The sequence below is a fragment of the Podarcis tiliguerta genome (assembly GCF_965153285.1).
Source record: "Podarcis tiliguerta genome assembly, chromosome: 7".
NCBI classification, from domain to species: domain Eukaryota; kingdom Metazoa; phylum Chordata; class Lepidosauria; order Squamata; family Lacertidae; genus Podarcis; species Podarcis tiliguerta.
Window position 1 is genome coordinate 66,529,057 of NC_139540.1, and position 144,179 is coordinate 66,673,235.

General features: G+C 44.7%; 2 protein-coding genes and 4 long non-coding RNA genes across 9 annotated transcripts; 2 read left to right on the forward strand and 4 right to left on the reverse strand.

Moving 5' to 3' along the window:
- Positions 1-1,617: 1,617 nt before the first annotated feature.
- Positions 1,618-28,826, reverse strand: LOC310681738. Of its 2 annotated transcripts, none has more exons than XR_014513567.1 (2): positions 28,098-28,826; positions 1,618-1,776 (listed from the first exon to the last, which is right to left on the reverse strand). It is a non-coding gene; the product is annotated as an uncharacterized lncRNA (long non-coding RNA). The 2 variants fall into 2 exon arrangements; XR_014513568.1 differs by lacking the exon at positions 28,098-28,826 and adding an exon at positions 3,354-3,398.
- Positions 23,984-28,070, reverse strand: LOC310681689. Its single transcript, XR_014513513.1, has 2 exons — positions 27,823-28,070; positions 23,984-24,558 (listed from the first exon to the last, which is right to left on the reverse strand). It is a non-coding gene; the product is annotated as an uncharacterized lncRNA (long non-coding RNA).
- A 5,709-nt stretch (positions 28,827-34,535) lies between the features above and the next one.
- On the forward strand, positions 34,536-38,440 carry LOC310681782. Its single transcript, XR_014513615.1, has 3 exons — positions 34,536-34,739; positions 37,496-37,602; positions 38,368-38,440. It is a non-coding gene; the product is annotated as an uncharacterized lncRNA (long non-coding RNA).
- Positions 38,441-49,154: 10,714 nt separating this feature from the next.
- Positions 49,155-80,028, reverse strand: LOC310681543 (glutamate decarboxylase 1-like). Of its 3 annotated transcripts, none has more exons than XM_083449491.1 (16): positions 79,872-80,028; positions 79,103-79,159; positions 74,471-74,605; positions 73,414-73,656; positions 72,271-72,361; positions 67,416-67,528; positions 66,211-66,326; positions 64,998-65,077; positions 63,272-63,326; positions 60,644-60,760; positions 60,032-60,096; positions 58,270-58,348; positions 56,083-56,232; positions 54,151-54,258; positions 50,941-50,989; positions 49,155-49,417 (listed from the first exon to the last, which is right to left on the reverse strand). In XM_083449491.1, the coding sequence occupies exons 1-16, from the start codon at positions 79,924-79,926 to the stop codon at positions 49,365-49,367; spliced, it is 1,566 nt and encodes a 521-aa protein (XP_083305617.1). In that variant the 5' UTR covers positions 79,927-80,028; the 3' UTR covers positions 49,155-49,364. The 3 variants fall into 3 exon arrangements, with proteins under 3 accessions (XP_083305617.1, XP_083305615.1, XP_083305616.1); XM_083449489.1 differs by having other exon boundaries at positions 50,941-51,030; positions 79,872-80,022; XM_083449490.1 differs by lacking the exon at positions 79,103-79,159 and having other exon boundaries at positions 50,941-51,030; positions 79,872-80,011.
- Positions 80,029-128,292: 48,264 nt separating this feature from the next.
- LOC310681718 lies at positions 128,293-136,588 on the forward strand. Its single transcript, XR_014513546.1, has 2 exons — positions 128,293-128,465; positions 134,626-136,588. It is a non-coding gene; the product is annotated as an uncharacterized lncRNA (long non-coding RNA).
- On the reverse strand, positions 134,079-137,494 carry MC4R (melanocortin 4 receptor). Its single transcript, XM_083449605.1, has 2 exons — positions 136,782-137,494; positions 134,079-136,198 (listed from the first exon to the last, which is right to left on the reverse strand). The coding sequence occupies exon 2, from the start codon at positions 135,815-135,817 to the stop codon at positions 134,816-134,818; it is 1,002 nt and encodes a 333-aa protein (XP_083305731.1). The 5' UTR covers positions 135,818-136,198; positions 136,782-137,494; the 3' UTR covers positions 134,079-134,815.
- Between the last annotated feature and the right edge of the window lie 6,685 nt (positions 137,495-144,179).

Genomic DNA, 144,179 nt, shown 5'->3' on the forward strand with positions numbered 1-144,179 from the left:
AAGTCTAGACAAAAGGAACCTTGACTTAAATTGCGCTCTTTATGACTATGAAGGCAATAGTTTGGATGAGTGCCTGTGATCCTCATCATGCATATAATTTAGGTCTGTGTTATTTGTTTCCTTCACATATTGCATTGGAAGGCATACTTTAAAAGGAAGAAGAAACACAACATAAGTAGCACACAGCTGCTCACTTCAGCTAGAAGGACCACTATGGAAAACAGTACATTCCCACCGCAAACTGTGTTTGAATATTCAGCCATTCAAACCAATGAAAACTAAAATGAAAACTAACCCTTGAACTGCACATTAGAGCAACACAGAGAAGGAATCAAGAGCTCTAATGTTTTATTTCCAAGACTGATCTGGAACAATGCAAGAAATGGCCTTATAGAAAATCTCTTTATTGCAGACATGCCATTTCATGCTCTTCTTCTTTAAAAAATAGCTCCATAACTTGCATTATGCTGTGTGAATAGATTGGCATCACAATGCACCAAACATCCTTGGGAAACACAATTGGTTTTCATTAAAAGATGTTCCATTTGGTATCTATGATACCAAAACCAGAATTTAATTTCTAAAAATGAGAGGGCCCTGGAACTCACGCGCTCGTTTCTAAGACATGTTCCAAACTTTCACTCTCCTATTTCAAACCTAATGTACCCCATAGTATAAATATATAAACCAAAGTAGAAATTGATTGATGAGATACCAGAGATGTTCGTGCAAAGGATCTGAGCTAAGCTGCTGTTGGCCATTCCATAGAATTCTGCCCTGGGTTTTTGGTGCAAACCATGACACCTTCAAGAAGAGACTAAGCCTTATGGGGAATGATAGCAGAAGGATAGGAGAGAAGAGCTCAAGAAACAAAACATTGGAATCTCATAGATAATATTGCTTATAATGTGTTTTTGCAGTGGTTTTCAAACATGTGGGGTAGCCCAGAACACAAAGCATTCTGGGACATCTTCTAGGACATGCACCCACCACTAATGAAACGTCTCCCTGAGTAAAACCAATAAGCTTTTTGGGGATCCCAGAATCTCCATAGACTGAAAACCAGTGTTCTAGAGGTCTTCCACACTGCCCCTGGCCTATTCAGTCTCTGCTCTGGTTACCACTTTTAGATTTAAGCTATTCTATATGTTAGCAACGCCAGAGACTACTTGAAATGGCCTCTTTTTGGATGCAGTTGTTTGGTGCCTTCTCCACAATGATATCATACCGTTCAGTAGCGGCCTGCGTAGCAGGGCAGAGATGTCTTCCTGACACCTGCATCACTTCAGCTGTGGATGGAAGAGGAATCTGTGTTAAATTGATTTATACACAGAAGATGGCAGTTCATCTAGTCTAGCCCCTGCAATGCAGGAATCTCAACTGGAGCATCCATGACCGATAACCTCTGCTTAAAATGATCCAAATCAGCAAGGGGCAGTTTCTAGGGATAAATGTTCACAAAACACTGTGTGTAATTTTGTCCCAGCTCTTATTTACACACACATTGCCCAGCATTAAAAAAGAGATAGTCTTCATTATGTCTTATTCGTGTTCATAGTGAATTTGTAGTGCAAGAAATATAGATTCTTTACTACCAAAAATAAGGGAAATAGGGTATTAAAGAGCTGAACTGTTTCTTTATTGAAGGAGTTGTGGTAAGCTATCTGGTAATACTTGTCAGTGAGATGGTGAGGAGACCTCATGTCCTAGGAGAGCTCAGGAGGGTTTCAAATACAGGAAACAACAACAGTAATGGACCCCAGCAAGATGGCGACTCTGAGGGGGGGGGGATGAGAATAGTCTGACTGCTTGTCAGCACAAACCCCGAGATGTGGTTGTATTCCTTCTGAAGGACCAGATACCTAGCTTAGTAATGTGCCTAGATCCATCTTTGTCCAAGTGTGGTAAGAAAACAACAACAAACCCCTCAGAAAATGTCTTCTGAGAGGTTGTTGGGCACCCCTAGTCTCTCTTCTCAACCCAAATGACCAGCCAATAGTTCTCTCCCTGTTTCCAAAGCCATTGTCCTAAGCACAGCTACCTGAAAGCAAGTTATGTGTACATAGCACATGCTCAGGACTTTCCCCACATGCTCAGGACTGAGGTTCAAGAGAAGCACGATGTTGATAGCAGGAAGCCATTTTGCCAAAGGAGAGAAAAATAAAAAGACCGAGGAAGAAATCAGCATGGTCATATAAGAAATGCTTTTAATTAGCTGAGAATTGAAAGTGCTTTTACAGAGAGGAGACACACAATTACTTCAGCTGAGCACAAAAGAGGAGCGAGCGGCCGCGGCATTAGGAAGACAAAAATTATGAAAAGAATGGCAATTAGTAATACAAAGCTTGGAAATATGGTGATGTAAGGCAAGGCTTTAAAGCTTTGGGACGGAAAACATGAGACGATTGTAATGTAAGGAACACAAAGCAATAAGAGGTGACAAAATGGAGGCTCGAGCCAGGCTTTTAGTCAACGTTAACAAGGAAAGCTGCAGGCCTGTAAAGGGAAGATACAGATTAATGAATGTATTCCGTTATTATGGATGTTCAGATGTCAGAAGAGTCTAAATGAAATTTGCCCGAGAGTAAGCGGGGGGGGATAGGTGCCGTAATCATGGAGTCATGGGCAATTATGCTCTTCATCTCTTGGAAGATAGGAAGATCCCAGAGGACTAGAGCAAAATAAGCATAATACTAGGAATTCTTGATGGGAAAGCTTTATAAGTATTAAGAGATTACTATTTGGTAAATGATCAGAGAACATTATGAGAACTAGCAGCCACAGGCTATAATGTGGGCAAGGGGTGGTGGTGGCAGTTTGCGTTTCATCAAGAGCAAATCATGGCAAAGGAACCCATTTTACTCTACAGTGGATGACACTGTGGTCTAAACCACTGAGCCTCTTGGGCTTGCCAATTGGAAGGTCAGCGGTTTGAATCCCCACAATGTAGTGAGCTCCCATTGCTCCGTCACAGCTTCTGCCAACCTAGCAGTTCGAAAGCACACCAGCGCAAGTAGATAAATAGGTACCGCTGCAGCGGGAAGGTACATGGCGTTTCTGTGCGCTCTGGCACTCATCACGGACCTCTGTGTGCCAGAAGCAGTTTAGCCCTGCTGGCTACATGACCCGGAAAGTTGTCTGTGGACAAATGCCGGCTCCCTCATCCTGAAAGTGAGATGAGCACCCAACCCCATCACCCAGAACGTGGCGGGCCTTAAAAGTAGGAGAGCAAAGAGCTCAAAGACTTCTTCTTTGTGGAACAGGATTTCAATAATATGAAGCACCTATCATTCCTATGCTGGACCACAAAGCCATCTTCCTAGCCCTCTCACTTGTAAAGCTTAGATCCTTACAATACTCATCTAGATCTTATTCCTGGTTCCTTATCTTCTCCTTCTTGTCTCCCCCCCCCCCCCAGTTACAGAGAAAAAGCTGCTATAGAGTGGAGAAAGGAAATGTGGTTGTAGGAATCAGTCCCAAATTCACCCATAAAGTTGATTATTTGATGGGTACAGGGTTGTTTCTGTATATCTATTGGCCTCAACTTAATGGGTTACAAACTGGCAATCCAATCTAAAACTTTCCCCGAATAGTAAAAGTTAATATATCCCCCAAATAAAACTATTCATCACCTATTGTGGCGATCCATCTTGACAGGGCTGAGATGCCATCTGACTGTTAACTGCTTTTGGCTTTACCAGGACTTAAAGCATATCCTCTTTGTGACATCACACATGACATCAGAATGGCATGTTTGCATTCAACCTAGACTATCTCGTTGCCAACAGCAATGGCCAGTAAACTTCTGCAACCAAGTAACCATCCGCCTGACTACCCAGTTGCTTCTATCTAGACTACTGGATGTTCATTTTTTGCTCTCATAATCAAAGCCTGAAGAAGAGCTGTGTATAATCTGAAAACCTGCTTCCACTGTTAAAGAAAACTAATGGTCAGGGACTGGGCAGAGGAGGAATGGTGGAGACTGCTGCCCCATCCTGACCCTTCCAGGGAGGAGGAAGAGGAAGACAGTATAGATTTACAACAAGGGTTTGAGGGAGGTAGCAGCTCAGAGGCAGATGAGGGGGTAAAGTTGGGAAATCATGGGAGAGTCAGAACAACAGCCAGCTGACACATTGACATTAGAAAGCATTCCAGACCCTCCATCTCCCAGAACCTGGCAAGCCTTAAAAGTAGGAGAGCAAAGAGCTCAAAGACAGAGGGCACATAGCAGCACCTGTACAGGAAGTGATGATGATGACTGTCAGAGCTGGCTCCTGGTCCTGAACCCCTGACAATGACAAAAATGTGGAAGTGGGAGAGACGGCGTAGAGATTCAAACAGAACAATGTCATTATCCAAGAGGATGGGTTCTATAGCCTCTCTCTGTAAAGTTTGAAAGAAAAACGGACTGTAAGACTGTAACTTTTTCTTGTCTTCATACTTTCTGGGCAACCAGCTGGGAGCCACTGACAGCACCCTGACAGCAGAGAACAAAGAGCAATAGTCATTTAAATTATATTATCTCCGATCTTTCTCCGATGAAAATAGGGATGTCCCATTCCATAATGATAATTTTATTACTGATACCCCACACATCTTATTGGGTTACCACAGCCATTCTGGGCAGCTTCCAACATATATGAAAACGTAATAAAATATTAAACATTTTAAAAAAATCTTCCCTATACAGCATTGCCTTCAGACGGCTTGGGGGTCTGATAACTCCATGTCCTCCAACATTTCTCCATTGAAAATAGGGACATCCTAAGGAAAAGTGGGACATTCTGGGATCAAATAAGAAACCGATATGGCTTCTCTAAATCCAGAACATGTCTGGAAAATAGGGACACTTGGAGGGCTTGAAATTATGCTGGAAAACTATTTCCCATCACCCCTGGCTATTCACATGCTGGTTGGAGCTAATGGGTGTTGGGAGTCCGGCAGCAGATGCAAAGCAAGTACCCATTTGCTTGTATGTGAAAAAAGAAAGTTTTGCACTTAGGTCACTGTTGCAGTAAGGACTGTCCTCCTGCTCTGACACCAAGGGACTCAGACCCTCTGATAAGCATCTTGTGCATGCTTGAGAGAGACGTGTCCAATGTGTTTGGGTGCATAGACCACATGGAGGTGCCCTGCATACAGGGGCAAACGAAGGTGTCATGACACCGGGGGCAGGGTGTTGCTACGTAGGGCACATGTGCGGCGTCGCAATGTACAATGCATACGCAGTATGTAGTGACGCCTCACATGCAATGTACATAGCAGTTTGCCGGCGGTGCCACTCCAGCGCCGTACGGACGGTGGTGGGATCCCTCTGTCGCCACTACAGCCGCATGTAAAGGATCCTCCGTTCGTGGCTGTAGCGGCGACGAAGGAATCCCAGTGCCGTCGTCCGTACAGTGCTCGAGTGGTGCCGGCGGCAAACCATTATGTACAGCGCATGTGCGGCATCATTACGTACAGCACATGCATGTGGCACCGCACATGCGCTGTACATAGTGGTTTGCCACCGGCACTGGGATCCTCTCCTTGCGGCTGTAGCCGTGAACGGAGGATCCTCCACATGTGGCTGCAGCGGCACGACGGCTGCTTGCGCCACTGTGAGCCCCTGTGGAGTGCTTTCTTGTCACCCCCCCCCCAGACATGGCACCCGGGTCAAACCACCACCCCAGCCCCCCCACCCCCATTGCGACGCCACTGCCTGCATACACAGAGAACTTTTTAAATATGCATCTTCTCCTGCCATGTAATAACTACTAGTAAAATGACTGCATAGTAACCTTGGCTTCATTGTGCTGGACTGCATTGTAAGAGTTGCCGCCAGTGCTTTTTTTCTGGGGGGACGCAGGGGTACACACACCCCTAAACATTTTGTGAACATTTGTACTTTCGTCCATTTATGGTACAGTGGTACCTCGGTTTAAGAACAGTCAGGTTTAAGAATGATTTGGTTTACAATCTCCACAAAACCGGAAATAGTGTCCTGATTTGAGAACTTTACCTCGGTCTAAGAACGGAATCCGAACGGTGGAAGGGCACTGGCGGTGGCGAGGCCTCATTAGGGAAAGCGCGCCTGGGTTTAAGAATGGTTTTGGTTTAAGAACAGATTTCCGGAACGGATTAAGCTTGTAAACTGAGGTACCACTGTATTTATTTTCCCCGATTTGAACAATAAAATGGTGATTTTCTAGAGTCAAAATGAGAGTACCCCTAAACATTTTTTTTTAAAAAAAGAAGAGCACTGGTTGCCGCCATATTTTACCTGAAGCAAAAATGCCAAGCAAACGTGGAGGTTCCTGAAGAATTTTGAGGGAAGCGTTTTCAGCTGGAGAAATTCCTCAGGGGGCTCCACACACACCTATTCATTACTAAATTATCATTACCAAACATCTGCTGCTTATAATGGATGCTGACATTACAGCACGACGACAAAGTGCCAAGGAGAAGTTCAATCCCTCCTCCCAGGCTCATGGTGAATAAATGGAAATTGCTCTCTGGGCTTATAAACAAGCAAATACAGGCAAAGTTACTATAGCAGAGTCGAGTGTTCCAGTGTTAATTTTCTGCCTGTGGAGGAAAGGAAATGAGTGTGATCATTTTTGACAAATCACCTTTGGTAGCCCATAGGAGAGTACACGTTTGTATTTGCATTTTATACTGAATATTTTAACAAGTCATTATGAAAAACAAACACTCCTTTGCTTTAATATTAAGGGGTGATTTAGGTGCAGAACGATAATGGCAAAGGTGGCTTTTTCTTTAGCGACAAAGACTACGCCTCCGTTATCCAGACTCAAAGCATGTATTAGGCTTAAACACACATGCCAATGGTTAAGATTAAATAGGAACAGCTGGTAAATTGCCAACTTACCCTAGAGGAAATTATCGGGTTTTCTACATGAACCGTTTCAGGTAAGGGGGAAAGATGATTAGAGAAGGAAAAGGAGATTTATTGACTGGGGATCGATAGGTGAGCAAAATCTCTACTTGGCCCCTGCGGTGGAAAACAAGATGGCAGCCTCCTCTTTACACTTACAGAAGCAGATCAGAAGGCAACTGGATCTTAATTCAATGCTGGTAGTGTCCTTCATTACAGCAGAGGGCAGCAGGCTAGTTTACGGGTTTTTTGTTGTTTAGTCATTTAGTCGTGTCTGACTCTTCGTGACCCCATGGACCAGAGCACGCCAGGCACTCCTGTCTTCCACTGCCTCCCGCAGTTTGGTCAAACTCATGCTTTTAGCTTTGCGAATACTATCCAACCATCTCGTCCTCTGTTGTCCCCTTCTCCTTGTGCCCGCCATCTTTCCCAACATCAGGGTCTTTTCCAGGGAGTCTTCTCTTCTCATGTGGTGGCCAAAGTATTGGAGCCTCAGCAGACCATATTTTGTGCTCTCCTCTTTCACCCTCTTTAAAAGGTTCTTTAATTCCTCCTCACTTTCTGCCATCAAGGTTGTGTCATCTGCATATCTGAGGTTGTTGATATTTCTTCCGGCAATCTTAATTCTGGCTAGGGATTCATCCAGCCCAGCCTTTCGCATGATGAATTCTGCATATAAGTTAAATAAGCCGGGAGACAATATACAGCCTTGTCGTACTCCTTTCCCAATTTTGAACCAATCAGTTGTTCCATATCCAGTTCTAACTGTGGCTTCTTGTCCCACATAGAGATTTCTCAGGAGACAGATGAGGTGATCAGGCACTCCCATTTCTTTAAGAACTTGCCATAGTTTCCTGTGGTCGACACAGTCAAAGGCTTTTGCATAGTCAATGAAGCAGAAGTAGATGTCTTTCTGGAACTCTCTATTTTTAGTTTTCTAGTTTTCTCCATAATCTAGTTTACGGGGTACTACACACTGAAAACCATACCAAAATGTGTGGTTTAGGGAAAGGATACATACAAAATATAAACCATTTGAATAGAATTTGTTTCATATTTTTTAAAATCTGCAAAAAAGAAGAAGAGGGGATTAAGCCTATCATGGAGCACAAATGAAACCTACACCAAATGAAAATGGTCTTATCTCACAAGCCTTACTTCAGGGGGGAAGTTTTCAGTGTGGCACAGTAAAGAAAAGTACATCAGTAGATCTTAAGGAACTCTTATCCGGAGTCCTCCTAAGAAACTTGAGCGCCTTGTTTCATTCCCACTAATTCCGTCTCTTGTTTCTCGCTCCAAGTCACCAGGTACATATCCCCTTACCCCTTCCATCTGCTCTGTTCTTGTGATGCTTTAATAAAAAATAAAAAAATCCAGACTAAAATTGCTGGTTGCTAAGCAACACCACCTCCCACCTTCCCCCAGGGCAACCTTTTACTTATAAATATGGAAAGCATGAGTATTGTTTTAGACTTTTTAAAGATTCATATGCCACATGTTTGCCTAGTAACACATGCGGGGCAGGAGAGTCACCCATATTAACCCGTTCTTGATTAAGAGGGTGGCCCTATGTTCCCTGCTGTCCCCATCTGAACTAACAATGTCCCTTTCCCTCAATTCCATGAGACTGTGGTCACTACATAACCTGTGGGCGCAGTCCTAGTTTGGGACTGGCTATCGGGAGAGAGCTGTGCATGGTTACCCCAAACAATCATTTACAACAAATGAGAGATGAGCTTTGAACAGATACAAAAGAGAGGGCAGTTGGAAAAGAGGGAAACTCCAAGTCTTTTATACCAGAAAGGAGAGAGCACAATCCTATTTATGTGTGCTCAGAAGTACCTGGGACATACTTTCCAGATATGTTTAAGATTGCTGTCCAGACTAGATGCCCTAAGCAAGTCCATGCAAGATGCTTTTTTTACATGCCAAGGAATTTGGGGTAAGATGGGAGCAACGGAAGTAATTGAAAAGGAGATGCTGAAGATGAGATCATTTCCTCACCGTGTGAGAAGAACCACACTTTGGTCTATTTCTAAAGGCCTGTTCAGGGTCCCATCAGCAGGTCAAGAATCATATAGGGGTGTGTGGCCTTTGCCCTCCTAGGTGTGTGGCATCATACTGGGTTCATAAGGAAAGGGTTAACTAATTGTAAAATGACTAACCAATAAGAACCCAAGGGGAGGAGTTAGAGTTGTTAAGAAGAGTCTGGAGTTAGAGAAGAGAGAGGATAAGTCTGTGGGTTGGGCTAGTCTGATGTGAGAGAGTGAGAGAATCTGTTAAGAGGAGTCAATCAAACAGTTGAGATAATCAGTCAGAAGGTATTAGAAAGGTATAGGCCAGTAAAGAAACTGACCAGAATATTATCTGAGAAACCATAAACTTGTTAATACTTATAAAATAAACTTGTTTATTTGGGTCAATTTAAACAACTGTCTGGACTCAGTGTGTACCCAAGAGTAACGGGTTGGTGGCAGCAGGGAAGCGGGCACAGTGGTGGCACAGGGATCAATAGACCATCAAACGTCCGGGGACCCTGTGTGATCGCCACAGGGGGTCATTGGGATAAGTGCATAACCAGGCACACCATCTAGGGAGGGGGCCAGTATTCAGTGAGGGGGGCCCGACTCCACTCAAAGTTCTGCAGCGGCTGTGTGCGCATGCCGTGGGGCTTGTTTGTGTCATGTGTGCAAGCCACGGGGTGGCCACACAACACAGCAGCACCCCTCCTGGTGTGTGAGTGATGTTGGCACGCCATGAGGTGTGTTCACATAGTGGGCTGACATCACATGGTCCCAGCCCCCTCAATTTTGGGGGCAAGACAGCGCACACAATCTCAACCATCCTCATCCTTGCTTCGGTTGATTTCTAGAAGTTGGTGCAGTGGGAAGCCTCCAAACAGGAATGACTATAAAGGAGGAGCTAGCACATTCATCCCCTTGCCTTGCCCCTCCTCATGTGACTCATCACATGACTCCTCTCGCCCCTCCTCATGTGACTATTTTACTTGCTGATGGAACACCTGAAGAGGCTCAAAACAGGGTGCATCTGAGCCCAAACTCTTGAAATATATCTGGAAACTGAGAGTTTCCTGTCTAAGAAAGATATATATTGCCGTTCTCCCATTTTTTATGCACTTCAATGCAGCTAATAGGATGGCATTACTAACTATTGACAGACAGTTAACAACATTCCTTTCAACGAGTGACAGTTTTTCACACAAAAACCACCAAAATAAATTTGTGTTTGCATTTCACATAAACACGTCTTCAGAAACCTACTGCTTTTATGGGCTCACTGTATATTTCATTAGTTGATGTCATTAACAGAAAGAAGAGATGCTCACCCATTATAGATCATTACTGAACCACTGGGTTCAATTTATGGTGTCTCTGATCAGAAATTCATGCACACACACTTAACAGTTATTGCCACAGACATAAAGCAAAATCCTTCATGTGCCTACTCAGGAGTAAGCACCGCTGGGTTCAAGAGGACTTACTCCCAGGTATAATTGAGTATAGGATTGCCACCTAATACATCTATGACAGGAAACATGAGCGAGGACGACACAAAAATGCATTACCCAAAATAAAACAAAGTCACATATTTTGCTGAACTCCAGAAAACAATTCAAACACAACATGGCCTTAGGACGGGACAATTTTTCTAACAATAGTCTGGCACAACTGTGGCTGAATAATAAAGGCTGCCCACACTTAGCTACTCTTGCCTTTACTAGATGGATGCTCATTTATTCTGGCATTTTCACTAAAATACTAGAGCTGGTCTGAATATTCTTCAGTCATCACCTTGGGATAAGCAATTTTAGTGGGGAACAATTTTATCTCCAAGAAACACGTAGGCTACAAGCCAATGCCAAGTTTTCTGGAAGTCTTCACTTCTTTTATTAATTTTTTTCCCCCAGTCCACCAGCATTTCCTACATCAGGGACATTTCCCCCTCTTGGAAATTTTCTCCTCACAACAGCGAGAGAAATCATGCAATGGCTGTGATTCATGGTGCTCAAGGCAGTGCACTGCCACTACACTCTACCCAACTGGTTGTGGTTGTGTTGCTCCTAGCCAGGACTGTGTTGAGGCAGGGCAGCAGCAACACTGGGAGAACATCTTAAAAAAGCATCTTAAAAAAGCAAATGGCTTTAGATACCTATTAAGTCCCTAAATTACTATATAGCATATATTCAACACAAAAAACAGTGACAATTAGTTGATGACAAAGGACAGCTGGACATATAAAGGGTCCCATCACCTTCAGTATTTTAGGGCTTCATCAAACCTAAATCCGGCCCTACATACACAAATATGAAGAGATTCAGTACTGTAAGCTGGCCCTCACAGGATGCCACAGGACGTGACAGCCTTGAGCTCAATGGCCTTGCTTTTTACCCTGCCAGCCAGTGTTGTGCACTCCCTCCTGAAAAGCGCTGCAGATGGCAGCCACCGCTAATCCTGCTTAGCGTGAGGCCAGATGCTGACAGCGGCGTCAAAATGTTCGACACCCCTGTTGTTGCTCAGGAAACGATGGAATATTTCCCCCCCTAAGTGCAACTAAAGGTAGAGCACAAAATTAGCCATGTCATTCGTATTGCGCCGCAAACCGACAAGGGCCCCAAACTATAATTGCATGTGCGGCATTTTACGTAATTTTCTTGTCACTTGTAACAGGTGACATTGATGTCGCAAGCCTTTTAACCACCTTTTTTTTAATAAAAAAAAGAGGAAAGATGCTAACAAAAGCAAAACCATAAAAGTATAGGAATTGTGGAAGGAAGCTGGGGGCGATGAAATGAAGATGCTATATTCACAAAGGGTGCATTAATAATAGACATGTGTGGGAGACAGCGAAGTATGTTGGGAAAGTGCGGCTTCCAATTAATGGGAGGAAAGTAGAAGGGAGCCAATTTTAAATCAGAGCAACGTTCTGGCTAATGTAGGCTTTATATCTGAAACTGCTTGCCAAAGAAGACCCGGCTCTGATGACCTTCTGCTGGTAGGCGGAAGGTGTATTAACTGGTTGTATTTATTGATTTTAGTGATGATTTTTACCTGGCTTGGTTTACATTTTCTTGTCTTTTTACTTGGTATGTTGTTATTCTTATTCTTACATATTTCCCTCAAGACAGCTTATAGTAGGGTTGCCATAATCCGGACAGAAAAGTCGTTGAGCTATTTTTCAAGTTTTGGCCAAAGAAATTAGGCATTTTTGAGCTTTTTCTGAGGAAAATCGACAAGAACAACACGGCCGACATGGGCTGCCATACATCCGGATTTTCCCGGACATTTCGTCGATTTACACCCAGACTCTGCTTGCAGCAGCAATATTCTGAAAATGTCTGGGAAATTCTAGATATATGGCAACCCTACTTATAGATAAAAATAAGAACTTCTAAAAACATTGGGGGGGGGGGTTAACACATTTTATGCCTAGACTTAAAAGCATAGCTGTCAACTTTTCCCTTTTCTTGCTAGGAATCCTATTCAGAATAAGGGGATGCCCCTTTAAAAAAGGGAAACATTGACAGCTATGCTTAAAAGGCAGGTTACAATATTTACAGACAAATGTACCAGAAAAAAACTCAATTAAATGTAGTGGGACAGAAATCACCAAGACCCACAGCAACTTTCAAGTGGACAGTGGGAAAAAGACATGGAAACCTTTGGTCTAGATCAGGCTTTCTCAAACTTGGCCCTCCAGGTGTTTTGAAACTACAATTCCCATCATCCCTGACCACTGGTCCTGCTAGCTAGGGATCATGGAAGTTGCAGGCCAAAAACATCTGGAGGGCCAAGTTTGAGGAAGCCTGGTCTAGATAATTAGTGTTTCACTCTAGCCTTCTAATTAGCTAGACCTGCTTTCCTAAATGTCGGTCATTGCAATGACTTCAATCATTGGCTAAAAGCTCTGAAAGGTGGAAACTAGCTAGCTTCTCACAAAGGCAATAGGGAGAATAGTGCCCTCACATTTTGTGTCATATCTCAGGTTCTGCAGATGCTTGAAGCTTGCTTTTAAGGAAGGAAGGAAGGAAGGAAGGAAGGAAGGAAGGAAGGAAGCCAGAAATCTCAGAGATATGGTTCATGGGGAAGGCGACTGCTCCCTGCATGGACACCCATGTTTGATGCTTAAATATATGTAGTGGATACATATATTCCTGTAGTGTGGATATTCTCTTCCATAGAATTCAAACTGTAATGCAATAAAACACAATATGAGAAATAAAAGAAGGAATTCAAATACAATTAAAAATCATTATGTGTATTCAATGCAATGAATGTGCTGTTTCCCCTTGTTGAGTAACAAATCCACAAACATGCCATCAGTGTCATTTAGAAAAAAACCTCAAAAACAATCCTGCAGACCACGGTTTGGTAACCCTTGATCTAGACTTTAGATTTTGATTTTTTTTCTTCTGCAGGTCTTTCCTGGTAAAGTGTTTAATACAGTGGTACCTCAGGTTACATATGCTTCAGGTTGCATACGCTTCAGGTTACAGACTCCGCTAACCCAGAAATAGTGCTTCAGGTTAAGAACTTTGCTTCAGGATGAGAACAGAAATTGTGCAGCGGCAGCACGGAGGCAGCAGGAGGCCCCATTAGCTAAAGTGGTGCTTCAGGTTAAGAACAGTTTCAGGTTAAGAACGGACCTCTGGAACGAATTAAGTACTTAACCCGAGGTACCACTGTACTCCATAGAAAATTGAGGCATCTACCTGTGATTGGGGAGTAGAGTCACAATTAAAAGGCATATTGTATTATTGAAACATGGTTCTAGGAAGTTTGCAAGCCTAAGAAAGCAGAAGTGCCAGGACAAACTCATGTATTTGGCCACCTAGTAAATCAGTGCTTTTCTGAGGCATTTATGCTCATGACACATTCAATCTTTATGACATATAATGCTTTTAGTACAAGTAGCAAACTGCTCAATTCTGTCCTTGCCTTTCATTTAAAGATTAAGTGTCTGTAACCCAGATAGGCTGAAAACTTAGCATAATAAACGAAGTTTTGCAGGAGCAATTCAACCTTACCAATAAAGAGCCTTAGCAACTGCTCGGCAACTAAATAACTGAAAGGATACATTTGTTTGTATGTATGCATTATGATTGGTTTTTACTTACAGAGGCTGAGAACAAGAAAACAGGGTGGGGCACGAAGAAGTGAGGGGTGAAGATCAAGCTGTAACTGTAATGCAAGTATTCTGGATTTTGATATTTGCTTTGGAGCTACATGGTGAATTATGTTCCCGTGCATGAGAAGAGGACAATATGGAGACAAACCTGGTTTTGGGCAATGGATTTGCTGCTTTTGCAACCTTATGGCATTCCAGATCCTTGGGCACAGGACTTTCTTCTCCATCCCATGTTGGCTATCTCTCACTGCCAAGCAGGGAAGTCCAGTGGCGTAGCGTGGGTTGTCAGCACCCGGGGCAAGGCAAGTAATTTGCACCCCCTAACCCATGGATTTGCGCCCCCTAACCCTAACCCCCAGATGTTGCGCCCGCTGCGGCCGGGCCCCCCTGCACCCCCCACGCTACGCCACTAGGGAAGTCTACATAGCAAAACCCAAAGAGGCAACAGGTGTCGGCAGGCACCTCCCTCTCCAATGCCTCACCTTTCTCTATTTTTGCTTCTACAAGGATCCCTGGCCACGATCCTTTGTGTGTATGAGTTTCACCCCACTCTTGGTATTTGTGTGGATTAGGGTTACTTCGCTTAGATAGGACGGCTCTTTCTATCCCATTTCTATTTCCCTTTTAACTCCCCGTAAGAGAAAGTCTGCCCTAGCTAGCCATGTGAAAGTTTGGTTAGGAAAGAAAGTTTTTAAACTTCCAATGCAGTCTGGTTGTTTATCCTTATATCTCAGCATTCACTTGCAAAGGGACACCCCAGGCTGTGAGTCTCAGGCCTGGTCACCTGGACACATACAAAGTTCAGAATCCAGTTCCAAACTGCATACTGAGTCGTGACAGTAGCATGTCAACTCAAAAACAGAAAGGTAGCAGCAAAGACAGGAGTTCTTGTACACCGAGTCTTATAAACGGAGGCATGTTATACACAGAAAAATACGGTAATTGACAGTCTTTAGTGTGGAGAATTTAGATGGCTATCCCCATTATAAAGAGGGCACTCAGGTGGCCTCTCTTAGATATGTCGCATGTTGCTTGAGCTTTGGCTCCAAGAGGGTTCTCCTCTCCTCGTTTTCAAATGCATGTCACTTTCAAAGCCCTGCCAGTGACTAAATCGTATGATGCTCATTGCCACAAGACATTTCAGATAAATGGAGCAGGAAATAAATGTAATTAAATGCATTCGAAAAACATGTAATTTTGCAAGTCTTTCCTATCTTGCAAGGCTAACATTTTCTCTGTTGTATCAAATATCATCAATTTCACTGAAACCTACAATAGAATTGTCTTGCACTTTCCTATAAATTAATACATTTCCAAAGCTCCCAAGTCACATTGAGTGAGTGCTATTTCTACTACGGACGACTTAGAGACGTGCAAGTTACTGTGTCCAGAAGCTACAGTGGTAAGAATCTTTCCCCACCTTTGGGTACCAATGCAGCATGAAGTCTGAAAGAAGCATCCTAGGAATAGCTTGAGCAGTATCGTGTTGGGAGGCAAGTTTCAGGGCAGTCGTGGCTGGAAAAAGAAGAATTAAGCCTCCCCTCCCTGCACACTATTGTCCCAGTTTGAACTGGGGCAGGGCAGGGGGAGAGACTTACTGTAAAGTAAGAAAAAGGCAGCCAGCTATGTGAACATAATGTGTAGTTCAGGGGTCAGCACATTTTTTCAGCAGAGGGCTGGTCCACTGTCCCTCAGACCTTGTGGGGGGCCGGACTATATTGGGGGGGGTGAACCATTTTCACCCACCTGCAAAGATGCTCCTTCAGGTATACTGAATTTAGAGAGGATGCCTGCCAAATATCAAAAGCACCTGATAAATCTCTTCTTCTGGACGAGTCAGTGTGGTGTAGTGGTTAAGAGTGGTAGACTCGTAATCTGGGGAACCGGGTTCGCGTCTCCGCTCCTCCACCTGCAGCTGCTGGGTGACCTTGGGCCAGTCACACTTCTTTGAAGTCTCTCAGCCCCACTGAGAATGTTAGCTGCTTTGAGACACCTTCGGGTAGTGATAAAGCTGGATATCATATCCAAACCCTTCTTCCTCTTCTTCTTTACCTGTCCCAGTTGTCGTCCACAGTTGGGCTTCTCCAGCCAGCCAGGCGCTGTGGCAGGGTAGGAGGCTGTGTTGGCCGGCGAAGACAACTGGGGTGTTGACGGAGCTTTTACCCACCACCTGCTGCTGCTGCTGCTTCCCAAGAGGCACCGTGGATAAGAAGACAGAGCTGGCTGCCAACCCACAAGCAGCAGCCACAGCCACCACAACAACCCGCCTGAACGCCATTGGTGGAATGAAGGAGAGAGGCAGGCAGACAGGCAGCCAATGACGAAGAAAGCGCATAAGGAAGCAGCGTGGAAAAGGGGCGCAGAGAAGGAAGGAAGGGCGGACTGAGGAAGAAGAAGGAGGAGCAGGTGGAAAACCCAGCAGCAGCCTGCAGCCGGCGTCGCACACTGCCTTCACAGCGCCATCCTGCTGAGGCGGGCAGGCAGGCGAGCCGACTTCTACCATTGACAGCGCCCAGCGTGGGACAAGATTGCTCCATCCCTGAGGAGAAAAGCGCCGCTGTGTGAGGGAGAGGGAGAGAGAGAGAAATAACATGCACATTGGCGATCCACGCGGTGGCGGTCCGCATGGCGATTCCAGGACCATCCGCGTGCCGGATATATAAGGCAATTGGGCCTGATCCAGCCTGCGGGCCTTAGTTTGCTGACCCATTGTTTGATCCTAAGTACCAGGAAGTCTATAAGACGTATAGCCAGGGAGGTGTAGCGGTAAGAGTGTTGGACTAGGATCTGGGAAACCAGGGTTCAAATGCCCACTTAACCATGAAGTTTGCAGGGCTACCTTCAGTCATTGCTATCTCTCAGCCTAAGCTACAGGGTTGTTGTGCAAATTAAATGGGGAGGGGGAGAGCCAAGCATGGCAGCTTGAGCTCCTTGGAAGAAAGGTGAGGTACAAATAAATAAGTAAATAAATAAGCTAATGTAACAGCTATGGCAAAATTGTATAGCTATTTTTAATTTTTAAGGTGTGTTTTTTAATAAAATAAAAGAGTGGGATGTTGTTGTTGTTGTTGTTTAGTTGTTTAGTGTCCGACTCTTCCTGACCCCATGGACCAGAGCACGCCAGGCACTCCTGTCTTCCACTGCCTCCCGCAGTTTGGTCAGACTCATGTTTGTAGCTTCAAGAACACTGTCCAACCATCTTGTCCTCTGTTGTCCCCTTCTCCTTCTGCCCTCCATCTTTCCCAACATCAGGGTCTTTTCCAGGGAGTCTTCTCTTCTCATGAGGTGGCCAAAGTATTGGAGCCTCAGCTTCACGATCTGTCCTTCCAGTGAGCACTCAGGGCTGATTTCCTTAAGAATGGATGCGTTTGATCTTCTTGCAGTCCATGGGACTCTCAAGAGTCTCCTCCAGCACCATAATTCAAAAGCATCAATTCTTCGGCAATCAGCCCAGCTCTCACTTCCAAACATCACGACTGGGAAAACCATAGCTTTAACTATATGGACCTTTGTTGGCAAGGTGATGAGTGGGATAGATATGTATTAAAAAATAAGCATGTTGTTGTTGTTTGGAAAAGATTTTATATTATGAATACATTTGTTTCAGGAGCCAGGTGCAGGGCAGGTGATTGCAAAAGGAATGAATATAGGAGGCTTGAAAAGAATCTTCAAAGACATGTTACAGCTGAAGGTGTAATGAACGATCTTGGATCCTGGGATCTGTACAACTGGACCTGATTGCGAGGTGCACCCCAGCCGAGGAGGGCAGGCGGCAGTGTTGCCGCCCCCTCTGTTACTCTCCTCCCCTGGGTCAGGCCTACCTGGGGGTAGACCTGTGGTCAAGTAAACCTACCACAGCACAGCTCCTTCTTGCATGGAGCCAGGCTCTGATGAAGAATCTTGCTGGGGGGGGCACCTGTTTGCCCTCTCACAAATTTGTGCCCTGGGCCACGGCCCCCAAGGTGCCCCCCACGCTCCACCTCTGTGCTTTATTGTGTTTTTAATAGTTTGTTGGCAGCCGCCCAGAGAGGCTGTGGCAGCCCAGTCAGATGGGTAGTGTGTTATTATCTCAACCCACCAGCAATTACTCACACACAGCCTTCCCCAGAAAACAGATGTTGCAGGGGCCGGGCCAGCAGTGTGGACCTTCTTCCAGCAATGGTGTGAGGGTCCTTCCCTGTTCTCCAACAAACACATTTTGCATACAGAAAGCCAGTCTCTGGTATCTCAAGGTGCAGCTGGAAAAAACTCCATCCTGAAACCCCACAGAGCCACTGGCAGTCATTACTGACAGAACTGAACTAGGTGGATCCAGTGTAATGCAGTTTCCAATGTCCTATGGAAGGAGACCAGCGAGTGGCTCTGATTTGTCATTTTGATGAATTTATCAGACATTTGTCAAATTGCTGGCTAATTAATCTTCTGGCTCTGAATTACTTCCACCCGTAGCCTTAAGCAAAGACGCCATATATGTGAAGATGACTGCTCATGACTGCAGCTGAAAGAGTGCCCGGCTGAATACCTGCTTAAAACATCGGCATAAATACAAAGCAGTGGTAAATCAGGTCAAAGCAATGTACATGTTAATAAGCATCCCAAAGTGCTAATCGTGGCTTTAGGAAGAAGAGTAAAATGCATTTACCGTCCTCTTTTGTTCTGCCTCTCAGCGTGCGGTTTAAAGCTAAATCTTCCTTGTGCATCATCCAACAGGATTTTTAAAAAGAAAGAATGCGGAATTGCTATTTTTGTTAATTGTTCATGAGATCTCATTAAACTTTCCTATCATACCAATATTCCGTTCGTTTAATCAGCGATAGTTGGGGCCGCAAAAGATAAATCTGTTCCATTATTAATAGGCTGTGTAGTTGTTGTTTAAAATATTCTTGAAAAGAAGAGTCTTTAAATAAAAGCAGTTATTTTTTCTTTAAAATGCAGTGGTTGGGGTTTTTTCTTTACTAATTAACTTTTTAAAAAAACCAAAAAAATCATCCCCTCATTCTCAAAGTGCCATCTGATCTATGCTTTGTATATTTATAGTGAGTTTGGAGAAGAAAGAGGGGAATTTGATGAAGTTCTTTAAGTTATTAATTATTTCTCTTGCCTCCCTGAGTTGCATAAGGGAATCAATCCTTTAAAAGCCAGGCAAAGGGATGGATAAATTGTCCTGCTCTTTAAATCAATGCCTTTCAATGGAAGGAAATGAAGCCTGGCCTTTGAAGGCAATTTTTGGAACTTCGGTTTAGTGCAAATTCTACTGCCAGTCTCCTGACAGACTAGGTTGCAGGGGGCATATTCCGGCTGGAGACAAGATGACAGCCTTTCCAGAGAGTTGAAAATGCTACAGAAAACCCATCATTGGCCACGGTGCACACACTCATGCCCACAGTCATCTCTGCTTAGGAGATTCTTCAACAAATTCTACAAAATTTCTTGACCTGAAATGATGGCAGATGCAGCCATGCCCTGCTACTCTCTCCTTAAAGCTACTCAGTTCTCTTTTAAATCAGCTCATTGTCTCTGGACTGATGTTGGAGATAACCTTATGGCAAACATGAGACTGGTACCAAAAAAACACAGCATCCTTCCTGTTTCCATTGGCACAATACATTTAAGCAGTGTCTTGCTGCTTTAAACCATCACACCTTCCTCCCCAATGACTCCTGGGAGCTGTAAGGGATCTGAGAGTTGCATGTTCAGACCCAAAAACCTCCCTCCTAAATAAATCCACACTTGACTCAAATTTTGGTTTTGGTTTTTGGCAGAATTTAGGCCACAAATTTATTGATTTCGGAAAGTGAATGGTTTCATAGGCTCTGGTTCGACTAGCTCCCTGCCATGCAGGTAGCGCTGACCCAGGGCACCAGCATAGGTCAGCCTAGGGTAAACACCTGGATAAGCAGAAAGCTGGGAACAGGCTATCTCCACCACCCAAATGTCCCCCTGGACTCAGGCACGGTCACAACTCCCTCTCAGGGGTTGACTAAACCATCGAGTCCCTGGATTCATTTAATGGAATACCCTTCACATAGGGATGGTGATAGCGTTCTCCCATCCCTATCACCTGAACCAGAGCCTATCCGCAACCTTACAAATTGTGATGATTTGCTACGTGGCAGGCGAAACCCAAATGGCAATAGCCAATCAGCCAAGTGGGGAAAATTCCTGCCGTGCCCCTGTCCCAATGACAGATGACACACAACGGCATAGCAAGGTAAAACACAAAACCCTAAAAGTAGGGAGAGGTGGGCGGGTGTTCTGAATGCACACGCCGAAAGAGGAAGCTCTGGGTCCCATACATGGGTATAAATAGGTCCCTCGAACCATTTGGACTGTGTCCCATTGGCCAGATTGCACCCGGCTACGAGGGACCTACCAATCAGGTGTTGTGGCTGACCAATCGTACCCACCCACAACACAGGGTGTCGGCTTCCAGGTCTCACCGCAATACATGCCGTCTTGAAGGGAGGACCCGATTTGTCATGAGACCCCCCAATCCCTTCACAGAGCTACAATTCCCAGAGTTCCTTGGGAAGAGGGGTTGACTCTTAAGCCACTCTGGGAATTGCAGCTTCACAAGGTGAAGATGGGTTTCTTAACAACGCTCAGCATCCTTGCAGCTCCAAGGATCCTTAGCTCATTCAGAAAATTTGTCTGAGATGGCCATCAATGCATGACGGCCTCAATGAAACTCCACACCTGAAGCTGCTATTTGCATTGGGAGAGAATCACCCAGTGGCACTAAGGGAGGTTTCCTCCCAATGCAAACAGCAGTATTGGATGAGAGATTTCATTAGGACCATAACAGGAGGAAAAGGGCTATACTATCCCTTCCCACATATGTACCTCCTTGGTCCCAATGCTGCTTGAGGCCTTGTTGCGGCTGCTATTTACATTACATAAAGCATGCACAATTAATTGCAAGTCACAGAATTAACATTAGGTCCAGTTTGGCCCACGAATTCAGACCTTACCTTCAGGTGTTTCCTAGAAACCCAGTTTTATCATGTGTGATTTGAGCAACTCAGAGTTATCTTTAAATGTTTAGGTTGGGGTTTTTTTTTAAGAGCGGAGTTGCAGATTTGATGAACTGTGCAGTAACTCCCATAAGTGAGCACACGCTTTAATTAACTCCAAAAATTAACCTACAAACCTCACTGAACACAACAGGAAAATCCTAAAATCAGCATTTCTAGGCCAAAGAAATTTGACACCTCTCATTTTTCAAATTTGCACATAAAAAGGTTTGGCCGGCATCAAGTTTTCCGTCCAACTCTCCTGGGCATTGCAGATTGCATAAAGTTAGTTACTGCTCCAGATAGAAGGCATGCTTTAAATAACTGGAATCTCTGAGTGTACACACCATTTATGGTTCTGTGTTATTTATGTGGGACATCTAGGCATTATATTATTCTGTTCTAGAGACTTAAAATGCTGATTGAATCTCTGAGTGCTATAAACAACACTCTTAGAGCAATTCCTCATTAAGGTAAAAGGCTCCTTGCAATATACAAATATATGGTCATAGAGACTCTGTCCATATAGAAGTCAGTCACATCAGCCAAGCTGCAATGTCGTCAGTCTGCCCTTTGAATGATTAAGTCAGGAATCAGGCTTGAAGCATTGGCCCTGTGTTAACACTGTGAATGGTCAACAGGTCCAAGACATTTTGCTGTCTGCACCAAAGGAAAACATGGCACCAACCATAGTTCAGTGTACACCAACTGGACTATGGGTTTTTACTTGAACACTAAACTGTATAGCATCCTCAACCACACATGATGGCAGCAGACTACTTTAGGGCAGGCTGAGTGTGTGTCACACATCGTTGACACCACCCACCTTCAGCATTTTGCTGCCTGAGGCTGCTGTCTTGCTCTGCCTAATGGTAGGGCTGGCCCTGATGGTTAAATCCATTTCAGCTATAAGGAGAAGGCAGTTTCTCATCCTTCATAATGATTTTAAGGAGTCTGATGAAGTTCTTTTCCAAGTACAAGTCATACAATCGTGTTTTAGTTTGTTGGAAACTAGCCGTTGCAAAGTATCAGGGATTATTTATTTTTAATATATTTGATTTGCACCCTGACCTTCAACGGGGTCCCAGGATGAGTGTGAATATTAAAAAAATAATTATTGATACACTGCAGTGATTTGGTTTCTGTGTATTGATGCTGTTTGAGAATCTGAGAAAAGTGATCCTAAAGCAAAAATGGGGAACTTCTGGTCCACAGGTGTAATTGGGTCCACAAAATCATTTTGGCAAAGCCACTCTCACCTGTCTCCTCCTAATGTCAGGTACAAGACAAGTTAGGTCACCTCGCCGCCCTCACTACTAATCATGTGAACACTAGAAAGTGGTGAAGTCTTTTTAATTAATAGGAAATTAGTGTTTTTAATTTTCTCTTTTTAGAGTGCACCGTGAACAGTTTGTGGATATGGATTCTTTTTTTAAAAAAGCAATGCTGTTTCTTTCTACTTTCCCCCCACACTGGAAACAGTGGTCTTCATCCCCCAATTCATTAGAGGCATACAATCTTTTTCTAGTTGGCTAATAGCTTCCCTGTGGTTTGATAAATAATCTTTTAAAGGCTAAACAACTGTGAGAAGCATCTTGGTGAAGCCCTGACTGAAGCAAAACATTTTCCACAAGCGCTCCAATTTGAGCAAAATTATTACTTACCGCCACTCCAAAGTCCCTGGCACTTTTGTTTTTGCAACAACAACCTGATCTCTCTCTCTCTCTCTCTCTCTCTGGTTCAAACTAGTCAGTGAAAGCTCCTGATTTAAAGACAAGCCCATGAAATGCAAATCTGCAAAGACATAAAGCTCTGGTACATTGGGCTTCAAGGTTAGCTTTATTTTGACCTTTTGCAAAGCATGTCCTACAGTTTGGTCTCGGGCAGCCTCGGAGCTTCGGGTTGGGCCACGGGCATCCTGTAGCAAAGGGAAACGTAGCTTCAGATTATGGTGGTAAACTGACCATCCCTTCAGGCAAATGTCTGACAGAGAAGCAGGCCCAGGCATGGGTGAAAAGCAGAGCTGTCTCTTTTGTTGGGAGAGACTAGTGTACGCTCAGAGGCAGGACTGGGGTTTGCGGCTTGCTTCCCAAATAGGAAAGGACAGCTTGCTACAGAAACAAGAGACTGCAGGCAGTGTGTATAAGCTCCCAGTATGTTCCTGATTATTGAAAAAAGCAAGAGCCCCACATTGTCTGTATTGTACCCAATGTCAGAGACTGGGCAGAGGAGGAATGTCGGAGACTGGGAGGAGGCAGAGGAAGACAGTATAGATTTACAACAGGGGCTTGAGGAAGGTCACAGCTCAGAGGCAGATGAGGGGGAAAGTTGGGAAATTATGGGAGAGCCAGAGCCACACCTGGCTCACATGTCATTAGAAGGCATTTCCGACCCACCATGTCCCAGAACCCGGCGGGACTTAAAAGTAGGAGAGCAAAGAACTCAAAGGCAAAGGGCACGTAGCAGCTGTCGGCTTGGCCGGGGGCTAGGACGACCCCCAGGCAAACAACAGGAACGTTTCCAGCCTGTGCCTCCCATCAGCGTGCAGCTCTAGGGAGTTCTGACAGCCTTCCCTGATGATTTATAGTGACTCATGCCTTGGAGACACTGAGCACACATCCAGAGTCCAGCAGAGATAAAACGCAGTCAGAGCTAGACTGGGGTTGTAAGCACTAAGCTACTTTATTAAACATAAGGCAGAACAAAAGAAAACATGCCTCCTCTCTCTGGTCTTCCTCAGAAAGAAATCAGAAGTGAAAGCAAAAAAACCTGGGAACAGTACAGTAAACATCTGCTCCCGTGATTCCAACAGTCGATGCTGGAATACATTGTGGCGATCATACAGGGTCCCCGGATGTTTCACCGTCTATTGATCCCTGTGCCACCACTTTATTTCTCGCTGCCACCACCCAGGCCCTACTTGGGACAATACTGAGTCCAGTCAGGGTTAAATTGAAACATAAACTTTTGTTTATTTGTTGCAGTTTAACAAGCGTGTGGTTTCATAGACAGTATCTGTCAATTACATTCATGGGGTGCCTATCCAGACCTATAACTTTCGCTACCTGCTCTCACTCACTAAACCACCTCTCAGATATTTACTTGTCTTCCTAGCCCCTAACTGTTCCTGACTCAGCTTATTTCGCAACACTAACTCAACCCACCCACAGACTCTATCCCAATTCACTCCCACTCCAACCAACCACCCAACTCCCAATGAACTCCCCCCCCCCAGCTGGTTTTATAGTCCCTCTGACTCCACCCCCCTTGGTCCTGATTGGGTAACCTGTTTAACTATTTCACCTCCAGCACTCTCATATATTAATGTCACATGCATAACACAGATTTGTGATGAACCAATCCTACACAATATCTGCACAGTGAGAGGAATGGAAACCCAACAGCAGCACCCGTAGAGGAGGTGGTGATGATGATGACGAATGAGGAAGTGGGAGAGACGGAGGGTGGAGATTCACTCAGGACAACGCCATTATCCAAGAGGCTGGGTTCTATAGCCTCTCTCTGTAAAGATTGAAATAAAAAAGGACTGTAAGAAACCTTTCCTTGTCTTAAACTTTCCTGGGCAGCTAGCTGGGAGCCACTGACAACATTCTGACACCCATGCCTACTAACTTCTTATTCTTTACTTGGGGGGTGGGGGGTAGCAGTCCCGGACTTCCTTCTGTTCCCATGCCACATTTGAAGGTGTTTTTCCAATGATAACTTTCATACATCAATTGGAATTATCACAGCTCAGTCAGAAAACATATATTTTGTGCACATAAGGCTCCAGATTCTTTGGCATCACCAATTAAAAGAACCTTGGGAATAAGGACTCCAAGACTAAAAATAAGGTCTATGCAGAATAGGACCGGCCCTTGTATTAAGCAAAATGAGGTGACTGCTTCAGGCAGATGCTGGGCAGTACAGGACAGTGGCACCTGCCTTTCCCAGATCCTCTAATAACTTTCTAATAATGTTAAAACAGGTCAGCGTAGATCCAGCCTGGATGTTATTCAGCTGTATGTCAGTGTTGGAGAAGGGCTGCAGCTCAGTGGTAGAGCATCTGCTTTGCATGCGAAACATCCCAGATTCAACCCTCAGCATCTCCAGGTGTAGCCTTATTGGAGTTCACTGATTGGGTCTCTGTTGCTCCTGAATGGGAGGAAGGAAATCAAATGACACCGAGGTTGGTTCAAAGAAAGCGTTTATTCTGCTCTCCGGATAGCAGAAGGCATTTGCGTGGTCAGTCCACAGCAAGTCCAAAGAAATGAGAAGTTTCATATAGTATATATATCCTCCAGGCACCCTCTCCCTCCTTCCCCAGGAATCCAACCACGTCAGCCTATGTACGCAGGTTGACATCACATATGTTCCTGCTCTGGTATTCTTAACCATAAAAGGGTATTCCTTCCTGTACTTCTGACCATAAAAGGATCTTCCTGTTCCTACTCTTATCTTGGAGCAAGAGGTCACCATTTCCGAGAACACACTCTGGCGCTATTCCCAGACTGGGTCTGCGCGTCTTTGTGGTCATGATGTAAGATAAGGCACAGACGTGTCTTCTCTGTTCTACTGGTACAGTCAAGGCCATCCTTGCCATCACAAACTGATAAAGGATAGGGCTCTGAGCACTTGTTTATACAGCTGGGTTTTGGCTCAAGAGCTCAAGTTTATGCATTTTAGAAATGCTAAGAAGAAAAGGGGGGTTTGAGTCAGTTTTAAACTGACTGCACAGAAACCCATTCCTTCACAGGTAGGTCTGGGAGAGAACCCCACCTGAAATCATTGTGAACTTTTGTCATTCAGTGTAGACAATACTGAGCTAGCTGGACCAATAGTCTGGCTCAGTATAAGATGGCTTCCTATGTTCCTAAATAATTGCTTGTGCAAGAGATCTTCAGCCCCTCTCCTCCCTGCTATTTCCATATCTGCTCCAGAGTGTTGTAGAAAACCCCAGAACCAATATAGGGGACTTGTGGGGGGAGGAGAGTTTGTTTTTAAATAATTATGTAGGTTACAAAAGTACGTGCATTCTCTCTCTCTCTCTCTCTCTCTTTCTGTCTCTCTCTCTTGCAGAAGTAGGAATCCTTCTGCTAATGGAATTTCCCCCTTAGTGCTACTTCGAAGGCAACCTAATATGCTTTACTTTTTCTCTTCAAGACGCTTTGAGATATATAGTGAAAAGTGGGGTACCTTAATTGATAATAAATAAATGCTAATATGCTCCTTTGATTAGTACCAGATGGGAATGCACCCCTTCAGTTGCATTCTTCTTCGTGGCAAGTATTGCACAAAAGCACTTCCTAATGAACGCTGGATTTTCACTCTGTCGGTGTCAATTGACATTCAGCCGCAATTGGAGAGCGCGGCTCAATATTTAAGGTTTATTTTATTATGTTCACCTCCACCCCCAGCAGTTAAGTGCAGTGGCTTTCAAACTCGCTCACCCATTTTTATGCTATTATGGCATTCCTTTGCATTTTAATTGCAGGTTTCCATTTTCAAGAGGGCGGCAAATGTCCCCAAAAGTTTCAAAACTAGTAAAAAGCTTCATTCAGGGCACTGCTCTCAGCTGCACTCATTTTTTTAAATAGGAGGCAAAAGGAAAGCTGCTATGAAAAATGACGGGATCCTGAGAGAACATAAAATGAGCTGCTTCGGTGAAACAGTCCAACTTGGCCTTAGGCCAGTTGCCCGTGTGTGTGTGTGTGTAAGAATGGGATGTTAGCTTGGTTAACATAATGTATCAAATAAAGCCAGGGTTGTTTATGGACAGTCAGTAGTAGCATTTCCAATTGGTGCTCACCAACAGCAGGAGGGTGTCCTGCTTGCCTGACCTCCTGTCACCACCATTGCTGTGGCGTACCAGGAGGATGTCAGGGACTGGCTGGATGAGGAAAAGAGGTGACAACTGCCCAGTCAAGAGCTCCCCAGTGAAGGTGCAGAGGAAGAGGATTTCGAGCCAGGGGATTGGTGGTGGGACACAGGCCACACCTCAGAGGAGGGGACAAGTTGGGACATGCTAGGAGCAGGGTGCTTGAGAGATAGCGAAGAGATGGAAGCAGGCACAGACAAGGTGAGAAGGTTTCCAGTTTGGATGCAGGTGCTCAGAAATGACATAGGAGAGGTAGACCCTGGAGTTTTCCACAGTAAAAGATCACAGAGAGAGGGGCCCGACACAGAAGACTAGGGAGTGATGGAAGGGCTTCAAGCCAGTTCAAACAACTGTTTCATTAAGTGTCAGGGACTGGGCAGAAGAGGAGTGGTGGCAGTGGCGTAGCATGGGGGGTGCAGGGGGGGCCCGGCCGCACCGGGCACAACATCTGGGGGTTAGGGTTAGGGGGCGCAAATCCACGGGTTAGGGGGCGCAAATTACTTGCCTTGCCCCGGGTGCCGACAACCCACGCTACGCCACTCAGTGGTGGAGACCACCTCCCCATCCTGATCCTTCCAGGGAGGAGGAAGAGGAAGACGGTATAGATTTACAACAGGGGCTTGAGGGAGGTCACAGCTCAGAGGCAGATGAGGGGAAAAGATGGGAAATAATGGGAGAGGAGGAGCAGGCAGAGCAAGAGCAGCAGCTGGCTGACACGTCGTCATTTGAAAACATTCCAGACCCACCATCACCCAGAACCTGGTGGGCCTTAAAAGTAGGAGAGCAAAGAACTCAAAGTCTTCTTCTTTGTGGAACAGGAATTCAATAATATGAAGCACCCATCATTCCTATGCTGAACCACAAAGCCATCTTCCTAGCCCCCTCACTTGTAAAGCTTAGATCCTTACCATACTCATCTAGTTCTTATTCCTGGTTCCTTATCTTCTCCTTCTTGGTTATTTTTTTAAAATACAGAGAAAAAGCTGCTATAGAGTTGAGAAAGGAAATATGGTTGTATAAGTCAGTCCCAAAGTCACCCATAAAGTTGATTATTTGATGGGTACAGGGTTATGAATGTCTATCTATTGGCCTCAACTTAATGGGTTACAAACTGGCAAACCAATCTAAAACTTTTCCCCAATAGGTAAGGTTAATATATCCCCCAAATAAAACTATTCATCACCTGTTATGGAGATCCATCTTGACAGGGCTGAGATACAGTCTGACTGTTAACTGCTTTTGGCTTTCCCAAGACTTAAAGCATATCCTCTTTGTGACATCACACATGACATCAGAATGGCATGTTTGCATTCAGCCTAGACTATCTCCATGCCAACAGCAATGGCCAGTAAACTTCTGCAACCAAGTAACCATCAGCCAGATTACCCATTTGTTTCTATCTAGACTATTGGATGTTCATTTTTTGCTCACATAATCAAAGCCTGAAGAAGAGCTGTGTATAATCTGAAAACCTGCTTCCACTGTTAAAGAAAACTAATTGTCAGTGACTGGGCAGAGGAGGAATGGTGGAGACCTCCTCCCCATCCTAACCCTCCCAAGGAGGAGGAAAGCAGTATAGATTTACAACAGGGGTTTGAGGGAGGAAGCAGCTCAGAGGCAGATGAAGGGGAAAGTTGGGAAATCATGGGAGAGTCAGAACAACACCTGGCTGACACATTGACATTAGAAAGCATTCCAGACCCTCCATCTCCCAGAACCCAGTGAGCCTTAAAAGTAGGAGAGCAAAGAGCTTAAAGACAGAGGGCACATAGTAGCACCCATGATGATGGTGACGAATGTGGAAGTGGGAGAGAAGGGGTTGGAGATTAACTTGGGACAATGCCATTATCCAAGGTCCTGGGTTCTATAGACTTCCCCCGTAAAGATTGAAATAAAAAAGGACTGTAAGAAACTTTTCCTTGCCTTTATACTTTCCTGGTCAGTCAGCCCGGAGCCACTGACAGCATCCTGACAGAAAGACAGGGTCACCCTTTAGAAGTCTCTCTGTGTTCTTTGTTTTGCTTTCCTTAATAAAGAAGCTAACTGCAAGTTTGCCATGTGCTTCTCTCTCTCTCTCTCTCTCTCTCACCTGCAAACAACCTGCTCCACCTGTTGGCTCTCTGACAGATGACAAGTGAGAGTTCAAGGCTGCCGTGAGACTGATGCTGTGCAGGCAGGCTGTCCGAGCCAAACCACACTGCCCTTGGCACTGCCTCTGATCAACACCATCCAGCACACCATAGCTGGGTAGCAACAGGCGGTTAGGTCAGCAGCCCTGCATCACCAACCATGACTGGTATGCATACTCAAACTGTGTGGCCTGAGGAGTCAAGTTGTTCAGCTCCTCTCAATGAGGAGTGCAGGCATTTTCTTCTTGTTTAGCCTCTATAGACTCTGTTGGGCATGGGGAAAGAGGGTGGGGATGCCAAAACAATGTGCTAACCTGGCAGAGGGAGCTAAAGGAGTTGCTTACATAAACCCACCTCCAGTTGCAGCTACTTCGTTCTAAAATCCAAGAATGGGTTGAGGCAACAGCTACCCACAGGAGGAAACAGAAAGCCTTTGCAGCTGGCCACCAGACTACAACAGGCTCTGCTCCTTTAATTGTTCTAAGTTTTGGGGCCCTTATCTCATCCCTTGCCCTGCCAGGAAACATGAATCTTGAAACCAAAAGCTGGCAACTCTACTGCCAACTCTCTTTGGCCATACAATTTTCATCTTACCATCTCATAGGAACATGAGGAGCTGCCTTATATTGAGTCAGATCAATGGTTCATCCACTTCAGTATTGTCTACTCTTCAGCAGCTCTTCAGGATTTCTCTCTCATGGTCCTGAGAGCAGGGCCCCCAAGACTTGCAGATAGATGAAGAAGCAGAGCTGAACAGAGCTGCCACAGTCTTTTCTGGTAATTTCTCTGCAATTTTAGTTTACAGCGCCACCTGTATGTAACCAACCAAACCACAGCATGACAACACTCTTACATATTTATTATATAGCATGTGCATTCTTCTTCCATACATTAAACAGTAGAGAAGTTCTAGAGGGCACGTAGTAACTTTTGAATGAGAAATAATGTTTTATGACTCCAAACCCCTGTACACCACTCTGCAACCTGTTCTTAGCAAATCACTGTAGAAATAGTTTCTACAGGTATCCACTTCCCCTTTCAGACAATGATTCAGCCCACACTTTTCTCTTGGCGTCCCTCCCAGTTCCTAATCTTCAGCCCTATGGGTGCCATATGCCAGAAGTAGCAACAAATGCAGCCTCAGCTGTTTCCGTAGAAGATTATTTAATAGCTCCTACCTAGTTAGACTCCAAGCAAGGTTACCTACTTGTGGTTTAGGGTCATTTGCAGGATGCTTTAAGCCAATATGTCTGCCCATACCTCCTATGGTGCCCATGAAAGGTATCTGAATACCTGATACATAGGACTAACAAGAGGAGATGTTGAATATCTTCCTTCCCTGGCTTAACTATCCAGAGGCATTGGACCAGCTGTCCACTATTCAAAACAAAATCCTGGACTAGTCAGACCTTGGTGTTATCTGGCAAGACCATTTTATTTTATTTTTAAGGGATTTCAGAAAATCACAAACTTTCCGGAATCCCCTACTAAGCTTCGTTGGTATAGAGAGAAGCACTACAGTTAGTTAGTTCCATGTGGATAAGAAATTGGCAAGCAGTAACCCTAGGGACACAGGTGGCTCTGTGGGTTAAACCACAGAGCCTAGTACTTGCCGATCAGAAGGTCAGCGGTTCGAATCCCCGCGACGGGGTGAGCTACCATTGCTCGGTCCCTGCTCCTGCCAACCTAGCAGTTCAAAAGCACGTCAAAGTGCAAGTAGATAAATAGGTACTGCTCCGGCGGGAAGGTAAATGCCGTTTCCATGCGCTGCTCTAGTTCGCCAGAAGCAGCTTAGTCATGCTGGCCTCATGACCCAGAAGCTGTACTCCGGCTCCCTCGGCCAATAAAGCGAGATGAGTGCTGCAACTCCAGAGTCGGCCATGACTGGACCTAATAGTCAGGGGTCCCTTTACCTTTACCTTTAACCCTAGGCTATGAGCCCTCCTGCTCCCAATATGTGCATTTTCCAGATGATTTATGGGTGTGTTGCAAAACTGGTAAAACTAAGCACAGCTGCAGACCAGAAGAGCAACCCCCATCCCCAATCGCTTTATGCCTTCTCCATCTTGGTCCTTTTATGAAAGTTGAATGGGATTTTTCCTTCCTACAGGTAGGTTGCAACTTACATGTCCAATCAGCGTCGCACTTGAGCAGTTTATTAATTATTGTTGTTATTTTAAAGAGAGAGTTGATTTCAGCAGATGCACTTTTGTCCTTACACAACCCCTTCAAGTGCAGCTAAATTTATTCCGTGGAAAGCGTATTTTCAGAACCACATTATCTCGGTGCATAAAGTTTTCAGAAGCCCAGCTAATGAATAACTGTATTTATGGGAGGGAATTGAAAATGGCCCAATTAGAACTGTTCTGATTAAATGCATAATTTACATTACGTGTGCACTGAATGTTGCAAAATAGAGTAGTTAGAGGAAGGTGATTATGTTTCCAAGAAACATAATTATGTATTAAAGATCTGTAATTACCCACCTGAGCTAGGTATCCGCGCTCAGATCATACATACTGTCATAATTATAAAATTTAAATCTTACCATTTATGCTTTGAACTCTTGCTAATGAGAAAGCATCTGCTGCTTGCCCGGTGTTATTTGGTGGGGGAGTAAGGGCTCCTTGCCTTCCTCTAAAAGTCATTGTTGGCAATTCCCCAAAGCCCATGGCTGGCAACAGCCATCAGTTAAACTTCTAGGAGGCCCATATTACACTGAACTGAGGTTGACAGCACAATCCTAGGTATGCTTACTCAGAAATACATCCCACTCTGTTCAGTGGGTTTCCTTCAGGTAACCCTGGAGCATCTAGCCCAAGGCAATGTGAACAGAAGATCCAAATGTTTATCCACCTATGGGGGCAAAAATATAACAAATAAATTGACCTTGAGTTTCCCTATAATGGTGCCCTCCCCAAAGATGATGCCACAGTTGGCTATTTTCTCAAGGAGGAGTTTGGATTTGATATCCCGCCTTTCACTCCCTTTAAGGAGTCTCAAAGCGGCTAACATTCTCCTTTCCCTTCCTCCCCCACAACAAACACTCTGTGAGGTGAGTGGGGCTGAGAGACTGTGACTGGCCCAAGGTCACCCAGCAGCTGCATGTGGAGGAGCGGAGACGCGAACCCGGTTACCCAGATTACGTGACTACCGCTCTTAACCACTACACCACACTGGCTCTCAAATGGCAGGGCAGGGTCTGAAGACCAGGATTTGGGGATGATGATGATGATGATGATGATGATGATGATTTGTATACCAGCCTGTACCTGCAAGTCTCAGGGCGGTTCACAAGATAAAATCACAATATAAAAACACAGCACATTCTACTGCAAGATAAGCACATGGTATGAGCATCTCATATACTAAATATCATTCATATTCTTTTCTTTTTTATAATGCTTTTATTTATTTTTCATGTCACAGAAGATACATTTTGATAAAACAATTGTTACAGCAGGAAAAAAAAACCTATCCTGATAAAATTACAGACTTTTGCTGTTTTTTGCACAATTTTTTATTGAAGCTTTCTTGATGCAACAAAATGAAAATGGGGAAAAGGAAAGAAAGAAAGAAAGAAAGAAAGAAAGAAAGAAAGAAAGAAAGGAGAAATGAAAGACAACAAGAACAACAATTATTATCATCATCACAATCTTCATCATTATTATTATTCCCTGCCCATCTGACCCTCCCCAGAACTCCCAATAAAATTACAGACTTTTGTCATGCTATGCAATAAAGTTTCATTTAATTACTCTAAAAGATCACACCACATTTTTCCGTAAATGTTGGGTGGACTCCTGCCCCACTCTAAAGAATTTGTATAGTCAATAAACATTTGCCATATGTTATGAAAAGAATAGGGATTGTGTTTGCCCTTTGCCGCTCTGACCTGACATGTTCATTTCTTAACCAGTGCTTTCTTGACAATCAAGCAGATCCCTGTTATGCTTTTGCATTGCAGAAGGAGGACAAGAATTCATTTTTGCATGAAGGGTTATGACCTGTTCAGAGTTTATGGTGAGAGGGGATGTTGCTATTATCCAATTTTGGCTGCTGCTATCTAATTTCCATCCTCATTACTTGTACATGTACAATTTTCACAACAGGAAAGAAGCTTGCCTTTTAAAAAAATGACCATCTTACAGAATGAATGGCTCTTCAGTAGTCATCTGAATCCCCCTGCCTTTAGGAAATTTTCCATCATTGGACAAGGTGAGAGAAACCTGCATAAAGATCCTGAGCAGCAGCAGAGGACAGAGATGTGGGACAGAGATGCTTAACTGACTTCCCAGAAGGTGAGAAGGTGCTACTTACTGGAAATGGTGAGGCTGGACCAGGTCGGAGCAGTGCAAACAACTGGCTGAGCCCACCAGTGCATTTGCACCATGCTGCCCTCCGATCTGTTTCATCCCTCCCTTCTCCCTCCAAGTAAGCAGAAGCAGCTCACCTGCTGTTGGAAGCTGCCTAGAGTGACTGACTATGGTTTTCCCAGTACAGTGGTACCTCAGGTTAAGTACTTAATTCGTTCTGGAGGTCCGTTCTTAACCTGAAACTGTTCTTAACCTGAAGCACCACTTTAGCTAATGGGGCCTCCTGCTGCTTCCGCACCGCCGGAGCACGATTTCTGTTCTTATTCTGAAGCAAAGTTCTTAACCTGAAGCACTATATCTGGGTTAGCGGAGTGTGTAACCTAAAGAGTAGGTAACCTGAAGCATATGTAACCCGAGGTACCACTGTAGTGATGTATGGAAGTGAGAGCTGGACCATAAAGAAGGCTGATCACCAAAGAATTGATGCTTTTGGATTATGGTGCTGGAGGAGACTCTTGAGAGTCCCATAGACTGCAAGAAGATCAAACCTATCCATTCTGAAGGAAATCAGCCCTGAGTGCTCACTGGAAGGACAGATCCTGAAGCTGAGGCTCCAATACTTTGGCCACCTCATGAGAAGAGAAGACTCCCTGGAAAAGACCCTGATGTTGGGAAAGATTGAGGGCACAAGGAGAAGGGGACAACAGAGGACGAGATGGTTGGATAGTGTTGTTGAAGCTACCAGCATGGTAACTTCCAAACTGCGGGAGGCAGTGGAAGACAGGAGTGCCTGGCGTGCTCTGGTCCATGGGGTCACGAAGAGTGGGACACGACTAAACAACTAAACAACAACAACAAAAGTGACTGAGGCAAACTAGTAAGATGTGTAGGGTATAAATAATAAAATTATCATTGTGGAATAGGACGTCCCTATTTTCATCGGAGAAATGTTGGAGGGTATGTGAAAGCGATTTGCCAAAAAGAGAGAAGCAGCATTTGGGTTGATTCACGAAGCAGCCCTAAGAAAAGCCACTATGTCATCAGAAGCCTTGAGATGACTGTAGCAGTGGCCATCCTTTCCAATGGCTGCTACAGTCACCTACATAAACCCCCTTCTTCAGTGCTACCCAGCTGCCACCATAGTGACTTGCTTACTTCTTGGTAACACTAGGCTGCCTGAAGCAGCAGTAATGAGGAGCACACAAGATACAGTGCCCATCTTTCACCTCACAGTTTAGAGCTTTCAGCCATTACTTTGTACAAAGCAGCCCTCTCCTTATGGGTAAGCCTGTGAGCCGGAAGGCTTGGTTTGAGAAAGCCATCTGCTTTGAAGTGGGCAAAGAACCACAGGGCAACATTGGAGCAGTGTTAGAAACTGAGGTATGAAAGCTAAGAGTTAAATGGCACCTTAAACTGAGGTTATGGGCACAACAAGAGAATTTTTTTTTAATAACAAGAATACAAAGCTGAAAATGAATGAACTGCAACTAAAATACTGTGTTCATTTCTCACATGATCTAGTCCTTCCCCTGCCCAAGCCCCTAATATTCTTAAGAGGTTCTCTTCTCCAGTCTTCAAAAAGCAGCTGGCAGTGGGGAGGCAGAAAAAGGTCCTCCTTTCCTTCCACTCTGCAGTTTTAATCTGAAATCTTAGGCACTGTACTGCTCCCAGAGCTCAGAGATGAGCTCCCCTGTCGCATAATGCACCTAGAACAATGGCAGTTTCGAACCCTGCATCAGAGCTATGGTGAGCACAGCACTCTGCCCTCAAACGTTGCATTTTTGTGGCGTGCGTGTAAAGCAAAATGCATCACGGCACCAAGATGAAAGAGGCCTTTTCAATTTATTCACATTTTCAATTACATTTCTGAGTAGCAGGGACATTCCAATAGTATATAGCATTGCACCAGATACTGTAATGACACCCAAACTGCATTTGAGCCATTAAAAAAAATGTACCACTGAACTGCCAGTGCTTCTAATTACATCCTACCCTTTAAACAAATGGCAGGTGGCCAATGAAATGCAAATATTCAAAAAATGGAATGTGTTCAGACAAAGGGGATGATTAAGCTGTGGTAGGACTTATAGTTATGTAAATGAAGATTTTTTCCCCCTCTCTCCAACAAGTTGTTGAGTCATCCCACGAAATGGAAACATTTGTCTGAATGACTAATTTGACAGGACTCACTTTGCTTAATATCAGATCATGCATTTTTGGTAATTAAAGTGTGGAATTGTCAGGAACGGGGCCAGAGAGCCCAGAATGCGGGCAGCCTCTCAGGGTCTTTGCAGAACGCCAGCCAGAAGAGAGATTTGGCAGGTGCAGGTGCAGAATGGAATGAGGTCCAAGCAGAAGGCAAAGTAGGAGCTGGTCCAAGGCACAGAGGAAAGAGGATCCGGTCCTGTAATGTGAGGACAGATTATGCAGAAGGTAGAGAGACAACAAGAGAAAATTGGAGCCCAGGGCAACAAACAGCAAAACAGTAAAAACAACAACAATAGAAATAGTTTAAGGACATTAAGAAAATCAGCTGGTTCCAAAAGGGTGAGGACAAAAGAATGACAGAGGTTTGAAGGCAAGCAAAGACTAGGAGCAGCAGCTGCATTCTTCCTACTTTCTTTTGCTACCCTGATGTGGGGCACTGGGTTCAATGATATGCATTTAGATTGATTTAAGGGCTGTCTGGCCAATACCTGAGAGTCTGATGGCCTCCCTCAGCAAAATCAGGTCCAGAATATTGAGGTGCACCTGGTGTAGGAGGTGCTTGTCATTTATCTGGGATGACCTGATTCCTAGGACTAAGAAGATTCTAGGCTTCAGTGACAGTGTCAGGAACTGCTAGGATTGTAACTATAGGTTGTTTTGGACCTGTGTGTGGCTTCCCCATATGGTGAGCCACGGAAATGAAGATTTTAGCAGCAATTGCCTCAACAATTATGACCTGCAAGCTGGCCATGGGACCTTCCTGGGCAGGAAGGACTATAAACGGGCTTGGTTGCCTGGGACCTAGGTATTATTTAGCTCTCCTGGGTGTACGTTGTTTTGCCCCTGACTTCTGCTTTGATCTTCAGCAGTGGCTCCTGCTTGTCCCACAACTTCAGCTTGCTCCTCAGCTCTGATTCCTTTTGCTCTTCATTGTTTACTCCCTGGCTAAACTCTTGCTTTCTGGCTCCTGGCTCCTGAACTGTCTTGGACAACTGCCTATGACCCAGCCGTGATACCTGACTTTGAATGACTAGCTGTCTCCTCCTCCAACCATCCGCGTGGAGCATGGAACCACTGCCTGACTCACAGGGCTTCTGGTTCAAGGGCTGTAGCAGAGGAATCAAAATTGAACTGGGAGCAGACAGATAACTAAGGGAAGTAGGGAGAGCCCTAATTGGACTTCATGAAGATGGTGTCAAACCAAGGTTTGGATTAACATGAGATCGTAAGAGGAGCCCTGCTGGATTGGACTAAAGGCCAGTCTACCACAGCAACCTGTTCTCATGGTGACCAACCAGATGCCTGTGGGAAGCCCACAAACAGTCCCTAAATGCAAAAGCACTCTCCCTCTCATGTCCCCAGCAAGTTGTATCCATACTACCTTTAATAATGGAGGCAACATAGCCATTATGATGATAGCTTTATCCTCCATGAATTGGTATTATTATATTTTAAATACATTCAAGCCAGTGACATTATTACGTCTTGTGATTGTGAATTCCATAGTTTAACTGTGCACTCTGTGTTCTATCTTTTGTCTATCTTGAATCTTCCAAAATTCATTCTTGTTGAATGATGCCTGGTTCTGGTATTATAAGAGAGGGAGAAAAATCCTCTCTCTCTACACCATACATAATTTTGTTCACCTCTATCATGTCCCCCATTAATTTTTTTCTAAACTTAAAAACATCAACCAATGCAATCTTTCCTCCTATGGAGTTGCTCCAGCCCGTTGATCAATTTGCTTGACCTTGCCTGAACCTTTTCTAGCTCTGCAATCTCCCTTTTAAGGTGTGGTGACCAGAAAGATACACCGTAGTTCAAAGGTGGTCCCTCCATAGATTTGTATAATAGCATTTTGATATTGGCAGATTTACTTTCAATCCATTTCCTAATGATCCTTGACACGGAATCGGCCTTTTTCATAGCTGCTGCACACTGGGTCGACCTTTTCATCAAGTTATCCACCATAAGTCCAAGATTTCTTTCCTGGTCAATCACCACCAATTCAGTTCACAATGGCATATATATGAAGGTAGGACTTTTTGCCCCAATGTTCATCACTTTACACCAGCTTACACTGAGCTGCATTGGTCATTTAAATGTCCATTCACCCCGTTTGGAGAAAACCATTCTTGAGCTCCTCATAATGCCATTTTTAAAACTACCCTGAATAATTGTGCTTCAGTGCTAAACCTTGCCATCTCACTGCTCACATTAATGCCAGAACATTTATGGATGAGTTTAAGAGCACAGGTTCCAATTCAGCTCCTGTGGAACTCCATCCCACCATTATGAGAATTGTCCATTTCTTCCTGTTCTTTACCAGTTACTGATCCTTAAGAGGATCTATCTGTGATTGCTAAACTTAATTGGGAGTCTTTGGTAAGGAAAATCACCAAAGCTTTTTGAAAGTCTAAGTGTACAATGGCTGCTCCCCACCACAGCCCATCCACATGCTTATTCTCAGTGAACTCTAACAGGTGACATAGACAGGACCTACCTTTGCAGAAACCATGCTGATATTCTCAGTTGCCTAGTGCTATATATAATTTGAGGCTTACAAAACTAAACGCTGCCCTCTGTACATCCTGGGAGTGGGACATGTTTGTAATTCTCCAGTATTGCATTCCATTCCAAAGATTTTCATATTTTGTGCTGAGAGTCCAAAATACTGAAAGTCTTTGGTCTAAAATCCTCATATATTGCCTGGGTTTTAGTCTTACTCACTTCCAGAATATTTTAGTTGAGTTGTCAAATACTGTAGACTACTATCTCTCCCAATGTTTTCTGTCTGCAGAGCTTTGTATGCCTGAACAGAGACGTCAAGCATTTTGAGAACCGCTGCTTCTCTCTTTCCCATGCATGCAGAGGTTGGTAAAAATAAGGATTTTGCTGCCACCAAGTGAGAGAGAGAAAAGGGGCTACTGGATGGATATCATACTAAATTTCTGAGGGCCTGGCAAGTTGCTATGACACGATGGTTCTCCGACTTCAGCAAACCTCTTCCACAGTGTGAAGGTTTAGCAGCCCATTCTCACTTACCTGAACGCAAGCCCCACTGAACCCATTAGTAGATATGTTTAAGATGGCACTTCAATTCATCAGCTTGAGGAACAAAATCTTTGAATTCTTAGCACCCACAATTCAGCTTACAGGCTTAATTTGTTTCAAGGAAGCCACTGTACAACAAAATAGGTATAAATTAGAAGTGAAGGCACATTTTCATTCTCTGTCTCCCAGACTCTCCAAGTCCCTGTTTTCCAGGGATGTCCCTGATTTACAGAAGCTGTCCCAGTTTCTAATTTGATCCTGGAATGTCCCACTTTTCCTTAGGATGTCCCACTTTTCATTGGAGAAATGTTGGAGGGTATGGAGTTATCCTACCCCCGAGTCATCTGAAGGCAATCCTGTATTGGGAAGTTTTGTTTAATGTTTAATGATTAAATGTGTCTTTATATATGTTGGAAGCTGCCCAGAGTGGCTGGGGCAACCCAGCAAGATGCTTGGGGTATAAATAGTAAAACTATCATTATTATCCTATTTTCATCGGAGATATGTTGGAGGGTATGGTCTCCTTCTGCCCTGCTCTTTCTACTTTAAAAAAAAAAAATAGAGAGAAAGAGATAATAGCAAATGCTATGGTGCTTCTGGAGTGCCTCATCTGAGGTCAAGCTGCAACCAGTTGTGGGTCCTGATCCATAGTTGAAGAAGACAATTGTTCTAGTACACACCTTCAGTTCATATGGGGCAAAGGCGAGGCCTGTTTCAGTTTCCCAAGATTTAAGGCAGGGGACATGACTGAAGGCACCAGGGATGGAATCTGGGATCTTCTGCTTGTCAAGCCGCCAACTCTATTTGTTTGAGGGGGGCCCCGTGTAGTGCGCATTGCAGCTTTAGCACCCAGCTCTACCAGAGTGCTGGGCCTCCTCTAGAGGATATGATATCACACACATGCAGCATGGTCTCCTCAGTCACAGGGGCAACTTGGTGCCTATGGTCACAGCCCTTCTTATGAGACTGTACCCCACAGGTCTTGCAGAAGGGAAGTTGGATAGCAAGGGGAAGACAAACTATTCTTTAGAAAAGGTTGTGTTCCTAACCACTTCCTCACCAATGTAACTCTGAGAAGCTTCCAAGAAACCTCCCAGTTCTCCGACAGAGTCTGAAAAAGAACCTGCTGTAGTGTGTATATATATCTCACTCTGTGAGAACTTAGGGGGAAATGATTTGCGTACTTGTTCCCACACATAGTCATCCACATGTCTATCGGCATGGTTAGTATTTTGAAAAGGAGAAAGGAAAAGTTGCTCAATAGTGCATCTATCAATATGAATAGCCTTAGCAAGCAATTGCAAAATTCATTCCAGTAATTTATCTGCCTGCATCAATGACCATTGACTGCTTGAAAATCAAGATCAATATTAATGATAGATTTTCAGTGCCATTCCTATGAACATATATTAATAAGCACAGCACAGAAATGATTCTTGACCCTGTGGCATAAAGGACAGATACTCAATAGCCTCGTGTCCTTGCCCAGAATGAACCCTGTACTTGGATTATGCTAATTAAAAACTAAACAAACTGCTGAGGTTTCGTATAATTAAGAGATGGAACAAGGCAATAAACAGCTTGCGGGTGATTTAGAGTTGGAGCCTTTTGATAACGGCAACAAATTGTTTCAGCCAACCTAAACTTCCTCTCTGTGCATTATTTATTTCACTGATCTGGAAGACAAGGGAATACATTGCAACAAGGGTGGTTTGAAAGTGATGTGCATAGACCCGGAAGACAAAAGCATTACTGGGGTATAAGCAAATATTGACATGGCTGAAATGAGAGAAAGGTGAGCTCTCAATAGGCCCCATTAAGTAACTGGGAAATCACCCGGGTTCAAGAGAGGGAGAGAGCATGATCAGAAGAACTCAGAAGAAATCTGAGAATTTTGAAAAATTACCTTCCCCATTAGAAAAGGTTGGATTAACAAAAGTGTGCTGTTGACAAATTTGAGGCTGTGCTAATGGGGTCAGTTCCCCAGATCCTACTTGGATTCTCCTCCCCATTCCTAGCATCTTTTTCCTTGCCTCGGTGCAAATACTTTTGCTCTATTACAGAGATTCCCAAATTGTGGCCCACAGGAGGGCTCCGCAAGCTTCATACAGATGGTTCAGGATCGGTCTGTGGATTTGTGGTTGAAAGCATCCATCACATGAAATGTTCCTATTGGTTTTTAATTGTATTTTTATGGCTGATATTGTTTCTTCTATTATTTCATTAAAATTTGAATTCGATGGCATCAGAACACAATACAGCATTATAAGAAATAAAAGGAGCGATTAAAAAGGAACGACTGTTACCACGGGCACATAAATTGTTAAGCGACCTGCCAAGATCATCAGCAGTCCTCAAGTGGTCCATGGTGTTGAAGGAAGTTTGGGGATACCAGACTCTTAAATTTCATTGGCAGAGATACTGCAAGGGCTAAATTGGAACATTGTGGGAGAACCACATCCTTTAAGGCTTTTCACAGGTGTGTGTGTGGGGGGGGGGTGTTCAAGACCATTGGTCCACAACACAGAGGCTTTGATTTGTCTGCTGTGGTGCTCTGACCTCATTTACTGTAACAGGAAAATTGATGTTATTGTGTTGCATGTGAACAGAGCAGTGTATTCAAACAGAGGGATCCACCGAGGGACTGGATCATCTCATGCTGCGTCTATTTTGCCATGGTGACACTGGCTTGGCATTTGCCCTGTGTTCCAACTTCCCAGCTCATAAAATTGCAGCAAAATAGACACATGTAAATTTCACCCATCATAGTGTATGGTGGCGAACACTCCCTACCTGCCTTCATGGAAGTTATTTAAGGGAAAGAGTTACATTCCTTTTGAAACTAAGGTGGAACTAAATAAGTCATTGACTGACTGATAACACAAGGACTTTGGCTGAGCAAAAGGGCTGACGGATATCCTTCGCTCCCATTTGTGCATTCAGTTTCCCCAGAACTGAGCACTGTCACAGCAACACCAATACTCTCATGCTTAAGTTAGTTATTGTGGGCTAGCTGTGCCACCTGGTGCTAAAGTCTGAGAGCTGCAGCGATGTGTTTGCCATGGTTTTCCTAAATTATGGTATACAGAAGGCCTTTCACTTAGGCTGTGTTGTGTTGGTCTGGGGATGCGGGTGATGCTTTGATCTAAACCGCTGAGCCTCTTGGGCTGGCCAACCAGAAGATCCCTTTCCAATGGAGGTGGTGGCATGGGCGGTGCAGGCAGCAGCAGCAGGGCAGGTTGGCATCTTTTACCTCAAGCAGCAAAACAGGATGCACTGCCCCTGGGGCTGGCCCAGGATGCTTTGAGACTCAAGGAAAATCAGAAAATGGATTAAGGAAGATACACACAGGAAGGTGATGGACAGAAGGTCAAGGGCCCTGTGTGAGAGACAGGGTAGAGAGGATCCCTTAGGGTGGGAAGTTGAGGGAAAGGGACAAGGCTCCCAGGTAAGAGCTAGGCAAGTTCACACTCTTCTGTGTGCAGAATAAAGATACAAAGAGCTTGGTATTACAGTGGTACCTCTGGTTACGTACTTAATTCGTTCCGGAGGTCCGTTCTTAACCTGAAACTGTTCTTAACCTGAAGCACCTCTTTAGCTAATGGGGCCTCCCGCTGCTCTCATGCCGCCACCACACGATTTCTGTTCTCACCCTGAAGCAAAGTTCTTAACCTCAGGTATTATTTCTGGGTTAGCGGAGTCTGTAACCTGAAGCGTATGCAACCTGAAGCATATGTAACCCGAGGTACCACTGTACTATATTCTTTTCTGTCTTCGTCTTCATCTTCCTTTTCTTCTTTTTCTCTTTCCCGCTTTCTTCCCTATCTTCCTTCTTTAGATTAGTTGGGCTTTTGTTGTATTTTAAGTGGGAAACTTTCAGGGAAAACATGATTTTGAAAAAAGGAAAGAAAATGCTACACAAACAAAGCCAGCCACCATGACCCACTCCTCCACAGCCCCTCTGCTGCTGCTACCTCCTCTGGGCAGGGAGCCAATGGGCAGGCAAGTGCCTCATCACGCTTCATGGGCAGGTTGGCCCTCTTGGACTGACCTGCATAAGCAAGTTCAAATCTACATCTGAGTCACTACGGGATTCCAATTTAGAAGGGTAGCAATGCCTCGTTCTATCCCATACCACACTTGCCAAAAGGGTTGCCCTCACCTGCTGGTAATGTTAGCATGGTTTTATTTTAACGGTAGCTGTCCTCTCTGCTTTTCATCCTTCTTCCCAGTTCCTATGCGGAAAGTAAAATGTGCCGCCAACCCCATTGCCTTGTCAAAGAAGGAGATGTATGAGTGATCTGTATTCGACGCAAATCACTAAGGTGCCTGGGCGCCAATTCATTATAGCTATAATTATGTCTTACTCAAAAATGGGTGGCATTTTAAATGATATTCTTAACACTTTCCCCTCATGCCAAGGTCTTTACAGGATAGCTCGTCTTTATCTCGCTGACCTTTGGTTACTTAGTGCGGTTTTTATGTTCAGTAATTGGACATGCCAATTAACTACCTATTTAAGGATAAAGGCTATATTTAAAATGAGTCTGGAATGCTGAAACGCTTTCCTCGGCAAGGGAAAATGGCTGAAAGGCCATGCAAAATGAATGCACTTGTCAAGGCTAGCAAATAAAGGTTCTATTTGCCACTGGTGCTGAATTTGCCCCAGTTTATCAAGCTGTTTTATAGCTGTTTTGCCCAACTGAGGGAAGTGGGGAGGTGTTTCAGAGAGAGAACACCTGAAATCAGCTGGATAGCTTGGTTGGTTAGAGCTTGGTTGCTGATAACACCAAGGTTGCAGGTTTGATCCTGATAAAGGACAGCTGCATGTTCATGCCTTGCAGGGGGTTGGACCATGTGATCCTCAGGGTCCCTTCCAACTCTATGATTCTGTGAGTTCACCATGAGCCCCTCAGATTCTCCTCCACTCTCAAATGCCATGCAACCCACTGCAGGACCAAACTTTCAACAAGGACAATGTTTGGCTCAAATTGTGGGCAACAGGCTTAGAAATGAAAGAGGGAGCCGAACTGCCTCTCCTCTTTCCCATTTCTCCATCTTTCACTTTTCACATTTCTCCATCTCCTCAGAGCATTGCGAAAAGAACGATGTCAATCAACATTTGATGATCTCCTTCTACCGGTCAGCAATAGAAAGTGTCCTTTCATACCGCATCACGGTGTGGTACGCTGGTTTGACATCAACTGATAGGAAGTGCCTACAGAGGGTGGTGAATACAGCACAATATATTATGGGCTGTGTCGTGAATCCGCTGGATGAAATAGCGGGAGAAGGTTGCCTCAGGAGAGTCAGGAAAATTCTCAGGGATGATTCACACCCTGGCCGGCACTTTCTTGATCTCCTGCCCTCAGGAAGAAGATATAGAAGCATGATTAGTTGCACCAACAGGGTAAAGAACAGCTTCTGTCCGTGGGCTGTTAGGCTACTGAATAAAAAGATAACAACAGGGCAACTGATTTTCGGGTTTGGTGGGTGTGCGTCAGTAAACAAGGGGAATTAAGACTAAGAGAGCTGAGTGGGGGGTGCTCGTGTAATCTCACTGTATACAAGTTGTACAAGGGACAATAAAGTATAAAGTATTTCAATTTCTGAGGGAGAATTTTGAGGGTGGAGCAAAACGCATGACCACTCCTCATAGGTTGTATCCAATGTCAGCCTTATCCAGAGCTAGGAGGTATCAGTGAGCCTGTCAATTTCAGTTTCCCTCTGTTTCTCATTTTTTCCCCATCTTAATATCTGTTCTTCACATTTCCACCATCAGTGTGATTATTATTATTTCTTTAAAAAGAAAAAGAAAGATTATACTGAAAATTCATCAGCATTTTAGTTCAAAGTTCAAAGAAGGATTTTCTTTGATTCATCCTATTTGTATCCCACTTTCAGGGGGATGTTTTAAATGAGCAACCAAATTGTTAAAGGGTAGGAATGCAAGTCTGTTATACAAACACACTCATCAGGGAGCCATGATGTGAAATGGTTTCCTAAGGTGACATTTTTAGCCACATGACAACCCGGGGGAGTAGGAGAAATCGAGAGCCAGTGAATTGTCCAAGGACACCCATGAGCACAACAGCTAAAAAAGTGTGTGCCAAGTAGTGGTTAGAGTGTCAGCTATATGCCAGCTCCCTCGGCCAATAAAGCGAAATGAGCGCCGCAACCCCAGAGTCTGTCACGACTGGACCTAATGGTCAGGGGTCCCTTTACCTTTAGTGTTGCCATAAGTCTGTAATTTCCCAGATGTAAGGGCATCCAAGCATCTGGGTGGAAATCACTGTATTGTCTGGGAAAATCTGGATGTATGGCAGCCCATGTCAGTAGTGTAGATTTTGGCGAATTTCATTAAAAATAGCTTCTTCCTTTTTTTCTTCTTTTTTTTTGAGATTTCGTCAAGAAAAGCTCAACATGTTTTTGTCCAGATTTCCCCTTTTTGAAATATGGCAACCCTACTCAATCATTTATCTTCTCTCTTCGTCATTTAAACAGACGAGCGGAGTTGTACAGAAGTAGAGCATCCTCTCCCCTCTCCAGTGTGATATGTGCTTTATAGCTGAAAAATAGCTTGGGGTGTATCAAGCTTTTGTTCCAAAAGCCACTGCAGATGGGATTTCTTTTCAGAGAAAGGAGGTTCTGCCATTATACTACCAAGCTGCGACAAGCAGGTAGGACATAAAACACTCACAAGGTGCTTATTATTGTGACTACCTGTGAACTGCGTGTTGCAAGCAAGCTCATTAGAGTTGATCTTTTACTGTAGACGGAATGCAGAACCCCATTTCCAAACTCTATGTGGCTCATCGCAAAGTGCCCCCATCCATTTCTTTTGTAAAGCGAACAAGGGAACAATACGCTAAAATGCACTTTATAGACAAATAAAAGGAACGCCTGGATCAGCAGAATGTGTTGGGCTTCTGTTTAATTTGTGCCCCCAAGGCTCCACCATTTATTACAGCAGAGCAGGCAGATCTCCAGTCATCAACCTGGCTCCTATTCTGGTTTAAGGCAGGGATGGGAACCAGGAAGGAGGGCACCCTGTTGGTTCTCCTGCATTTCTCACTGGGTTTTGGTACCACTAACTGGGTTACCACAAAGGGATGGAACTAAGTAGGGAGCACAGTGGTTCTCGAGAATTGAGCTCATTCCCAACAGATGGGATTGAAAAGATGGTGCTGAGGAATGTTGCTCTTCATTTTGGCCAGTGGCCGATGACTCCATCTTGCCCCACATGCTGTTTAACATCTACATGAAACTGCTGGGTGAAGTCATCTAGAGATTTGGGTTGTAAAGCCATTGGTATGCAGGTGACACCAAATTCCATGTCTGATTTCCATGTGGTCCTACCAACGCGTTTGAAAGGTTGAGCCACTGTTTGGTAGCAGTGAAGGGCTGGGCTAGGCAGAACAGAAACATACAAGTCAGACAACATTTGGAGGACCACATTCCTGATTTAACAGGTGCCACAGGCAATATGGGGAATGGAACAGACAGTGTTTAGCCAACCACAGTGAAGGGATGCAGCAAACATCAGTGACATTTGTTTTGAAAGTAATCCAGCCAAATTTGTATTCCAAACTGGGTCATTGTGAAGTTTGGTCTTGTAACTACAGATCAAATATCACAGATACAACTTCTATATCACTTCGAACCTAATACGTTTTGATGGGGCCCATCCACACATCCAGCTTCAAGTTATCAGGTCACCTGGTATTGATGAATCAAATTATATAGGTGAACAAATTAATTTACACATGAATATGGGACCAATTCACCCAATGGTTACAATATACAAAATTTAGTTCCAGCTTGCATGTAGCTTCAGTAACTTAAAGTTTATTTCCCTGTTTTTTGACAGAGACAGAGGGGTTAACTTGGAGAAGTGTCAGATAAAAGAAATGTTCTTGTGTTAATGGTAATTTTATAGCTGTGGGATGATTATTTTCTTAATAAGACCAGGGAAAATCTAGTGTGTGTGACGCTTCATAGCTTTAAAAATATCTATGTCTGCTGAGTTACATGAGGCTATTTCTTTTGCGGACTCTTAATATCTAAGAGTTAGGTGCTCTTAACAAATGTGATAAGCAGAACATTAGAAATAGTATATACTAACTTACGTTAGACAAATTAAATCAGGATTGGAATATATGTTGTTGGGGAAAGTGATATGCACACCCCTTGAGGTTTGGATAGGCAGTTAATGCTTCTATAATCATTGAGAGCATTCATAAAATTTGAACCGAGATGTTTTATAACACACAGCACAGATGTGAAAATATATGGGTGAGTCATTATTGTTCAGAGAAGTTTCATAAGACCATAAAAGAGCTGCCCAAGGGAAGGATGCATCACCTGTGAGAATGGAACGAGACTCAGAGAAGCCATAAAAACGCATCCTCAATTTATTTTATGCCTCATACATGCAGGGTAGATTCGCTCCTCAGATCGTTGCTACTGCTTCAGCAAAGACTCTGTCACGAGTCCTTCTGGAGTATTGGCAAGATTATCCAGCTCGAGTCCTCCTGCTGTATCTGCAATCCTTCTGATCCCACTCAAATGTGAAGAATCACATAATCCAGCAGAGCCCAGGGAGCCCACCAGAAGGGCCTGAGCTAGCTGATCACCACCTCTCTTAAGAAACCAACACCCAAGTTATACTGAGTCAGACCACTGACAAATTTAGTCCACTCATGCTTACTCCAACTGGTAGTAGGGCTGCGATTCTTCTTGTCAAACCAGGCAAGTGAGAGGTATGTGAATAGGGCCTGCTGGTATTTTAAAATGTTTTTTAAGAATAGCCATGCTGGACACCAGTTTGAAGCACAGAGTAACTTTCTAGTTAAAATCTATGAAGCTGACTAAGGGACGTGGGTGGCGCTGTGGGTTAAACTACAGAGCCTCGGACTTGCCGATCAGAAGGTCACCGGTTCGAATCCCCGCGACGGGGTGAGCTCCCGTTGCTCGGTCCCTGCTCCTGCCAACCTAGCAGTTCGAAAGCACGTCAAAGTGCAAGTAGATAAATAGGTAAAGGTAAACGGCGTTTCCGTGTGCTGCTCTGGTTTGCCAGAAGTGGCTTAGTCATGCTGGCCACATGACCCGGAAGCTGTACGCCGGCTACCTCGGCCAATAAAGCGAGATGAGCGCTGCAACCCCAGAGTCGGTCACGACTGGACCTAATGGTCAGGGCTCCCTTTATCTTTACCTATGAAGCTGACCTGGGTCTGTTCTGGTTCCATTCCTGAACTGCTGGTTCCCCCTGAGGTCCACACTGAACCAGCAGAAGGACCAAGTATTTTTGAAACAAAAAATGCCTTGTCTCCCTGCTGGAGGGATAGGATTCCTGGCCTTCAATTATATAAGTTCCACACTCTTACCTAGCTAACACCAAATGAACAGGAGACACACCTAGATGAAAACAAGAACCCTCCTCCATCTTAACATGCAAGTTTCATGTACATAATTCATAGAAATCAACCATGTTTTACATAATTGGGAAATCACTTGTGTGTTTATTAATTTATTTAGCATTCATAATACAATGACAATATTGCTGCAATGCTGTTCAACGTATTCTGGATTATGTACTTTAAATCCATATAACTTCAGCTAATAATCTATTACTCTGTGCTTCTTGAGATCCCTGTCAATGTCCCTGATAGTAATGCCCCTTTTCAACACAACATAAATATAATTTCCTAATAAATATTAAGGATTTATTCCGACATCAAAAAATAAAAGTCATCCCTATGGATCTTACAGGCAGAAGAAAGAAATGTGTTTTTGACCTCTTGTGATGCTTGCTTTGCTTAGGGCTGCCATCAAATAAGAAAGTAGGCTTGCATCTGTTGGTCCATTGTGACCTGGTACATTTGGTTCGAATCAAAGGCAATGAAAAGTGCACCATATTTTTGTGTGTGTAGATCTAGATCTATCTCCTTCACTTGGGCCTATTAATTCTAAGAAAATGATACATGGACTCCTCTTGTCTTCATAAGGAAAACAGCATCCCAAATCCGAGAAATAGGATTTAATAGACAAATCCTAAGGGAGCAATCCTCTGCACAAGAAGCTGGTGTAAAGCAAGTTGGTGTGACTTAAGCTGATGTAAAGAAAGCTACACCACATCCAAACTCCGCTCAACAGCATGGCTACTGCTGGCAGAGCTGGCCTGGCAGAGGCAAAACAAACCTTTTATAAGGTGTTTAAGTTACATCAGCTTTGGGGCAGGTTGCCAAACCACATGACTGAGCTGCCAAAGCTTGGGATCCAGCTTAAGTTACCTCTCTCTTGCCACACCCTTTTCACAGACCTTATGCAAGCTTAAAATACACCACTTTAAAAGTGCTGATATTATTAGACACATGGAAGTCAGAGATATGGGATATCTATTAGTCTATCATCTACTCACCCCTTCCTTAAATGCGATATTAATAGATCTTGTATTTGAAGATAGTTTTAAAGATGAGCAGCTTCTAACCATGGTTTGTTCCTACTTTGAAGAACCTCAATATGCACCCAAGGTCATCAGAACAACAGTGACAAAACTTTAAACAGGATCCACTACACCAATGAAATGTTGGTCCCCACTTTTTGAGATTTATGGCCAGCTGTCACAAATCCTTCCCAAGCCTTTCAATTTCTTCCAAGAGAAAATCAACATCTGGTTTCTTGGTTGCTGGGTTAGAGAAGACCATTCTGAAAAAATTCACATGGTTCCCGTGAGGCTGATAACTAACCATTGTAGTACCTTCTTCTATCATCCTCGCTTTTATCTTTGGAGCAACCTAGACATGGTTACATGTAAAAAATTGCAATTATGTTCTGGAATAATTTAGGAACTAGTTCCATGAATAGGCAGTAGCAATAGTCTGGATCTGTAGCAGAGGAGATATGATACTGTAATGTTTGGTTTTAAAGAAAGGATGGAACTCATTGGACATGTGAAAGAAGAAGAAGAAGAAGAAGAGTTTGGATTTGATTTCCCGCTTTATCACTACCCAAAGGAGTCTCAAAGCGGCTAACGTTCTCCTTTCCCTTCCTCCCCCACAACAAATACTCTGTGAGGTGAGTGGGGCTGAGAGACTTCAGAGAAGTGTGACTAGCCCAAGGTCACCCAGCAGCTGCATGTGGAGGAGTGGAGACGCGAACCTGGTTCACCAGATTACGAGTCTACCGCTCTTAACCACTACACCACACTGGCTCATCCAGAAGAAGAGCTTTATCAAGTGCTTTTAATATTTGGCAGGCATCCCCTCTAAATTCAGTATACCTGAAAGAGCATCTCCACCACCATCGTTCAGCCAGGACACTGAAATCCAGCGCCGAGGGCCTTCTAGCTGTTCCCTCACTGCGAGAAGTGAGGTTACAGGGAACCAGGCAGAGGAAATAAACAACTATCCTACTTTTAAAAGACATCTGAAGGCAGCCCTGTTCAGGGAAGTTTTTAATGTTTAATGCTGTATTGTGTTTTTAATATTCGATTAGGAGCCACCCAGAGTGGCTGGGTAACCCACCCAGATGGGTGGGTTATAAACATATTATTATTATTATTATTATTATTATTAGTTTTAGATGACAGCCAAACATTTTTTTCAGCAAACTTACACCCACATGTAATCTACTGAACTATTTTTGTTTCCAAATTTTTACTGGTTTCTCAATGCTTTAAACAATAGCTATTTTTATGTATATGTGGGTTTTTGCTGTGTTTTAGGTACAATTTTACTACACATGGCTCTTAAGAGAACTATTTGATTCAGCAGTTTATAAATTTTTCTAAATAAAATAAATACAAGTATTGGAAACAAATGCAAAGAAAGGGCTTACATTATGAGACAATTATGAACAGCCATTTTAAAAGGCTATCTAGTCACTGGTGCTGTAGCATGATTGGCTAAAACTTCCAAAGATGTAATAAACACAACAGCTAGGACACTCTCAGGACTAAGCCATGGGCAGCAGCAGGAGGGAACCAGTCTCTAGGAATCAGCATCCAAGAGTTTCAGGGTTGAAGAATGCACCGAAACACATTTAAATATGTGTTTTAAGAGAACTGTGCCTTAATATTCCTGAGAGGCTTTCCCCCTAAAATTGCAGGTTGACATGGACATGCAACAGAATGGAATTATAGATTTAAAAAATATGCAAAACTGCCACAGACTAGAAATGGACAAGTTTTCTCATCCCTAGTTCTGGTGTGTAAATGAAAGAAATTGGGGTCTGCAACAGATCTTCACAACAACAGCATTGGCGTTCCTATTTCTGTACACACTTTCCATGACAAAAAGGTTTGCATGAGAAATTCTACCTGATGTAGTCTTTTCTCTCTCTCTGGTCCCTTTGGGATCTTTCGAAGGCTGGGTGGGATGTACCAGAAACACACATTGGTGAGTTCAGGCTTAGAGAAACAAAATAAAATACAAATTACAAAATGCCAATGTCTATCCGCAACAAATGTTTCCATTTATTAAACCCACCTGGGCAGATTCTAAACTTCACAATTCATTTTCAGCAATTTCTCTAGTGCAATTCACTCACAAATGCTTACTGTGTGTGAATGTGAAGCAAACCTAAGCCCAATGATTCTCTCTAAGCTTTTAATACATAAAATATTTCAGAAAGATTACAGAATCTGAAGGAGAGAATCTTGGCTTTCACAATTTCCTTGCACAAAATTAACATGGAAGCCAATGTTTAGTAAGACTCCAAATATATAAAAAGTCCTGGAGATGCTTCATAATCTAGCTGGCAGTTGCAAAACGATCATTACTCAGAAAAGGTCCTACAAGAGTCAGTTGTATGTTACTGTGAAATCTAAATTCATCCCAGTATGATATAAGCCTGGTCTCTGGGAAAGAGCTGGCTTTAAAAAGCAAAAATAAATCATTTAAATGTACCCAAACCCCCAGGTGAGATGACTATTGGGAAGCCAGATTTATTAGCAAATATGTCACACAAATAGTTCAATAAAATCAGTTTGTCAAATGACAACTGTCAGCACTCTCAGTACAATGTCTGAAAAGTCCGAATTCTAATTTATACAAAAGTATTCATTTATTTGTTGCAAATATAGTCCACCTTTCCTTCAAGGAGCTCAGTGTGGATCTCTCTGTTTTATCCTCACCACAACCTTGTGAGGTAGCTTAGGCTGAGAGTGAGTGACTGGCCGAAGATCACCCAAATTCAGTCATGAATAAGGTCTCAGCCAAGAATAAACTCAACCAAGACATGTATTTCAGCTGAATTTGTGGGTCCGAGCATGAAATGCGTTGACATTCAAAGCTCACAGGGGAAACTGGTAGTTTCTATTGACAAAGAAAGCAGATGGTACCTTGGACAGCTCCCAGAGGCCCTACTAAGGCTGCTACAATAGATGCCACCTCTGCAAGGAGCTAGAACCCAATGAAGCTCAATGAAGCTTTATATACAGGATAACCAGTGATAAAGCTCTGCCTCCCTGGAAGATTTGGTTGGCCCTCAACTTATCATCTTCTAGTCCTTGACTTCTGCTAGAGAGACAGAGATAACACAGGAGATTCATCCTTTGAATAAGTTTCTCCCATCAAGGGAGTTACTTGAACCTCATCCACATCAGAGTCTTCATCTACGAACTGCAAGGGTTGTGGGTTACGACAGGCTGAATTCATTGCAGCCCTAATTCGGTGTTGAATTTGCCATACTTGAAGTGTAACTTTCAGACGTTGGGTTGCAAACAATGGTGGCTTTGTGCCGTTGGAAGTGTTTCCACTTGCCTCAAAGCAAGAGACCATATTTTCACCATTGCCCTGTTCCAATTGCAGCCCTGGATGCTCTGTTTTGCACTGTCTCCTCAGACCTCAGGAGAAGCTTTTGAGGGTTGGCGACATTCATTGGGCTGGAGGGACTGGCAACCATCACTCCTTGTGAAAGCACTTGCAGAAGCTAGTGCAAAATCTCCATTGGACACAATCCAATATACTGAAAGGACGGACAGTTTTCATTTGACAGACGGATTACACTGAACTGCTTCTGTGATATATTGATTCATAAATGATTCCTGGTGTCAATGTGGATCCAATCTTGGCCAGTTACAGTCATCACGCTTAGGACACTGGTGCATCTATATGATTTATTTTCACCTTTAAAGGCATCTCTTTCCCCAAGACTAGGCTTACATCAAATTGGGAGGAAACAGGGTTTCAGCATAGCACGTCTGGGCACAAATGAAACTCATGCGGCAACATCTCATAAGAACCACACATATTTGGTGGCAGAGCACATCTGCTTCTATATTTACATTATATATTTTACACCGGCCAGCTATAATCATAAAGCCTCTCTGTTACTTTTAATATCTCTTTGGTTCTTACTGAGCATCATTTCCTAGCCTGGTTTTTTTCTTCTCTGGGATATTGCGTAAAACTGATGATAGCTCCTTCAGATACTCACATCTTTATTAAGCATTTTATCCATTACTAGCTCAGGGAAATCAGTGAGGTTACCTGTGGTTCATATCTATACACAGTACAAGTATCTGCATACATTGCAGAAGAAAACTTGCTGGAAGTATTTTATTGATCGTCACAATCCTACACCAGCTGAAGCAACAATGTGTGGCTCATAGACCTTAAAAAAAAAACACCCGAGATGCTTTGCATCTAATTTACTTATTTTGCCTAATTTATTTGGCTTCTACTTATCATAGGTGTGCCGTGTGAGGCATTCCAACTTCATAGATCACTGGAATTCTATTGAGTTCCACATAGCCTGGAAATATCAATTTTTTCCCTTTTCTTTTCAAAAATGAAAACAGCTCAACATTTGATTACATTGACTCAGACCAATTTTTGTGATTTTTTTTTAAAAAAAACTATGTTTTTTGTAGATCAGGAGTGGGGAATCTGTGGCCCTCTGGATATTGTTAGACTGCTAGGGTTGCCATATTTTGAAAAGCAAAAAAGAGGACACATTTGCCGACTTCTACTTTTAACTATGGATCTCTGTGATGACTCTCATCGTGGAAAAGAGGATGTGTCCTAGAAAAAGAGGACATATGGCAACCCTATTAGACTTCAACACCCACCAGCCTCATCCAGCATGATCAATGGTCAGGGAAAGTGGCAGTTGTAGCCCAACATCTGGAGGATCACAGGTTTCCAATCCATTGATTGATTGATTGATTGATTGATTGATTGATTGATTGACAGATAGCACAGAGACATTGATCATCACTTTTCCACTTTGCCAAAAACCCAACATGATGCACAAAGTTTAAATATACTTTTTGAAACAATCACTTGAATGGAATTGCCTCGTACACAGAGTCATGTACATGGCCAGATGAGTGGAACTTAGCAAACAAAATGGCTCTGGAGAACAGGAAACAGAAGTAGCTCAAGGAGCACATGCCACAAGCTAGAGGCAGTCACTCCTATTGGGTTGTGTGTTGGTCTGTTTGTTTATTAGTAATAATTAAATTTGATGCAGGATGCCAGGATCAATATGTAATCCAGTAGTACTCTCCTTGTTCAATACTTACCTCAGCATCAAACACAAGCTCATAGTTCTTTCTTGTCTTCAGTTCCTTGTAAAGGTATTCTGCAAGTTCTAGAAACCTGTTGATAAGTGTTTCAAATCCTCGCGTGCCCTGTAAGATATCAGTGGAGGGAAAGAGACAAAGTGAGAGAGTTCACTTTGCATCTAGACTGTATCATACTATTTAAAGGATGGAAAGGCCAGTAAATCTAGCCTCCTGGCCACTCACAGGTCAGCCTACAAAAACCAGGTGTCCGTAGGCTACAGGTATAGCAGAAATCCAGAACAAACCTGCAGCCCTTCAGATGTTGCTGGACTCCAGCTCCCATTGGCCCTAGTCAGCATGCCCAATGGTCAAGAATTGTAGGAACTGTAGTCCAGGTACATTTGGAGGACTACAGGTTCCCCATCTCTGAATTAGACAATATGTGCACTGCCTACAGGGAAGAGCTGAAACTCAAAGATAATGCAACTGCTTTGCATGCGGAAGGTCCAAGGTTCATCTCTGGCATCTTCAGGTGGGGCTGTCTTTAAACCCTGGAGAGCCACCTCCAGCCAAGTGTAGACATTAGTGAGCTTGATGGACCAAGCCTCTGCATGAGGTCACAGAATCATAGAATTGTAGAGTTGGAAAGGGTCCCAATGGCTATCTACTGCAATCCCATGTGGCGCAGGAATCGCAACCAAAGAGTCCCTGGCAGATGGCCATCCAACCTCTGCTTAAAAACTTGCAATGAGGACTTCCGGTTGGTCGCCCGGTTATGGCGGTCGGGAGCTCTTTTGGCTGAAAGAGCCCTAGCACTTTGAAGTTGGGGAGACCGCGAGAGTGTCGCGGTTCCCCGCAAAAAAACCCCTCAGATCGGGCGTTCTGAGGACCTGGTGTTCCGGCGGGTGTCTCTAAGAGAAGCAATGGGCCAGATGCTTATCTGGTGAAAACAAGCCATAAAGCTTTGTTGTATGACGTCCAACGCTGCCAAAGTTGTCCGCAAACAGACGCAGTGAACAGTGATTCTGGATATACCCACTATTTCATGGAATTCTTCTTCAGCACAGCAGAAGAATACAGAAATGCTTCATAATCCCATCCATATGGTGAATGGAATTGTATAACAACAATTGCTATGGAGCAGTGGTCATAAAATTATGTAACCACTCTATATGGTTGCTTCTCTTAGAGACTTGCATAGCCCACAAAGACTTTCAGAGACCTATAAGACTTATGTTTATTTGGTTCTATGTTTTCAAGAGAATCCATCAAGAGTGTATATTTTGTGACTTTCAGAGATTTAGAAGATTTCTGTTTATTTGATTTTGCAGAGAGTGCATATTTCATATATTCATATTGTTCAATGTTCTGTATAGATTATATAAAGAGTTTATATTGACATTGTGTTGTTGTACTTGGTCATCGTGTTGCCTTTGGATATTACTGATATTTGTTTGCAACACAGGGGTTTAATTGTTTGGTTACTTCCTAAGGTTTAGCCAGATTCTCCTTTCTTGTAATTTGAATCCACTGCTTCAGTTTCTACCCTCTGGAGCAGAAGAAAACATGTCCTTTGGAATATCCCTCAGAAACTAATGCATCACTGTGGCAGATGTTCCTCAGCAGATGCTATTTTTCTACAAAAAGAGATGCTAGAACTCACCACGAACACCTCCCTTGTTCTCTTAGAATGACAATGGTGCCCACCTAAGAGGTGCCAGAACTGAGTTTGAGTGAGTTCCAGCTGAAAAAAAGCCCTGGGTGCATCAATATAAAAGAGTTTTGTGGGTTTGTCAACCTCACTTTACCTGCAGTTCCCCTGCTATCCCATCCTCTCCCTCCCTTCCATGGCTTCAGATTCATCTTTTCATGATGAACGTCATTGTTATGCAATATATCTCAGCGACTTCCTCCCACGTGGGAGTCTGATCCCTGCAAGATGTTTCCTACCTTAGCTCTCCACATTAGCCACAGCTTGAATACGTCAACATGCCGGCCACACTGGATTGCCTTGTCCCCGGTGTCGTAAGCTGTGTCATACTGTTTGTCTGGTTGGAAGAGATATCCGGCACAGAGCTGATTACAGGCTTGGAGAAGACCCTAGCGGAGGGATAGAACTGTGAAGATAATGCTGCATTTGAAATCACCTTCACGTTTGAAACTATTCAGTGACAGGAAGTAAACATAATTTATTGACATTTTAATGATTTTGTAGAACCTGCTCTGAGAGATTTGCCTGAACATGATATGTACATGTACAGGGAACATAAAGAAGAACTCTGCTGAAACAGATCTCTCTAATCACATCTGGCCTGGCATCCTGATCTCCACAATTGTCAGCCAGATGGCTAAAGGAAATCCACAAGCTGGGCATGATGACAATGGTCATGTTCTAGCCCCATTGAAATAAATGGCATAACTTAGTCACAATTAACTTAGATACAACTGATTTCAGTGGGGCTATAGCATGAGACTCTACAGGTGAGATCACCTTTCCCCATATATGCCCACTCAGTCTGTGGATCTGGCACTGTTGCAGATGCAGATAATACTCTCTCTGGATTTGTAAGAAATTGATCTTCCACACTCACAATCTGGAACTCCCTATTGACATCAAGCAGGTGTCTTCACTGCACTCCTTTCCATAACTGCTTCAGACATGCCTCCCCCAGATGTGCAGAATGTTTACATGTGTTTTAAAATATATTCTTAGCTTATCACTGATTTCAGCGATGATTTCAGTGCTTTAAATAGCTGTTTTAACTATAGTCGAATGAAACTGCAGGCAGGATTCGAGACAAAAGCAGTGGAAGAAAAATGATAAGGTCACGGTACGTCGAGAAACTTTTTGTAATCGATCAAGATATAATGCAGCAGAAAAGGTTTGAGTAAAAACATGGTAGAGAGGGGGCGCAAAGTCAATTTATGAAACAATGTAATTACTTGATATGAAGATTATTGTGAAAATGTTGCAAAAATTTGATAAAAAATTGTATTGCAAAAAAACAGTTGCTTCCAATGAGCAGCGTTTGCAGGCTAATGTGGTGCCTCCTCTTTCCCCAGACACGACACAGCATCTTAGCTGTTTTTCCCTGTCCCCCTTGGCCTTCGTGGAGGCTCATGGGTTCCTTCCAAACCTGCCCATTCAAATGGGTCAATCCACGGCGGCCTCGGGGGCGGGGCATGGGAAGCGGACCTGTGGGAGGCAGGCTTCCGTTGCATCTGCCCCCCCCCCTCTATTTGCTCAGCTGACCCCTCAGTGTGTCATCTAGTTGGCCTAGGCCATCAGGACCACCACAATCTGGTTTTTTATATATACGTTTATTGTCTTATCCCTTTTGTAAACCGCTTTGAGCAGGCATCCCCAATCTGCAACCCTCCAGATGTTTTGGCCTACAACTCCCATGATCCCTAGCTAACAGGACCAATGGTCAGGGATGATGGGAATTGTAGTCCAAAACATCTGGAGGGATGAAGGTTGGGGATGCCTGACTTTGAGGTTTTGGGGTTTTTAACAATCAAGTAGTATATAAATATTATTAAATAAAAATGAATGAGTTAGTCTGGATACAACCCAAGTATTCATCATCATCATCATCATCACCATCATCATCATATTTGTACCCCGCCCATCTGGCTGGGTTGCCCCAGCCAGTGTGTTCCTTGTCAAAGAGATCAACTCAGACTCGGTACAACTTTTGACCCACCAAGCTGAATGCAGTCTACTCCCACATATTATGGCCTGCTGGATACTTCAAAATCCTTGCCTGCGCACACAGCCAGCATCTAGCAGGCTACACTACATAGCTGATGGACTGCATTCAGCTTGGCATGTCACACATTATTATGTTTACATCGCCTGCAGATATGTAGCCTAGCACAGCCTTCCTCAATCTGGTGCTTTCCAGATGCGGACAACTAAATGCACTTTACAACCCAGTCATACGCATGTTTTCTCCAAATCAAGTCCTACCAGGTGCAATAGGAGTCACATCCTAGCATCAGATAGCAAATCTAGTCATGCTTGTGTGGAACTTAGCTCCTTCTTAAAGAAGCAGCATTGAAAACTGGTCTGGGATCCCGTGTCTGCCCTGAGATAGTCAGCTCTGTCCATGGTAGGAAAGGGGTGGGTGTTACCTTCTCACGGACTAAGAAAGCAGAGCACTGCAGCGGAACTCCCATCAGCTTGTGAGGATTCCACGTGACAGAATTAGCCCTAGGTAAAGAAGAAAATTAAAAGATAATGAATATGCCAGGTTTGAAATGGGTCGTATACTCTGAACCATATAAACGCGCACATAAATATTAGTTGGAAGCATTAGCGATGAAGTCACCGACCTAATAATACTTTATAGAGATGTTCATATCAGCAACTTTGATCCACAAGGTTTATCATCAAAGCAACTTGACAGGAGAATGGGGAGCGGGAGGCGGGGGAAGCAAAACGAAAAGTCAGCAGGACTTTCGAGAGAATGGGGACGCAGCATTTGATGCTGCAAAAAAAAATTTGTATGAAATTATGCCAACAGGGAACAGAGTGCAAATAAACTTGTAGGTCTCTTACATCAGGGGAGGAGGGGTCTTGTTCAGCCAACTTTTTTGGGGGGGTGCATAGCAGTGGGGCAAAGGGAGGCAAAAGGTGGGCAGGGGAACAGGTGCAACTCTTTGTAGAAGATGTGTCAGAGACTGGCTGGATGAGGAAGCCACCTGGCCAAGGGCCCCCCAGGGAAAGTGCAGAGGGAAAGGGTTTGGACCCTGGAACCTGGTGGTTGGGGAACCAGCCACACTACAGAGGAAGGGAAGAGCTGGGAAGTACTGGAGGCTGGGAGCTTGGAGAATGATGAAGAGGAGGAAACAGGACAGGACCAGGAATCAGACTTGGCTGGTCCACCACGGTGCTGCTCTGACTCCTTCTCTGACAGCCTGAACCCCGTTCCCAAAACAAGATGTCTGCTGCATACCACAGAGCTAAGCAGACACAAAGTGGGTCCCTTGGGGCTCACCGTAGATGGAGGAAGGGGCCTGACACAGAAGGAGTGAGAGTGGAGGGGGAGTTACAAGCCAATCTGGCAACTGCTTCATCTAGGCAGGAGCAATCCTTTGAAATCTCCATGTCCTCTTTGTTCTACTTTCTTAATAAAGAAACTAACTGTACGTTAGCTAGTGTTTCACTCTCTTTCTCTGATCTGCAAACGACCTGCTCTCCTTGCCGGCTCCCTGACAAGAGGCTACATTCCAGCCATGTCAAAGTCAGAGGATTCCAGACATACACATGCACACTCCTTCCATCCAGATTTGTTGTTGTTGTTTAGTCGTTTAGTCGTGTCCGACTCTTCGTGACCCCATGGACCAGAGCACGCCAGGCACTCCTGTCTTCCACTGCCTCCCGCACTTTGGTCAAACTCATGCTGGTAGCTTCGAGAACACTGTCCAACCATCTCGTCCTCTGTCGTCCCCTTCTCCTTGTGCCCTCCATCTTTCCCAACGTCAGGCTCTTTTCCAGGGACCATCCAGATTAAGACTGTGGTATTCAAGGACACATTGTAGCCAGACACAAGCACTCCAGATTGGTGGCGTAGGGAGGGCTGTGGCCTTGGAAGGATCTCGGGGGCCAGAGAGGGCCACATTCAGCCCCCAGGACTGAGGCTCCTCACCCCTGTCTTCCATAATATAAAACTTGGTACTGCTCTAGATTTATTCTCCTTTCCCCCTCAAACTCAGTGCAACAACTTGCTTCCGCTCCTACTATGAGTCACTATTACTATGGTGACAGGCCTTATAGTCTGCACTTTAGCAAGAGGTCTGAAGCGAGTAAAAAGACTGGCTAATACGTTGATCTTGCTGCAGCGTACCCTTAAAGAATATAATGTGATTACCTTTCACATTACCGCTCAATTACCTTTCAATGCCGCTCAGTTTGTGGGAATGCCTTCTTGACAGAAGCAGGCCGCCTCCCCATGCTGCCTATCAGAAATGAAACACACGCTTATCTTATTGGGAGAATGCCACCCTTCACCAACACCGTTTATTTAAATTTTGCCTTCAACTCATCTTAAGTACATTTCATAATGGAATAAGAATCCAATCTACAGACAATCCTATAGACATTCTGAATTTAGTAGCTATACAGTGGTACCTTGGGTTAAGTACTTAATTCGTTCCGGAGGTCCATACTTAACCTGAAACTGTTCTTAACCTGAAGCACCACTTTAGTTGATGGGGCCTCCTGCTGCTGCCGCGCCACTGGAGCACGATTTCTGTTCTCCTCCTGAAGCAAAGTTCTTAACCCGAAGCACTATTTCTGGGTTAGTGGAGTCTGTAACCTGAAGCGTATGTAACCTGAAGCATATGTAACCTGAGGTACCACTGTACTACTGATCTCTTTGCTTGGAAGATTTAAAAAAAAAATTGATTTTCAATTTTATACATTTCAATAATTTTACAATCATTTAACATCTCAAAACTCAACTTCCAGGAGCAAGATGGAACAGATAGCCAACAACCACCTTACATCCACATGCATCCAGAGGTTATACTTCTCGCAGATGTCAGCTATGTGAACGAGTGGATCGAAAGCTCCATACACAGTTGTCCCGGCTGTGGCACTTACATACAATGGTACTTTGCCCTGAAAACAAATTCAAGATGGCAGGCTGTATTAGTGCACATGCAACAAGGACTTGTCCTTTGTCATAACCTAGGTTGCCATACATCCAGAATTTCCTGGACATACGGGGAACGCTGCTGTCAGAAATGTCCTTTTTGCAATTTGGCTCAACAGCTGTCAGGGACTGGGCAGAGGAGGAATAGTTGAGATGGCCTTCCCATCTTGACCCTTCCAGGGAGGAGGAAGAGGAAGACAGTATAGACTTACAACAGGGGTTTGAGGGAGGTCACCGCTCAGAGGCAGATGAGGGGGAAAGTTGGGAAATCATGGGAGAGCCAGAGCAGCAGCTGGCTGACACATTGACACTAGAAAGCATTCCAGACCCACCATCTCCCAGAACCCAGCGAACCTGAAAAGTAGGAGAGCAAAGAGCTTGAAGGAAGAGGACCTTACCAGCACCCATAGAGGAGGTGATAAGGTTGACGAATGAAGAAGTGGGAGAGATGCAGGGTATAGAGTAGAGAAAGGAAATGTGGTTGTGTGAATCAGTCCCAAAGTCACCCATAAAGTTGATTATTTGATGGGTACAGGGTTGTGAATATCTATCTATTGGTCTCAACTTAATGGGGTACACACTGGCAAACCAATCTAAAACTTTTCCCCAATAGTAAAAGTTAATATATCCCCCAAATAAAACTATTCATCACCTATTATGGAGATCCATCTTGACAGGGCTGAGATGCAGTCTGACTGTTAACTGCTTTTGGCTTTCCCAAGACTTAAAGCATATCCTCTTTATGACATCACACATGACATCAGAATGACATGTTTGCATTCAGCCTAGACTATCTCCATGCCAACAGCAATGACCAGTAAACTTCTGCAACCAAGTAACCATCAGTCTGACTACCCAGTTGTTTGTATCTTGTCTATTGGATGTTCATTTTTTGATCTCATAATCAAAGCCTGAAGAAGAGCTGTGTATAATCTGAAAACCTGCTTCCACTGTTAAAGAAAACTAATTGTCAGGGACTGGGCAGAGGAGGAATGGTGGAGACCCCCTGCCCATCCTGACCCTTCCAGGGAGGAGGGAGAGGAAGAAAGTATTGATTTACAACAGGGGTTTGAGGGAGGTTGCAGCTCAGAGGCAGAGGAGGGGGAAAGCTGGGAAATCATGGGAGAGTCAGAACAACACCTGGCTGACATGTTGTCATTAGAAAGCATTCCAGACCCTCCAACTCCCAGAACCTGGCGAGCCTTAAAAGTAGGAGAGCAAAGAGCTCAAAGACAGAGGAAACTTAGAGGCACCCGTAGAGGAGGTGATGATGACGACGAATGAGGAAGTAGGAGAGAAGGGGATGGAGCTTCCCTCAGGACAATGTCATGATCCAAGAGGCTGGGTTCTATAGCCTCTCTGTGTAATTATTGAATAAAAAAGGATGGTAAGAAACATTCCCTTGTCTTTATACCTTCCTAGGCAACTACCCAGGAGGTCAAAACTTACAAAGTTCAACAGCTCTGCCCAAAGAAAGCTCAACTGTTGTAAAACATCATAATCCTTTGCTGCAGAGCATGGTAAGATTCCTTCCTTTTCTTGGCAAGCATCACTGTAGGATATAGTGGCAATGTGATATATCGCAAAGACATTTTACCTATATTCTGGAAAAATGAATTGATGAATCACAGGTGGAAGAATCTATTCTTTTTTCCTTCTTTGTCTCGTGTGCACAATCATCGTCATCGATTGTCAGCCTACAGATCAGAACTCTTGGGTTTCCTTTCTCTTTGTCCAGCTCATACGTTCTTCAACACTTAAAATATTTTTAAAATTGGGAGGCATTTCAACTTGCTACTATGACAACAGAGGCAGGAGAAACCCAGTTGCACTGGTGGGAGTTTGTGTGCAGGCTTCCACTAGTGAGACTCTCTAGTCCAGTGGTTCTCAACCTGTGGATCCCCAGATGTTGTTGGACTACAAGTCCCATCATCCCTGAGCTCTGGCCTTGCTAGCTAGGTGTGATGGGAGTTGTAGTCCAACAACATCTGGGGACCCACAGGTTAAGATAGGCTGCTCTAATGGTTGCTTGAGACTGCTTCATATGGCATATTTTTAATACCATAAAAAGGATCACTAGGCCTGGTACCAATGGCAGGTTTTGTTATTGGTCTCCAAAGGTGGTGACTCCTACTCCTGAGGGGAAGGACTATTGGCTAAACAGGCTGGGGCTGATGGGAGTTGGATTCTAGTAACACCTGGAGGACCATAAGCTCCCTAGCCCTGTCCTCCTCCTTCACCATCATCCCTTTCAAAGGACAAAGAGGAAGAGGAGATGAGGAGCAGCCACCAAGTCATCCTCAACCACCTGCTAACTTGTCTGGGGGGAGGGAGCTAGAGACCCTTCTGACTAGTTCCAAATAACCTGCCAAAGTCCAATTTAGCTCAATAGGGATATCACAAACACAATTAAATTCCAGCAGAGTAGCTATAGTACAAGGACCTGAAAGGTTACATGAAGGTGATGGAAGCCAAACCTGTTTTTTGACTTGGATAATGTTTTCCTCCAGTTCAGATGGAATCATCTTCCCCCTGTTAAGAACAAAGCAGCAGCAGCAGTGCTTGCTAAATATGACTCATCATGCATCATTCCATATGCATAACCATTAAGGGCACCATCCATTTCCCCCTGCAAGCTAAAGTTCTGCATAGTGGAAGAAACCCCAATTATTATTATTATTATTATTATTATTATTATTATTATTATTATTAATATCCTGCCCTCCCCAGCCGAAGCTGTGCTCAGGGCGGCTAGCAACAATAAAATAATACAACATTCTAAAATCATTTCATTATAAAATTAATTCAAATCAAATTGATGGCAACCATTGGGCTAGAGTTCTGGGAGGATTGCCAAAGGAGGGAGTCAGGCTGTGCCCTGGCCAAAGGCCTGGTGGAACAGCTCTGTCTTGCAGGCCCTGCGGAAAGATGTCAAGTCTCAATGCACTGCTTCAGAGAGGAACAGGATGTTTGGCTCTGTGCAATATTTCCCCACCACCATACACACAGTTTTGTAATTTGGGCTGGCACCTGAAATCCTCATGGCGCCTAACAGAACCTCCTTTTCATGTCTGCTATTTTATCTCACATTCCATCTGGAGACTGTGGTCACACCCACACCAAACATTAAAGCATACAGCTTCCCCCAAAGAATGCTAGGAATTGTAGCTCTGTGTGGAAGCCATGAACTTTAAATGTGCTTGAAATGTTTGCTGTGGATGTGAGCTATGACCCAAATGCAGACACCATGACTTCACTACCAGCAGTGTTTCCTGGTCTCGTCCATTCTGTTCTGGAGAACCGAAAAGCCCCTATGTTATTTTGTGACATTTTGATTGACCTGCTAAAAGTATTCTCCTGATACGGATTTTGGAATTTTCCTACAATTCATTCATTTCCGTTCATTTATTTTCATTGTTTTTTCCTTACATAAACCATTAACTGTTGTTTTTGCTGTAGCGACAGAGCTGATTTGGGCAGCTATCGCCTGATGTCTGCCACTTTTTGAGGTGGTCACCATTGTATTTTCCCAGAATGCTTTGAAATGATGCAATGCCCAGTGAATTTGGGGGAGGCAGCCACCAAATGGAGTTCTTGTGCTAAACAAGATGTTAATCTTCCCAACTTTAAATGGTTTTTAGCCAAGTAGCCCAAAAGAGGCAGGAGGTCTGAGAAATTATTATCAGACCTGTGAAAAACATGACTGTTGGGTGCAGAAGCCATTGCAGAATGAAGCCAATTGCTTAGGGAGACCTCTGGGCCTATAACTAAACCGGGATTTCAAAAGTCGATTGACGTCCAGGGGTTCGTAATTTTCAAAAGCCGATACTTTCTTAGGCAAGTCAATTGAAAAATCAACAACCTTGGGGTTTGTCAACGGTGAAACAATTTTTGTGGTTTCCTAAAAAAAGCTCAGCAACTTTCAGGGTGTGCTGGTTTTTACTTATTGAAATATGGCGACTAAACAGGCAGTTCACTGAATGATATGCAGTTAAGATATTATTTCATATATTATGCCTAAAATACAGAAAACATTATTCAGTTCTGCATTGTGAAAGCAACACATTTGTTTTTTGGGGGAAGTGTTCCTAATATGCGAATCTAGAATATGAAGAAATAAAAGGTTCACACATCTCTGCAAATGCAAGTAAATTGCTTGAGTGGATATATAAATCATGCACAAAAAGCAGCTGAAGGCCTTACCTTTCATCACACTTGACGACAATAACATTATCCATTCCGATCCCAAGAACTGCTGCAGCTTTCTTTACAGAATAATGGCTCTTAGATAGTAAGGTTGAAAAGGTTAAATAGAGGAAAGATCTCACAACATACATTAGAGCTGAAAGATTGCTTGACGATTGCTTCTATGTTAAAGAAATACAAAGACAGACAAGACAGGGATTTAAGCCCTCGTCGTCTGTTGACATCTAGGGGAGTACAATTCAACTAAAATACTACTTAAATCATTGTTTTGAGGAGAAGAGTGAACATCATACACGGTGAAACTGCCCATTCCTGTGTTTGCTGGTTTCAGGGTAACCATTCCAAAACATATATCATCTCTAATACTGTTTTGTTCCACAGAGGAAGGTATTGCCACCAGCTCATAAGGCATCCTTGAGATTTCTCTGGTTACCAACCATTATTTTATGAAGTTGGCAATGGTCACAGTCCAGTTAAGGCCAGCAATGAGCTATGACTAAGCTCCATTGAAATCAATGGGTGAAGATAAAATCTGATATTTGAAAACTTTCCACCTGGTTTTGCAAATGAAACAAGGCATAAATTTGAGCTATTTTGGTCACAATGTGGGAATCAGGCAAATCTTCACAGAGTATACACAGTCTTTACTTGAAACTTGCAGAACCAGGTTTTTTGTTCCCCCCCTCCCCCCCCCCCAGATTTTGGCCATGGATAACAATAGAGATGTTTGAATTAGGGCTGGAATGAAATGACCCCAATTTACTATGAATTGGTGGCAAATTTGGAGTACGTGATGCCATTTTGACAGTGTGTGCATGTGCAAGCGGTGAAAGCCAGAAGTAACACGTTCCATTACTTCTGGGTCACCACGGAACGCAACCCAAAAGCACTCAACCTGAAGCATATTTAACCCGAGGTATGGCTGTACCCATTTTGCATGCATGCATAAAATGTTTGGTGCAACTGATTGATTTCGGTTAGATTTGACTTAGGGTGGTGGTTCTCGCAAGACAAACATATCAGCAGTGCACACACACACACACACACAGCTTAAACAACAAGAAAAAGAAGCTTACAAAGGTTTATTACTGGTCTTATAAAAAGCCTTACTAAAATATAGTGATAACAAGTCTCTACAGGATTATCATTAAAAGGCACCATATCACAAGCAAATAACATCGCATTGACTTTATTGCAAGTGCATACTCACATGTTCAGAAACAAAGAGTATGATGTCTGGAATGGCTGTCATGCCTTTAGTTTTAATCTCAGGATAACGTTTATAGCGGGCAACTAGAACACTGTAGAGGTTTGATATGCTGCCCCCTGGAAGATAAAGAAAGAAAAGCATCTGCTTGAATAGCTTAGTCTCCTTGGGAATGAATAGTACAACATAACACATGGGTAGGCAAACTAAGGCCCGGGGGCTGGATCCGGCCCAATCACCTTCTAAATCCGACCCACAAATGGTCCAGGAATCAGTGTGTTTTGACATGAGTAGAATGTGTCCTTTTATTTAAAATACATCTCTGGGTTATTTGTGGGGCATAGGAATTTATTCATTTCCCCCCCTTCAAAATATAGTCCGGCTCCCCACAAGGTCTGAGGGACAGTGGACTGGCCCCCTGCCGAAAAAGTTTGCTGACCCCTGCCCTAGAGGGATGATTCATTAAGAACCCTTTCGGGTAAAATGGATATTAATCCCTAATCTCTAGGAGGAACCTCATTTGGCTTTTTCTCTGACCTGTGGGTCCCAGGTCCAACATCTTGCTCAGCATCTGTTTGCGGAGTCTGCTGTGCAAAGGGCAGTCCAAAAGAATATGGTCCAGTGAGTTTGGTACTACCTGATTGAAGGCACACAGGCAGGATTGATAAGGAATTTGTGAGCATCTACCTGTGGTCACTACGGAGGGGAAAGCATTTAGTCTTGAGAGCATAAAAGCTCTTTGTTGGGAAGAAAGTGCTCTGTATATCATTTTTAGTTGCCAATCCTCCTTTGTAAGGACCTCACTCACTTGCCAGTTTGGGGCTAATAAGATCCGAGCAGCTGTAGTGGCCTACATAAATGTTTGGATGGGTACTTCCATCCAAAGTCCTCCTCTTGGGCATGGGAAGTAGAGCAAACAAGGCTGGAAGGAAACTAAGCCATAGTTTAGTGTGATACCTGATCACAGCAAAAGAAAAAAGTCTTTCTCTTTACAGCTTTGATTTGATAATCTAGCCATACCACTTTCTCTGCCCTCCCCTTAAGAAACATGTTCTTACAGTGATTTTGAGCCAGTATCTATTCATCTTTCTATACACAGGCTATCTTCAAATTAATGTTCACATTTTAAAATGTCAGCAAATGATCCATGTCGGTTCTAGGGTTTGAATAAGACTCATTGAATGAATAATAATTTCTGATCTACTTACCGGGAGAAAATATGCCATCTGCTTCACTTTCCCCCCATCCGATAATTTCTTGCATTTTTCTAAGTATGATCTCCTCCATTACAATGAATACTGGAGCTATTTCATAAGTAAACCTGTTTTTTTTAAATATAAAAAAATGGTAGTCAGAAATACAAAATGAACTCATCAGAACAGATTAATAAAGACAAAGATAAAATCAATACAGATTTCCACCTCGGTCAAGCAACAGAATTGCTCACAGAAACAGGCTTCCACACAGGAAGGTAACAAGGATGTATTAATACACCTGGATAGGTGCTCATTTGTACCTGTATCTCAAGCTTCACCCTGCTTTGAAGGAATTGGCTGGATGCATATATATATATATATATATATATATATATATATATATATGAACATTCCCATCTATGAGGATGTGGTTGTTACTTGGCGCTGCTTGTGCATAGCTAGAGTTCGATCTGGGGCCTTCACATTCTTTTTTTCATCCTTTCTTTCCTCAGGTACCTTTTCTTACCGTCCTCTTTTCCATCTTCTGTGTCAAGGGTGGAGAAACCTATGCCAGTGGTAGGTGGAGCCAGAGGCAAAAGTAGGGATGGTTAGAGAGCAAGAAGTGGGCGGGTCCAAAGGTGAAAGCCAGTGGACTTTTGTCTTTGTACTGTAGGCTACATCTCAGCAACAAAACGTCTCTATGCACACAGCTGCATTCAGCTGAGCAAGGGCCATTATCACATACCAGCTGGTTAAAACACCAAAGGGGGGCACTAAGTAGGACTGATGTAAGACCCTGATGTTGGGAAAGATGGAGGGCACAAGGAGAAGGGGACAACAGAGGACGATATGGTTGGACAGTGTTCTCGAAGCTACCAGCATGAGTTTGACCAAACTGCGGGAGGCAGTGGAAGACAGGAGTGCCTGGCGTGCTCTGGTCCATGGGGTCACAAAGAGTCGGACATGACTAAACGACTAAACTACTACAACAAGTAGGACTAGCAAGGGAGTGTGGCCTGTGGGAAATTCCTGAGGACTAGTCCATCCCTGTCCCGAGGTTCCCTACTGCTTGTTTAAGATGTTACCTCTGAGTTTAGTTGTTACACTTCAGTTTTAACTTCTATGCTGATGACTGATTCCATGGCATGCAGTGAATTTTTTGGCAAGGGGATAGTTAGGACCAGAAGTGCCAGCTTGCAAGGAAGATTGAGTCGGGGGTCTGAGCATCGCACCTCCCTCCCTAAGCTGGGAAGAAACTTCCCAGGCTTTGGGATGGAGGCGCAAGGCCTCTAGGATGCTGAAGCCCTGCTACATCCTTCCCAAAGCCAGTTGAGCTTTGGGGAGGTGATGGGAGGGCTAGTGGACTCTTTAGGGGATTAGCCTAGTCCCCGTAGTCCATTGACCACACACCACTGATGATGATGATGATGATGATGATGATGATGATGATGACAATGGTAATGACAATGCAGTCATACCTCATGTTACATCCGCTTCATGTTACTTTCTTTCAGGTTACGTCCCACAGCGACCCGGAAGTACCAGAAAGGGTTACTTCCGGGTTTCGCCGCTCATGCATGCACGGATGCGCAAAATGATGGCCAGCACATGCGCAGAAGCGGCAAATTGCAACCCATGCGTGCGCAGATGCGTCGCTGCGGGTTGCATTCTTTTCATGTTGCGAACGGGGCTCCGGAATGGATCCCGTTCGTAACCAGAGGTACCACTGTAATTATATTTTTGAACTTTCCCAGGTAACTTGTTATTAATGGACAGCAGTACAGAAATGTTATACATAATAATAAAACATTATTACTGAAAACGGAAGCCTTTAAGAGGTAGTTCTGGTATCATCAGCATCAAGCAACTTTCCTGACAAATGCTTGTTTTCTAACCATACTGAGTGGTCCACGTGGTGGAAGAACACGAAGCCGCTATCTAACACTGAAGCATTACTTCCCAGCTTGGCACAGTCCACTCTGCTCCGCCCCACCCCACGCTCCCAAAAAGAGAGGTGTGTTTGCCAGCGAGCCGGTAAACAAAGCTTACTGAACAGTACAGGTAAGTGCATAATGGGTTTCGAGCCCTGAAGCTATGTCGTTGAGTTTCATGCTCCCTTTGATCAAAATCCCCTTTTGATCACACTGCACTTTGTCTGCATGCCTTGGTCCTTTTATCCTCTCTTAGAGGATAAGAGGACCTTATCCTCATCCTGCACTGCTGGCGCCAAATTCAGAGAACAACATTAGCTAACCGTGGGCGTAATGGACATTTCAATCCACAAAGGTACAGGGAAATATTGAAGTACACAGTACATGTCCAGTGCTTGGTTCGTTGAGAGCACATAAACTCCACCAAGAACATTCCATTAATAGAAAAGGGAAATGTCATGGTGCTCCACTGAATTCAGACTGATCTCCGCGCCTAATCAGGAAATGTGGAAAGGGCCATCCTAGTGGAAATTTTTGCTGCTCTTCTCGAACTGCTGCCATATAGCCCTGTCTGTTTCATGTTTGGACTTTGAAGCTCTCCTGAACTTCAGAAGCAGAGAGTGTGCATCAAAGCAGCAGTTGGAATGAACATGAATTCAAAGGTCCACTGGGCATGTAGAATGGATTGCACAGTTGTTTGGATCTTTGCCTTTGTCTCAAAAGCTCTCAAGACTTATCCCAAAATATCAAACTCAAATGGTGTAATTCTCAGTGACTCATCCTGGTGATTGAATTAAACTGGTTTGGATCCAGGCTTAGTTACACTTAGAAGGTGTCCCTTGAAATTGACAGGATTTAAGTTAGACCAATTGATTTCATTGGGTTGAAATCAATTGTCTTTGAGATGCCATGCCACATAGGAGTTTTAAGAATATTTTTGAAATGTCACTCTTTAAAATCAAAGATGCGCAAGAGTAAAATCCATTGTGAAAGTCTGCCTTCAATTCTGAACAACAACAAAAAGGCTTTTTGGAAAGCTTTTGAAGCCTTTGATGCAGTCCTGCAGTCCAAATTTAGTCAATAAGCTATCTTTGTTCCAAGCTCATTACATAATATTTAAGACAGCAGAGGAAAAGGATTAAATTTGCTGAAGTTTTCCATAAGAACTTGGCATGGACATTATTCTGTTTATATCTGAAGTTATCAACAGTATTTTCATTGACATTTCTCAGACTCCTTCCAACTTCATCTTTTGAAGAGTTCTTACACAATGCCCACTTTGTTAAAATGTCACTATGGAGACTATTTCTGCTGTTCATAGTATCACAGATGTAATTAAAGTATGGAGGGTAAAGATTCAGCACTGTCGACCTCTCAAGATGTATCATTTAAGCACTCAAATTTGCTTACAGCAAAACCCACCAAAACTCTGAAAATTTATATATTTCACCTGCTATGCAGGAAAATTGATGGGATAGTTGTTATTTTAAAAAATCTTGTAAAAGTGCAATGCACATCAGAATTCATTGTGTTATTCTTGCAGGCAAATGAGGGAAAGGCCCTCTATAAAGAATTATGACAAGTTTGCATATGTCTTCTGTAAATAGTTGCTATTTATAATCCAGCCAAAACTAAGGATCATTATTTTTAATTCTCAGTGGACTTTTATTAAGGCAGTTGGACAAACTTTGTAAATTTATAGCAGGAACATGTGGTCCTCCAAGATGCAGCTGGTCTACAACTGCCATCGTCTCTGACAGTTGGCCATTCTGGCTGGGACTGATGGAAGTTGGAGTCATGGAAGCTGCCTCATACTGACTCAGATCAGACCATTGGTCTATTTAGCTTCCAGTCAGCAAGCCCAAGAGGCTCAGTGGTTTAGACCAGTGAGCTCCCATTGCTCTGTCCCAACTCCTGCCAACCTAGCAGTTCGAAAGCACACTAGTGCAAAGAGATAAATAGGTACCGCTGGGGCGGAAAGGTAAATGGTGTTTCTATGAGCTCTGGCACTCATCACAGTGTCCTGTTGTGCCAGAAGCAGTTTAAGCATGCTGGCCACATGATCTGGAAAGCTGTCTGTGGACAATCCCTTGGCCTGAAAGTGAGATGAGCGCCATAACCCTATAGTCGCCTTTGACTGGACTTGACCATCCAGGGGTCCTTTACCTTTACCTTTTACCTCTACCTAGCTCAGTATTTTCTATGCTGGCTGGCTGTGGCTCTTCAGGATTTCAGTCAGGAGTCTCTCCCAGCCATACCAGGAGGTGCCTGGATTGAACCCAAGACCTTCTGCCTGGGACCACTGAGATGAGTCCATGTACATCTTGCAAGCCACAGGCTCTCCACTTTTGATTTGAAGAGTTCTTCAAGTGAGACTTAAACATGCTTAACTTTGTCTGAATCTTGCCTACAATAATAGGCTCAGATTACCATTGTTATTGTCCTCATGGCAATTTGCTATTTGTCCCGGAAGATACCACTTGCTGCAAATAGTGTTTTCAAAGCAATAGCTCACGGAGTAGCGGTTTTTGTTTTTAAAAGAGGATATGGAGTGAAGAGCTCACTCACTCTCCTCTTATGCTGCAGTCCCAGTCCAGATCAGGATCCCCACACAGAGAGATGCATGTTAAGGAGGAAGTGTGACAGGTGCTAAACATGTTTCTTTTTAATCATATCATTTGGCCCTAAACTGAAGCTTTTGTTATTTCAGTAGAAACTGGACTCCTTAACTCCTTTTTTCTTTCTATTTTTTCCATCCCTCTGAGTCCAATAAACCTGTCTTCCCAATGTGTTTCATAAATGTATTTAGTCTCTGTTTGCTGGATCTCATACAACCTTCGCATTCTTGAAGAGCAATAATAAAAAAGGAATTTGGTTTCGCTGTTGCTTCTTAATTCAGATTAATCTATATAAAAATGGCCATCTACAGTACATACATGTTTGTATTTGCTGTAGCCGTCAGCCATTCCCCAGCAAGTCCTACAATGTCAAGGCCACTGGAAAGTTGGTTGAAGTAACGAGGATGCCCTGAAATGTGGATAAATTGAAGATAAAACAGGTCATGCCTTTTGAAGAAATATTAGAGGCGCTTCACTTCATCAGCAAAGTTTCCAATTTGTTAGGGTTGCCATATTTCAAAAAGCGAAAGGGGGGGGGGGAATGGAGGTTTTGAGCTATTTTTAAGGAAATTCACCAAAATCTAGACTTCCGACATGGATTTTCCCAGACATTTCAGTGATTTCCAACTGCCGTATTCTGGCTATGTCCAGGAAATCCCAGACATATGGCAACCCTAAATTAGTGGTAGAAATTAGTGGCAGTTAAAATATATTGTGAAGAGGGAAGAAATCCCTAGATATCAGCCTCGAGGGGTTTCTACATAGTTAGGTAGAGCCATGGGGGGGGGGGTTGTACAGGGAGGTACAGTAGCAAGTGTGGTAGAAGAAAGCTCTTGGCTTATGTGGATAATTCATTAAACACACACACAAACAGAAATGAACATCTACTTAGTTTCCTCAAGACACCATAGTCCTCAATGACCTTCACTCCAAGAAAACCAAACTCTGAGTAAGCGTTGGAACCCCCTGAAGTCTCACCTCTTGGAGATTGTGACATGGCAACCATATGGCTCTTTCATAAAAGTGAGGAGGGAGAAAGAAGAACACAAGAATTCGGCATATGTCTAAAGCTCTTGGGTCACTTATTATACTATGTGCAAGTAGAATGGTGCTGAATGCAGTCATTTCTGCAGCACATAAACAAGACCAATGGGCAGATGAATGTATGTATGATCTGGCCCTATGTCTACCCTGAAAACAGAAAGTTTGTAAGCCACCAGACTGCAATAGTAAGACACATGCTAGAGCAGCATGAACAGATCGAGGTGGTCCGCCATCCTGTTTCCCATGTTGGTTGGCCACATGTCTCTGGGAAGCCCACAAGTTGGGCAAGAAGGCAATATCCCTTCCCTTTGGTTGACTCCCAGCTCCTGCCATTCAGACACATGCTCTCTGTGAACCCAAAGTCCACATGGCTGCTAGCCACTGAAACAATGCTGTATAAACACAACGAGCAGTTACCTGTTTTGACTCCATATTTCAGGGTATCCCTACAGTCAACAAGTATTTGTTCCAGAGGTTCTGGCTGATCTGAAAGTTCCACGCTGAAGCCTTCCAACCCTTCCAGAAGTTGGTGAGGGTGGTGGAAATCCAGCACTTTCGTCTTTCCATCGTAGGTCTTTTTGATGTAACTCAGGAGAATACCCACAACTTCATGCAGGAAACGTTCTGTCAGTTCCTCGCCATTCTGATTAGGCAAAAGATCTGGGAGTTGGAGGAGAGAAATTCTGTTTAATGATGTGTAGGATTCAGGAGGAGACTTGGGGCAAAGGCTGATTTGCACGAGGTTGCACATTTAAATCTACAACTGGATAGAAAAATGGGGTCAAGCTTCTCTCAACCATTTTAACCCATGGTCCTCCCATCCATCCCCTGCCCCAGTCCCAGCAAGGAGGACTCCATGTGCACCACACAACAGGACCTTGAGATGAATGGAAGGAACACATAATGACTGTTAAACAGTGATGGGGAAACGGTGACTCTCCAGATGTTGGACATCTGGACTTTATCTCCAGCTGTTGGCCACTAGCCTCAACTTTCAGAGGACCACAGGTTCCCTACCCCTGCTGTAAAAAGTACAGGGAGAGAGTCTCCAGCTTCAGCATCAGCATTGCTTCTTTGCATGCCACCTTTCCATAGTTCCAACCATGCTCCAGGTGGCTTACAATATGCAAAGATATACATAATTTCAAAAATAAGAGAACAGTGGTCACAAGTGATAAATAAAAACTTATCGAAACATACATAACAAAATTAAACAATCCCCCCAGATTTTAAAATTGGTATACAAAAATAACACGAGTAACGGCAAAACTAGCATCTCCAAAATTAAACATGGACCACAACAATGACCCCTAAACAACACCCCGCTTCAAGATTCTGCAGACATCCTGAGAAGCAGGTCTTGAAGGATTCACAATGGGGTGATTCAGAAACTGTACATGTAGATCTTAAATTTCCACCTCTCTCCCCTACACACACACACACACACACACACACATGAATATATTAATCCTACCTGACTCAAAGATGTTTGAAAAATTGGTCACAAAGCTCTCAATGGTAGAATCTTTCTCTCTCTCTTCACTTTCTCCCTGGAAGCTAGAAAGATGCTTTTGTCTCAGTGGGTCAGGTCCAGTACTGATCTGTTTGTCTGGAAATGAGGAATAAAAAAGGTCAATACAAAGGATCAGTAAGCTTGCTAAAATAGTCATACCCAATTTAAAACAGCAATGCCCCATCGCTGTATTGGATCAGATTGTTATTACGTGTGTGATCTTTGCTGCCTGTTTTGTAGTATCTTCAGCTTGTAAACCTCCTTGTGTAAATTGCCCTCCATTCCCCTTCTTTTGACACACAAACATCCCCTGTCTTTCCGCCACAGCTGCGCCAACTTGGGCACCACACTGTGGGCTCTCAGGGTGTGCGCCACAGAGTGGCATGTGTGCTCTGACACCACAGCGGTGCCTGGGGCCTCTGTCCATGGCTGCAGTGGGCCCCATCTAGGCCCCACATCAGTGGCACATCCCAGTCCAGCCGCTGCCTAAGTGCCAGAGGTAAGGCAGTAGCAGCAGCCTGGGGGTGAAGGCCAAGCAGTGGTACTGCTGGGGTACAGAGGTCAGGCACGCACAACAAAATTGTGGTTGACCGGCTCCCCAGGGCCCCCTGGAGTTGGTGCCAGTGTTCTGGTCTATGCTTGATTGGCAGACTCACGCAAGCCCTTTTTAGGCATCCTAATGCCTCCATAGCATCTTAAAAAGCAGAGACATCACCTTGCCAACAAAGGTCCGTATAGTTAAAGCTATGGTTTTCCCAGTAGTGATGTATGGAAGTGAGATGTATGGAAGAAGGCTGATCACCGAAGAATTGACGCTTTTGAATTATGGTGCTGGAGGAGACTCTTGAGAGTCCCATGGACTGCAAGAAGATCAAATCTATCCATTCTAAAGGAAATCAGCCCTGAATGCTCACTGGAAGGACAGATCGTGAAGCTGAGGCTCCAATATTTTGGCCACTTCATGAGAAGAGAAGACTCCCTGGAAAAGACCCTGATGTTGGGAAAGATGGAGGGCACAAGGAGAAGGGGACGACAGAGGACGAGATGGTTGGACAGTGTTCTCGAAGCTACCAACATGAGTTTGACCAAACTGCGGGAGGCAGTGGAAGACAGGAGTGCCGGGCATGCTCTGGTCCATGGGGTCATGAAGAGTCGGACACAACTAAACGACTAAACAACAACAAATGCCTCCATGTGATGAGATCAGAGTGAAGGGAGAGCAGGAACCAGGGCACTAAACCTGCCCCACCTGTTGCTCAATTTGGAACCCTGGAAGGTGATGCATAGTAAAAATGCACACAAGAGTACTATGGGGAGCAAAGAGTTAGTGACTCCAGGAGAGTAAAGGTAAAGGTACCCCTGACCGTTAGGTCCAGTCATGGACGACTCTGGCATTGTGATGCTCATCTCGCTCTATAGGCCAAGGGAGCTGACGTTTGCCTGCAGACAGTTTTTCTGGGTCATGTATCCAGCGTGACTAAGCCGTTTCTGGCGAACCAGAGCAGCGCACGGAAACACCGTTTACCTTCCCGCCGGAGCAGTACCTATTTATCTACTTGCACTTTGACGTGCTTTCAAACTGCTAGGTGGGCAGGAGCAGGGACCGAGCAGCGGGAGCTCACCCCGTCGTGGGGATTCGAACCACCAACCTTCCGATTGGCAAGCCCTAGGCTCAGTCATTTAAACCACAGCGCCACCCATGTCCCTCTCTCCAGGAGGGTACATAGAATGAAATCATCCTTTCCACCTGTTCTGTGGTCTCACCTATTCTTTTGCTCTTTGTGTGCTTAGAGAACACCAGGATGAATCCCAGTAGCCAGCTTTTGTTTCATAAATTCTATGGCACTGTTTTGCTCAATAGCAAAATACAGCGCTCCCTTGCTACACTGTACACAATCTTCCCTGCCAGAGAAGAAGGGGTAAGGGAAGATCTCTATCAGAGCTTGCCGCCTGACGCAATTGCCTCACTTTGTCTCTCACTGTCCTGTGAGAGATTGTATTTCCATGGCCTGACTTTGTGCTGCACTTAGTGCTTCACCAGGTCAGGAATAGCTCTCCTTCCCTTATTCTCTTTTTTAGTGTGGGTCTGTGGCACATTGTCACACTCACTCTTCAGCCTTGGGGGCTATTTTTACCCAAGGTATGTGTATACTGCATTGGCTGGTTATCTAGGTATAACCTCATACCTTCCAACATTTCTCCGATGCTATTTAAAATTAATTTAGCAGAACTCAACTCCAGAGACAAAACAAAACAAAACGTGAAACATCTGATATTTGTTTTAGTGCATTTGATTTTTGCTGAAATTTTCTGCATGGGGGGAAAAAATAGATCATTTACACAGTTAATGACTCAGTTTTACCTGCAAAGCACAGGTGCCTACAAAGATATTTGCATACAATCATCTGAAGGGGCGAAATTGCACCTGCTACAAATAGAAATCTACATTCTACATGTTAATCCCCCGTTTTTCTCCTAGTGTGTTTTATGGCACATTCTACAATGTGGCTTTGTCATTAAAATATACTGTGCTGAAAATGTAAATCTGTTCTCATTTTGCCCAGAATCCATTTTGGTACATTTAATACCTCAAATGAAAGCATGAGTTGTAAAGCAACTCCCCCCCCCCCCCGCACTCATGCAAAATGACTGTGAAGTAATTTCAGAGATATAATCTTTTCCTTCTAACCACTTGCAAAAATTTGATAAGGGCGGGGGGTGTGGGAGTGGAAAGATAGAGAGAAAGAGAGAAGAAAAGTGTCAAATTATATCCCTGGACAATTAGCTATTTGCAGTTGCATGCCTTCCACAGCGCTTCATATTCCCATGTCATTCTTCCTTTTCATATTTATAGCATCTTTGAATGTTCTGCTGGTGCTTTTGGAAACTTACATATTTTCACTGGGAAAATCTTAAAAGGAGAAATGGTGAGGCAGTGGGTGTCCCTTTGTTGGCAGTGAAGAATTGTCTCTGTGTGCAGATCCTCAACAGCCATAGCTGAAGAGATTGGGTTACTAGCCTGGGAGCTCAGTAGGAGACAGAAGAAGAAGAAGAAGAAGAAGAAGAAGAAGAAGAAGAAGAAGAAGAAGAAGAAGAAGAAGAAGAAGAAGAAGAAGAAGTGGAGGAGGAGGAGGAGGAGGAGGAGGAGGAGGAGGAGGAGGGGATTTGATATTTGGATTTGATATCCCGCTTTATCACTACCCGAAGAAGTCTCAAAGCGGCTAACATTCTCCTTTCCCTTCCTCCCCCACAACAAACACTCTGTGAGGTCAGTGGGGCTGAGAGACTTCAGAGAAGTGTGACTAGCCCAAGGTCACCCAGCAGCTGAATGTGGAGGAGTGGGGAATCGAACACAGTTCACCAGATTACAAGACCACCACTCTTAACCACTACTCCACACTGGGGAGCACCCTAATAAGAAACAGGAGGTGGTAGCCAGAGTCCTGAAATTATGGCTTGGATCCTAATGAGGCAGTTATGAATGAAAGGGCTCATTCCGTTCAGAGCTCTGACTGAGGATCCTGCCTGCTTAAGCGAGGGGTGCAATTTTCACAGACACCCCCTTCCCCCGAACCATGTCTCATACTGCTCTGGGGGGTCCCCTAAATCTACCTGCCCTCTGGAGCATGTGGGAGGGCACATGAGGCTATAGGGGTGAGCATAAGAGTCAACTCCTAGGGGTCGAGGTCCCATCGCCCCCCCCCCTAAAATATTTGAAGGGGGATGGCCCACCCAAATTGATAGACTTTGCCATTCAAATGGTGTGGTGCATTGTGTCATGTGATCAATTGTGCAGGGCTTACCTGCCCCCCCCCCCAATATTTTATTCAAGTTGGCAACCGGGGGGGGGGTGGATCCATGAATGTCTCCCCTGCCCCATTCTGCTGGCCGAAGCTTCACTCAAACAGATCTCCATTTAGAGAGACTCCCATCAGCTGGAAGTCTGTCTGGTTTGTAACACAAGAAAATCTTTAAGAAAGAAAGAAAGAAAGAAAGAAAGAAAGAAAGAAAGAAAGAAAGAAAGAAAGAATCCAAGCCATTGAAATGACTGTCATTAGCCAAAGGTCCTGGATTGCATAATGATTGATTGATTGATTGATTGATTGATTGATTAAACTAAGCATCTCCTACTAAAGAAAGTACAGAAAGACAATACTGCATATGTTTATCCCTGAGAAGGAGGCGGAGGAGAATTTGAGTTCAAATAAGTGTTTACTGGATGGAAGTCCATAGGAGGGAATCAGCGGCAGATCATCCACAGTCCAGATAACCAATACAGTACCCTCCAAAAGTTGTTGAACTGCAACTCCCATCAGCCCCACCAAGCACAGTCAATGGTCAGGGAAGGTGGTAGTTATGATCCAATCACATCTGGAAGTTGCCCCATTAGCAACCCATGTCATAGAGATTTCCTAGACAAATGTCCAGTGTTTCTCAAACTTGAGTCCCTAAGTTGTTGGACCACAACTCCCATCATCCCTGACCACAGGTCCTGCTAGCTAGGGATGTTGGGAGTTGTAGTCCAACAACATCTGGGGATCCAAGTTTGAGAAACCCTGTGGGATAGACCAAAAGTATGAAGACTCTACAGACCTGGAAGAACATCACAGGACCCATTCTCATGTTGCATTTTTAGATTTGTGTCTGCATCTGAATACAACGAAAAGAAATGTGAAATCTGAATCAGCTCTGTGAAGTCTGTCTTTACATCTCTACAGCAACTGAAGAAGAAGCAATGAGAAACCACCAAAGATTTCTTAGAAAAGTTTTGGTTTAACTGTTGAAAGTTAACAGCAGAAATATTTATTTCAAGAAAGCTCACATGAAACATTTCAGATAAAAGACTGAGCTGATAAAAATTAGTTACCTAATAAATTAGTAAAAATTTGTTAAAAAAACCTTATATTGTTCCCTTTGGTGTTGTTGTTTTTTAAACACATCGCCACCCCTTCTTAGCAGGAAAGAAAGAAGGAAGCTTTTAATATTTAATTTCTTTTCTGACAGTTTAAAAACAACAACACCATAGCTTCTCATCATATATAAAGCAGCAGGTGGCTTTTGAGGAAAACAAACATCAGGGATGAGGAAACAGCAGATAAGAGACCAATCTCTGCTTGTTGCTCTTGTCTTCCATTGAGGATTCTGACCCCAAATGTTCTGAACCTCACAACCGTCACCCAAACACTTTGAATGACTTCTCTTTCACTTTTTAAAATGTACCAGTACAAAGCAGAAACCGTGTCCCAGACTGTCTCGCCCTGACAAAGTCATCCGCAAAACAGATTGCTATTTTTAGACGTCTTGAACAGCTAGATTTCTTTTTTAAAAAATAATAATCTGCTACTGATATCTGCGCACTTACTTGTTCTGTTGTTCACCATCTGGAAATCCATTTCTTGGCCGCTCTGAATAACCATGCACGGCAGAAAAATATCCAGAGTAGTAAAAAGTGCAATTTCTCAGCAGCCCTAATATGGACAAACACACAATTCTCAAATGTATCTGCTGCTGAACTAATTTGTTTTACATAGTTTTGTATTTGTTGAATAGATAGTGCCTCTGGGCGTTCCAGCCACTTGTTAAAGCAAAAAAGGGTGGAGACAAAGAATTCTGATCTCCTTTGTGGAGGGTTTTTTCTTTCTTTTTTTGGCATTGCTGGCTTAAGGCTCTTTGGATTCTTTAATTATTTGTTAGGTCAAATGCAAAGAATACCTTTCCTTTCTGCTGTGCTCCTTCTCTCCCTGCCAAACACACAGACATCCCTATACATTCTTTGCAGCAGTTTGATAACAATGACCGCTCCCCAGTGTGGTGTAGTGGTTAGGAGCGGTAGACTCCTAATCTGGTGAACCGGGTTCGCGTCTCCACTCCTCCACATGCAGCTGCTGGGTGACCTTGGGCCAATCACAGTTCTTTGAAGTCTCTCAGCCCCACTCATCTCACAGAGTGTTTGTTGTGGGGGAGGAAGGGAAAGGAGAATGTTAGCCGCTTTGAAACTCCTTAAAGGGAGTGAAAGGCGGGATATCAAATCCAAACTCTTCTTCTTCTTCTTCCCCACATCAAATGGGGGGCGTCCTTTGCGTGGTCACGCACAGCCCCCCGGATCCCAGTGTGGCTCTTGGTAGTAGGGGCTGGCTTCGCCCTCCCCAGGCTGGATACCTGGAGGTCTCCGCCCACCTCAGCCAATCGCCCAATCCCTGGGCGAGGGGAGGGTTGCCAGGGAATTGGCCAGGTAAGGGGAAGGACCGCACTGCCCACAAAACAGAGGGAGAATCTTACCTGCGAAGCGTCAGTTGGCTCCAGAGCTTCTCCCACCCTGCCCTCCCTCAGTTAAACCTTATTTTGCAGGTTAACCTCTTCTCTTTGTGGCTTAGGGCTCTTGTATTTACGGGACGGCCTCTCCTGGTATGCCACGCAGAGGACCTTAAGGTCCATGAATAACCATAGTTTAGAGCTCCCGGGCCCTAAGGAAGTCAGACTATCCTCTACCAGGGCCAGGGCCTTCTCAGTGTTGGCTCCAACCTGGTGGAATGCTCTGTCCCATGAGACCAGGGCCCTGCTGGATTTCACTTCCTTCCGCAAGGCCTGTAAGACAGAGCTATTCTGCCTGGCTTTCAATTTGAACTTAACCTGATATTTTATTCCCCTGGGCGAGGCATCACTCGAACAGATCTCCATTTTAGAGAGACTCCCATCAGCGGGAAGTCTGTCTGGTTTGTAACACAATAAAATCTTTACAGTGGTACCTCGGATTACATACGCTTCAGGTTACATACGCTTCAGGTTACAGACTCCACTAACCCAGAAATAGCACCTCGGGTTAAGAACTTTCCTTCAGGATGAGAACAGAAATCGTGCTCCGGCGGCGCAGGAGCAGCAGGAGGCCCCATTAGCTAAAGTGGTGCTTCAGGTTAAGAACAGTTTCAGGTTAAGAACGGACCTCCAGAATAAATTAAGTACTTAACCCGAGATACCACTATATTGATCTCATCTGCTGAATCTGCCATAGCTTGTCTTCACATGCAGGGGAAGTCACTGAAGGTTTGAGAGCCATCAGCTACCCACACCTGGTTTAGCCAGCCAGTCAAAGCCATTCCCCGGAGTGTGGATGCTGTCACATGATGTCAGCTTCTAGGAGCCACAGATGACAGCTGAGGCATGGTGGGGACCAAAGATGGAGAAACTACCCCAGAAGGAGCATAACATGTCTCCTAGAGTTATTACCCCTCCCCTAACCCCCCATACACCCCTGTTACAACATCTGGGGAGCCATGAGTCCCCCATTCCTGGCTTATAAACTGATATTCCCTGCATTAAGGAAATGTTTCTAGTGGTGACAAATATAATAATTTACTCGGAAACTTCCCAAGAATTGGGCATGAGAACTGCTGCCTTAATATAATATTTCTATTCATGTCTCTCATATACTCTCAGAGGACCACATGGTTGCTCACACCTTCTTTTCATAGCTTTTAAATGCCTTTCATCTAATTTCCTGCGGCTTAATAGATGTTCTTTTCATTTTCTGGATCATTTATCATGTTTTGATCAAAGTTCTTTGTGCATTTCCCAGCTGAGCAATCACGTGTGCTTTTGTTTCACTAGTGGGAATGGGAGTAATCAGCTAAGATTAACCACATTTCTTGTAATGGCAGAATTATATCAATAAAGAGGACTAGAGGAGGTAATATTTCACAATATTTTGTTGTTGTTGTTGTCCAGACACTCCCATGTTTTGCAAAAAGAGCAAGCAGCTTTCAAAAATCCAACAAAATAGGAAATGTTTGGTTATATTACATCTTCAGCTGGGTGGTTTACCAAAAGGAGTTTGGATCACAATTTGAAACATGATATTAGGGTTGGGGGAGAATTTTGAATCAGTTTTTATTCTAAGACAAACCTGCCAATTATGTACTTTCCAAAACAAAATGTGAACTGAAATAGGGACACCCTTTAAAATTCATGCTTCTCTGAATTTTGTGATGCATTTCTGTAGTCATAGGATCATAGAGTTGGAAGGGGCCACGGGGTCATCTAGTCCAACCCCCTGCAATGCAGGAATCTTTTGCCCAACGTGGGGCTGGAACCCACAACCCTGAGATTAAGAGTCTCATGCTCTACCGACTGAGCTCTTTTCAGTCTGAGCAGTACAGTGGTACCTCGGGTTACAGATGCTTCAGGTTACAGACACTTCAGGTTACAGACTCCGCTAACCCAGAAATATTACCTCGGGTTAAGAACTTTGCTTCAGGATGAGAACAGAAATCGTGCTCTGGCGGCGTGGCGGCAGCAGGAGGCCCCATTAGCTAAAGTGGTGCTTCATGTTAAGAACAGTTTCAGGTTAAGAACGGACCTCCGGAACGAATTAAGTTCTTAACCTGAGGTACCACTGTAATGTGTAGGAAAATGCACATTCTAGTATAGAATGTGTATAAAAGTCTACATATTAGTAGAAATAACATACCAAAATGTACTATTTTATGGGGAAATGATTTGCAAATATCTGTATATTGAGCAAAACTCAATGCAAAAAAAATGCATTTTATGATAAATTCAGGCTATGAATTTATGGGGACTTTTTAAAAGGGGGGAAATGCAAACTGATGTAGAAATGTGAATTTAAGATTGAAAAGTGAGAAGTGAACAGAAATGGGAATTTACAAATTGGTCAATCTCTACATGAGATACATAATCCTGTCTGGTCAGATGGGAACAGTAATCTAATCAGGGTGCAGGAATAACTGCTCCCCACGTTAAATGGGGGCGCCCTTTGCGTGGTTGCGTGCAGCCCCCTGGACCCTACGCGGCACCATTAGCACAGGCTTGGCTTCGCCTTCCCCAGGTGGGAGACCTGGAGGTCTCCGCCTACCTCAGCCAGTTGCCCAATCCTGCCTGGGGAGGCGTTGCCAATTTGATCAGGCCAGGTAGGGGGAGGGACCACCCTGCCCACACAGTTGGGGGAAGGATCTTACCTGGGAATCGTCAGTTGGCTCCAGAGCTTCTCCCACCTTACCCACCCTCAGTTAAGACTTCTTTGGCAAGTTAACCTCTTCTCTACAGGTATGCGGGCGCTGCTACGTCAAGGCCGCTGTTGAAGGGCCAGAAAGGAATTCTCCAGCATTGGCAGGTTTGCCTTTCCCGTAGCAAAATGTCACAACTTTGGCGGTATCAGGCCTTGGGTGGAATCCTTTGGTCTATCTTCCCTAAATGGGGGTGAACGTGTAGCGGTGACTCACACCCCCCTTCTCTTTACGGCAGCAATACCAGGGTTCCCCATTAAAGGGGTTGTTTTGAGGAGAGGCATTGGCCATACACCGAGAGGTTGTCATTGCTCCCCCTGCGATGGCGGCAAAATGGGGGTGGGCTCTCTCTGTTTGAACATATGTTCTCCAGAGCCAGCCCAATCCCCACACACACTGGATATCGCTGATGTTCCCCAGATCCCCATCGGGGGACTGGGAGGGATAAACGCCCAATGCCTGATCCAAGGTCTACCCACATCTGAAACATAATAAAGTTGTGGCCAATTTTAATCCCATAGCACGTTGTCTTGAGTCGTTATTCCACATGGGGGCTGCCCAGGGTTTGGGGGACTCCGCCTGTCCACGCAAAGAGAATCTGTGTTGCAGATCCACCAAATTGTAAGTGCTGCCCATCTCACATCAGGCAGGGCAAAAGAAGGGAGCTTCGGGGAAGATTCTGAGCTTGTATTGGTTCAAAGGCCCAGAGACCTCCAGTGGCAGGCAGGGCAAGGATCCCTGTGTTGTTGATTTCAGTGTGCCTAGCATGCTGTACAATTGCCAGCGCTCCAGTCTGAAACAAAACATTTACTTGCATTATCCCCCTCAGGTACAAATGGAGCATTAGCAGGAAACTACAGCTTATGCTGGCCTGCAGCACGGTTTTAAGTTTGGATAGCAGAAAGTTACCCGAACCGAGCTTTATGAGCGAGCAGGGAAATTGAAGAACCAGTACACTTTGCATATATGACAAATGGAATGAGCATGATTCTGCCAATTGTGCTTTTAAAACTGATGAATGTCGAGTGGCAAGTGACTATTTTTGAGAAGTGTCTCTTTTCAATCATCATAAATGAAAGAACGCTCATTTTATGGTTTAAGTATATGTGAATTTGTCTGTCAAATCACCTCAGAAATTGCACTTGCAGTTAAAGGCGATGCCTTACTTCATCCAGAAGGGCAATTAATCCTCCCTAGAGCTGCAGTAAAATCTAAGATATTAGTTATTGATTTAAAGTTTGGACATAAACTTCGAAAGGTCAAACCTCAACATCCTAATCCATTACTTGCTAAAAGTGTAATATTTTCCCTTGGTGATATATTCTGTAGCATCAAACTTTAATATATGTATATCCTAATTTTATTCACCAAGTTACAGAGTAACAGTAACTCTAAAACAGTGTTGCATTGCAGACCACTATTTTCAATTCTTAAATAGCCTATTGCTCCCCATCCCTCATATAGGAATCCACCTGAAAGGCTTCTGTATTTCAACTAACCTCCCTCTGCACTCATAAATTCCTCCTATTCTTTGAGGTGCGCATTATGAACTCTCAAAGCTCTATCTGGGCCCAAGCACAACAGCTTTTGCTGACCAAGCAAATGTTGGGACTTCCTCTGACAGGACTCATTAACGGAATCCTACAGAGTCCGCCCACCCTCTGCTGAAATTAGGCTTGAAAGAATGTCTCTATTACAGCCAATAGAATAGGTTTCTCTGTGCGTTTGGTTATTTTTATTTATTAGATTTGTATAGCACCCTTCACGGGGTGATTTCAGGGCAATTTACAATGCAAAAATACAAAATGAGAACACAAAATACATAATGAAGCAAAACCAAAAACAAGCCAATAGCCACTCCCACCAACGTTAACCAGCCAAAGGCCAGGTAACAGAGAAAGGTTTTTGCCTGGTGCCTAAAGATATGCAATGAAGGCACCAAGTGAGCCTCTCTGGGGAGAGCATTCCGCAAACAGGGGGCCACTTCAGAAAAGACCTGTTCTCATGGACCTCTCAGAGGAGGTGCACAAAAAAAGGGCCTCCAATGATAATCTCAGGGTCCGGGTAGGTCCATGTGGTTGCAGGGTGCGCTGTGCTGACAACAGTTTCTCCAGTTTGAAAAGGTTCATGTGGACCCCAAATGGCTACCAACCCCAAAGACGGTCAATGCAGGCAGTGGAGCAGCTAAGTGATCTTAGATTCTGGGCTTAATGAGGAGATATAGACAACCATGTGTTGCTGCAGCTGCAGAGTACACAATTAACATTTCTCCATGCCCTGCTGTTTCACAACTGCTTCTATGTAGCCTAGGAGAACATAGAGGCTGACTTATAATGAGTCAGGCCTTTGGACCATGTAGCTCAGCATTGTCCGCACTGATAGGCAGTGATGCTCCAAGGTTTCGAGGAGGGGACATTCCCAGCCCTACCCAGATATGACAGGGACTGAACCCGGATATGACAGGGAGAGAGTTATAGCCCTACCCTTGATGTTCTAGAGCAAGCAAACAAACCACATACCACATAACCACAAAGTTTCCAACCCGGTGTTAGGAAGCTGACAAGGAGAACATGATATGGCTGGAATGTAGCATCTCGTCCGGAAGCCGACGAGGAGAGCAGGTCGTTCACAGATCAGAGAAAGAGAGTGAAACACTTGGCTAACTTACAGTTAGTTTCTTTATTAAGGAAAGCAGGACAAAGAACACACAGAGACTTCTAAAGGTTGCACTTGTCTGGACAAAGCAATTGCCTGGACTGGCTTGTAGCTCCTCCTTCACTTCCTAGTCCTCTGTGTCAGGCCTCTGTGTGAGCCAGTGTGGTGTATTGGTTAAGAGCGGTGGATTTGTAATCTGGGGAACCGGGTTTGCATCTCCACTCCTCCACATGCAACTGCTGGGTGACCTTGGGCTAGTCAGCCCCACTCACCTCACAGAGTATTTGTTGTGGGGGAGGAAGGGAAAGGAGAATGTTAGCCGCTTTGAGACTCATTTGGGTAGTGATAAAGCAGGATATCAAATCCAAACTCTTCTTCTTCTTCTCGCTCTGTTTACGGTGAGCTCCGAGGAACCCTCTCTGGGTCTGCCTGACTCTCTGCTCGGCAACATGCAATAAACGCCTCACTCTGGTAGGGGGCTGCAGAGAAGCTGTCAGAGTGCCTCCGTGGGAGAACTGCTAAGTCTGATTCCTGTCCCTGCCCTGTGCTGGGACACCTGCCTGTTTCCTCCTCTTCACCAACCTTCAAGCTCCCAGCCTCCAGTGCTTCCCAGCTCCTCCTCTAGGGTGTGGCTGGTTTCCCACCACCAGGATCAAAATTCTCTCCCTCTGCGCTTTCCCTGGGTGGGGGGGCTCTTGGTCAGGCAGCTTCCACCACTCCATCTCATCTAGCCAGTCCCTGACACCTTGAAGAAAAAGATACACGCCCCGCATGTGCTGTTTCCTGTTCTAAACTCACTTAAATCATAGCATAGAGAGCCAGTGTGGTGTAGTGGTTAAGAGCGGTAGTCTCGTAATCTGGGGAACCAGGTTTGCTTCCCCGCTCCTCCACATGCAGCTGCTGGGTGACCTTGGGCCAGTCACACTTCTCTGAAGTCTCTCAGCCCCACTCACCTCACAGAGTGTTTGTTGTGGGGGAGGAAGGGAAAGGAGAATGTTAGCCGCTTTGAGACTCCTTAAAAAGGGAGTGAAAGGCGGGATATCAAATCCAAACTCTTCTTCTTCTTCTCCATAATTACCAGAAGTGAAACGGGGCCCATTTCTTCTGCCCTGATAACCAGCACAATTCCCATGGGAAGATGCACCATTGTTGAAAAGGACAATACATATTTTTAAGGGGGAAAATAGTAATAAAATGAGCATCTGTCATGCCCGGCTGGGTACCCCCTGGCTATAAAATGCTTCTGAAAAGGAAGGATGCTGCAGTGACAGGCCCCAGCCCCATAGTATCACAGCATGTGAAAGCTACCCTAGATGCTCTCTGAGTGGCTGTTCAGTGACCTCCTAAGCTGCAGGGCTCTGAAGACCTGCCCTGAGATGTATTTAGCTGCCCCACAGAAGGCAGGTAGTTCCATAGACTAGTCACCCCAATAATTTTGGTTAGAGGTAACTTTGGTTTACTTTAGACCAGATGTCCTCCTTTAGATCTACACATATATGTATAGATATAAAAACTGAAGCGAGACCTAACTAAGAGAAGCATTTGGGAAGCTAATTGCCTTGGAACAGCTGTTCAGCTCCTAGCTTCTTGCTCACCGGGGCAAAATTAATCTTCTATTGCTTGTAATAAGCTTCCCTGAATTTCTTTCTTACCCAGGCAATGAAGGAGGTGATAATTAAATAAGTTTACCCTTCCTTGGGGCACAAAGAAAACGAGAAAGTTAATAAAAGTGCATTTTTATTACCCTGTTTAATTAATTCCAGAGAGCCGATTGACTCAGAGAAGTATTAATAAAACTCTACGAGAGGCAGAAGTAAGACCCAATACACATTTCTTAACAGTGTGATCCCAATTTCTCCTTTATGATGAAGGCGTGTTAAGTGTCGCCATCAGAAAACCAGGCTTACCACTAGTAGAATTAGCCTGAAGTTTGGTAAGTGACTCTCTCCTCCTTCTCTTTTATTTAACGATATCTCCCGCACCGCTGAAAGGTGAGACTCCTCGAAGCATCTTTCAAAGGCTTCTACGAATGGAGGGATTAGAATTCTGCCTTAAGAGTAATCCACCAACATTTGTCACTGTGTGTAGCATAGGTCAGCCCTCTCCCCCTGCTAATCTGCCCTTCAGTCCTGATCCAGGGGTCCCCAGTCAGGCTGATGCACTCTGGGTTGATCCAGGGACCACCCACCTTGCCCAGGATCTTCCCCGAAGCAATTTGGGGACAGGAGGTGAAGGGGGGGTATTTGTTTGTTTATGAAATCTACATCCTGCTTTTCATCCATAGATCTCAGGGCGATTTGCAACATAAAAATGCAGTATGTTGTCATTCTTTAGTCATTTAGTCGTGTCCGACTCTTTGTGACCCCATGGACCAGAGCACACCAGGCACTCCTGTCTTCCACTGCCTCCTGCATCTCGTCCTCTGTCGTCCTCTTCTCCTTGTGCCCTCAATCTTTCCCAGCATCAAGGTATTTTCCATCTTCTCTTCTCATGATGTAGCCGAAGTATTGGAGCCTCAGTCCTTCCAGTGAGCACCCAGGGCTGATTTCCTTCAGAATGGATAGGTTTGATCTTCTTGCAGTCCATGGGACTCTCAAGAGTCTCCTCCAGCACCATAATTCAAAAGCATCAATTCTTCGGCAATCAGCCTTCTTTAGAAATGCAATATAAAAACCCACAAAGCACAAAAGAAAAATAAGGGGGTGGGGAACAAACCAACAATCTGCCCTCCCATGTCATGTTTAAAAGTGTATTGGATGTTTATCAGCCAAAGGCCTGACAGAAGAGGAATATTTTTGTCTAGCACCTAAATGTGTCTAATGAAGGCACCAGGTAAGCCTCCTTGGGGAGAACCACCACAGAAAAGGCCTGTTTTTGTGTTGACATCCTCCAGACCTCTCGAGGAGGAGGCACACAATGAAGGGCCTCCAATGATGATCTCAGGGTCCAGGTAGGTTCATATAGACAGAGGTGGTCCTTGAGGTATTGCGGGTATTGCTGGAGTAGGAGATCAAGCAGCTCTTCCTCTCCCTCCACCATATGAGAGCAGGTGGGAAGCCGCTCAGAAAGGAACAGCAACCAGGACCATGCAGAAGTTTCCAGCTTCTAAGCAGCAGAATTCAATCCTGCTGCATCAGGGGGGCAGGAAGGAGGGGTCTGGTGGGAAGAGCCCTCACTACTGGACAAAGAACTCAAACTCCACGTTTGCTAAAGTCTTCAATGCATAAACCAAGTTTGGTACGTAAGGCAGTGGTCCCAAGGTATAGAAGGTGCAAAGAAGGTTTAGACACATGGCTTGGCAGAAGCACAGACATTGATCCAACAAGTGACTTGCCCCCTGCATCTTCCTTTGAAGAGCAGTGCAGATAGAGCTCTTAGTCCCAGGAGTTGGCAAGCAAATGAGTGGGCTGGGCCTGAGAGGTTTGTTCGTACCACTGTCAGTGTCTCAAACTCCTCAGGGATGTCAGAGGTGTCTGCACTAGCAGCGTCTGATTTGCACCTTCCTGCCTGATGCTCTGCCACTCTGACAGCCCTAAATCACTGTGGTCCAACCAAACCTCACCTGTAGCGATCCAGGACTGTCTCAATCTGACTTGACTGATGTCTGGATTACTCCAAATAAGCCTGGTTTTGTTCAGGACGCAGCCAAATCTGATGAACTGCTCTAGTGTAGGGCAGAGGGTGGAAACTGAAACTCAATAGAAGGAGAGGATACACAGCTTACAAAAAGAAAACAACTTGGGGTCGCTGTTGCTTACTGGAACAGGGGACGCTATCCGGTGGGTCTGATTATATGTTTGCATTGCACTGATCTTCCCTGTCCTGGTAAGCAGCCGTGATCCACTTGCCAGGACGCTAGCATAGCAGCTTTGCTCCATCTGGTGAGTCACTTCTGTCATATTACACAGCTCCACAATCTGCGAAATGTATTAAATGTTAACAAACTCAATCAATAGAAAGCTGAGGTGAGGTAATATGAAGCTAGGGGAGGAAAGAAAGGAACAATTGAAGGTGTGGAGGTCGTAAGCCAAGTTACCCTTTATCCATCTGCCACCCCTGAATGAAACAGTTTCCTGATTGCTTTTCAATCCTTGGTATTTGGCTGCCACAGGTAACCACCCTTTCCACTTGTGCGGAGCATTTTGAAGGGAGAGATAAACATTTGCCTCGCCCTGAAACTATACAGCTTTTGTTATCGTGATTCCCAAGTAACAGTAAAGAACCTGAAACAATGTGGACATTCATAGGTAATCAGACACTCGCATATCCAGTTCCCAGACATCGGTTACACCAAAACAATAGAACATCAACAAGGGATGGTCACACCTGTAAATTTCGGTTTCTCTTGTTCTCTCCTCTTCCCAGGCTGGAGTTCAGTTCTCCACATTCCCACAACACTTTGTGATTTTTCTTTGTATACAGAATACTCCTCCCCGTGAGAATTTATCAGCATTTCAGGGCTAATGCATCCCAATATACATATTTTTCTGCGCACATTTTTTGCAAGCCAGTTTCCCCCTGATGTAATGCGTTTTGTACATTTTCCACCGATAGATGCATTATTAGGAATACTTTATCCCAGTATATACACATGACTGGACTGGAGAACTGCACAGCAAAATTCAAAGGAGTACACATTTTGAAGGATGGCTGGCGTTTTGATGCACCTGTTGTTTGGGAAAGAGTGAATTGGGTAGGTTTGCCTGAATCAAAGTTCTCCCTCAGGCCTACCTGTAATATGCAGGCAAAACATCAGAGCTCCTCAGGCAAAGACTCTCCTCCCTGGAAGGGAGGGGAGTGGTTGTGGGTGGGAGCCCGAGCACCGCCCCTTGCAGGGGGCAGCCGCCCCCTGCTTTCCCTGTTACCTGGCTGGCGCCCCGCCCACTGACCGGCACCCAATCGGGAGCCGGCGGGGGGCGTGCCCAGGTAACTTCAAGTTACCACGCCAGTCCTCTCCCCGGCCTCATTTTCTCTTCGCCCGCCGAGAGTCAGTGGTGTGTAGGAAGGCTAGGTGTGGCCATCGCCTACGCCTTCAATTTTGGGTATTCCGTTAAAGGAATCCGACGGTCGTGTATTCTGTCCGATGCCTGCTTGGCGGGAGGCCATGGCACGACCCCCGGTGGCATCAGGGGAGAGCCTATAGTTGTATTAGCATCAACAGGCTCTGCCTACTGGTGATTCAACCCCTGTGGTGGATATCCAATGCCTAAGCGAATACCTTTTCACTGCTGTAACCAATAAAGTTGTGGCCTTTTCATGCCCATAAACCATATATCACGTGCCCTGGTGTATTCATTCCCTCTCCGCGGGGGTCGGGTCCTCGAACCACAAAATTGGGTTGGTTCCAAATGGTCCCCGCAGAACAACGTTCAGGATTCAGCTAATAAGTTCCATCAGTGGAAACCCTGCACAAGGACTTCCACTTTCAAAACAAGGCTCTTTCCCACCTATGTGCCACCTGAACCCCTGAAATTGGCTCTGAACCCCCCAGAGCAGCATGTGGGGGAAAGGAAGGAAGGATATTTCTGTCCACAAGCCCAAATGGTTGCCCTGATGGAACAAACTAGCATCACACTGAATATTGTTTAAATAGTGTAATCTGGAGCACAAGTGAGCACAATCTTCTCACCAATACATCGAATATGCTCCAGCTATCCCTGAGAGGGCCTGCCCTATCATTAGGCAAACAGAGGTGGCAGAAGCACAGACCCTCCAAATGTCCCTATTTTCCAGGGACGTTCCTGATTTAGAGAAACCATCTCGGCTTCTGATTTGATCCCAGATTCCAGAATGTCCCACTTTTTCTTAGGACGTCCCTATTTTCATCAGATAAAGTTGGAGAGTTTGTAAGTTGGAAGTTGCCCAGTGTAGCTGGGGCAACCCAGTCAGGTGGGCAGGGTATAAATACTAAAATTGTTTTTATGGAATGGGACATCCCTATTTTCATCCGAGAAATGTTGGAGGGTATGGAAGCAGAGAGGTGGTAACAGGAGCCCCCTGGCTGTTCTTCCTAAGCCCACCACTTCCACCATCCCAGGAGGATAGTGTCAGGATGCTGTCAGCGGCTCTGAGCTACTTGCCCAGGAAATTATAAAGGCAAGGAAAAGTTTCTTACAGTCCTTTTTTATTTCAAACTTTACAGAGAGAGGCCATAGAACCCAGCCTCTTGGATAATGGCATTGTCCCGAGTGAATCTCCACCCCCTTCTCTCCCACTTCCTCATTCGTCATTGTCATCATCACCTCCTTTACGGTGCCACTAAGTACCCTCTGTCTTCAAGCTCTTTGCTCTCCTACTTTTAAGGCTCGCCAGGTTCTGGGACATGTAGGGTCTGGAATGCTTTCTAGTGACAACATGTCAGCCAGCTGCTGCTCTGGCTCTGTTTGCTCCTCTCCCATAATTTCCCAACTTTCCCCCTCATCTGCCTCTGAGCTGCTACCTCCCTCAAACCCCTGTTGTAAATCTATACTGTCTTCCTCCTCCTTGGGAGGATCAGGATGGGGCAGCAGTCTCCACCGCTCTTCCTCCGCCCAGTCCCTGACATCTAGGCCTGCGTGTGCCATGGACCTCTTCTGTGCCGGCCGCCCAAAAAATTAGCCTGCTCCTCTCAGCATTGAAGCAAGATCCAGCTCCTAGTCCAGAGCAGAGGGAGGCCACCATCTTGTCCTTCACTTCAGACAGCAAAATGTTTTGGACCCGCCCTGTCAAGAACCGCCACTGTTTTCTGATTCTTGTCACTGCTCCTATTTTTGTTCTTGAGGGCAAATTATTATAATTTTTGTTAGAGTGGCTTAGCTAGGGTTTTCTGTCTTCCCAATCTCCTCTCACTGTCTCATCAGCATGGCGGAAAGTAAACACATCTGGTCTGCCCAGCACTTAAATAACCCTAGTGCAAAAGAGAAGTAAAACTAAGATTGCCATACAGTGGTACCTTGGGTTACAGACGCTTCAGGTTACATACGCTTCAGGTTACAGACTCCGCTAACCTAGAAATATTACCTTGGGTTAAGAACTTTGCTTCAGGATGAGAACAGAAATTGCACAGTGGCGGCGCGGCAGCAGCAGAAGGCCCCATTAGCTAAAGTGGTGCTTCAGGTTAAGAACAGTTTCAGGTTAAGAAAAGAACTCCGGAACGAATTAAGCACATAACCAGAGGTACCACTGTATTTTAAAAAGTAAAAACCACAACACCCCGAAAGCTTTTTACAGGAAGACCCAAAAATCGTTGAGCTTGATTGATCCAGAACAAAGCACCGCCTTTCAGAGATTCCTCCCGGACGTCAATTCCGCCTTCTTCCATCCATGGGTAAAACCAGGATGCCCCAAAATTAGGAAATTAGGAAACCCCCAAAACTGAGGGGTTTGTTGAGCCCCAAAACCACAATTTTTCGATTGATTCAGGGCAAAGCACCACCTTTCGGAGATTCTCCTGGACGTTGATTCTGCCTTCCGATAATGTTGGGACGTATGGCAGCCGTAAGTAAAACGAAAAAGAGATGACTTAGGTTGGCACATTACACTGAACAAGCTGTGGGTCTAAATTGCAAGCAGAACAAATTGTGAGTGTCCCTGTAGGAGCCAAATTTAGTCACTGGCATTGCTGCTGCTGCTGCTGTTTGTATCCTGAGAAATGCATTACATAACGTGAAAAACAAAGTGAAGCAGTGGTTGCCAAGTGCTTTGATCTTCTGGAATAAGTCGTGACCTTCTATAATAGGAGACATCTGGCCTCCCTGAGGGTACGTTTCCACAGCAGCTGCCCACACTCTTGATTCAGCAGCAATGGAAAGCATGGGAATCTCCCTCTAAAGCCAGGCAGTTCCTTCCCTCCACCCTGTGGACATGTCCATGCCATCACGAGAAAGCCAGCTGTGAAGATTTCACAGGATTATATCAGTCTAACAATGGTTCCCATTGGACAAGTGGGCGGGAGAGGGATCAGCATGGGCTGAAGTTCCCAGTGCAAGGGGACTTTAGTGTACACGCATCCAATCCTTTAAATAAGCACCCTGCAGATGTGACCCAAGACAGCCATGCGCTCACAGTGAGGCAGGAGGTGTTTGTTCTGAGAGCAAAAGATTATTGCGCAAAAGAGAGAACATATGTCATAGTTTCTGTTCGAGCGTTGATTGATCTACAGCCTTCTTTCCAGTGCCCGGCTTCTGACACAGCTCTTCCTCCTCTTCTAGCCTCCCCCTAGGACTCAGCTATACAACTGCAAACAAAACGTTTTAAATGTGTTGCAAAGAGCAATATACGAATGTGACACTAGGTGGCGACAGTGAGCTGTGGCAAATTCAATGTATTTTTCAAAACCTTTTTTAAAAAAGCATTTTCACAGTGTTTTGAATGTGTGTCTAGAATGTGTGTCTAGCCTGGAGAAACTGGTGTGAGTTGCTCTGTGTCACCCTAAAGAGTATTTCTGGGTACATGAACAATATCATTGTCAGGAAAAACAAGGGAGCCTGGAAGATGAATTATGAAACAATGTCAGCTGACAATTCATTTTCGTGAATGGTTATTGCCTATGCCTTTTTGTTTGGATGAAAAATAAAAGCTATGGGTTCTTGGGTGTTTTTCGTTTTGTGTTTTTAAAAATCTAACCGCTGTCTTCCAGGGAAAACTTAATAAATAACAACATAATGTTTCAATGCATCAAGGGAGCAATCGAATACCAAGATCCAACAGGATGTGAGGGTTAGGATCCAGATAATCTTAGGCTGATTCTGGACGTTCCTAGTGAGTAGGCTGATAACGGTAGTCTTGTAATCTGGTGAACCGGATTCGCGTCTCCGCTCCTCCACATGCAGCTGCTGGGTGACCTTGGGCCAGTCACACTTCCTTGAAGTCTCTCAGCCCCACTCACCTCACAGAGTGTTTGTTGTGGGGGAGGAAGGGAAAGGAGAATGTTAGCCGCTTTGAGACTTCTTAAAGGGAGTGAAAGGCAGGATATCAAATCCAAACTCCTCCTCTTCCTCCTCTTCTTCTTCTTCTTCTTCTTCTTCTTCTTCTTCTTCCTTAAATATGTTTGTGGGAGCAGGAGTTATTGGTTTGTTTTTGTTTTAGTATGCATTTTGTGTTCTCATTTTGCATCTTGACGTTGTAAACCTCCTTGGGATCCTTGGATGAAGGGCGGTATACAAATTTTAATAATAATAATAATAATTGTAATTTTAATGATTATAATACAGTGGTGCCCCGCAAGACGAATGCCTCGCAAGACGGAAGACCCGCTAGACGAAAGGGTTTTCTGTTTTCAGAGGTGCTTCGCAGGACGAATTTCTCTATGGGCTTGCTTTGCAAGACGAAAATGTCTTGCGATTCCTGGGGGTTTTTTTCTGCTCCCCACCCCCTTTTTCTAAGGCACTAAACTGCTAATAGCCTTTTAGCAGCTAATCCGCTAATCCCTTAAGACTTTAATAGCCGCTAAACCGCTAATAGCGCTAATCCGCTAATCCGCTAATGGGCTTGCTTCGCAAGATGAAAAAACCGCTAGACGAAGAGACTCACGGAACGGATTCTTTTCGTCTTGCGAGGCACCACTGTACAGAATCAGGATTATAGCAGACCTGCCAAAGAAAGGTTTGATGAGAGGAATGGAATTAAACCTTGTAAAGTTGCCCTGAATAGTGAAATAGCCCAGGTGGGGCTTTAGCTTGGTGTGTGATGGCTCAGCTGGAGAAGTCTCAGGTGAGGGTCAGATGCCTCGTATAGCTCCTAAAGCCCAGAGTATATAACAGGCCTTTGTCCTGGCTAAGCCGATACTCATAACTTCCTTGGAAGCCTCATTCCTGACCATTGCGTAGGTCAACTCTATGATTCTATGACAAGGAAGCTGATGCTCATCACGCCCTTGGAAGCCCCATCCCTAAGCTGGGACGTAGTTATACAGCTGCAAATATAACGTTTTATGTATGTTTTAAGTGCATTATACAAATGTGACACTAGATGGTGCTGATGAGCTAAGGGCAAGTTCCATGTATATTTTACAACTTTTTTAAAAAGCATTTTCACAGCGTTTTTTTCATATCTGTATAGATCCTCTTCTGGTTGCACTTTGTTGGGTCAAAATTCTGGATTCTCCAGAATTGTGCTTTCAACCTTTGCAGGCCAAATGCTTTTGGAAGCATGGAATCTGCACAGTGACTACTCCAGTTTGTTTGTCCCCAGCATTGGGAATCTGTTGCCTCTGAACGTGGAGATTCCAATCACTACCCTGATTTATATATCTTACTAGACCTTCGAGAATCCGTCTAATCCTGAAGCTCTGTCAGCCCAATGGATGCAGTTACTCAGAGATGGGGAAATTTGTCATGGCTACGTTGGAAGGCAATAAGTCCTTCTGGATGGTGACAAATATCCTACTGCTTCCTTCGTGCTCCTAAGAGATAAAAGCTTTATAGCTAACACAGAAGCTTCACTTGAAGCAATGAAGAAATTGTGAAGGGACCTCTGCTGGGAGCAGCTGCCCACCTGGCTTTCACCATAGCAACAAGTCTTTTTTCTTCTTCACTTATTCAATATTACATTCTAAAGTCTACTGCTTCCCTCATCTTCGCCCAAGAAACAGCAGCAGCAGCATTGTGTGCAACTCTTGTAAGAGGCCAGCTCAACATGGTGATTTATTCATCCCAGTAATCTATTCATCACAGAAGATTGTCAAATTGTCAGTGCTACGCATAAAAAAAGCACATGTTAATGGGGCAGGGCAGTTTGTTCTGCTTATGGCTCCACTGTTTACAGGTCACACATATGAATGGTCTTTGTGGTCTGTGTCATGTGCTGGGCAACTGGTAGACATGACAACAGGTTGTACTTCTGGTTGCAGGTGATCAGAGAAGATGATGCCACACACCTGCAGTTACGGTGAGATTATCTCCAGTGACAATAATCCACCAACAGCATATAAATCAATATGGCTAACCTGATCCAAAACACCCACCCACCCCACTCACACACGAAAACAAAGATCACCACAGGCAAGCACAAACAAACAACCACACCCTAGGCCAACCCCAACCTCTCTCACCACCAAAGAAACACAAATGAACAGCACAAGCAACGCTGACACCAAACTCTACATGCATTAAGCAAAATAGAAACATCGCCACCCAACCCCCCCATCTTCCCCCCTCCACCCCTCCCCCCCCCCAACGTCTCAACAAATGAAACTGATTTGTAAAAATGTTACAGGGGAAAAATACGAGAGACATTGCACATGCTTCTGTAAAACAAGAAAATCTTTAATAATAATAAAAAAGAACAAAACGAAAGAATTGCCAGTGCAAGTTTGGGTAAAAGCTCAATGACGTTTGTGTCCAGATTTTCACTTTTTGAAATATGTGACTCACAGTCTGAAAAAAGTTCCCCACCTGCAGTGTTTAATGTATGTGCCAGCCAGCATGACTTCTGAATAAAGTGTAAATCAGATGTCTTAAAACATAAACGTAAGAAGCAAAAAATGCTTATTCCTAACTCTTAATAGACCACTTCATACACCCAACGAAATAGGATCTCACTCCAGAGGTTTCCTTCTTGAATGTTGGGAAAATGGACGCTTGATGTGCAGAGCTACAACATGCATCAGCAAATGCAAACCCTGAATAGCAAAGCACAATAAAGATTGGATAGGTATGTGTCACTGCGCATTTGCAAAAAGACAGAACAAGAAAACTCTATTTTTTTAAATGTATTTTTTTATTGAAGATTTCTTGGTTTGCAAAAGTATGTGCAATGTCTCTTTTTGTTACATTTCTTTTTTAGTCATTATTATTTTATTTAGTTATACCTGTAAATAATTCCCCCCCCAAGTACTTTTTATTGCTTTTCTATAACAAAAACAAATAAAACAAACACTCTTAAATCTCTAGTGTGTTGTGACGGGGCCAAATCTGGAACTGGGGGAATCTGAAAATCTTTCCCCCAAATCTGAGCAAAACTCAAACTGCTTCCAAAATTCAGTCTCGGCTTCCTGTTGAGTTTGCCACCAACCATAGCTGTCAACTTACAGATTTGAAAATAAGGGACCAGCAGCCTTGAAAATAAGGGATCAGCAGCCAAAATAAGGGACCAGCAGCCTCACCTGTACCAGGCACTCCAGTCTTCCTGTCCTCCTGTAGTCTGGTCAAACTCATGCTGGTAGCTTCGAGAACACTGTCCAACCAACTTTGTAACCAGAGGTTTAACTGAATAGAATCTGAATCACATGCACCACAAGGCCTATGCAACCTCAACTTAAGATGGCTCCCCGGCCTGGCTTTGCACTGCAAAGTTTGCAGCAGCATGTGTAACAAAATAGCGTCCAGCATTCAAAAAACCCCTCAGCTTGCATTAACTAGCCACACACACACAGCCTCCCCCCCCTCCCATGAGATCTCCTTTCTTTTCCCCCCACCATGTGCCCCCGCTCCAGACAGACCTTTTTGCTGGCATGGGTGAGTGGGCCATCGATGACGTATCCATCCGATTCCGATCCAAGCACTCAGCACAGGTATGTTCAACTTCTGAGCCCCTCTGAGCCAAAGGCAGAAAGCCCAGCCAGCAGCCAAACGAAGCCTCAAGGAAAACCACCATCACCTCTCCGCTGGGAAGCGCTGAGCAAAGGCAACGCAGCCAATTTGATCAGCACAAGGCATGCAAGCTCCATCTCCCAGTCATTCTTAGACTTCTTATTGAGTGAGCAACACAGCCAAGCAACACAGTTGGAGTCTCCCTCCTCCCTGGCCAGCAGGGAGGAAGGGAGAGGAGCTGCTTCCTTTGAAATTTAAGGGACATCATTTAAGGGACATTCATCAATAAGGGACAGCAGCAGGGCATGGCGCTGGAATAAGGGATTGTCCCTCCAAATAAGGGACGCTTGACAGCTATGGCACCAACCAGCTATCCTGACCCAATGCATTGAATCAGGAGTTATAGGGTATTGTATTTCCCATGCAGCCCAACAGGAAAGGTTATCGAATCATAGAACTGGAAGAGCTCTAAGGATCATATAAGTCCCACCCCCTGCAATGCAGGAATATGCAACTGTCTCACACAGGGATTGAACCTGCAACTTTGGCATCATGAGCATCACACTCTAACCAACTGAGCTATCTGGCCTGCTATCACAAAGCCTCTCTTGTCTACAGAAAATGCTCTCCACCACCACAAGGGTATGTCTGGGAAGAGGCGCATTAAGTAGCAGCAGCTGGACAAACTCCTTGGGGGTGGCAGTTATTGTTCTTACCTTTCTTGGAGAAAGAAAAGTACTGCACGGCTAAATTAAATTGGTTGAGGCAAGCTGCAACAAAGCAAATGTTCCTTCAAGGCAACTTGTCTCGGTTGATGTGCCAGCTTTAGCCAGCAGAGGGCTGTGTTCTCTAACAGCAAGCAAAGAAGCTGAGATTTCCGTTCCGAACTTCATTTTTTCAAAGCATCATTCCTCTCCAACAACTCCTAAGCACGTGGTGTTAACAGAAAGAGAGGAAAGGTCTGCTCTTCACAGTCACCTGCCTTTTGCTTATCCTGCCAGAGGGCCGTGTTTTTTTCATCTGTTCAGCTCACCAGAAATCCTCAGAAATAGAAATGGATGGAATTCGGTGCCTCAATATTACAAGCAATCCGTTTGCATTAGCATAACCTTGGGTTAAGAACTTAATTCGTTCCGGAGGTCCATTCTAAACCTGAAACTGTTATTAACCTGAAGCACCACTTTAGCTAATGGGGCTTCCCACTGTTGCCGCGCCGCCAGAACACGATTTCTGTTCTCATCCTGAAGCAAAGTTCTTAACCCAAAGTAATTGTAATGGTTCTAGGGGTTGCTCATGTGTAAATCGGCGCCACACCTGGGTGGGTTGCCTGAGTGAACCCTTTCTGTCTGGACAGCCACTTGCCCGTGGCTGTCTCAATCGCTGGCAGAATCCGTCAGTGGGCGTTTCTTGAACTTCTTCCAGCATAAAAGTTCTTTGACGCCTAGTCTCCGCCTACTCTCCCTGCGCAGAAGCCTTCTGCGCAGGGAGGGTGTGGGCATCGGAGGACCCGTGCTCTCCTCGCTGGTCCCCGGCAAGGGGTCTTGGAGCCACCTCGCCGATTCCCCCATCTGCCCCCCTTCTCCACTGGTGCTACGCTGATTTCCTTCCCCAGAAGATGTGCTGCTTCTCTCCCTCCCAGGATGCTCTCTGGAATCCCTCTGGAGCCCTCCCTCTCCCTCTGGCTCTGATGGTAGTTCCCTGACAGTAATATTTCTGGGTTAGCGGAGTCTGTAACCTGAAGCATCTGTAACCTGAAGCGTCTGTAACCTGAGGTACCACCATATATCAACTGGCCAAACAGACATTCCCATTTCCCCTCCCCCCTGGCATACCACTCTGGCAGTTCTTCCAACCTTCCAGGAACCCATTTCTGGGGGAGTAGGACCAAGAGAAGAGGGGGAAATCCCACTGCACAAGCCAAAAACCTCCCACAGGGTTTCCACTGATGGGGATCATCATCCTGGCATCCATCTGGAATTGATATCCCTTCCTGGGAAGAACTGTGTGGGCTGAAGCAGTGGGCATTTTAAGCCTGTTGTTCCCAAGTGGGTGGTACTGCCCCTGGGGGTGATTACCTAGGGGGCACTAAGAAGCAAGGGGGCAGCAGTAGGATGCTGCAGGTGTGGGTTTCATTCATTCATTCATTTTTATTTCTTATTTCATAAAAGTTATACACCTCTTGGCTGTAAAAAACAACAACCCTCAAAGCTGTTTACAAAAAATGAAACAGTAAAATTGAGAAAAATTCACAAGCCCACTTTAAAACATACAAAAGTTAAACTACTAAAATAGATTAAAAATTCCTCAACTTTCTAAGCATCTGGGTAGGCTTTTCTTAGGGCTGCCATGTTTCAAAAAGTAAAAACCAGGACACCTCAAAAGTTGTTGAGCTCCCCCACCCCACCTCCCGGACGTCGATTCCGCCTTTGAAATCCCTGTAACGTCTGGACGTATGGCAACCCTGCTTTACTAGATAGGAATGTTTTTTAGCAAGCGCCGAAAAGACTACTGTGAAGGCGACTGCTTGTTCTCAATAGGCAGAGAGTTCCGAAGTTCAGGTGTTGCTACTCTGAACGATCGAGTTCTAGCCAATGTGGAATGGATATTCTGTGGCACCTGTAGGAGTACCAGTTCTACTGAATGAATTGGTTGAGCACATGTGGAATAAGACGGTGAGTAAGGGGGTGAATGTATGGGACTAAAGGGGCGGTGGCCCAAAAGGGTTTGGGAACCACTGTTTTAAGCCAACAGGGAAAGCAAAAGTGCAACTGATGAACCTGTTCTTCCTTGTCCATCTAAAGCTCCTTGTAAGTCCTTAAACTTGCAAGGTATTTCATGCCTTTTGCCTGTCTTCTTTTTAGGAGTCAACACGGGCCATCCGAAAACATAAAAAGGTAAAGGGACCGCTGACCATTAGGTCCAGTTGTGGCCAACTCTGCGGTGCTCATCTCGCTTTATTGGCTGAGGGAGCCGGCGTAGAGCTTCCAGGTCAGGTGGCCAGCATGACTAAGCCGCTTCTGGCAAACCAGAGCAGCACACGGAAACACCGTTTACCTTCCCGCCGGAGCGGTACCTATTTATCTACTTGCACTCTGACGTCCTTTTGAACTGCTAGGTTGGCAGGAGCAGGGACCGAGCAACAGGAGCTCACCCCGTCACGGAGATTCGAACCGCTGACCTTCTCATCAGCAAGTCCTAGGCTCTGTGGTTTAACCCACAGCACCACCTGCGTCCCATCCAAAAACATAACCTTGGTCTATTGCTGGAACATCTAATGGCAAGCAGATGGCACTGTTGTACTTGGTTATCTCAAGCTGTCAGGTCAGAGGTACTGGCGAAATTTATCTGAAGAGTCTCTGTTACTAGCAAAATGTTGACTGATGGGGTGGATGTGTCTGTTTGAATATTCCAAAGACTCATAGGGGAGTCCAGTGACCTCTGTGCCTAACCTCTGTAGGATCCAGCAGCGGCTGCCCAGTGTCTGGAGACATGGGCAACTGCATGTCCACACTTATTATTTGGAGTGAGAATAGCAACCACTCCTAAGAGCCAGACTGGATGAGATGACGTTCATGCAATTGGTAATTCTGTCCATGGTAAATAGCAGGTATGTTCTTAATTCAAAGCTGCGGCATGTGTCTGCTAAGTATATTGGAACTATAGTGGAAGCTTTCTTCCAATGCAAATAGCAAAAGAGAAAGGGATCTGTGTTGAGATTACAGCTGGGCAGCAAAGAGGGTGGAAGCCCAGTGAACATTGCAAACAAACAAAAACATGGAGGATTTCTATAAATTCACTGACCCTTCTTTGGTATTTATCTTTCTTGTTTGTAAATGCATTTGATCATGACAGATAAGCTGTAAGCAATGGCTTTCATTATACAATTCGGAATGCAGGATTTCCAGTCTGGGTTGGTATGAGCATCGGGGAGTTTGCTGTAGAGATCAACAGCCATTTTGTTGTTCCTCATTAGTGAGGGAAGGGATGAATGGATTATCAATGGTGCTGTTGAATGTTGATAGCTGGATGAGCAGAGCTGATGTAATTTATGAATTGTTCTAAATTTGCTTTGCCATTTGTCCAGACCACAAAGATATCTTTTGTGCATCACCACCATATAAGTCAGGCTTCCTCAATCTCGGACCTCCAGATGTTTTGAGACTACAACTCCCATCATCCCTGACCACTGGTCCTGCTAGCTAGGGATCATGGAAGTTGTAGGCCAAAAACATCTGGAGGGCCGAGGCTGAGGAAACTTGATGTAAGTGGTTTCTTAATGGGCTTTGTGAGAGTGTCTTGTTCAAGTTTTCCCATGAATACATTTGCATATGGCATGGTAAAGGTAAAAGGTAAAGGACACCTGGATGGTTAAGTCCAGTCAAAGGTGACTATGGGGATGCAGCACTCATCTTGCTTCAGGCCAAGGGAGCCAGTGTTTGTCCACAGAAAGCTTTCTGGGTCATGAGGCCAGCATAACTAAACTGCTTCTGGTGCTCGGAAGACTGTGACAAGTGCCAGAGCGCACAGAAACGCCATTTACCTTCCTGTCACAGCGGTCCCTATTTATCTACTTGCACTGGTATGCTTTTGAACTGCTAGGTTGGCAGGAGCTGGGACAGAGCAATGGGAGCTCCCCATATTGTGCAGATTCGAACCGCCAACCTTCCAATCTGCAAGCCCAAGAGGTTCAGCGGTTTAGACCACAGCGCCACCCACTCCATTTGGCATGGATGTATATGTAAAACAGGAAGATTGTCTCTTTTTTAATGGAAAATTGCAGCAGACTTTACTTTTACTTAATGCTGAATATTCACCAATAAAATTTTATATAGGAGTATTATGAGAGTGAAACCCAGTATTCAAAAATTTTGGTTTGTTTTTGTTTTAGTGCAACATGTTTGATATTTCTAGGCTCCTGTGGATGTGGGAATGTTGTTTCATTACCAAAATCTGACATTACCAAAACCTGACAGGCGATTCACTTTGGTGCTGAATTCTTCACACTGATGGGCAGCAGGTACGCATAACGAAAGCACAACTCAGAATACAACACTTGAGATTTGGTTAAAGCAAGGGCTTGTCTTGCACCAACAAGGTTGGTTTTAATTTTTATAGGACATAATAAAAGAAAGCAGCCTCCTCCATTTCTCTTAAAGTGAGAACCACAACAACTCTGTGGTTGTTGATCTCATGAATGTTTTGCCCAAGAGCTCTCAGAAGAGTGTTTGCTTCTCAGAAGCAGGACTGGGAGAGAATTTTGATCGGTTCCCATTTCAAGGCAAGCCTATCTAATTCACAATTCCCGAAGCAAGATGCAAACTGAAACACAGCCACCCATCAAAGTCCACCGTTGGCCCACATTTCACAGTGCAGTTCTCTGGCCAAGCAATATATCAAAAAAGAAAAGAAAAGAAAGTGCTGAAATACACATCAATCTTTCCGGTTGGTGAAAGAGTTGTCAAAGTTCCTGTTAGCTATGAGAAAAATCTCTGATTTCCCATTCTTTTCTTTGAAACCCCACCTAGGGATCCCACTTTTTGCGGAGTGCTGGTTACAGCCCTGCTTTCAAACTATGCTCTGGGTTAGAATTATTTGTCCCCCAATATCAAATGGCTCAGGCACTTTTCACCCACAAATGAGGGTGTTCCAAAAAATGCTGCATTAGAATCTTTTCACACCGTTCTGTATGAATATTCACACAGTGCTGCCCTTAGAGTGAAATTCATTATTCAACACTGGCAGAAGCTTGTTGTTCTAATCAAAACACCCACCATGTGTGCAGTTAGGGGAAAGCATTCTCTCAGCTTGATTGTTGTTTCAGTGGAAAGTTAATTATGCCCCGACTTTATTTTATTTTTGTGTCTCCAAATGCATGAGAAGAGATTGCATGTTTTCAGCAGAGTTTTCCTATTCTTTCCAGACATCTTCCTCTTAAGCATTCAAAGCAAGTTGAAAGAGCAAGAAGGTACATTCTGTTAGGGCTGACATATGTCTGGATTTTCCTGGCCATTACCAGGATTTCAAAGGCAGAATTGATGCCGGCTGGGGCGGGAGCTCAACAATTTTCAGGGTGTTCTGGTTTTTACTTTTTAAAATATGGCAACCCTAATTCTGTGTACAAGGGATGCGGATGGCGCTGTGGGTTAAACCACAGAGCCTAGGGCTTGCCAATCAGAAGGTTGGTGGTTCAAATCCCGTGACGGGGTGAGCTCCCATTGCTTGGTTCCGGCTCCCGCCAACCTAGCAGTTCAAAAGCACGTCAAAGTGCAAGCAGATAAATAGGTACCGCTCTGGCGGGAAGGTAAATGGCGTTTCCTTGCACTGCTCTGGTTCGCCAGAAGCGGCTTAGTCATGCTGGCCACATGACCCGGAAGCTGTACGCCGGCTCCCTCGGCCAATAAAGGAAGATGAGCGCTGCAACCCCAGAGTCGTCTGCGACTGGACCTAATGGTCAGGGGTCCCTTTACCTTTTAATTCTGTGTACTGTTTCAGTTTCCTTGGCCTCACCCACACTGAAGTGTTAATCCTGTTTCTGGGCTGTACCAATTCAAATAACAGTCACGTGACACTGTTACTACTTATTTATCAATGTTCAAGGTTTACCTCCATCTTTCCTATAAAAAATATCTCCAAGATAGTTTACAACAGTCAGCAGTGCTGGGGTTGTTATTGTGTGGGGACAACTGTACTAAACGATGGAGTTATTCTGGCTTAGCAAAGAGCAACAATTATGTAGCTAAGTATAAAAGGTAAGTGAGCTGGGCAAATCAAGGGCCTGTTTCTGGAAAATGAAATGCTTGCTTGTCAGCTTCTAACAGTAGTATCTCTGAGTAGTACCTTGTTCCCAGCGCCAGATTTACAGGTGGTTCCCCTCCACAGGGTGCCAAGCTGAGAGGGTGCAAAATTGAGAAGATTCATAATTGTGAAGGTCCATTTTAGGGCGCCAAATTTTGGCTTGACTCAGGATGCCATCTTACCAAAGATTGCCAAAGTCCGCCCCTGCTTGTTCCAGACAACAATAGGGAACTCTCTTAACAGATGAAGCTTGTGGTGTCAAAGCTTGAAATTATCAGCAGAAAAAACAAGTCTAACTGCAAGTAGAAGAATGCAGGGAATTGGAAAGGGCTTAGCAGGGACAGAGGGGGGTGGTGGAAATTCCTCCAAAATGCGTAGTTAAGGTTGCTAATCAAAAGTGATGATTGGTTTATAAAGGTGGGACAAGCTGCGAAGGAATGAGGCTTCAAGCTGCTCATGTGAAACTATAAAATCATTTGTGTGACCTGTAATCAGGACCTTTTGTCTGCACCATGAAGTGGATGAGAAACCATTCTTGCACAAGAATGCAACACTCTTGCTTGGCTGCCTCTTGCCGGATTATGAGCTTCTGCTAGACAACAAACCTCAAAACACTACTCAGCACCAGGCAACCTTTATTTTCTCCTTGATGCGGGAACCGAGTCCGGCAATTGGTCCATCTCGCTCAGCATCGTCAACACCAACTAGCAGTGACTTTTCAAGATTCAAGACAGAGGACGTTCCAAGCCCCACTTCTCCAGCAGACCTTCTCTTCATGGCAGAAGCCTAAGTATCTTTCCCTCACTTCAGCAGTCCCACAGGTAAGCTGGCAGCTGAAGAAAAGTCTAAATATTTATAGACCTTCCCTGACATCTAGTTTTGTGTGTGACCAGAATACTTTACTTATTTTTGTGTGGGTGAATCATCCATCCCGTATACCTCCACTTGCATTTTAATGCGGTAAAACGGAAGTCAAGGTTCACTTGCTCTTGTGTGAATGGCTAGTTCTTAATCATTTCGCTAATTAGTCTGGGAGCTCCAATTCTGATAAGGTAGGAAAGGTCCCTCAGTATTCAAAAGGGGTCTGGTTTTGTATCATCTTCGTCATTCATACTTAGACACATCATGTGGCTCCCTGGGCTGGCAGAAGGCTTTTTTAAACCAACTTAAATCTCGTCGGACCTCCTTCCTTATCAAGTTAGCTCATCCTCTCATCTCTCTACCCCCTATTTAGATCTATGGTCTTCCCTCAGAGTTTGTAGACCCAGGACTCAGCTACGTTAGAAAAAATATAGCATTATAACACTGGGGTGCCAGATGGTGCCGTAGAGCTGAAACACAATGAAATTTTCCATTGTGAGCTTTACAACGTTCCCACCCCACCCCCACCCCAGAGCGTTTCCAGAGCTTTTTAAAATAGCTGTGTAGATCCAGCCTGAGAGATTCCACTCCCTCCTAGCCTTGCTGTTCCTCTGTCAGGAAGAAAGGGAGTGGCTGGAAGGAAAGTGAGAAAACAAGTGGATTGGCGGGAGGGGCTCATGCATAATATTGCAATATGTAGATGAAGGATGGATGCATCTATGCCATGTTTTAGTGCTGGATGTTTTTAACATTGCCATTTCTTGCCAATGGAGTTTCTTTCCACCCAGCAGTCAAAAGGGGTCATAGTGATGTTCAAGTCAATTTTTGGATAATAAGAAAATAATGGAGAAGCTGCAAAGCGATCAGCCTGTCTCTTTCGATATAATACTACTCCCCTTTCAACTATTCTCTTTCTGGCAAGTGGCTGTTGTTAGCTATTTGTCATAAGGAGGTGAGAAACCCAAAACAAGCTGTGACCCAGGAAAGAGGTCATGCTTTTTAAGATGGCACGTGTCAGGTGCCTGTTGCGGTTGCTCGAGAGTAACCAGGCAGTACTCCAGCTTGTTTTTTATAGGCTTTATTTTGGTGCAAACTACTTACAGTGAAGAGCCCCAAAGCTCATGTCTGGCTCAATTGCTAGCAAAATCCGGGGGTGGTCTTTTATTGGACCTCCCCCAACATAAGAGTTTCTTTACCCCCCAACCTTCTCCTTCCCTCTTTGCGCCTTAGGCTACTGCGCAGGATGGGCGATGGCAAGGGTGTGTTTCCCTCCTGTCTGGCATGCCCAGGAGCGGTGTTAAGGCTCCCACCAGCATCCTCTGGTCCTTGCACCTCTTCCCCACTGGAGATGGGGCTTTCCTCCTCCCCGGAAGAGGAACTGTTTCGCAAAATTTTCAGAGGCTCCCTGTAACACCACTGCCCTTCAATTTCTTGCCTCTGAGCTGATGGCAGTTCCATGACAGCACGATGCCCAAAAGTTCTGGGCCATTTGCTTTTCCTGAGCATGCAGAGTGGCCTTTCAGATCGTTGCACTATCCTGGGGGGGGGGGGCAGATTTTTATTCTGTGGAAGCAGCTAGGGAGAAAGTACTGGCACATATTTATTACTCTTTTATTGACAAATCAAAGATATAAAGTAGAGCAGAACAGGAGAGCCCATGACCCCGGGCTCAGAAAGGCACTGCACAGAAAGTTCCTGCAAACGGGAGCTGAGATAAACATCGTCACGTGGTCCTTATATGAAAACATTTCTCAGAAATTGCAGTCAGAATCTAGCTTGTAGCGGGGAATGCGGTACACAAAATAATAAATGAGCAAATAAGGATTCAGCTAGATGCTCGGCTGAAGAAATAATAGAGCAAGCCTGGACCTTGAAAAGGAAGTTGGCAGTATAGCCATAAACCTTTTCTTCCTCTTACTGAATGCTAGACCATTAAATGCTTCTGGCCTCGTGAGACCACTTTCCCCCTTTTATTTTTAATGCCTCTTACTGCTTTACTTCCTTTGCCGTCCGTGGTCATGCATTATTTCTCTGCATCTCTGGTGCCGTCTTATAACACAGTCCCTCCTCCTGACTTCCAATTACTGGTCTGTTTTGAAAATAAAACCCTGACCTCCTTTGAAAAGCTGGAGAACTGACTGGTGTCCTTTAGCTTCTTTCAGTTCCCTTTGTTGCAAGTTGTTTACATTTCTGGCAGCCCGACTGGTATTGATAGCCAGACATGGCAATACAGCACATGTCTATATTACGTAATTACAAGGGACGTGGGTGGCGCTGTGGGCTAAACAACTGAACCTCTTGGGCTAGCCAATCAGAAGGATGGCGGTTCGAATCCCCACAACGGGGTGAGCTCCCGTTGCTTGGTTCCAGCTCCTGCCAACCTAGCAGTTCAAAAGCTTGCCAAAAAGTGCAAGTAGATAAATAAGTACCGCTCCAGCAGGAAGGTAAACGGCGTTTCCGTGCACTGCTCTGGTTTCGCCAGAAGCGGCTTAGTCGTGCTGGCCACATGACCCAAAAAAACTGTCCACAGAGAAACACTGGCTCCCTTGGCCTGGAAAGCGAGATGAGCGCCACAACCCCAGAGTCGTCTGCAGCTGGAATTAACTGTCAGGGATCCTTTACTTTCACCTTTATATTAATTATAGGCTCATCCTCACTGGAGTTTAATGTGGATTTGCAGCTGCTTGTTATCTGGGTTGTTGCTGGCTATTTGTGACATCCACAGGACATCCTTATCCAGCCAGCAACCAATACTTCCTCCCTGGGAAATTTGGATCTTCCCAATCCACAGATCATTGGATAAAGGAAGAAAATCCAATACAGTGGTACCTCTGGTTGCAAACGGGATCCATTCCGGAGGCCTGTTCGCAACGTGAAAAGAGTGCAACCCGCAGCGGTGCGTATGCGCACACACGGGTTGCGATTCACTGCTTCTGCGCATGCATGAGTGGCAGAACCTGGAAGCAACCCTTTCTGGTACTTCCGGGTCGCCGCAGGACGTAACCTGAAAGAACGTAACATGAAGCGGACATAACATGAGGTATGGCTGTATAACTGTGGATGCACTGAAGCTCATTGTGTGGGGAGGTGTGTGTTGTTTTTTAACACGTGTGGGGATATTTTGCTTGGTGCCTTCTAGCCTCACATGCATTTTTTTCTCCATCAGTCCAAAGGAAAGCATGTAGCCTGCCCTTTTCCGACAGCTGTCGCCAGAAGCACGTCTGCTGTATTTTGAAAATGGAACTTGTCTTGCACAAAACTGTTGCATTAAAAGCAAAAGGTGCTCCTTTAGGAAGGAAAGGAAGGCAGGGAGGAAAGAAAGAAGCAGCTTTTCATGTAAGGCACTGGAGCCAACTCCAGGGGGCCATGGGTGCTTCTGTACCCACAATAATATATTTGTGGGGCTGGGCCCCCACAAAGTCAAAGGGCAAAGTTGAAGCCCTTCATTGCGGGCACTCATAATCTTGGGAGCAAGACGGCGCCTATGATGTAAGGGACTACAAATCCTTGCCTAGCTTGGAGCGACACACTTTTTTAAAAGAAAGAGAAAGGCTGCTGTTTTGTGCAAATCTGGTAGAGTGAGAAACTTGTTTGTTTTTAAAAAATTAAATTAAATTAAAGCTGTATATGCACACAGGTAAACAATTACCTGTAAGTGTACTCACAATGAATTGGTTGTTTCCTGGTAAGTGTTCCAGTTTTTGAATGTTTTTCAGAAGCTGAATGTCCAATGTGGCTGTCGGCTATTGTTTCTGGGACACCTGCACCAATCAGAAGCTGCACCATGGCTTTCTAACATTTTGGAAGTCAAATGGACTTCCAGAATGGATTACGTTTGGCACTTTTGCTTTTACTATTTATTTTGCGTTTTTGTTTTTGAAGCTTTTTCAGTTAATTTGTTTTTGTGACTGTGTGGAACCCAGTTCAGCTATTGGTTGGTTGATTGATTGGTTGGTTGGTTGGTTGGTTGGTTGAGTGACTACGGAAATGGATAAAAGTCCCCCATCTAAACAATGACCATCATCAGTGCAGGAAAGATTTTTTTTTTATCATCTACAATAATGTCTTATTTAGTTTATAGTACAGTACATTGATTATTGCTTTCATTTTATGGATCAGTGGTCTCGTTAGATAGTAAAATTCATGTTAAATTGCTGTTTTAGGGGTTGCTTTTAAAAAGTCTGGAACAGATTAAGCTGTTTTGCATTACTTTCTATGGGAAAGCACGCCTTAGTTTTGGAATGCTTTGGTTTTGGAACGGACATCTGGAATGGATTAAGTTTGAGAATCAAGGTACCATTCTGTGTGTGTGTGTGTGTGTGTGTGTGTGTGTGTAAATTTTTTAAAGAAAAATTGTACACACACAGTTAAACAAACATCCACAGTTAAACAAAAATGTCCACTATGGACCTCAGGTTCTGGTGGGCAGGGAAGCACTAACTGAGAGAAGGGGACAGCAACATGCAACATGAATGCATCCCATCAGGCACTGTCCACCAGAATGCACAAGAAACATTGGGATGACTTTTGGTGGCATGCACAATGGAAAGAAAATGGGTTATTTTTTTGATGAAACAAACTGGGCAGGAACCAGAAAGAATGGATAAGTTTTGTCTGAGAGTGGAGTCTTCATCTGGATATCTTTAGTAATGAAGTTCTAAACTGAACCCCAAAATAGCTTACTTCAGCAGTGTCTCAGGGTTTTATTGCAGCGGTCAGTGCCGGATTTATGTATAGGCTAAGTAGGCTGAAGCCTAGGGCCTCTAAATCTAAGGGGCCTCACAAGCCCTTCTTCATCCTGACCAAGCCTTCAGCGTCCTGGCCAGGCCTTCTTCGTCCTGGCCAGACCTGTGTCCTTCTCTTATCAACTGCCAGTCCTAAGGGTGGGGGAGTTGGCACTAGGCTATGCTCATCTTGTCTGGCAGTTAACCCTCTTTCTTCCTGGCTACTTCCTTCACTGGGAGCTGGCTGCAAACCTTCCCTGGCAGCTGGCTCATTCATGACACGAGGCAAGTTGATGAACTTGGGTAACCTCACGACTCCCCTCCCTCCTTGTGACATCGTGATGATGTATCAGTGATGTATCAATGATGGTTCTGGACATGTATTCTGGTAGGGAGGGAAGGTCTTCAAAGAGCTTGTAACCCATGTTCGGGGTTCTTACTTTGTGTGGCAACCTGTTGGCAACAACAAAGATCGTTGTCTACTGACCACTGTTTTGCTCCTGTATTTGGCTGGAACTTCCTTCTTCTGCTAACCGCAGAGACCCGCAGGGACTTGCACCCCGACGAACTGAACTGCTGAGTATCCTCGCACCCCAGAATTTTCCATCTCAGAATCCAGAGCCTGTAGGCCCAGAGTCAACAACCAGCTACGCAGCCTTCTCCAGCTCAAGGGTCAGGTCAGTAGTGGTACGTGCTGCACTTTAATCAGTGGGAGAATGTGAGTGGGGGGCTGGCAGGGGCAGATAGACCAGGCAAGCAAGCTCTCCCAAGTCTCTTCCATTCCTTCCCTCCTCCTTGGCTTGAACAGACCAAGGCAAGCACATGGGACTGGCACTGGCCTCACCCCTCCCAGGCAGGGAAGCCTTATCTTTCACACTTCACAGAGCCCTGTTGGTGCCTGCAGCATGCATTGTAAATTGCCCACTGGCAGAGAGTGGCCTTGGGGACCAGGGAAGGCAGCAGTGGGAAGGAATCCTCAAAGGGATCCAGAACTGTAGAAGGCAGAAGGCCAGGCTGCAGCTTGGTAACTGGACCTCATCCCAAGGGAAAATAAGTATAGGGATCAGTTCAGGGTCAGAGGAACTGCCTTTTTGTCTTATTTTATATGTGCCCGGTGGTGTTTTCCTTTTCTACGTTTAAAGTGCCTTTTGTGTTTAAAATCCTGTTGCTTCTAGATGTTGCTTGTTGTTTAGTCATTTAGTCGTGTCCGACTAAATCCCCATGGACCAGAGCACGCCAGGCACTCCTGTCTTCCACTGCCTCCCATAGTTTGGTCAGACTCATGTTTGTAGCTTCGAGAACACTGTCTAACCATCTCGTCCTCTGTCGTCCCCTTCTCCTTGTGCCCTCCATCTTTCCCAGCATCAGGGTCTTTTCCAGGGAGTCTTCTCTTCTCATGAGGTGGCCAAAGTATTGGAGCCTCAGCTTCAGGATCTGTCCTTCCAGTGAGCACTCAGGGCTGATTTCCTTCAGAATGGATAGGCTTGATCTTCTTGCAGTCCATGGGAATTGATCCTGTTGAAAAATAGATCCTGTTGAAATGAACTGTGCTGCAAAAATGATATTCTTGAAGGCAGAAACTCATTTGGCTGAAATGCTATGGTGCTGTTATGTAAAGCTGACTCAAAGGGCATATTAGCAAAACGAATCTTTTCTGCCTCCTTTTTGAAATGGAAGAATGATAAGGAGAGAGATGGAAATGATAAATAGCTGCGTGGAAATAAGCCACAGGTTGTGATCAAGACAAGCAATTGAAAACTCATGTTTTCAACCGTCAAATTGCTCATGGCTAAGATGTTTTTTTCTTTCTGCTGCAATCATTTGTGCTTTTTAAAAGGGGGGGAGGGAGAGAGAGAGAGAGAGAGAGAGAGAGAGAGAGAGAGAGAGAGAGAGAAAGAGAACAGGAATTTCTCTTCTCCATCACCCACAACAAGAGCAATGGCTTTTTCCCTACAGGGAAACTGATGTGCAATAATGCACCAAAGAGGTGCATCCTTTCACACCTCTTTCCAATACAGTAATACCTTGGTTCTCAAATGCCTTGGTACTCAAACAACTTGGAACCCAAACACTGCAAATCTGGAAGTGTGTGTTCCAGTTTGTGAACTTTTTTCGGAAGCCGAACGTGCTCCATTTTGAGTGTTATGCTTCCGTTTTGAGTGCCGCACTTCCGTTTGAGCGTTACACTTGAGTGCCACACTTCTGTTTTGAATGTTAGGCTGAGGTCTGTCTGTTTTTGCTATTTATTTTGCGTTTTTGTTTTTGCAGCTGTTTGTTTTTGTTTTTGTGACTGCGTGGAACCTAGTTCAGCTACTAATTGCCTAATTGTGTGACTACAGTACATTGTTTATTGCTTTCATTTTATGGATCAATGGTCTCGTTAGATAGTAAAATTCATGTTAAATTGCTGTCTGTGGGGTTGTTTTTAAAAGTGGAACGGATTAATCCATTTTGCATTACTTTCTATGGAAAAGCATGCCTTGGTTTTGGAACGCTTTGGTTTTGGAATGGACTTCCAGAACGGATTAAGTTTGAGAACCAAGGTACCACTGTATTGAAGAGGGAAAGACACTCAGATGAATGCTGGCACAGACAAATTATCCGACTGCTTAATTCACTGCAATGCCTTGTGGTGATGTTCAATAATATGCATTGGGTTTAACAAGGAAGAGACCAAGATGGAGTTGACATAGCAGAGTGACCCCCCCCCCAAAAAAAAAACCACACAAAAAAAACCCAAGGTACAATTCATTGTTTTCTTTTTCTTTTTAAGGATGCTTTTATTGCTACCATCATCAGACAAAAGGACAAACCTGCTCTTTGGGGAGGGGAGGGGGGGTGAAGCCAAGGAGGGCACCCCCCCCCATTTGCAGAGGAATCCAGCCCCATGGGGCACAGCACAGTAGCCAAGAGGGTCTCTGTGGGTCAGCAGGGACTGAGGGCAGCTGCGTCCGTCATTGAGGAGAGGGCAAGGAGTGGGGCATGGGCACGCCCAGGTAGAGAAGGAGGGTGGACCCCCGCCAATTCCTCAACCTCTCCTCTCCCCACTGGGTGGAAGGGCAAAGCTCAAGGAGGTGGGTCAAGCAGCTGAGATAGACGATCCCCCCTTCCCTGAGGCAGGGCCAGAGGGAGCGGAACATTGGGTGGCAGCGCTTGGGGAGGGCATGAGATCAGGGGGAGGGATCACTGATTCTGTTGCTTTGTGGTGTTTAAATGTTTTGTAAAAGAAAAATTGCATTGCTAAATTATGATTTGATTCTGTTGTTAGTTTCCTCGAGCTTATTGTGAGGAAAGGAAAATGCAAATCGGTGATATCCAACATTAGTCAGAGCAGACCCACTGAAATCGGTTGACATAAGCCTACTCTGAATATGACTTAGTATTCCTTCAAAACACTATGCTCATTATTTTTACTCTTTTTAAGAATGAGGGAGATTCCTCCAGTGGCGTAGCGTGGATTGCCAGAGTCCGGGGTGGCTAAGCCACCGACACCACCAGAACACCCCTCTTCACCAGATCCAAGTGGGGCCGTGCTGCACCGCCAGCCTTGAACATGCAGGGGGGAACCTGACAGGTGCCAATGCAGGCCTTGGTGGGTGAATCCTCCCAATGTCCACAGAGAGGAGCGCCGGGCTGGGCTGGGCTGGGCCATTGTCACCCCTTGCCTGCCTCCCTTGGTCCACACCTACTCACCATGGGCCTGAGCTGCTCTGCCGCCTTTGCCAGGGCAGCGATCCTTGTGGGAGCTGGCACCTGAAAAGGAATGCAGAAGGAAGAGAGGCTTCCATAACTCCTAAATTCATTTGCATCTATGCACTGACAATTTTCTTCATCAATTTTTAGTTTTCGTCCTTAAAAAAACAACAACAAAAAGTCCTGGAGATGTGGACAGTATTGCAATCGTCAATTTTCTTGTGCTCATTTTTATTCCCAGCAAAAGGATCTCCACTGCACTATCCTAAACTACTCTTGAGAGCCTAAATCAAGCTGGAACTCTGTTGAAAATTGTATATCTGGTGGAAAGGAGGAGCAGGTAAGCTGCTGCTCATTGTTCTGTTCTTAGGAACAGTCATTTCAAATATCATCATGATAATGTATCATCACATGGAATTGGGAAGGCAATTTTCTGTAACTGCTACAGATTTTTGATGAGCAATGAACTCTGATAAGCAGTGAACTTCACAAAGAGTTTCAAAATGTATGTGTGTACATGCATGTGCGTACACAAGCATTAGGCTTCGGACAAAGAGAAGCTGAAGGGACACGGGTGGCGCTGTGGTCTAAACCATAGAACATAGGGCTTGATGATCAGAAGGTCGGCAGTTCGAATCCCGGGACAGGGTGACCTATTTATCTACTTGCAGGGTGCAAGTAGATAAATAGGTACCGATCCGGCAGGAAGGTAAACGGTGATTCTGTGTGCTGCTCTGAATAGAATAGAATAGAATTTATTATTCATACCCTGCCCATCTGGCTGAGTTTCCCCAGCCACTCTGGGCAGCTTCCAACAAAGTATAAAAATGTTAAACATTAAAAGCTTCCCTAAAGAGGGCTGCAGGGACGCGGGTGGCGCTGTGGGTAAAAGCCTCAGCGCCTAGGGCTTGCCGATCGAAAGGTCGGTGGTTCGAATCCCCGCAGCGGGGTGCGCTCCCGTCGTTGGGTCCCAGCACCTGCCAACCTAGCAGTTCGAAAGCACTCCCGGGTGCAAGTAGATAAATAGGGACCGCTTACTAGCGGGAAGGTAAACGGCGTTTCCGTGTGCGGCTCTGGCTTGCCAGAGCAGCGATGTCACGCTGGCCACGTGACCCGGAAGTGTCTCTGGACAGCGCTGGCCCACGGCCTCTTGAGTGAGATGGGCGCACAACCCTAGAGTCTCTGCAATCATGAGATGTCCTTCATTGTGTGCCTCCTCCACGTGAGGTCCAGAGGGTGGCAACATGAAGAAGAAGAAGAAGAAGAAGAAGAAGAAGAAGAAGAAGAAGAGGAGGAGGAGGAGTAGTTTGAATTTGATATCCCGCTTTATCACTACCCAAAGGAGTCTCAAAGCTGCTAACATTCTCCTTTCCCTTCCTCCCCCACAACAAACACTCTGTGAGGTGAGTGAGGCCGAGAGACTTCAAAGAAGTGTGACTGGCCCAAGGTCACCCAGCAGCTGCATGTGGAGGAGCGGGAAAGCGAACCCGGTTCACCAAATCACGAGTCCACCGCTCTTAACCACTACACCACACTGGCTCTCACACTGGCTCTCATGAGAACGGGCCTTCTCTGTATTGGCTCCCCACTTATGGAATTCTCCCTCCAGGATGGTTCACCTAGCACCTTCACTTAGGTACCAGACGAAAACATTCCTCTTCAACCAGACCTTTCACTGATTAATATTCTACAGCCTTTTTAAATGCTTCTGTGGGGCGGGGGTTATTGTTTTGTTGTCTTGGTTTACTTGCTTACTTGTTTTTATCCTCTATTTTATTCTGTGAACCTTCCTAAGATCTTACGATGAAGGGCGGTGTATAAATCTAATAAAGAAACAAACTGGAGACAGCAAAATCCTCTATTAAAAATATGGAAGACTTTGCCAATCAAAGGTAAGACTGGCAGGAGCCAACAGGGACACTGGGAGGCAGGGGCAGTGCCTGCCGAAACCCACAACTCTTACATGACTTATTTAAGCCCAGTTCTCATAAGACCTGAAAAAGACAATACACTCTCCACAACCTCATCTCTTTCGCCGATATACCCACACATGTTTTCTGCTGTGTAGTGCTATGCAACTCAAAGAGGGAGCCAAAGTGTTCCGTGATTTGTTGCAGTGAGAATAACTGTTCTCTGTGACATTCTCTAAGCGAAAGAAACCCAGAGCAGTGCCATTTTGTTATGTGAACATTGCCAAGGAAATAGTGCTGCTCCATAGTTCCATACTGCAGCTCCTTCCTAAAGTTTGCAGCTGTGAATGTTACACTCAGGAGTCATAATTTCAGCAGCTAACACTAGTGCACTGTTTTGTTTTGTCCTGCCCACTCATTGGAGGAAAATGAACTGCCGGAATAGGGTCTACCATAACTCTATTGTGGTCTTGAAGAGTGACTAACACCAGCTGCGGTCTTAACATACCCGAAGTACAACTATTTGTGCAGAGAAACATAGCTCATGGTGGATGCGTCAGAGGTGTTTTTCCTTTCTGCTGCTTTCATTTCATGACTCTGTATGGAAAATTCCAAGTTTAATTAAGTTGCCCTCATGAAAAAGACAGGCTTGAATCAGACCGTTTGCTGCACATAATTCAATTCCTCAATCTTTGATTTCCAAAGAGCCCCGGTGTGATTAATTTGTACTACTGCACAAGCACACTGTTTTGCTGCGATTTCTTTTTAATTCAATGAGCATCCTAAACAATGAAACACCCCATCCAACAGCTACTAGCCACAGGGCAATGAGTATTATCAGAAGATTTCCCGTAAAGTTACCATTTGAGCCAAGATCAGGCAACAACAACAAAAAACAAAGCCAAAAACATGGGAGAAATTTGGTTAGGCCTCTAACTTCTCCCTGAGAGATTTGAAGTTCAGTAATTGCACACAAGCCTAACAAGATTTACATCTTAGATGCACAAAGTTCATGAATGCTTAGTTACATTTGCTGATTGAAGCTCAAGGCAACAATGTTGGCGTCCCTCTGTTTGTTCTGCCTCACACCCAACATATACAGACAGGCTCTTATGTACAGTGGTACCTCTGGTTACATACGCTTCAGGTTACATACGCTTCAGGTTACAGACTCCACTAACCCAGAAATAGTGCTTCAGGTTAAGAACTTTGCTTCAGGATAAGAACAGAAATTGTGCTCTGGCGGCGCGGTGGCAGCAGGAGGCCCCATTTGCTAAAGTGGTGCTTCAGGTTAAGAACAGTTTCAGGTTAAGAACGGACCTTTGGAGCGAATTAAGTACTTAACCTGAGATACCACAGTACAAGCAAGAAAGATATCTTCATTTCATCGAGAAACAGCACAAGCTTGGCAACTCAGCCACTGAGTTGAGGAGTCATGATTCAGGAGTTCAGGAATCAAGCGAGATGTTCAGAACTGGACAGAAGCAATGAAGATGTCCCAACAGCCTCCAAGCCCTGCCCACCAAGCTTTTGAAGATGAGTCATGATGCGCTCACTCGTGAGACTCACTCGCTTTGTGGAAAAGGCAGGATTGCAAATTATTCTCCTCTGGAGTGGGTGGGTGTGTTCCTATCTGAGGAGGCAACAACTAGTTTTCCCTCCTCAAACCACTGATGGATGCTATTGATGCAAAACAAGGTGGATACCATCCAAAGCTCTTGTAATCCAAAGCTTTTTGATTCTCTTGTGCTATATTCAGCTATGGCACTTCTACATTTTAGTCCTTTATTTCCACTGTGGAGTTTAGGTTTCTCTAAGGAAGGTTTTTTGCTTTGGTTTTTTTACTCATTGAAGGGAATGTCTACTCCAATTCCCAGCTGTGTTTGGGAAAAGTTTGGAAACCAAAACTTAATTCTTAAAAAGTTTAAAAATCAGTAGTCAGTGGCAGGAAGATGTGTAGAAAATGAGCAATCAAACATGGGGTCAAACCACAGCACCCAGTAATGCAATTGTGGATCCCGCTCGCTTTTCCCATGCCTTGTGCTATGTGGTTACCAGCCCTGGGTAGGGAACAGGTGGCGCTGTGGTCTAAAACACAGAGCCCCTTGGGCTTGCCAGTTGTAAGGTCGGCGGTTTGAATCTGTGCAATGGGGTGAGCTCCTGTTGCTCTGTCCCAGCTCCTGCCAACTTTGGAGTTTGAAAGCACGCCAGTGCAACTAGATAAATAGGTATCACTGTGGCAGGAAGATAAATGGCATTTCCATGCTCTCTGGCTTCTGTCATGGTGTCCCGTTGCACCAGAAGTAGTTTAGTCATGCTGGCCACATGACCCAGAAAGCTGTCTGCAGACAAACACTGGCCCCCTTGGCCTGAAAGTGGAGATGAGTGCTGCACCCCATAGTCAAATTCGACTGGACAAGTGTCCAGGGATCCTTTACCTTTACCTTTACTACCAGCCCTGACCTTTACGCTATACAGGGAGAGAGAGGGGGTATAATTTGAAAATATCACTAGGAGCTTAGGTGATATTTTCTGTGTTCCTTTTGTAAGTAACAACATATGATTAGGTAGTAGCTTCTAAAGGTTACTTTCATTTCATGCCGCAACAGAGGATTGTGCTTGATAAAGGTAATCATACCTGAGTTATTTACTCACAGAGCACTGCAAACTTTTTATTTAAAAAATGGAGAATGTGTTCTCCTTATGTTCCATGTACTTATATCAGTGGCAAGCAGTCATGGATACAAACTAGTTAAAAGGCTTAAGAAATGGCTAATTTTTAACTTTCATTGTTTTTTCCCCCAGCTCTTAGTGTTTGACTTTTACTAGTTAAAAAAGATTAATTTACAGTTTTTTGATAGTATAAGTTAAATAACACCCAAATCTGAAATCCGCTTTTCTCTGAGTTTTTCCTGACAGTTCCACACTCTAAGTTTTTTGACTTATAGTTTTTAAAACCTGCAAGTTAATCTGCATGGAACCATACATGCCATTTCCTAGGGGCTGAGGCAGTTTTGGGAGCCCATCAATGTATATATTTTTAGAGGGGCGGACCTCCTCAATGTTTAGAAGATGTTTGGCTACACCCCCTGGCTCCTCGTGACATTGTGTGTGCAACCTCAGGATGTTGGGCCCCCTCAATCAACATGGATTAGCCGTTGCTAACCTGTTGCCCTCCAATTTATTTGGTCTACAGCTCCCAACCATCCCAGCTGTGCTGGCTGGGGCTGAAACATCTGGAGATTAACAATTGGTGAAGGCTGGCATGAAGCAATGGTCTTTCTTCATTGAAGACTTCTTGTTTGAGAGGCAGTCTCCCTTTGAGATATGGTCTTTTAAGAATTACAAGTCCTAAAGTTCATGCCGATATTTTCTGTGCCCATGCTAGAGTCAACAGGAAAGTCAGTTGGCTGCAGGAGAGGGAACAAGCACACATCTCAGTTGCTGAATTCACAGGCCCTCGTAAGATGTGAGTAAATAGACTATCCTTAATGTACAAGTTTATGAGGTATTTATACCAGTGAGATTTTATGTTTAACATTATTTCAGAATTCTGGCCATTTTTCGAGCAGTGATCAGTTTCTTGAAACAACAATTCTTGTTTAATATGAAGGTGCATGCATCATACTTTGTTCCCAAAATAATGTGTATATCAAGAGTAGCATTAAAAGTGCCTCTTTGCATGGCATAAAAGTGCCCTTTGAGTTCAACCACCCACGAAAAGTGGTCTTTAAAAAATGGTCTGTGCCACCTCCTGGCTCAGGCATCCTTGCCCCTAAAGCTACCCCATCCAAAGTTATCTCCCTGGCTGGACTGATGATGGTGGTCTTAGATTTCCCCAAGGCTTTGAAAGCTAGGGAGTTTCAGCATTCATGCTGTCTCAAACAGCTACGGGCTGTTATGACAGCCATAGGGCTACCCCATATATATGAGAGTCAACACACCAGTTACAACAGTCAGCCAACCACATATTATAAGGGAGCAATGCAATACTCAAAAAAACTGTTGTAAAGCAAACCAGCGTATATGAGGCAAGCATAAATTTATATCAAATCAAAAGTCTGGTCAACAGTGAGACTGCTCCTGGCTGAGCCAGCCTAAGCCTGGCAGAGAGAAATCAAGTCTTTAAAATAGGGTCTGAGTTACATCACCCTTTGGGTCTGTCTGTAGTGTAGCGGCAAAGTTAGAAGAGGGCAAAGACCCATCATGGCAGTCAGACACCAGACCTCCGCACAGCTGTGCCCTCTTCTAAGATTATTCAATAAAACTGAGCTTTCCGTCTCTTTGTTTGGAGTTCTGTTGAGCAATGGGTGCAGGATGACGTACGTCGTTTTGAGATTCAGCAAGAAGACAATGACAGGGAGAGCAAAAGGTTTAGCGGCTGCATTTGCAGAGAATAAATTATAGCGTGTGCACTCGGAGCAGAAGGGGATGGGGGGGGTTTTGGGTGGGTGGGTTGCAGAGCAAAGTAAAGCATTTTTCAAGGGTTTCAACAATGCAGCTTTAGGATAGTGGCTGTTTCGCTTCCAGTATTTTCCCTGCCAATTTTTCTTCTAAAGTCATTCCGAAGTCAGCAAGCAAAGTGGTCATTACTCCAAGCTGGGGGGTAGGGGGCAACTCAGTGGCGTAGCGTGCAGTGCAATGCAGGAGGGGGGGGGCCGGCCGCACCGGGCGCAACATCTGGGGGGGGGGGCGCTCACACTCGCAGCTCTCTGCCCCTACCTGGCTCACTCACTCTCTCTCACTGCAGTGCTGGCTGTGCGAATCCGATCCGAGCCGCCGGGTCGCCGCCCACTGTGGAGGGGAGGGTGCCAGGCGTGCGGTGCGGTGCGGAGAGAGAGCGAGGGACTATCTGGGGGAGGGACAGTGCAGCGGGGGGGGGGCGCAAATTACTTGCCTTGCCCCGGGTTAGGGGGCAAAAATTACTTGCCTTGCCCCGGGTGCTGACAACCCACGCTACGCCACTGGGGCAACTTGTGGCCTTTAAAAAGTTGTTGGACTAAAGTTCCCAGGATCCCACACCCTTTGTGATGCTGGCTGAGACCCATTGCAGAGGGAGTCCCGCATTGCCACCCCTGCTTTTATCAGTGGTTTCTTTGCGAAAGCAAAAATCGTACAAGACTCGAGAGCACCCTTTGCAACCTGCGCTCTGCGTTACACAGTTAACATTAAAACCGAATGCCAAATTAGCAATCATTTTCTCATCTAGCGAGGTGAGGATTAGTCAGAGAGGCAAATCACGCAGAGTGGCCTCCGAATCTGACCTTTCGTGGAAGTCGTTCCGTTTATCTTCATTAGATCTAACCTTTCAAAAGCAAATCTTCATTATAGGCTACACTTCTGAAGGCAGCTTTGTGAACGGAGATGGCTACGGAGATGTCTGGGCTTTAGCAGGCAATCCTATGCAGTGGCGTAGCGTGGGTTGTCAGCACCCGGGGCAAGGCAAGTAATTTGCGCACCCTAACCCGTGGATTTGCGCCCCCTAACCCTAACCCCCAGATGTTGCGCCCGGTGCGGCCGGCCCCCCCCTGCACCCCCCACGCTACGCCACTGATCCTATGGCAAGATCCGCTGGGATGGGCAGCTTAGGATGCAGCGGATCTCTGGATCCACTGGCTGATTCCCCACCCGTGGTTCAGCCAAAGATAACACCAGCATAACTTATTCATCCTGGCATCTGGCTGAGCTGAGTCCAGTCTAATTCCCCCAAAAGGGGTAATCCAGAAGTGTGGCAGGTGCGAGACCAAAGAGGGGGAACTTAGGCTGTATCCTAAGTCTGTTCGGTTCAGTCACATGACCTGGCAACCTGGCATAGTACACTATGGCAAAGGCTGGTTTTCCATCTTCCAAGCTTAGGCAGAGAAGCAGCCCCTGCTGCTGAACAGAGCTTAAATCTGGTGTAGCTTTACCCCGTCTTAATTTACACCAGCTTGCTTCACATCAGCTTCTTGTGTGTAGAATTGTTCCCTAAGAGCGTGTACTGCTGAACATCTCAGCTGAGAGTGAAGGCTCTCCTATTTCTGCCAGTGTTTGCCGGGGTTCCTGACCTGAATGTATTCTGTGTTACTTATTCAAGTCTGCTGGGGTTTCTGTGATGGGTTTTTTATTATTTGATGTAATACAGCTGAAGTTACATTTGATGCCACAATATATTTAATCCTATTTGATTCCTGAGTGAAGCAAGCAATACCTAAGCAAATCAACATGTTTTAATATGCTTCAGTTCAATGCGCTTGATGTGAACTGCTGCCCAAAGAGACTCATTATTCCCACTAGAATAAAGTTTCTTTCTTTGAGATGACATTAATAAGCAAGTCGTGACTCTGGATAGAAATTTCTTTGTCTATTAATAACTTTGAAAGTTTCATCCACTTAGACCGGCTCTGTGACATTTAATATCTATCCCTCCTAAAGGTGATATTTGACAAAGAGAAACCCAAGTCATAAAGTTACTGCTTTGAACGTCTTAGAAATCTCTGCTAAGATAAGGTAAGGTAAGGTAAGGTGAATCTCTATGCGTTCCTGGGTTAGAATCTCTTTTCTCCTGTGGCCACCACAGAACCTTTGTAGAGCAGGTATGAGTAGTTTTATGTGCTCTGGGTTTCTTTGTTTATTTTTCTTTGATATGCAAAGTCTTAATAAACTGTTAGGGAGGGGGGGGGAGAGAGAGAGAGAGATAGAGAGAGAGAGAGAGAGAGAGAGAGAGAGAGAGAGAGAGAGAGAGAGCTACGTCTTCTAGGGTCTGGAAGGAGAGCTTTTTAAAACACACACACACACAAAACTTACACAGCACTATCCCAAAGAGATCCTACTGAGTTCAAAGAGGCTTTGAAGTACCTGAATACAGTTGTACCTTGGTTCTTGAATGGAATCCATTCTGGAAGTCTGTTCAACTTCCGAAAACGTTCGAAAACCAAGGCGCAGCTTCTGATTGGCTGCAGGAGCTTCCTGCACTCAATCAGAAGCCGCGTCAGATGTTCGGCTTCCAAAGAACATTCACAAACTGGAACACTCACTTCCGGGTTTGCGGCATTCGGGAGCCAAAATGTTTGAGTCACAAGGCATTCCAGAACCAAGGTGCAACTGTATAGGATTGTAGCCTTAGTAAGTCAGTTGCCTATTTAGTTTAACACTGAACTGAATAGGCAACTGACTTATACAAATTCAGACATCAGTCTGTGCTGGCTCCTTGGGGACAGGTTGGGATAAAAGAAAAAGTAATCAAGGGTATGAAGCCATGAATTACATTTGAAGAGGAGGAGGCTGGAATCTTGACCGACTAGAGAGGTAAAAGAAAAACGGTAGGAATAAAGCCAGAATGTGATGTTGCTGTTGTTAGATCTATTTCCTGCCCTTCACCAGAAGGTCCCAGGGTGCTTTATAGCAACGTAAAATGCACAATTAAAAAAGAAAAAAGAAAAGCAACTGGAATGGGTCCTAAAAATATGTCTCTTGTGTCAAGGTAAAGGTAAAGGGGCCCCTGAGCATTAGGTCCAGTCGTGATCGATTCTGGGGTTGCGGCGCTTATCTCGCTTTATTGGCCGAGGGAGCCGGTGTACAGCTTCCGGGTCATGTGGCCAGCATGACTAAGCCGATTCTGGCGAACCAGACCAGCACACAGAAATGCCGTTTACCTTCCCGCCAGAGCGGTCCCTATTTATCTACTTGCACTTCATGCTTTCGAACTGCTAGGTTGGCAGGAGCAGGGGCCGAGAAATGGGAGCTCACCCCGTCACGGGGATTCGAACCGCCAACCTTCTGATCGGCAAGTCCTAGGCTCTGTGGTTTAATCCACAGCACCACCTGTGTGTGTCTGCAGCATAAGATGAAAATATTACAATGGAGGTACCAAAGGAGGTGGTTTCCAAATAGCCATAGGACTATTAGCCACTTGAGAACTGCTGCGCGAGCATCTTTCCTGTGGCACCAAGCAATTTGCACTGAGCCTGCTGCTGAAACAGAGCTTTCCCCCTCCATTTTAGCAGCAGTTTCAATGCAAACCACTTGGGGATATCGGAGGAAGACATGTTCCCCCTGCCCATCAAGTGGGAGCATGTATTGCTCTGGCAAAGGAAGATCAGGAGCTCACTTTAAGTTCCCGCTTGTTCCTTTGCCGTCATGTTGGGTTGGTACCAGACTAGAAGTCTCATATGACATCAGGTGAGGGACAGGGGGCAGTGGTTTAGAGAAAATTACCTCATGGGGCAAATGGGGCAACCTCTGCTATATCCCCTCAGCCAGCAGAAGTTGAGGACAGGATTGTACCCCTAGATTGCAGCCTGACATTCCTGGGAGTGTGTCTCATTGTACACATGTTAAATGTATACTGTTAATGGTTGTACTGTGGGAAATGGAAAGCATAAATAGCATTTCGAAGCACAATTTGAGGCGAAATAGAACCTGTAATTCTAGGTCTCAAGACCAATGGGTGTTGTTTTTTTAAGTGCCTTTCTTACTATGTTGGATTAAAAAGAAAGAAAGAAAGACAATTTATTCCTATAAACCTTTCTGCGCTGGTATTGACAGGGGCAGCATGAAAATTCTGTGAGAACGAAACAAATATTTGTCGGATGGCTTAGCGTTGGATTTTCCCAACACTCTTAATCAGATGAATTGACTACATGTGGCTGAATACATTCAATACTGCAAATGCTCCTGTGATCCAGAGACTCTTTTTCCATTATGTTGGGAACAAATTATGGTGTGAACTTTCAATCCTGGTTCGTCCGTGGATGTGAAATCGTTGAAGTAATGTAAGAAGAGCTTTATATTAAATCAGGCACTGGGGGATATAATAATCTCCCTCCAAAGGCTCAGATCGTTAACAGAGTTAGCAAATAATCTGTACTTCCCTGCGGCTGAGAAATATATCTGTAAGCCAGAGATAAGAAAACAGATGAAGAAAGGAGAGACAGAGAAAACCGGCCCATCAATTGATGGATATTGTTCATAAACCACCATGAATAACACAGGTGCCAGGCACAGTTTATGGCACTCATAAACAAGAAGAGCCCCCAAATCAGTGAAAAATTGCCCAAACTTTATTGATTACAGTGCCTTGGGGTTTGGCGTGGCAGAAGGCAAGGATCTGCCCACCTGTGATGGCCTGGGACTCGGGCTCGGAACCAGAGGAGTCTCAGTCTGCACCGGATCCTTTGCCTCAGGCATCATCTGAACCAAGTCTGGGGCCTGATCCTGAAGAGTCCCAGTCTGCACAGGTGCCCCTGCAACAAACACCAGCTGGACGGAGTCAGGGGCCTGAGCCTGCCCTGGCTCCAGATGCGGGGATTACCTCGTTGCCTTCAGCTGGGCCATCACTTACAGCTGCTCCGCTACCAGTTGGGTCAGGAGAGGCTGAGGCAGCCTCTGGGTCTAGTAACCCACTGACATCTCCCGAGCTGCAGAGACTAAAGTCTGAGAGAAGGAGAGACCTGAGTACTCGCAGGAGGAGTGCTCGCCTTTGGGCAAAACAGGGAGGTGAGTCGCCGGGGGATCAGGACCGGCTGTTACCCCGACAAAGATAAAAGGCTGTCGGACCCCGCCCCAGGTTGGAGCAAAATTGCTATATGCCAGACCCTGCCTGAGATCCTGTACCTGTCCTTGCCTGGCGGAGGTCTACCCCTGGAGGAAGGAGGGACAAGAAACAGTGCCATCGGCTCTGCTTTAGACTGGCCAGCTCCCTCAAACCTCCTCTCCCTCAATTGTCATCTGGCAGCAGCCATTTCATTAGGCTGCCTCAGTGGGAGAGTTTTCTTTTCCTCAGCCCTCCTTGCCCTCTTTCCTTGTGTGTTGTATTTCTGTTTGTTAGCTTTTTTTTATTACAATATAAGCCTGCGAATAGGGAGTATCTTGCTTTTGATTTCATGTAAGCCTGTCTGGGCTTACATATCATATCCCAGTGTACACATCAGCATATCTATAAATACATCAGAGAAATCTGCATTCCAAATGTGACATCCCTGCCTGAGGGCCTGATCCATTCCCCAGTCTCTGAACTTCCTGTTCCTTTGCTCTGTTTTCTCATGAACAGGGTACTGACTTTGATGAAGACGAAATCTCTGAAATCTTCCTTTTGCTTTCAAAAGCCTGCTTATGGTGGTGAAGCTTGGGCTCTCTGAAGGACTTCCAGAGAATTGAGGGATCACAACTGTGGGTGTGAGAAGGCAGCCATTTCCGTTCTGACACAGGCAGCCCTGTTTCAGTTCTACTATTCAATGAGAAGTGGGCAATGAATACTGTAAACAAACAGAATGGTATAAAATCCTTAAAATAATCAAAACAATTAGGCCACGTGACACGTCAAACTTTTCTTACAGAGAAGCTGTTGCTTATAACAAAACCTTTTTTAAAAAAACAAAAGTGCCATTCCTCTCTCCCCTCAGTGTCCCAACCACGCACTTTACTGTGTCGGATGCGGCTGATGTTGCTCCCGAAGGCTTCAGCGAGGAGAAGCTGAGTGCTGAACTGACATCCGTCATTGTGACAATGACGAGTCTGAAGAAGCTGGTCTGAAGGAAAGCTCTGCAAGATCTTTCTGACCTCCTGCAGAAGATGCAGGAATGTGTGAGTTCTTGAAGGGAATCATTGCAACCATGCAGGGATGTCAAAACCTTCAGGCTGCCCCTACCGGGCCCACCCCGCAAGGTGCCCAAGGGACAATCAGGTATCGAAGCACGTAAGTGATCTAGAGAACAGCGTTGGGTATAGTACAGTGTTTCCTTGCAGTTGGCCTGGATCCGCTGAGAGGTGCCAATGGCAAGCCTTGTTTTCGGCTGCACTCAAGAGTTCCCAGCTGGGAAGAGGGTTGTTGCACCCGGGTCCTGCTTGCAGGCTACTCCTAGGCATCTAGTCAGATCGCGGTGAGAGCAGAAGTGAAGACCAGCCTCTGGACTGAGCCAACAGGGTTCTTTTAGGCTGCTGTCTACACAGCTCAGGTGCAAGCTATCTGAAAGAGTGTATTCCCCAGTCTGCTCCAATGGCGTCAATGAAGCCTTGAAGCCGAATCGCTGCCTTGGGTCTTGCTGGAACCCACCTCTCTTCCCTCAGGGCTCAGGAGGGAGACCCTTTGTGAGGGCAATGGGCCCATTGAGGCAGGTTCAATGAACACACACACACCCAATCCTATAGTGTAACGTGGTTGCAACTGAGCCCCTCAGGTGAGCCTGTGCATTTGCCTGGCACTGCCTGTGGGGCCCAGAGAAGCCCCCCAGGGGGATCTGAGAGGGGCTTGAGCCCCACAGCCCCCCTGAAGTTGAGCACAAAGGGCTACAGGGTCAGTTGCTGCATCTCTGTCCAAGTACTTCTGTGGGTGGGGAAGGTCTGCTTGGCCCCAGCAGGAGAGGACTTGGCTGTGGACATATCTCAGGCCTTTCCTTGGGCATTGTGAAGTGCGCCACATCCCTTCCATTGGGTGTCTTGCCTTTTTGAGTTTCCATACCTGAGGACAGGACTTGTCTCACCTTTAAAAATAATAATCAGTCAGGTGCTTTAGGAGACAACATCTGTCTGGAAAGCAGGATAATAATAATAATAATAATAATAATAATAATAATAATAATAAATGGTACATTTAAAAGACTATATATACCACCACCCTTGAATTGCATGGAATTAACATTGTTCTAACAACTAGGCTACACTGACTCTCCTAGAACCTTGGCATGATGGCCGTGCATTCCATATCATTAATAGCTGTTGCCTAGCAACGGAGCTTGTGACCGTTTGAACTGAGGTCCCTGCATCCTCAGCATCTCGAGGTTGGCTCTAGTGACCTTTGCTTGGCTCAGATGGTAACTATACGGGAAATCTTCTGACAGTACTCATTGCCCTAGGGTTAGTAGCTGTTGGACGGGGTGTTCCATTGTTTAGGATCCTCATTGAATTAAAAAGAAATAGCAGCAAAACAGTGTACTTGTGTAGTTAGATAAATTAATCACACCAATGCTCTTTGGAGATTAAAGATTGAGGAATTGATTTACCTGCAGAAAATGGTCTGATTCCAGTCTGTCCTTGGAATTTTCCGTGCAGAGTTGTTCATTAAATCACATCTGAATATTTGCAACCTGTTGTATGTCTAAGGGGATAGTTTTCCATTCAAAAGCTGCTTATCTTCAGAAACAGGGCATCAACCTCCAACAGAAAGGTTCATTGTACAGGCAGCTTCCATGTAGAATTGTCCATTGAATCTATCATATTTTTAATCTGTTATAAATGTTAAATGAAATTATACTGGTAGCCAGAAACATCTTTGAAACCTAAAGAACTTTGAAACCTAAAGAACAATTAATCCAATTTGTTTGTTTGCAAAAATGTCTAAATATCACCATGTCATGGTGGTGAACTGCATAGAATCAACAGCAAAATTACTTGCCATAAATAGAGGACAGAATGTAAAGCAATGGATCAGGTTAACTTAGCTGAATCTGGAACTCTTCAGAACAAAAGGGGAAGGGGATATTTCATCCAGAAGGGTGTTAATTTAATTACAGTGGATTCTGTCCACAGAGGATTTAGCTTATTCAAGCCCTTAGACTAGGGAGAGTGAGAAAAATTGCAGGGAGAAAATACAAATAACCAGACTATGGAATTTCTCCAACTTTATCTCAGAGGACTCTGGCAACTAAGCTGGAAGCCAGATAAGATGAACCACAAAAGTCATTATATCAACAAAGCTGGAGATTAAAATTGACATAAACAATCAGAATCATTTTCAGAAAATAATATATTGTTTACATTTTCTCTTTCCGCCCCCTCCTTCTTGGGGGGAAATGGAGTCATCCCATTAAGTATTTGACACTTTGCAGTGCTTGTTATGCTACTCCTTTCATGGTTTTTTATCTAGGAGGAGATGAGGAAACAATCCGTGTGGATGCGGAATAACCTTGTGTAATGTGACAATTGTTTCTTCCAAGCGTATTTTAATTAGAAATATAATCCAAACTAAACACAGATTAAAAACCATGCTCCACAACTATCAGGATTCATATACTCCCATTTTACCCTAACCTTGATAATATGTTTTCTGTACATCGGGGGGGGGGGTGTGCATTTTAAAAGGCTTTAATCTGTAGGGAAGGACAATTCATTCTTAGCTGATTTATGCAACTGTGACTGGTCTGTTGCCCCTGTCCAAGGTGCTGCCCCTGTGGTTGGCTTGTTCAACAATGTAATTAAAATGGTTTCTGCTCTACTAGCTTCCAGAAGAGGTGCTGGGGCACACCATAGCATCAAAGACAAACATTTAAAGCCTGTAGTCAACTTTATGTTCGCCCAAGGGATTGTGTGCATGCTGTAAGTGTCTTATTTGTTTTTTCCCGAGCAAGAGATCTCCAGCACTGTTCAGTTTCTAAGGGCAGAGCAAGATGTGATGCGGATAACAAGTCAACACTGAAAATAGCAAACCCATGTCCAGTTCCACTTTCTCTCCCTCTAATGTTTAGTAAGAGTAATGAGTGCCATGTAGCAATGGAGGAGACAATCAGTTCAGTACACAGTAAAAGCTAAATCTATCAAATTTGCTATTTCCAACATGATTCGTGAACAGGAACAAAGCTATCCTTTGACACTTGCATTTATTCTACTTTTGAAAATTGCGCATAAAAATGAAGCTATTGGTGAATGTAACATTTTAAAAGGCATTTTAAAAGGCATTAGTCACAACTGCATATAAAAATGAGTTTAAAAGGAGAAATTCACACTGAAATGACGATTAGCATACCAGGATTTTTTAAAAAATGCAAATGGCTGCAAAATGTGGAGAACTGAATGGATGATTGGAAAAATGAGAAACGGAGAGGACCAGAATGGACAGATCCAGATCTAGCGCCATGATATTGCAGCTTTTGGGAGTTTGTGACCAAGAGCCCGCGAGCAGGCCTCACAAACAGGGGCATTTGCAAGGATTGCTGGATGGGGCTTGTCTTGCTATGCTGCCTAGTAGTTAGAGCAAGCAAGGAGTTCTTTTGGATCTCAGCAGATGGAGGATTAGCAGACAGTTAGATGAAGAAGAAAATGGTTTATTGACTGACAACAACAACAACAACATATTATTTATACCCTGACCATCTGGCTGGGTTTCCACAGCCACTCTGGGTGGCTCCCAACAGATTAAAATCAGAATCAAACAATAAAAACTTCCCTAAACAGAGCTGCCTTCAGATATCTTCTAAAAGTCAGATAGTTGTTTATTTCCTTGACATCTGGTGGGAGGGCGTTCCACAGGGTGGGCGTCACTACCGAGAAAACCCTCTGCCTGGTTCCCTGCAACCTCACTTCTCGCAGTGAGGGGACCGCCAGAAGGCCCTCGGAGCTGGACCTCAGTGTCCTGGCTGAACGAAGGGGGTGGAGACGCTCCTTCAGGTATACTTAGACAATAAGACAGAAGAATCAGTCTAGCAGTTATATCTCATACTAACAAGTGGCGCTTAAGATACAAGATCAAAAGGGTATTAGGGAGATAATTGCAAAGGCCAAGTTCATGGATTCCACTGCTGCGGAGTCCCCAGGAGCAGCAGAGCCTTCGCTCAGTTGATGGGACCAACGTCCAATGTTTATTGGTAGAACTTGGACATGAAGACCAACTCAGCTTCTGAAGTTAGGAGTTTATATAGCCCTCGCAAAGGCATGATGCCAGGCTATGCAGGCGTTCTACATTATGTGAACCTTCCTCCCAACTTGGGAGTGAACGCATGGGCCGGCCTTATCTCTGACCAATTAGGGTTCATGACATCAGCTGTCCCTCGGGTTGAGCCAAGTACAGTTCATGCAGGGCTGGATTTAGGTTTGATGAGGCCCTAAGCTACTGAAGGTAATGGGGCCCTTTATATAGCAGGCGGGGCCCATTACTTACATCAAAGGAGCCTACACATCACAAAACACTGTTGCTGTATGTAGGTTTTATTTTATTAGTTTTTTATCTTATATTTTGGAAATGTACATCTGGGTTGTTGTTTTTCCTTTGAATTTTTTGGGGGCTCCCAAGAGAGTGAGGCCCTAAGCTATAGCTTGTTTAGCTTATACGTAAATCCGGCACTGAGTTCACATCTCGGGCATGTTAACTTGTCAAACTAGACAGGCCAAATTCTCATTAAGTAACAAAGTGATCGCCAAGCCCTTATCATATATAGTTCTAATTATATTGACAAATATATAGCGGCATCTAGCACCAGTTCCTCATTGTAAGTTGGCTATATGACAAGGCCCTCATTATTTGGATAAATATATAAAGATTTAAAGCTATATTAAACGTTGAAACCAGGAAGCATCCCCTACTGCCCATATCTGGTCTGGCAATACAAGGGTGTCTGTTGGCTCCTAACCTGCTCCAACAGCCCAGATCTGGGGTTAGGATTGCAGCCTTGATTTCTCCCTCTCCTTTCCTGAAACCTCCAGTTGAGATAATGCTCAAACATACTTTCTGAGCAGCAGTTGCACTTGCTTCAAAATAAGGCTCTTTTGTATCAATGTCTGTGCCACGTCACAGAGAGCACTTGGTTGCTGAGTGAATTGTCATATTTGAACAAAGCATAAATCAAAGGAGGGGAGGGAATGACGAGAACCTCAAATCTTGCTTTTCATTCTTTGTGTGAGTTCAGAAAATATGTGTCTGTCACATTGTCGCAGCTGAAACTATCTCAGATATCCTGTAATTAAAGGCATCGTATCATGGTGACCCAGCTTAGCTGAGTCATAGTTTGGGGGATCCAAAATGTTCTTTTATAGATTTAATAGGAACACTCCTTGTGCTTTTCCAGGGCTAGACGCTTGCTTTGAAAATAATTGTGGTGCTCATTACAGTACATGTTCCTTCAACCACTTACAGGCCTGTTAATTCCAGCTTTAATTGGTCATAAAGCATTTTATTTTATAGGCGTCAAAATTTGTGAGAGGCAGAAAAAGAACACCGTTGCAGAAATTATTGTGATGGGGGAGTAAAGGGCTCAGGATGAGTGACGTAGAAAAGCTGAAAAATAGCCAATATATTTCACATCTGGCAACACATGCACCCCTTTGGTTTCAGACAGTACATGGGTAGACGATTCTAAAAAGCCTGGGACACAAGTTTTCATGGCCCTCTTGGGGCCTTGGTGGCTCATTTACTAGAAGTAATGTATTTAGCATTAGCTCTACAATGTGTAAACAGTGGTACCTCGGGTTAAGAACTTAATTCGTTCTGGAGCTCCGTTCTTAACCTGAAACTGTTCTTAACCTTTAGCTAATGGGGCCTTCTGCTGCCGCCATGCGATTTCTGTTCTCATCCTGAAGCAAACTTCTTAACCCGAGGTACTATTTCTGGGTTAGCGGAGTCTGTAATCTGAAGCGTCTGTAACCCGAAGTGTCTGTAACCTGAGGTACCACTGTACTCGATTTTGGCTAAACCAAGTCTCGTAGAGCAAAATGTACCTCAGGAGGCTTAGTTTGGTCAGAATCGAGTACAGTGGTACCTCGGAAGTCGAACGGAATCCGTTCCGGTTGTCCATTCGACTTCTTAAACGTTCGGAAACCAAGCCATGAAAGTCCCATCGGACGTTCAGGTTCCAAAAAAACGTTCACATACCAGAACACTCACTTCTGGATTTGTGGCGTTCGGGGGCCAGAACGTATGACTCGCAAGGCATCTGGGATCCAAGGTACGACTGTATACACTTTCAGAGTGGTTTTTACATTGGATCTGTCCAGTTTTGTAGACGCTACATTTCCCTTACTCCCCTTGGCAGCATAGTGACAAGGAAGGGGCACTAAGCCCTCAGGCCTCTTAGAGTATTAAAAAGGACGTAGGACTTTAAGCCTTGACCAGGAATGCTACAAGCCCCACCCACCCCCATTTATGTCCTTTGCAGGGCCGCCCCAGGAGGTTTTGGCACCTGACACGTAGAGTAACATGACATCTCTCAGGACTGTGTGTCTGCCTGTCCCCTTCAGTCATCACATGCAGGTGCACCAGCACCAATGGGGCTAGCCTGGAGCATCACCAGTGTCAGGATGTTTGTGCCGTGACAAAGTGGGTTCTGGGGAGAGGGTACAGGACGGGTGCTCTCCACAATGTCTCTAGGCTGCTGCCCAGTTGCAAAGGGCAAAGTCCCTTCCTTCCTCTTGGTCTTTCCACTCAAAGTCTTTGCTCGCTTTTCCTTCAGCACCCTTCCAACAATGTGGCAGCTGCAGTGAGCAATGTTTTCCTCGGAGGCCAGATCTGACCCCTTAGGACTGCTGCTAAACATCTAGTTTGGAGCTAACCTGATCCAACATTTAATGCAGAGTGCCTTTATCCCTTCCTTTATTTATGTAATTTTAAAGATGCTTTTAAATGATTTGTTTGTTTGATTGATTTATATATCACCCTTCATTCAACAATCACAGGGCATCTGACAACATACATTTTAAGCTGTGTGACTTTAATTGCTCAATTCTGTGTTTAAGGTGTGCTTTAATTCTGTATTTCACCTTGAGCATCTTATGGAAACATGTTTAAGTAAATCAAGCAAGTAAATAAATACAAACGACATTTCTTATTGTCACAATCCAATATGAACACTTTCAGGGAAACGAAACATTGTTCATAACACCATATACAGCATAATTTACAGTCCCCTCCAAAAAATCCAATTTCAGTGAACCCAAAGGTTGCTAGTTCTATCTAACTTTAGCTAGATTGATGCCATTAAACGATGCCTCTTTAATATACATTTGAGCTCAGTGTGGAATAAAAACAGAGCCCTGTAACGCCCACTAGTATTTAATTAAAATTAGCAACATGGGTGTGAGGCACAAACCAGCTCCAGCTCTTGAACAAATGCAGTGTAATGGAGCAAGTCTAAGAACACGACTGTGTGCATTTTATATCTGCACAGTTACGTGCATTTATAAGGCAACTGTTTCTTTGCAATCCTCAGCATCCATTTATTGGTGTCTGGCGGTTCCAAAAATAAGTTGACATTGTTCCTTTAATTGCAGTCTGTCGGAACATTTCCAATCACCACCACTGCTTTGACATTGAAATAATTGCACTTGAAGCATAACAAGCAAGAAGGAGGAAAGATGCAACTAATAACTACAGTCGGAAGAGGTTCGTTGTTATGGATGTAGCCAAGACAGCCTTAAAAGTGGCAAGTGTGTGTCTGTGTGGTAGCTGAGCCACATCCACTCAGTATTTGCCAGAGAAATCGCAGAGCTCTCGCAAGCTGCAGCAGCACATGATCTCCTTGAAGGTTTTCCTCAGCTCTTGACTCCGGAATGCGTAGATAAGAGGGTCGATAATGGAGTTGCACATGATAAGGATGAGGTACAGGTTAAAGTGGGACATGAAACAGATGCAGTAAGGGTTGTGAGGGCAGGAGATGTAGAAGAGCAAGTGAAGGAAGAGCGGAGCCCAGCACACAACAAACACGCCAATCAAGATGGTCAAGGTGATGGCCCCCTTCATATTGGCGCCCTGGCGTATCGGGCCGCTGCCGGGGAGAATGGCAATCTTCTTAATGTGCAGCCGGGCCAGCAGGAACATGTGGACGTAGAGAGAAGCCATGAGGACCAGCATGGTGAAGAACATGGTGATGAGGCAAATGATGACGGCGCTGCTGTCGGAGTAAATGATGAACAGAATGCCTGAGATGGTGCAAGCAGCCCAGATGCAGCTGATGATGATGAACACACGCTTCACAGTCATGATGTTGTGATACTGGAGAGCGTAGAAGATGGTGAAATACCTGTCCACAGCAATGGAGAGCAGGCTGCAGATGGAGGCCAGCAAAGAGCTGCAGATGACCGAGTCAATGATGTTGTCGATGCTGACGGTGAAGCCTTGCGCGTCCGCGTCAGTGTTGTTCAGCAGGGTGATGACGATGGTCTCCGACCCGTTGGAGACACTCACCAGCATGTCGGCCACCGCCAAGCTGCAGATGAAGAAATACATTGGCGAATGCAAGTTCTTGTTCTTGGCGATGGCCACAATCACCAGCACGTTCTCCAGCAAGCTGACAAAGCCAAGCATGACGAACACTTCGGGCGAGACGAAAAGTTGCTCGTAGCAGCCTTCCGAAGAGTAAGCCTTCCCCAGGGATCGATTCATGCCTCCTCCGCCACGTAGTCCGTAACTGCGATTCCACAAGCCGAGAGGTTCGTGAACTCCATAGTGCTGTGTGAAGTTCATCTCACAAAGCGCCGGTCCCAAATCAGGGGGTGGCGTGCCAGTTTGCTGCTTGAAAATGAAATTCACCTGTCAGTGGTTCCCCCTCTTTGAATAGTTCTTTGGGGTTTTTCACTGGCTGGGGAGCTGCAGAACTGGTCGAAATGCCGTTTCCAAAGAGTGGGATGGTGTACAGCAGCAGGAAACCAGACTCTGATAGACAAGGTAAAGCTGCAGTGTTTTGCAATTATTGCTGGCTTATCCAACTCTGCAATCGCCTGTTGTACCCGCTGGGAACGATGTAGCTGAATGCTGCCTCCCTCTCAAGGAAGCCGGGAGCGTCAAGAATTACTTTTCTGTTGTTCTCTATAAAAGCACGAGGCTAGAGTGTGCTAGTCCCTGCTACTGAGAGAGAGAGATGCATCATTGAAAACCATAACTACTACTCAGCCTTCTGTGCAATGCCTGCCTGCCTGCTGCTGCTACTGCTTCTTATACTGTATTGGGGGGGAAAGGTAGTAAGAGACATGCCCCTCCTCGGATTTACTGATCAGCCAATAGAGAGAAAGGGATGTGTGCAGGCTGGACATGCTGAATACATTTCAGGATTTTACACAGCTCGGCAAAACAGCTTCTGATGTTGCGCTGCTCCCCAAAGCTACGGGAGACGCCAGAGAAGCACAGCAAATTTAATTTGCTGCCATAGATTTTTGTTGAGGTTTTATAACAGTATCAGCATCATTCTCCATGGGATGTGGAAATTAAATTCTAAGAATATACATGATGTTACAAGTTTGGGCTTTGTGTTATGATTATTCAATGATGATGCTGTTCTGTTTGAATTTACTTTGTTTTGATTGGGAATGCCAGGATCAAACAAAGCTTTTAGTGCAAGAAGTAATGACTCCGGAATACATCAGCCTTTGATTCTCCCCCCCCCTCCCCCCAATGTTCCCAGGGTTAGTTCAATTGTGCTGCGTTCAAGTACCTGTATTCAGAATTCTCTTTTCAAATATGCTATATAGCTCTGTTCACTCGCTGACAGTCCGCCGTGGTTCTCTGAAGAGTGGGAATGACAAACCGTTTAAGTAGGAGCTGTAGAGATGCCCTTAATGCTTTTCTTCTTCTTCTCCTTTTGCCTTGAGACATAATACCACCTTGGGGGGGGAAGGAACTAGAATCATGATGCTTGAAATAAGTGATCTGCATTATGGTCAAGTGAAATGTAGAACATAGTTGTATTCTGTATCGCAGAGGTTGGGAAGCTTTGTGGTTCTCCCAGTTGTTATGGAACTCCCATCAGCCCGAGCCAGCATGGACAATGGTTAAGGATGATGGGAAATGTTTCAACAGGAAGTGATCTGACTACGACAAGGGCCTGATGTCAGTATCCCCCACGTTGAAATCACCTTCTTCCTGCCCAGTTGAGAAAACAAGGTCCAGAGTGTGGCCTGCCACATGCGTTAGGCCAATGACATATCGGGACAGCCCCATGGTTGTCATGGCAGCCCTAAAGTCCTGAGCCACCCCAGAGCCAGTCGCCTTGGCATGGATGTTGAAGTCACCCAGAACCAGGAGTCTGGGAGTCCTCAACACCGCCGCTGAGACCAGCTCTGTCAGCCCAGGCAGGGAGACCGCTGGGCAGCGAGGCAGGACGTAAACCAGCAGAATCTCCCATTTGTCCAGTGCTAGGAACAGACACAGTGGGGACGCGGGTGGCGCTGTGGGTTAAAGCCTCAGCGCCTAGGGCTTGCTGATCGTAAGGTCGGCGGTTCGAATCCCCGTGGCGGGGTGCGCTCCCGCTGTTCGGTCCCAGCGCCTGCCAACCTAGCAGTTCGAAAGCACTCTCGGGTGCAAGTAGATAAATAGGGACCGCTTACTAGCGGGAAGGTAAACGGCGTTTCCGTGTACGGCTCTGGCTCGCCAGAGCAGCGATGTCACACTGGCCACGTGACCCGGAAGTGTCTTCGGACAGCGCTGGCCCCCGGCCTCTTTGAGTGAGATGGGCGCACAACCCTAGAGTCTGTCAAGACTGGCCCATATGGGCAGGGGTACCTTTACCTTTACCTTTAGGAACAGACACTGTGGATTCCTGTCACACACACCTGGACAGAGAGCCTGAGGAGAGAAGAGAGGGGAATCTCTTTAGACCACAGCAACACCCCCTCCCTGACCTCCAAGTCTGGCCTGATGCTGCACCGAGTACCCAAGTGGGCACAACTGGGTCAGACCAACTCCACCCTGCTCACCCACTCAGTGATACAGACCAGATTGGCCTCCTCATCCACAGTCAGATCATGGATGATGGAGGTCTTACTCAGTCGACCTAACATTCAGCAACAGCAGCCACAGACCCGAGGGCTGGCTGATAGGGCTGTGGGAAATTTTAGGGATGCGGGGGAGGATATATTGTCTAAGGTATCCTATCCCAACTTGTCTTTACAAGTTCAACAAAATCAGCAGAGTTAACATTCCCCCTTTTTAAACACATACACACACACACACACACACACACACAGCAGATAGCTTGTTCAGACTCATTAGAGTCTTTGTAAATATTTCCTGGTATTTTCCCCGTTTAATCCCTCCTAAAATAAGACACTACACAGTCTTCCATAAAGTATAAAACATTTACTCACAAGTAATCATCTGTTCTCACAAAGGTTCCCAGAAGTCAGACTTAAAAGGTTAGAACATAGTTTAAATGTGATGACTATTGACTATCTCCTTATGGGACGCGGGTGGCACTGTGGGTTAAACCACAGAGCCTAGGACTTGCCGATCAGAAGGTCGGCGGTTCGAATCCCCGCGATGGGGTGAGCTCCCGTTGTTCGGTCCCTGCTCCTGCCAACCTAGCAGTTAGAAAGCATGTCAAAGTGCAAGTAGATAAATAGGTACCGCTCTGGTGGGAAGGCAAACGGTGTTTCCATGTGCTGCTCTGGTTCACCAGAAGCAGCTTAGTCATGCTGGCCACATGACCCGGAAGCTGTATGCCGGCTCCCTCGACCAATAAACCGAGATGAGTGCCGCAACCCCAGAGTCGGTCACGACTGGACCTAATGGTCCGGGGTCCCTTTACCTTCATCTCCTTATTGGAGAAAGCCCCCCTTTTCTTCTCTTGGCCTGGAGCCAAGGGTGCATCTTAGTAGTGCTGTTGTTAAGATGGCATCAATAGAGACAAGATGGTTGCCAGCCTGTGGTTCTGGATCATTACTTCAGGAGAGGCCATGCCCATCTCAAGTTACACATAGGAAGTTTCGGCTGGAGGACTGAGACAATCTTCATATCTACTCTAGCAATCTTGTGTTTGACTGCACCTTATTCTTACATCCCACAAGTGCAACCTCAATTCCCCAGGTAGGAGGAGGGGCTGGCCCATGAGACAGTCACTAATGGCCTTTACCCTGCCTGCCCCACTTCCCCATACCTCCTCCGACCCTGAACCACTGTGATTGGCCCCTCCTGCTCTCCCCAGTTCCTCTGCTCCCAGACGCATCTCCCCTCCCTCAATAAAAAACAACAGCAAAACAAAAACAACAACAAACCTCACGTCTTAAAAACAGTTAACCCCCTAAACAATACCCCAACTCCAGAATCTGTTTGGCTAAGGTTGCCGTATTTCAAAAAGTAAAAACCAGGAAACCATCAAAATTGTTGAGCTTTTTGCCCAAGAACCAAGACAAGGTACCAGCTTTCGGAATTTCCCTCCGGACGTCATTCTGCTTTTGAAATCCCGGACATATGGCGGCCCTATTTTAGCAGCCTCAGCTTTTACTTTGTGTTTTTCCAATTATTTTTTTAATTTTCCAAATTAGTACAAATCCAACCAAATTGCTTTAATTGAATACAATTTCCTAAAAACCAGATTCCCTGCTCCTGTTGCAAACATATGCCGATTGTTTCCTCCCATAGCTGCATCATTTCTTATTTAGTGTTCAGTTGTCATCCGTCAATCTTCATTACATTATTCTTGCAGCTGACCGCATTTTGCTCCTTACAAACAGCACCTCTGTTACATCTTATAAGTATAAAATCCATTACATGTGTGTAGTCCTTCATGTACATTTGTTGTTTCAGACCTGGTGTGCTGGGAGAATTAAGTACTATCTTCCATTGTTCAGTTCTTTGCAGTGTTTATCTGGATGGTACAAGATCACATTCCATGCCTTCCACTGTTCACCAACTAGCGTACGGGCTGCGGCCATAAATAACCCACAGAGTATATGTCCAGTCTTCGCCATTAAAATTCCACTCTGGAGCTCTTCCTCAGCACAGAGCTGAAAACAAGATCTTTTCTCAAGTTTGTCCTCTTGCCAGATCTATTCGGCAACCGTTCATTTTTCTTGCTTATGAATGGTGGAGTCATACAATTTCCAGAGGGCTACAGATTTCCCATCACTGCTCTAGACCTCAAGGAGCAGCTTTGGGCAGAATTAGGATTTTGTTTTTAGCATAGAACATGGGTAGGCAAACTAAGGCTGGGGGGCTGGATCCGGCCGAATCGCCTTCTAAATCCAGCCCGTGGGTGGTCCGGGAATCAGAGTGTTTTTACATGAGTAGAATGTGTCCTTTTATTTAAAATGCATCTCTGGGTTATCTGTGGGGCATAGAAATTCATTCATCCCCCCCCCCCAATATAGTCTGCCCCCCCCACAAGATCTGAGGGACAGTGGACTGGCCCCCTGCTGAAAAAGTTTGCTTCCCCCTGGCATACCTTTCTCATTCACCTTTGCCTGATAATAGAGCTTAAAACCCTTTGCAACGTACGCAAGCATGCCTTTATTTATTGCCTTATGGCCAAGGCACCTGCTTCTTGCAGACATACATTATTAAAACTGGTAAATAGCTGCACGTAGAAAAAAGAGAGGGACAAGTGTAAAATCATATGTTCACATTTGGAGAGAATATTCGTAAAGATGTACCATTTCTGCTTGATTTACTTTTGCGGAAGGCATGTTTTTGTTCCCTGGAATCCAGTTTTTTAGTTGTTTTTTAAATTCATCTGTGTTAAAAGCTGTTTTATTTTTCACCTTGACTGTTAATTTCAGCCTGTCTATCACCTAACAAATGAAGCAGATGTGAAAAAAGAAAGGATACACCGCATCAAATGTATGCAATTATTTCAGCCGCTCTTCACAAGAATGAGCAAAATAAACTGAATGTGTGGCCTTTTTTCTATTTTGTTCTTTTGCATTACATAACTTTCTATAATCTATGCTTATAAAGAACGAGAGAATGGCAGTAAAATGTCAAGGTCACCAAATGTCACCTCTTCGTCCTGTCAAATCTGCTCACAGAATCAACAAATTGTACAATTGATTGTTGTCTGTATATAATAGCTGGTATTCCATAGATTCACAAAGTTGGAAGGGACCCAGAGGGTCATCAAGGCCAACCCCCTGCAATGCAGGAATCCTGCCCACAGTCATCTCTGGTGGGCTCAAACTGCCAATCTTCTGGTTAACTGCTGGCAGCACTGGTCCATTGCACCACAGAGGCCCAAGCTGTTTCGACCTTTTTTCTCGGCCTAAAAGGGCTTGTCCACAGCAGAGAGCCAGTGTGGTGTAGTGATTAAGAGTGGTAGACTTGTAATCTGGTGAACCGGGTTCGCTTCCCCGCTCCTCCACATGCAGCTGCTGGGTGACCTTGGGCTAGTCACACTTCTCTGAAGTCTCTCAGCCCCGCTCACCTCACAGAGTGTTTGTTGTGGGGGAGGAAGGGAAAGGAGAATGTTAGCCGCTTTGTGACTCCTTCAGGTAGTGATAAAGCGGGATATCAAATCCAAACTCTTCTTCAGAGCAAAATATGGATCCGGACTGGCCTGTCTCCCCAGCCCAGTGTTGTCCCAGACCTTCTCCCTTTCAAATGCAGACTTTTTCAATCCTTGTAGAGTCTGAAATAGCCAGGATAAAAAAGAAACACTCACAGATCTGCACTTAAAGGTCCAAGATAAGACCGGGATGGGGTCCATATTTTGCTTCAGTGTTACAAACAGGGTAGGAAAGTCTTTAGAAGCTCATAGGCAAGCGGCAACTTCTCAGCCTCGGTTCTGCATTTGCAGAAGTTGCAATCTCGTTCACACTCTGAAGTGGAACTTGGGATAGCCACTAAGCCTCCTTTACAGGGGTGGACATCTCAGCTTAATTAACTACGAACCCCAAAATCTGGGATCCCCTCCAAACTGGTGCCATAGTTTTGCAATCGTTTTGCAGCGAAAACCCTGTGTTTTGCAGCGCCCCACAGAGTAATTGATACATCCAAACTGGGTTTGTAGTTAAAGTCCCCAAACTCAACAATGTCCGATTTGCTCCAAACTGGTGCCAAACTTTGACAAACGTTTTGCAGCAAAACCCCTGCATTTTGCTCTGCCCCACAAATGGAGCAATCACCCCCCAAAACCCAACACCATCTGATTCACTCCAAAAAACACCCAGGATTTTAATCAACAGGACCTGAATGAATTAGGGAAGTTTTCCAACCCACCCAAAAAGACTCAAGACAAGAATGATGGGTAACAGTTTATATTTATATAAACTTCTATAAAACCTGCCATCAGAATAATTAAAGCACATTACAGGGGGCCTTTTGTCAGAGTTTCACTTCCTCCATCGTTGAAGCAGGTTTTTTTAGGTAGAACAGAGGACACTGGAATTATCTCCATATGGGATAGATCCACATGTATAAATTTGTAACTAAGTCTGCCTTCAGGGATCCAACTGTGAACTGTTGATGTGAGTAAACTTCTTTTTACAGTGGTAACTTGGGTTAAGAACCTAATTTGTTCTGGAGGTCCATTCTTAACCTGAAACTGAAGCACCACTTTAGCTAATGGGACCTCCTGCTGCCGCCGGAGCACGATTTCTGTTCTCATCCTGAAGCAAAGTTCTTAACCCGAGGTACTTCTGGATTAGCGGAGTCTGTAACCTGAAGCATCTGTAACCCGAGGTACCACTGTATTGACTTTAAATAAGATTGTCGTGTGTTTACTCTTTTAAGAGGGATATAAGGGAACTTACCAGGAATCTAATAGTGAGAGGCTTACACAAGCCTGCAACCAGATATCTGCTGTGCATTTAAAAGGGGAATGTAAACTCTGCTAAGTAAATGAACTTGCAAACTCAAGTTAGGAAGGATATTAACAATCAATATATCCTCTCCTGCCTCCCTGAACATTCCCACAGCCTTGAGGATTGGGGGGGGGGGGGAGTTAGTTGCCTCAGATTCCACAGCAACTGGTTTTCTCTGAATTGGAGTTGTGAGGTTACTTAGTTTACAAGACTGGTGTGATCTTTTTGCAAAGGATCGTTAAAATCCCAATGAAAACAGGAAACAACTGTAGAGTACAGAGGGACCCATCTGGTCCAAATACATGCACATTTCCAGATTGCAACCTTCTGACTCTTAAGCCTAAAATATGAACTGGAATTTTATATTTATAAGACGTAACAGAGGTGCTGTCTCTAAGGAGGAACACTAAATCAGAAACGAAGCAGCGCACACGGGGTGTGTGTGTGTATCTTGGACATATGTTTCAACAGGACCTGATTTTAAATTAATTTATTTTGATTTGCAATAATTTGGAAAAATAATGAAAATGATTTGAAAAAAGAGAATATTGTATGGAGGTCTAATTTAAGTTTGAAATGTAACAATCCAATGTTTCATTGAGAGAAGCAAGGGACCTTTCTATTCACAGAAGGCAGAACTGGGGACGCAGACAGATTATATGCGTATGATTGACAACTGGTTTGCAGAATGGGGGCCCTTATTTGCAATGTTTTTCACTTAGAAGTTTTGCAATCAATATAATATACATTCTTCCCTGTGATCGGAAGTAAGTATCTCTTAAAAGGGGCAGTGAGGATATCTTATATTCTGAACACACTTGGTTGCTTTCTAAAACAATCCCAGAGCAAGATTTGTGTGTAAACTCCTTAAGTGTCACTAATTCTTTGGAGCTTTTGCCTGCCAGAAACGGTACTTTTTATCCTTATCCACTTATTTATTTCCCCCTTAAAATATTAAATCTCTACTTGACACTCAGAGAGCTATCTTCGTGTTGGCAGTAGCCGGCTTTTAAAATTAATCATCCTCTTAAAGTCGGCAGATGTTTACAGGAGATTGGTAAAGGTTAAATTGCTCTGTGGAGTTCGGGTTGGGAAACCGGTGATTGTAGCATATTCATCTTGATTTCATAGCTTGGATAAGATCCGGGGGGAAGAGGGCATGTGGCAACCCTATTTAAAGCAATTCAGCTTTAAAGAGAGGGTTTTCGTAACTTGGGCTTTCTCTGGCTAACTTGCTATATTGCTTCCCCTTTGTTGTGGATCTAAATTCCATCTGCACAACTAGAATAAATAAACAATAGGCTCTTTCTTGGGATTCT

Coding starts and splice junctions, on each gene's coding strand:
- LOC310681543 (XM_083449489.1), bottom strand. CDS start 79,926: ATGGTTATTCAGAGCGGCCAAGAAATGGATTTCCAGATGGTGAACAAC. Junction 58,349..60,031: donor AAACTGAGCGGCATTGAAAG/GTAATTGAGCGG, acceptor TTCTTTACCTAG/GGCTAATTCTGTCACGTGGA. Junction 56,233..58,269: donor CTTTCTTAGTCCGTGAGAAG/GTAACACCCACC, acceptor TCCCTCCGCTAG/GGTCTTCTCCAAGCCTGTAA.
- MC4R (XM_083449605.1), bottom strand. CDS start 135,817: ATGAACTTCACACAGCACTATGGAGTTCACGAACCTCTCGGCTTGTGG.